The 118,648-nt window shown below is 46.1% G+C and overlaps 1 protein-coding gene across 4 annotated transcripts; it reads left to right on the top strand.

Moving 5' to 3' along the window:
- The first annotated feature begins 14,614 nt into the window (after positions 1-14,614).
- Positions 14,615-117,992, top strand: GHDC (GH3 domain containing). Of its 4 annotated transcripts, none has more exons than XM_030221609.1 (10): positions 14,623-14,702; positions 23,501-23,565; positions 23,703-24,000; positions 42,365-42,546; positions 61,520-62,126; positions 70,757-70,952; positions 76,161-76,232; positions 85,197-85,330; positions 102,292-102,380; positions 116,818-117,992. In XM_030221609.1, the coding sequence occupies exons 3-10, from the start codon at positions 23,709-23,711 to the stop codon at positions 117,025-117,027; spliced, it is 1,782 nt and encodes a 593-aa protein (XP_030077469.1). In that variant the 5' UTR covers positions 14,623-14,702; positions 23,501-23,565; positions 23,703-23,708; the 3' UTR covers positions 117,028-117,992. The 4 variants fall into 4 exon arrangements, with proteins under 4 accessions (XP_030077471.1, XP_030077469.1, XP_030077470.1 ...); XM_030221610.1 differs by having other exon boundaries at positions 14,630-14,702; positions 23,466-23,565; XM_030221608.1 differs by lacking the exon at positions 23,501-23,565 and adding an exon at positions 18,546-18,783 and having other exon boundaries at positions 14,650-14,702.
- Positions 117,993-118,648: the final 656 nt, after the last annotated feature.

Below are 118,648 nucleotides of genomic sequence, written 5' to 3'. Positions count from 1 at the left end.
ATTTCTCGTCGAAAAAAATCTACGAAATCTGAAACCGACATCAACGAAAACCGAAGTACTACTGTAGTGAGTGGTAAAAGACTTTCTGAGCATGTTGCCTATGTGTGGCGTCCTGGAAGCAGTTACCACCTTTGTCAGTCTATCACAGTTGAGAGTATGTGCCAGACATAGGAAGCGTCAACCATAGAAAAAAGTGGGAGGGGTCATGTGGCTGTCTTAGTCCACTGTTCATAGAGAACTATTACAGGTAAGCAACTTAGGCAGGCTAAGGCAGCCACACATAGGTGTTTCCCAAGCTGCATTAGAAAGTGGCTTTAGTGTGCCCTTATGTGGGTCTTTCTCGCTCACTTAAGGACGTTTCTACCACAGCCGCTTTTCTGAATTAATGCCCATGCGCTAGTGTTCCTATTAGTGCACAAACAGCAAAGGTGACCAAAATGTCCCAAACCAAATGGTGCTGTCAGAAATGTATTGGTAGGCATAAGAGACTCAACAAAAGCTGTGTTTTGGCCGCAACGCCTTCTTCAGGAGTCTACAACAATAAAAAAAAAAAAAAACATACATATACAGGCAATGAAATATACCAAAACACTACATAAAAACAAAGATTATATGTAAAAAACAAATTATATATACTGAAACATCCAAATAAATAATACATTGAAAATGCTGAACAATGTTCAGTACAAAAGAATGTTAACATTCAAAATTGAGAGAAAACATTTTAAAAATTATTCAGAACATTCCATTATTATAAGCACCATTTGGTTTGGGACTTAAAAGTCACCTTTGCTGTTTGTGCTCTTATTTGAGGTTTGCAAAGGTTAGTTCTTCTTTTTTTGTATGCCAATAGTGCACAGCCCTCAACAAAAATTAGCTACCTATTTTGTAGCCAGTAAGGGGTCATGTACTAGTCCTGCGCTAATCAGTGCGTGACCATGCCAACACCTGTTAGTGCTTACCACAGCTTAGTAAAAGGACCCCTAAGGATGCAGACACTTGCAACCAAACCTTCCCCTGCACCCTAAGCATAGCTGTGATAGGTTGAAGCATCACAAAAAGATGAGACAAGGTGCGAATGCAGAACGCCTTTTTTTTTGTTTTTACTCTCCAACATGAACAATGGGAAAGGGAAATGCCTTTCTGAGGTTTTTGCAACTACATTCAAAGCAGTTTACATATATTCAGGTACTTATTTTGTACCAGGGGCAATGGAGGGTTAAGTGACTTGCCCAGAGTCACAAGGAGCTGCAGTGGGAATCAAACTCAGTTCCCCAGGATCAAAGTCCACTAACCACTAGGCTACTCCTCCACTCATCTTGAACATGAATAAAAGAAAACTCTACTGTAAGAAGAGTCTTCATGACCTCATTCCAGAAACACTGGAAAGAATCAATAAGCTAGGTGAGAATGTTCTGGAGGACAGTTCTGCCAGACCTTGTATCTGTAGCCAACAAGTGGTCCATGAAGGCATCAACAGAGGACAATGTGGTTGCCTTATAGATGTCCTGGGGTGGTGCATAACAGAGAAGAGCAATTGAAGTGGACATGGCCTGAAACTAATGGGCCAAACCCTGCAGAAACCCATAAGGTCTAATTGTACCAGAAATGGTTTTCAAGGGTGACAATGCGGAGGAACTGAAGTCATGGTGAACCTGGAAGACGTACTGAGCCAAATTGATGTTAAAATCACCTGGACCGGATGGAATACACCCCATGGTACTGAAATAACTCAAACATTAAATTGCTGATTGTTGTTAATGATCTATAACCTGTTAAAATTGTCCGTAGTACTTGAAGATTGGAGGGTGGCGAATGTAACACCAGGAAAGGAATTGAAAACAAAAATGAGGACGTTATAATGCCTTACGCCAAGCCCCCTCCCTACCCATCTTCAAATCCTTGCTCAAAGCCCACCTGTTCAATGTTGCTTTCGGCACCTAACCTTTATACCTTTCAGGAAATCTAGACTGCCCCTATTTGACTGACTGTACATTTGTCCTTTAGATTGTAAGCTCCTTTGAGCAGGGACTGTCCTTCTATGTTAAATTGTACAGCGCTGCGTAACCCTAGTAGCGCTTTAGAAATGTCAAGTAGTAGTAGTAGTACATTGTGTGCAATTCTGGTCACATCTCAAAAAAGATATAGTGGAATTAGAAAAGGTACAGAGAAGGGCAATAAAATTGATACAGGGGATGGGACGACTTCCCTATGAGGAAAGACTAAAGCAGCTGGGGCTCTTCAGCTTGCAGAAAAGATGGCTGAGGGGAGATATGATAGAGGTCTGTAAAATAATGAGTGGAGTGGAACGGGTAGACATGAATTGCTTGTTTACCCTCCAGAAATACTAGGACTACGGGGCACTCAAAGCTACAAAGTAGTAAATTTAAAACGAATTGGAGAAACTATATAACAACGTGTAAGTAAACTCTCAAATTCATTGCCAGAGAATGTAGTAAAAGCAGTTAGCTTAGCGGGGTTTAAAAAAGGTTTGGCTAGCTTCCTAAAAGAAAAGTCCATAGGCCATTATTAAAATGGACTTGGGGAAAATACCTGCTTATTTCTGGGATAAGCAGCATAAAATGTATTGAACTTTTTGGGGATCTTGCCAGGTATTTGTGACCTGGCTTGGCCACTGTTGGGAAACAGGATGCTGGGCTTGATAGACCTTCGATCTGTCCCAGTATGCCAGTACTTATGTAGTTGGAGTTCATTGATGCACCAAGCTGATGGCAACCAGAAATAGCATCTTTCATGTAGCAACTTGAGGTTGGTGGTCACTAGTCGCTCAAAGGGAAAGTACATGAGTTGGATTAGGACAACATTAAGGGCCCACTCTACTACTACTTAACATTTCTAGAGCGCTACTAGGGTTACGCAGCGCTGTACAATTTAACAAAGAGAGACAGTCCCTGCTCAAAGAGATTACAATCTAATAGACAAGTGAACGGTCGGTCCGATAGGGGCAGTCAAATTGGGGCAGTCTGGATTCACTCTGAAACCAATGGCTTGATGGGAGGCTTTAGGTTGAAGAGCTCCTGCATAAACTGGGTCACAAGTGGTTAAGCAGAGAGGGACTTTTCCCAAATAGGATCATGGTAAGCTGACAGTGCACTTAGGTGAACTCTTCGTCTTGAGGCAATTGATTTTCTTTGATTTACTGACTTGATATTCTGCTTCATGTAAAACAAAACAAAATGGCAAAAACCCACTGCATTTGCTGGGCCTTAACATGTTTTAGATACTGTATATGAGTGGAAGCAGTGCTTCAGACTCTTGCCCCTGATGAAGCTGTCTTGGTGAAACGGAGATCCCCTTGGGATTCTTCCTAAACAAGAGTGCTGCCATTTATTCTGAAGCTAATTTCAGAGTGAGGAGACCAATCAATCATGAAGTGTTTTAACGAAAAGATACAATAAAGATACATTAAAAAAGTAAAATGATGCAATGAATGAAGATTAAATAAAAGTTTTTTTGGAAATTGAATTTAAGGGAGTTTGTGACCAATGATTAAAACTGGGCTCTATATGCTCTTATGCATTTGCCCGTCGGTGCCTTTGCAAATTTTGCTAGGGAAAGGGGAAATGGGACTTGATATACCGCCTTTCTGAGGTTTTTGCAACTACATTCAAAGCGGTTTACATAGTATATTCAGGTACTTATTTGTACCAGGGGCAATGGAGGGTTAAGTGACTTGCCCAGAGTCACAAGGAGCTGCAGTGGGAATCAAACTCAGTTCCCCAGGATCAAAGTCCATTACACTAACCACTAGGCTACTCCTCCACTCATTCCACCAATAAGAGCCAACCTCATCAGTGATGTCACAATGGCTTGGCTCACTTCTGATATTGTGATGTCATAAGGGAAAGGGGGAAAGGGAAATGGGACTTGATATACCGCCTTTCTGAGGTTTTTGCAACTACATTCAAAGCGGTTTACATATATTCAGGTACTTATTTTTGTACCAGGGGCAATGGAGGGTTAAGTGACTTGCCCAGGATCAAAGTCCACTGCACTAACCACTAGGCTACTCCTCCACTGCTAGCCATGAGGTCTTTTCTCCCTTTATATTAAAGTCAATACTGTTTTCTATTTTTGATATACTGCTTAACACAACATAGTTTTAAAGCCGTTTACAATAAACAAAACAATTATTACAGCTATATTCATAAAAAACTATTGTGTAGTAAAGGACATGTGAAGACATCCAAGCTGTATTTAGCACACCAAAGTGAAAATATCTACACTTTGAAGCTGTAAAATCTCCTGCAGAAGAGCCGGCAGCTGGGGGTCAGCTTCTGAGAGCCTCTGAGCTTTGTCGCTGAGAGGGCAAGATGTTAGAGGTTGAAGGAAGGTGCCAATAATCTGGCCCACCGCCAGATTCTTGGCACCCTCCTTCAACCTCTAGCATCTTAGATTGTGGCAAAGCAGTAAGTGGATCAGGACCGCCATTACCAAGCATGGTGGAGCCATTACAGGACTACTAATATCACTGTTATTCTGTCTTGTTGCAGTTTCTGTATTTTGACAATCAGTGATATGGATGGATAAGCATAAAGAAAGGGATGACTCCAGCTGACTGTGCTAATGCCAATCTCTGTGGGATGGGGCACTTGGAGCAGAAGAGAGGGCATTTTGCATTGTCACTGGTTATGAAGTGATCGATCTGCGGTATTCACCACCCGATGAAAAGATGGGCTAGTACTTATTTTATTTAAGTATTTATATACCATCTAGACCTAAGTGGTGTACAATTTCTTTTACAGGTACTGGCCCTGTCCCTAATGGACTCACAATCTAAGAATATTGTACCTGGGGCAATGGAGGGCTTTAAGTTACTTCCCCAAGATCTCAACTCACTGCTATGGGTCTAGGTGCCTGCAGAGGTCATCTGCTATTGTGTTTTGTTCTCCTGAAAAGTAAGTTGGGAGAAGGGATGTGCTGGAAGTAATGACAAAGTTCCAAATCTTTAGGGCCTCCATCACCACCTGGTTATTGGTAGCACAAAAACTACCCTCTTGCAAATCCAGTGTCAAAAAAGCCTGAGCCTTCAGTTTGAGGTGGTTGGTGTGAAGATATTGCCTCTTTGGGGCTCGGGTGTGTAAGTGGGCACGCCAGGTTGTGGTTTGCAGGTTATTGGAAAATCTTGCTCTCCTCGGGTTATGCCAGTGCACCCACCCAAATAAAGCAGCATGGATTGCTGTACTGACATGAATCTCGGATGAGAGTAACTTGAAATGCCACTGCAGGAGGTGCATACAAAGCTCAGCTACTGTGAGCATGTGTCCATGATTTTAAGTTGTTAATTGGCAGAGAAACGATCAGCTTCATGTTTGATGTATCTGAAGCAGGCAAGACAAGCTACTTCCTGAATGAAATGCAGGTCAAGAAGTATGACAAAAACCAGGAAGTCTATAGCTATACATATGATGGATGTATTGCCCACAGCAAACCAACCATGTGATCATCCTACTGCTACAGAAAAAGTAGAGGATCCAAAGCAACAGTGTCCTACATATAAGAAACGTCATCCTAACCCCCGAGAGAATGTAGTAACTGTTGAAAAAGTACAGAATTTGTTACAAATATTGCTCTTCATCCAAGCATGTGGTTAAAGACTGTAAAGCAGCCATCAAGTGTACGGACTGCGATAGTGACCAGAATGTCAGTACCTTGCACCCTGACAAGGGTAAGCCTAATTTTCCAGGAACCCCAGCCTCAGAGTCAAGCCCTGGTGGGGAGGAGGCACAGCAAGCATCACCACTGAATGTTACTCCAAGCTACACACAGATGTGTGGAGGAAACCGCAGTGGAAGGTCATGCACCAAGAGACGTGTAGCTAAAGTATATCCAAAAGAGCGACCGGAAAAGGCAAAGATGTATATCATCACAGATAAGCAGTAACCAATCCCTGGCAAGAACAGAATTCTTTGACTTATTTTACATCCATGGAGATCACTATCCCTACCACCTCAAGACCTGTACAGGGATGGCAAAGGGCAGGGAGAAGAACAAGTGGATATGGATGTCAGCAAAAAGACACATCTATTGACTCCCATTGGATGTAATGAGATACCTGATAACAGAGGTTGCGCAACATCACCCTCATTTGCAACCTATAGCAGAGTACCTGCAGCCTTTCAGCCCAAATGCTGAGGTCTTACTCTTATTGGGAAGGTTCCAGAGATGATCCAGGAAATTATAGACTGGTGAGCCTGAGGTTGGTGCCGGGCAAAATGGTAGAGACTATTATAAAGAACAAAATTACAGAGCATATTCAAAAGAATGGATTAATGAGACAAAGCCAGCATGCATTTAGTGAAGAGAAATCTTGCCTCGCCAATCTACTACATTTCTTTGAAGGGGTGAACAAACGTGGATAAAGGTGAGCTGGTTGCTATTGTGTATCTGGATTTTCAAAAGGCATTTGACAAAATACCTTAAGAAAGACCCCAAAGGAAATTGGAGAGTCATGGGATAGGAGGTAGTGTTCTATTGTGGATTAAAAGCTGGTTAAAAGATAGAAAACAGAGAGTAGGGTTAAATGGAGACGGGTAGATAGTGAGGCTCCCCAGGGGTCTGTACTCTGCTTTTGAACTAGTGAGGTAATTAAATTTGCTGATGACAAAGTTATTAAAAGTTGTTAAATCACAAGAGGATTGTGAATGTGAGACTTGTGAGTTCTTGTACCAAGTAGAGCGCTGCTGAACCCGGTACTCGGACCAGGTTCTGCTTGGCAGCCGGACAATCCCGGGTTTCACCGGCGCTGACCGCCGTTCCCCAGAGGTTGAGCCCCTACGGGTGGCCTGCAGGACTTACGAGACGGAGCTGGAAGCGTGGTGGTGAACGTATCAGCCAGGCAGGCAGCAGGTAGGGGAGTAATCCAGGAACAGGCAATGTCAATAGGCAAACTACAGGCAAGAGAGTAATCTAGGTACAGGTAAAGTCAGTAGGCATTCAGCAGGTCAAGACAGTAATCCAGGCACAGGTAAAGTCAATATTTTGTTACATTTGTACCTTTCCCACTCATAGCAGGTTCAATGCGGCTTACATATTATATACAGGTACTTATTTGTACCTGGGGCAATGGAGGGTTAAGTGACTTGCCCAGAGTCACAAGGCGCTGCCTGTCCCTGCAGTGGGAATCGAACCCAGTTCCCCAGGACCAAAGTCCACCACACTAACCACTAGTCCACTCCTCAATAGGCAGGCAGCAGGCAAGAGAGTGATCCAGGTACAGGCAAAGTCAGCTACGAGGGACCAGTAGATAAGAAGCAAACTACTACATAGTAACATAGTAGATGACTGCAGAAAAAGACCTGCATGGTCCATCCAGTCTGCCCAAGATAAACTTATGTGTATACCTTACCTTGATTTGTACCTGTCTTTCTCAGGGCACAGACCGTATAAGTCTGCCCAGCAGTTTTTCCCGCCTCCCAACCACCTGTCCCGCCTCCCATCACCGGCTCTGGCACAGACCATATAAGTCTGCCCTCCCCTATTCTCGCCTCCGAACCACCAACCCCTCTTCCCCCCACCTGCTCCGCCACCCAATTTCAGCTAAGCTTCTGAGGATCCATTCCTTCTGCAAAGGATTCCTTTATGCCTATCCCACGCATGTTTGAATTCCGTTACCGTTTTCATCTCCACCACCTCCCGCGGGAGGGCATTCCAAGCATCCACCACCCTCTCCGTGAAAAAATACTTCCTGACATCTTTCCTGAGTCTGCCCCCCTTCAATCTCATTTCATGTCCTCTCGTTCTACCACCTTCCCATCTCCGGAAAAGATTTGTTTGCGGATTAATACCTTTCAAATATTTAAACGTCTGTATCATATCACCCCTGTTCCTCCTTTCCTCCAGGGTATACATGTTCAGGTCAGCAAGTCTCTCTTCATACGTCTTGGAACGCAAATCCCATACCATTCTCGTAGCTTTTCTTTGCACCGCTTCCATTTTTTTGACATCCTTCGCAAGGTATGGCCTCCAAAACTGAACACAATACTCCAGGTGGGGCCTCACCAACGTCTTATACAGGGGCATTAAAACCTCCTTTCTTCTGCTGGTCACACCTCTCCCTATACAGCCTAGCAATCTTCTCGCTACGGACACCGCCTTGTCGCACTGTTTCGTCGCCTTCAGGTCCTCAGATACTATCACCCCAAGATCCCTCTCCCTCTCCCCGTCCGTGCCAATCAGACTCTCCCCGCCTAACACATACGTCTTCCTTGGATTTCTACTCCCTAAGTGCATCACTTTGCATTTCTTCGCATTGAATTTTAATTGCCAAACGTTAGACCATTCTTCTAGCTTCTTCAGATCTTTTTTCATGTTTTCCACTCCCTCCGGGGTGTCCACTCTGTTGCAAATCTTGGTGTCATCCGCAAAAAGGCAAACTTTACCTTGTAACCCTTCGGCAATGTCACTCACAAATATATTGAACAGAATCGTCCCCAGCACCGATCCCTGAGGCACTCCACTACTCACCTTTCCCTCCTCCGAGCGAACTCCATTCACCACCACCGTCTGGCGTCTGCCCGTCAACCAGTTCCTAATCCAGTTCACCACTTCGGGTCCTATCTTCAGCCCATCCAGTTTATTCAAAAGCCTCCTGTGGGGAACCGTGTCAAAAGCTTTGCTAAAATCTAAATAGATTACGTCCATAGCATGTCCTTGATTTAATTCTCCTGTCACCCAGTCAAAGAATTCAATGAGATTCGTTTGGCACGATTTTCCTTTGGTGAAACCATGTTGTCTCGGATCTTGCAACTTGTTTGCTTCCAGGAAATTCACTATCCTTTCCTTCAGCATCGCTTCCATTACTTTTCCAATAACTGAAGTGAGGCTTACCGGCCTGTAGTTTCCAGCTTCTTCCCTATCACCACTTTTGTGAAGAGGGACCACCTCCGCCATTCTCCAGTCCCTCGGAACCTCTCCCTTCTCCAAGGATTTATTAAACAAATCTTTAAGAGGACCCGCCAGAACCTCTCTGAGCTCCCTCAATATCCTGGGGTGGATCCCGTCCGGTCCCATGGCTTTGTCCACCTTTAGCTTTCCAAGTTGCTGATACACTCTCTTCCGTGAACGGTGCTCTATCCACTCCATTCTCAGGTGTACTTTTGCCAGTCCCTCGCGGTCCTTCTCCAGGATTTTCTTCAGTGAAAACAGAACAAAAATATCTATTAAGCAAATTGGCTTTTTCTTCATCATTTTCTACACAGCGTTTCGCTGTATCTTTTAGTCTCACAATTCCGTTTTTAGTCTTTCTCCTTTCACTAATATACCTGAAGAAGTTTTTGTCTCCCCTCCTTACATTTCTAGCCATTTGTTCTTCCGCTTGCGCCTTCGCCAGACGTACCTCTCTCTTGGCTTCTTTCAGTTTCATCCGGTATTCCTCCCCGTGTTCCTCCTCTTGAGATTTTCTATATTTCTGGAACGCCAACTCTTTAGCCTTTATTTTCTCAGCCACTTGCTTGGAGAACCATATCGGTTTCCTTTTTCTCTTGCTTTTATTTACTCTCCTTACATAAAGGTCTGTGGCCCTATTTATTACTTCTTTCAGCCTGGACCACTGTCTTTCCACTTCTTGTATGTCCTCCCAGCCCATCATCTCCTTCCTCAGGTATTCCCCCATTTTACTAAAGTCAGCATGCTTGAAATCCAGGACTTTGAGTTTAGAGTAGCCGCCCTCCATTTCAGCTGTCATATCAAACCAAACCGTTTGATGGTCACTGCTTTCCAGGTGTGCACCCACTCTGACATTTGACACACTATTCCCATTTGTGAGCACCAGATCCAACGTTGCTCCCTCCCTCGTGGGTTGTCACAATTTGTCTGAGCAGAGCACTTTGGAAAGCATCCACAATCTTTCTACTTCTTTCCGATTTGGCAGACGGAACCTTCCAATCTACATCCGGCAGATTAAAATCTCCCAACAACAGCACCTCTCTTTTCTTCCCCAACTTTTGAATATCAGTGATCAGATCTTTATCTAGTTCCTCCAATTGTGTCGGGGGTCTGTAGACAACACCCACGTGGACAGAGGTTCTATCCTCTCTTTTTAAGGTGATCCATATCGCTTCTTCCTTTCCCCAGTTCCCTGTCATTTCAGTCGCTGTGATATCATTTCTCACATACAGAGCTACTCCACCACCTATACGCCCCTCTCTATCCCTCCTAAACAGATTATAGCCTGGTATGTTTACATCCCATTCATGGGAACCATTGAGCCATGTCTCTGTGACTGCAACTATGTCCAAGTCTGCCTCCAACATCAAGGCTTGAAGGTCATGAATTTTATCGCTTAGACTGCGGGCATTTGTGGTCATCATTTTCCAACTACATTTCCTAGTATGTGTTTTGGTTTTAGTGATTTGGGGGTGTCTTTTCTCTTTGGGTAGTTTCTCATCTTTTTGTTCCACCTTCCTTGCTTTTTCTTTTGCCTCAGTTTTTTTTTCAGGAACATCACAAAGTTACTGAGCAAGTAACACCTACCAAAGTAGAAGCCAAAGCATGGAGTCCAGGAAGAGCACAGCTGATAAAGTGCTGGCGTCTGACATCAGCAGGGACCAGGCGCAGGAACTGGAAGACCAATGGGAGAGAAGGGAAGCCAGACAGAGGGAGAGTAGACACAGGTGGGTGAAGCAATCAAGGAGCCTGGAAGCCAGGCAGAGAGAGAGCAGACACAGGTGCATGGAAGCAAAGCAATCAAGGAGCCTGCAACCACCGCTCTCTGAACAAACCCTGAGAAGAACTATACACACATGGCTCAGGGCAGTACCAGTCAAGTGTGTGCGTGTCGACGGGACCACGCGCAGCCCGAGGACGCCGCTTGTGTTGAGGTAGGGCACATGACTGTGAAAAATTAGAAGACCTTACGAGACTGGGGGACTGGGCATCCAAATGGCAGATGACATTTAATGTATGCACGTGAGAAAGAGGAAACAGAACTACAGCTACGTAATGCAAGGTTCCACATTAGGAGTTACCAACCAAGAAAGGGATCTAGGTGTCATCATTGATGATATGTTAATGTGGTACTGTAATCAAACAAAGGAGTGATCACACACTGTAATACAGACCTAAAGTTAGTGAATGAGAACTGCCGCAGCTATCTAATTATATGTAATTTGAAAAACCTTTCTGAACAGATGCACAAATTTGAGCTGAAAAGGACAAACTAGAATCCAATGAAACCCCATGTTACTTTAAGCTCCAAACAGGACTTTTCAAAGAATTGAATAGAAAGGTTTCTAGAATCAAAGAAGGAGAAATCTTACACACTGCAAACAAGTACCTACAAATTAAAAACGTTTCTCAGCAGTATCAGGGATGAAAAACTGAATATGCACAGCACCTAAATTGAACTTCTAGATATTGAAGGACCCAACAAATAGGTCTTATTAAAAAATATATGAGATGCTAAATCAACCCATTCTGAACACCTAGAATGCTGAAGAACCTGAAAGGAAAGACTTAAACCAAAGTAGCACTTTACCACTAATGCCCAAGATGTTTAAGTGATTCAAAAGGATTCCATGGTGCACAGTATCAACTGTAGCAGAAATATCAAGATAATATCAATATAACTAAATTCCTCTGTCAAAACTAGCCCGAATAGAATCTAACACAGAAATTAGAAGTATCTCAGCTGAATATTTTGGCCTAAAGCCAAACTGAGAAACATCTAATACACTATCAGGCTCATTTTTGAAAGAGGACACCTATCTTTCAACACAAATTGGAAGATGGGCGCCCTTCTCACAGAGTCGCCCAAATCGGTATAATCGAAAGCTGATTTTGGGCGTCCCCAAATGCTTTCCTTCGCAGGGATGACCAAAGTTCGTGGGGGCGTGTTGCAGGCGTAGCGAAGGCGGGACTTGGGTGTGCCTAACACATGGACGTCCTCGACCCATAATGGAAAAAAAAGGGCGTCCCTGATGAGCACTTGGACGACTTTACCTGGTCCTGTTTTTCTTAAGATGAAGGCACAAAATAGTGCCCAAACTGACCACTGGAATCGGGGATGACCTCCCCTTACTCCCCCAGTGGTTACTAACCCCCCCCCCCCCTCAAAAAAAAAAACCTTTAAAAATATTTTGTGCCAGCCTCAAATGTCATACTCAGGTGTATCATAGCAGGTCCCTGAAGCAGTTTTAGTGGGTGCAGTGCACTTCAGGCAGGCAGACCCTTGCCCATACCCCCCCTACCTGTTACACTTGTGGTGGTAAATGTGAGCCCTCCAAAACCCACTGTACCCAAATCTAGGTGCCCCCCCTTCACCCGTAAGGGCTATGGTAGTGGTGTACAGTTATGAGTAGTGGGTTTTGGAGGCTCAGCACACAACGTAAGGGAGCTATGTACCTGGGAGCAATTTCTGAAGTCCATTGCAGTGCCCCCTAGGGTGCCTGGTTGGTGTCCTGGCATGTCAGGGGGCCCAGTGCACTACAAATGCTGGCTCCTCCCATGACCAAAGGGCTTGCATTTGGTCATTTCTGAGATGGGCGTCCTTGGTTTCCATTATCGCCGAAAATCAGAAACGACCAAGTCTAGCGACTACCTACATTTCAGGATTTGGGCGTCCCCGACTGCATTATTGAAACGAAAGATGGCTGTCCATCTTGTTTCAATAATACGGGTTTCCCCGCCCCTCCATCGGGACGTTTTGTGAGGACATCCTCAGCAAAACGTAGGCGTTCTTTTGATTATGCCCCTCTATAGGGCTCATATCTTTCCGGACATTTCTAAGTGGATTCAAAATAGGAGGAAGACATTTTTGTCTTTTAAACAGCATGTTATTGCTTTGGGGGTTACATTTCAAATGAGGTACTCGTGTAATTGGTCTATTTGGATCTCTGTACAGCTTCTGTTTTCTTTAAGGTAGAAGAGTAACAGGGCTGTGATAGATAAGTGGGTTTCTCTCTTTCAAGTTTGGTCATATATGTTATAGAGGGGTGTCCACTGTGCATCTTATTTAGTTATGTTCTGATTGTGATATGCCTTCTAATATGTGAATTGTGATCTCTCTTCCTTATGTGGTCTAGCAGATTGTTTTCAGGTTTATTTTATTACCTATAGGTTGATTGAAGTTATATTGTAGTGACTATTGCATGTCCGTTTCTTTATTCAAACTTCTTTGAATGTTTATTGACATTGATAATATATATATATATATATATACACACACTAATGCACATTTTTATTTTATAAAGATAGGTTGTGTGTTTAACAAGCTTTACACAAATGCTTTCAAAGTTGCACCTGCTCCCTAGACGGTACATGCACATTTTTTTTTATAAAATAAAAGACAAGTGTACAACAGTCCAGCCAAATACAGATCTTTTAAAACACATGTTCTTGTTGACACATGCACACACATACATACCCACCCATTTTTATAAAAGCCCATATCACGAAGACGAGAACTTTATGAAATTATCTTATCAATAGAAAGTGGGGTGATCAACAGAGAAATACAGCTTTATACAAATCTTTAAGAGGACCCGCCAGAACCTCTCTGAGCTCCCTCAATATCCTGGGGTGGATCCCGTCCGGTCCCATGGCTTTGTCCACCTTTAGCTTTCCACGTTGCTGATACACACTCTCTTCCGTGAACGGTGCTCTAGGAACCCCAGATCCTTGTTAAGTCCTTTCTGTTGGGTGTATGTCTCTGTTGATCACCCCACCCCTCACCTATCCACACCCATCCTGTTAGAATATCCATGATATGCTTTGATGTCCCCTTGCATACCTCCTACCCACCCTGTCAGACTGTCATAGTAATGCTTGAATGTTTTCACTTATATACACTGTCAGCTAGCACATTTGCTTATTTCCGATCTGATGAAGAAGGGCAACCTTCGAAAGCTAATCAAGAAATGTATTGTTATGTCCAATAAAAAAGGTATCATCTTATTTTCTTTTCCATGTTTTATTTTGTTTGATTTCTATTGATAACCTTAAGAGTGGACTAACACGGCTACCACACTCCTCTACTTAAGATGAAATTATCTTGAAAGTGGTTAAAAGTAAACATTTTTTTTCAGAATCACAACAGTAAAATAAAGACATCGAAAGGTGTCTTGCATTTAGAGATTCAAAGGCGGTACGCAGTGTGGGAACGTGCAAGTCCGACCCCACCCCCGTGCCGCCCTTTACTGGATACACGAAGGCTTATAGCAAACTGCGGCTCGGGAGCAAAAGGGAAATGACAGAACTGCGGGATTCGCCCGGATCATTTAATAAACTTAAAATTTCACAAAAATCGTTGAGATGCGGACTTTTTACATATTTTTCCCTCTTAAAGACGAAGGCTGCGCCCTTCCTCCAGGCAGCTCGCGCACAATTCCAACAAGGTGGAAGCCAGCGGTATCACGGTCTCCAAACATTACGCTATAAAACGATGCAAGCAGACGCTTAATAACCCACAGTACGACTCTCGTCGTCTCCATCCAAACACAACTGCCTCCTTAGTATATATAACCCCAAAACAAGCTCCACCCCATCCTACCGTCCAACTTCCGGCTGTTTCCGTTCGCTGCGTCCCGCTCTCGACGTCTCCCTACTCCCGCCCATCTATCTAACCTCTTTGGACTCGCCCCCTCTGACGCAGCTTCCTGCCTGCCTGGCTCCGGGCGGGAGTCGGGACGCGGGAAAAGGAAGTTACAGGGCTGGTCGTCGTGGGCGCCTAAAGAAGTTGGCTGGTAGGATGGGTGAAGGGAGGAGTCTGAGTGTGAGGGGGAGAAGCCAGACCGTGGGTGGGGGGAAGACGTGGCAAGAGCGTAGGGGAGGGGTATTTGGCCTATGAGCATGTGAGGGTGGTTGAACTAGGAGGTGACTCTACATTCCCAACAATGACACTACTAGGGCAAGTCACTTCATCTGTTATGGTCTCAGGTGCCTACTCTAAAGGATTTACCACTTGTAAAGATGATAAAACGCAAAATAACTTTTTTTCCATTGTGAAACATAGAACCAACCATGCTTTCAGAAGCAAGATCTGGGAACTGTCAAAAGAGAATGAGGTAGAAGGTATACTGGGGAAATTTCTCTGTTTTATTTACTTGAAAATCAGACCTCAGAACTATTTCTTTCCTTCCTATGGGGAGACCCCTTTTTTCTGCTACCTGCCCCCAGGGCTTAATGCTGACGCCTCCTTTTGCTAGTATCCATACAATTTGCTTAAAAAACTGGCAATCTATGCAAAATACTAGGGTCTCTGGTGGTGGAACCAGGGTAGTTATTATACCAGCTAAGAAATGACTCTGGAGTTTAAGGGAATGTATTGTTGCTAATAGAAAAAATGAAGTCATTTGCCTGTATGCGTCACCAAACAGGAAGACAAAGAAGAACAATCCTCAAACTCAAAGCATACCAGGCACAGCAAAGGTGACTAATGTCGCTGAACAAAATACCAAGGTGTAAAAAGCAGATTTTAATTGATTTGCTGAGGCTGAAGGAAGCTGGACCAGAAGCTGCATGGAAGAAGCCAAGGAATGAAGAAGCAACCAAATGGTTAGAGCAACGGCTGAGGATGAGAGAAGTCAGGGTTCAAATCTAGCTGATGCTCACTGTGGCCCTTCAACTCCTGAGGAAGACCTTATAACTGAAACAAGATTTGTGTTGTTTTAATTCTGCCAATCAATTAAAATCTGCTTTTTACACCTTGGTATTTTGTTTAGCATCATTCTTTACCTTCGCGAAGTCACCAGCATGATCTCAACTGGAGTGCTTTGTTCAGTTCTAGAGGCTGGCTCTTGTAAGGACATGAAGTGAATGTAAGCGACTCATAGAGAGCCTACCAAATTGATACAAGGCCTGCAGCATGTCCTATCATGAAATGTTTGAGATACTGAAATTATAACCATGCAGGGAGAGGGGGGATATGATGAAATGGTTGACGTGTCTTTAAAACAGATTAAGAGGAATTTTCCATAGAAAAGGAATTTCAATAACAAGGGTTTATGGTATGATGATGCGCATGACACAAAGATTAGTAAGAGTGGGCATCTCAAATGGAGTGGATAACATGAGATGTGATCTACAAAAATTAGAAGCTTGGGCTAATTCTTGGCAGTTAAGCTTTAAGGTGAAGAAATGTTGAGTGATGCATTTGGGGTTCAGAAATTCAAAGCAGTTCTACATGATAAGGTGAGAGGCTGACGTGCATGAACCAAGAAAGGAACATCAGGGTGATAGTGTCTAAGAATCTCAAGATTCGGAGTGGAGGAGTGGCCTAGTGGTTAGGGTGGTGGACTTTGGTCCTGGGGAACTGAGGAACTGAGTTCGATTCCCGGCACAGGCAGCTCCTTGTGACTCTGGGCAAGTCACTTAACCCTCCATTGCCTGCCGCATTGAGCCTGCCATGAGTGGGAAAAGCACAGGGTACAAATGTAACAAAAAAAAAAAAAAGATGATAAGGCAATGACCAAAGCCAGAAGAATGCTTGGATGCATTGAGAGTGGCACAACAGAGAGAAGGAGGTGATACATCACCTGTACAAGTCTTTGATGAGACTACACTTGGTGTAGACTGCAGAGTATTCAGTTTTGGAGGCTGTAAAAAGACTCAAAGCCATTCAGAGGAAAGCAACCAAAATAGCATGGGGTCTGTACCAGAGGACATAAGAAGAGAGTTCAATAAGTATACCTTGGAGGAGAGGGTGAATTAGAAGACACTAAATGAAACTGCAAGGAGGAAAACTGAAAGCACTATCAGGAAATATTTTTTTCATGGAGAGTAGGGTGTGCCTGGAATGCTCCCACAGATGGTAGAAACCAAAACTGACAGAATTCAGAAAAGTGTGGGATAAACAAAGTTTCCCGATACCACAAGAGAATGGCATAAAAGTATAAAGTATGTGCACTCAAAGCAAAATTTAAATAACTTGCACAAAAAAAAAAGATAAGGGGGGGGGGGGGGGTAATAACCTGCATAGAGTGACGGTTACAACCTTAACAACAAGGGAGGGGGAGGGGGAGATGGGGTAACCTGCTTGGAGCAGCAGTGCAACCCTGACGACTTTCCTCTGCATACTGGATGAGACATGCTAGTTTTTATCTGCCATCATTTATTTTATTTATTTGTTACATTTTCCCACCTGTTTACAGGCTCAATGTGCTTACTTTGTACCGTAAAGGCAATCGCCTATTCCGGTATGAACAAATACAAAGTTATGTTGTGGTAGAACAAGGTTCAGGTGTGACAGATGCGTTGGGGAATCGTGTCAAGGAAGAGATGGAGATATTTTATGTCCATTATGAGCTTTGGTTTCATTGTGTTGCAGGGTTCAGGCATTTAAGTTGGGTCGGTAGGGTATGCCTTTTTTAAACAGGTTAGTTTTTAGTGATTTCCAGAAGTTTAGGTGGTCATATGTTTACTGTTGCTAGTGTGGGATACATATGTGTAACTCTGGAATGGCACCTGTGTGAATCACCTACGACTAGCCAGTCAAGTTGATTATTTTGGTGCTGTAATGAATTGAGGTTCACACCTTTATTTTTGTTACATTTGTACCCCGCGCTTTCCCACTCATGGCAGGCTCAATGCGGCTTACATGGGGCAATGGGGGGTTAAGTGACTTGCCCAGAGTCACAAGGAGCTGCCTGTGCCTGAAGTGGGAATCGAACTCAGTTACTCAGTTCCCCAGGACCAAAGTCCACCACCCTAACCACTAGGCCACTCCTCCACTCCACATTTTTGTGGAAATGTCTAGCGATTAACAAAAGGATTTCTTCATCATTAAAGGTTATCAATAGAAATCAAACAAAATAAAACATGGAAAAGAAAATAAGATGATACCTTTTTTATTGGACATAACTTAATACATTTCTTGATTAGCTCTCGAAGGTTGCCCTTCTTCGTCAGATCGGAAATAAGCAAATGTGGTAGCAGATAGTATATATAAGAGAAACATCAAAGCATTACTTTGACAGTCTGACAGAGTGGGAGGGTGGGGGTATGCATGGGGACATCAAAGCATTACATTGATTTTCTAACAGGATGGATGTGGGTAGGTGAGAGGAGGGTGATAAACAGAGAAATAAAAAGAGAAATACAACTTTATGGTTTATAATGGGCTAGAAAACCCAGATCCTTATTAAGTCCTGACTGTTGGGTGTCAAAATAGTCAATCATTCTGACTTCAAAGGTTTTACATTCCTGTATTGTTTTAAAGTTACCTTTCAGGATTCTTACTGTGATTAAAAAGAGTCTACAATTCATCCCCTAGTAATGAATCACCTTTGGATCAATCTGATTTTAATAATTATCACCTTGTTTCTAATATCCCATTTTTATCAAAACTACAGAACAATTGGTGAATATTTAGCTAAGGGATAATTTGGAAACTTTTGATCTGTTAGACCCATATGAAGTGGTTTTAAACAAGGAGCTAGTATGGTGTATGGTTTATTAAAGCTTGCTATACTGCCTGTACAGATATGTTTGCTGCTTTGGATGACCTTCGATAGGTTAAGAGAGATGACAGAAACATCTGGCTTACACTCAGTTCTCTCTTTTTTTTTTTTTTTTTTGTTGTCAAATAGACAAAATGTATTGTGGAATAAAGACCTTGTAGGACACCTGACAGATCCTCACGTTCACCCATTTTGTTCAATGTGCATCTGCAACCTGGAGGGGATTTTAGGCCAGAGGATATACATTAAGCCGACCATATCCAAATATTAATTCCATTTAAGAATGCATGTGAAAATACTGTGAATGTCTCTGGTTGTTAGAGCTGGTAGCTGGATGAATACACTAATAGTCAATCCTACAAAACAGGTATTTTGCCTTGGTGAATCATATGTCTTTTTATTACAAATAGTCCTGTTCCAAAATTTATTGGGTTTGTTATTGGTTCCTCAAAAAGATGCTTGTTTTATTGTACTCTTTGATGTTTGCAAGTTTACAAATTCGCGCTAGTGGCTTCCATTGTGGTAATGCCGACACAGCCCATTCAAAGTGGCTTTGTAAAAAGGGGGGGGGGGGGGGGGGTTAAGTAGCTGTAATGCTGTTTATCTTGGGCTTCCTAAGAAGACTATTCAGAGCTGATTGATTGGGCAAAAAGACAGTTGCACAAGTGATTACTGATATTTTATTCATATTTGGATGTTTATTATATGTTGTGTGTTAACCACTTAGATTTTTATTTTTGTTACATTTGTACCCCACGCTTTCCCACTCATGGCAGGCTCAATGTGGCTTACATATTGTATACAGGTACTTATTTGTACCTGGGGCAATGAAGGGTTAAGTGACTTGCCCAGAGTCACAAGGAGCTGCCTGTGCCTGAAGTGGGAATTGAACTCAGTTCCTCAGTTCCCCAGGACCAAAGTCCATCACCCTAACCACTAGGCCACTCCTCCTCTCTTTTGGGCCTATGGTGAGATATAAATTATTAATTAAATGAAAATTCTGATTACAGTCTCGGATCTTTGTAAAGAGCTACGTTGGCTGATGGTTAGTTAAACTCTGAAATTTGTTGCCAGAGCATGTGGTACAAGCATTTAGCTTAGCAGGGTTTAAAAAAATTTGGCCAATTTCCTAAAAGTCTATGCGCCATTATTAAGATGGACTTGGAAAAATTCACTGCTTATTTATAGGATAAGCAGCATAAAATCTGATTTACTTTTTTGGGATCTTGCCAGGTACTTGTGACCTGTATTGACCGCTGTTGGAAACAGGATATTTGGCTTGATGGACCTTCAGTCTGTCCCAGAATGGCCCTTCCCTAACTTCCCCAATGTATCTACCAAACACGAACCTTCTTTTACCACAATAACACCTGGATTTGTTCATGCTGCAACTGGCGAACGCCGTTGCAGTACCATGTAAGCTACATTGAGCCTGCAAATAGGTGGGAAATGTGGGATACAAATGAAACAAATAAATAAATGTTATGTTCTGATTTGTTTAAAGGTATTAGCATTGACTTTTAGAATTTTCTTTTTTTTGGGGGGGGGGGGGGGGGCATTGTGCCAAATATTCTGGGAGGAATATTGACTTTGGAATCTCCCAAGTACGTGTTGGAGGTCGTAGTAATGTAGTAAATGTCAGCAGATAAAGGTCCATGGTCCATCCAGTCTGCCCAACAATGTGGCCAGCATGATTAAATGGTGTACTGAATCTCTATCTCTCCCTGCCAGTTTTGGGGCACAGATCTGGTTAGCTGTAAGGCTAAGGTCAAGTTCAGTGTAAAATGGCTGCAATGACCTGTAGAAGTCTTGTGGTGCTTGCAGGTACAGTGAGGTTGCAAGAGCCAGTTTACAATATCTGCCACAATGGGCAGGAGCAAGTGGGCATCGTTCCTGCTCATGGGACCCCTCTGGACCACCAGGTGTTTGTAAGTAGGCCCGGGGGGGCTTCATAGGCCTTTAAATAAATGCAGAGTGAGAGGGAGAGAAGGTCAGTAACACGGGGGAGGAAGGGGAATTCAGAGGTGCAGAGAGCACCTTATGCAGGTCCCAGCGAATGTTCAGCTAGGACTTGCGTAAGTGTCTTATGTGGAACCTCGCTCTAGTGGCTTCCTTAAATTTACTTAGCCCCAGATATTTAATGCCACTGCCCAGACATGTCTAATCTGCCCGTGACAGTTGCGTTTAAAAAGAGCTGACATCTGGGGGCTGAATATTGGTTGGTTCGTTCACAACCCGCGATAGTGTGCAACTGCAAGGAGGTGTTCACATGGGCGGGGGGTCCCATACTTATGGAATATTATCAGCTGTGTGCTAAAGTATGTGCTAACATTTCTGCCTGCCTTTTACATGGTGTAAGTGTTGGCACGCAAATACTGACTTATGATGTATTCTAGAATGGGATCTGGGTGTCCAGATCTCGTTATAGAATTTGTGCTCAGCGCCCTGCATTTTAGGACCCAAATTTGGGCAACCTTTATAGAATTGCCCCCTATCTGTGGAGTGGAGGAGTGGCCTAGTGGTTAGGGTGGTGGACTTTGGTCCTGGGGAACTGAGGAACTGAGTTCAATTCCCGGCACAGGCAGCTCCTTGTGACTCTGGGCAAGTCACTTAACCCTCCATTGCCTGCCGCATTGAGCCTGCCATGAGTGGGAAAGCGCGGGGTACAAATGTAACAACAACAAAAAAAACTATATGGATAAATTTAGGTCAGCCAAAAGACTTCCCTAAATGTTTCTGTAGATCTTTGTGGAACAGTGTTGCATGCCGCCAGCTCTGCAAATACACAATGTTGCTTGCATGCTAGTACCACGAGACATCCACTAGAGGTCACAGTAGCCATTTTATACTGGCTGCTGTAATGGGCAGGAGCGAATGAACATCACTTCTGTCCATAGGACCTCACTGGACCACCAGATATTTACAAGTAGGCCTGAGGGGATGGGGGGACATCGGTCGGCCTTTAAATTTGTGCAGGGTACGAGGGAGGGGGGATCGGGGTCATGGGGAGGGAGTTGGCAGCAGGACAGTTAGTGCTGCAACCGGGAAGCTAACAGGCACTGATCAATATTCAGACCATTTCCCGGTTAACTTTGTAGCTAAAGTTAGAGCGTCTTTTTGCTGTCCTAACTTTAGTTACTTACCTAACCAACTAGTGGTCTGAATATGGCCGCTAATTAGGTCCGGGCTCCTCCCAAGCTCTGCCAATGGACCGCCCTGGCTCTTACTGGACAGTGCAGGGGCGATCTGTGGTAATGTTCAGTGTCACTGGCCGGTGAAGTGCTGCTGAATATCACCACTTAGGAGTCAGAAGGCTTTCCTGCCTGGTTAAATCGCTTTGCATATCGGTCCCTAAGTTTGTAGAATGCCACTTAGTGCCCAGCTGGCACTTAAATGAGTAACATAACTGCTTGTATTCTATAATCTTAGCATGCAGATGGCGCTAAGATTATAGCATGAGAGGGACAGTGGCTGAACATCACTGATTATCTGTAGAGTTAGGTAGCATGCCCACGCTTCACCCTCACTCTGCTCTGCACTGTCTGAATTGTGCTAGTCTGGTCTGTAAGAATTCTGAGTGGTATTATCCGTTTCCGCATTCAATTCAAACTTCTCTTACTGACCTATAAGTGCATTCACTCTACCGCTCCCCAGTACCTCTCCACTCTTGTCTCTCCCTACGCCCCACCTCGGGTACTCCATTCTGTGGATAAATCTCGCTTGTCTGTCCCCTTCTCCTCTACTGCTAATTCCAGACTCTGTTCCTTTTATCTCGCTGCACCTCACGCCTGGAATAGACTTCCCAAGCTTGTACGTCTAGCCCCGTCTTTGGCCGTTTTCAAATCCAGGCTAAAAGCCCACCTCTTTAACGCTGCTTTTGACTCCTAACCACTCCTCACTTGCCCTGTACCCTTTTATCCCCACCTCTTTTAATTCCCTTACTTCTTAGTTGTTCTGTCTGTTTGTCTGTCCTGTTTAGATTGTGAGCTCTTTGAGCAGGGACTTTCTTTTCATGTATGGTGTACAGCGCTGCGTATGCCTTGTAGCGCTATAGAAGTGATAAGTAGTAGTAGTAGTAATGTAGAAGCCTGCCCTTGCAGATCAGCAACGCAGCCGCGCAGGCTTCTGTTTCTGTGAGTCTGACGTCCTGCACGTACGTGCAGGACGTCAGACTCACAGAAACAGAAGCCTGCGCGGCTGCGTTGCTGATCTGCAAGGGCAGGCTTCTAGCTGGAATGTTGCTAATGGAGGAGTAGCCTAGTGGTTAGTGCAGTGGAACATGGAATGTTGCTACTATTGGAGATTCTGTTGCTACTATTTGAGATTCTACATGGAATGTTGCTATTCCACTAGCAACATTCCATTTTTAGATTGTGAGCTCTTTGAGCAGGGACTGTCTTTTCATGTAAGGTGTACAGCGCTGCGCATGCCTTGTAGCGCTATAGAAGTGATAAGTGGTAGTAGTACTATCCATGACAATGCAGTTATTTAAATATCAGCTCTGCTATTTTTAAATGATTTTGGTAATAGAACTGATTATTTACTAATTTGGATTTTGCTAACACCTTTTCAGTAGTAGCTCAGTGTGAAATGCATTCAGGTACACTGGGTTATTTTCCTGTCCCTAGAGGGCTCCCAATTGAATTTTTGTACCTGAGGCAATGGAGGGTTAACTGACTTGCCCAAGATCACAAGGAGCAGCAGTGGGATTTGAACTGGGCACCCCCTGAATGTCAAGCCTGTTGCTCTAACCGTTAGGCTAGTTCTCCACTCTTTATTACATATGTATTGTATGATTTTAGCATATGCTTTATACTGTTATAAGGATGGTAATTTTATTGAATATATATTCTATTTTATATGTTAATGTTCTTCTGGAATCTGCACTGAAACACATTTGTAGTATAAGGAAATAAGTCAAACAATATCAAATCAAGATTTAGAGGAAAGAAGGATTTTGCTGTCCATTGCAGCTGGTGACACATTTCCCAGACCTGTTAATGTTCTTTATTTTATCTGCTGTTCTCTTCCACACCTGACCCTATCCAGGGAGCTCAAACTGTCCTTTCCACGTTCCCTTCCAGTTACTGAAGGCCGGTGCTGCTCTGTCTAGATCCACTCATAATAGTGCTTCCTGCCTGGTCACCAGGTATATGAACACTCTTTCTCTTCCACGTACAATCTGATGCTTTCTGATCCTTCCTGACCCTGGCTCCTGTTGCCTTGTATCTAACATCATTAATATGTGCATTAAGCCATTTTCCCTACTTTTGTTTCTTCCTGTAGTGCAAGATGCTGCTGTTGCTCATCTGTGTTATCCTTGGGCTCCTGGGTGCAGGAGGATTCCTGCTGCTCTGGAAGACTGTTCGGCGCAGGCCCTGCAGGCGGAAGAAATGCATAAGTGGTCTTTTCTGGCACTATGTGGCACTGCGAGTCGTCAGTAGGCAGGGGTTCAGTCAGCGCAAGCGCCTGGAGGTGGATTCCAAGAATGTTCATCGTATCCAGGAGGACATCCTCCTCCAGCAGCTCCAGCAGAACCAGAACACTGAATATGGTCGACAGTTCTGCTTCAAGGAAATTGCAGGTACTGGATGGGAGGTGAGAAATAATCCTAAACCTGTACCCCAGTAATTTCAATATAATAAGCCAGCAGGTAGATATTTCAGAATGTCCTTGAAAGGGAAGGAAGAGACCTCAGGAAAAACAAGTGTGAGGATCTTGTTCATGTCCTTGTCTTTTCTTAAACAGCAAGTTTCATCTTTTCTTTATATTTTCCTTATTTTGCTTGTCTTCCGTTTTTCTCAATTTATTAAAAAAAAAATAATAATTTTCTCTGTCTCTCTCTCTGTATATATATATTTATATATAAAAACCTTTTCCATAGTGAAGCAAAAAAAGCTGAGATTAAAAGAGCCCCAAAATGGCCAAACTCCAGGGTCCCGTGATGAGGTGGTTTAGAGGCTGTATGTCCTATAGTGGAACATTTCCTCAATGGTTCACAACTATTTCGAGTTCTTCCTCAGATGGTAAGGAATTAAAATGAAATCCTACCGGAGGATCACGTGACGCAATGCTCAGGAGCAGTAGCTGAAAACTCTGCTCCTGCCACCCTATTGCAAAATCCCCTGAAGATAACAATTTAAACCTATCAATTTGGACTTTGATTGCTTTGGCTTATTTGCGAGGGGTCACTGATCTGTCTGATAGAGCTATTGCCCGCCGTGGCGTCGAAGGGGCAACACAAAGACAAGGAGAACTTTAGACCGCATGAAGGCAAGACGGCGGCCCCGGCAATTCTGGCTGCCTCCACGATTGGATCGGTGTGGGTGGCGGCCGAGGTAACTGGGCTATGGAAGTTTTGTTGGATAAACGTTTAAGCCCCATTGACGCCAAATTGGAACAACTACAGGGCAATATGGAATGGCTCAGTAAAGACTTCGCAACATACCAGCAGAGACATGGCCTCCTCGAACACCGGGTGACTAAAATGGAGGATCAACATGCCAGCTTACAGAAACTTGTGGCCACCTAAAAGGAGAAGATCGAGGATCTGGAAAACAGATCAAGGCGAAATAATCTTTGCTTTGTGGGTTTGGCAGAAACACTTGAAGACTGGGACCTGAGAGGTTTTTTTTGAAACATGGCTGCCACAACAACTAAATCTACCAACCTCGCTAGGTGCATTGCTCTACGAGGCGGAAAAGAACTGAGCTATGAGAATCACAAAATATTATGCTTCCAGGACTTTTCAGCAGCAGTGGCAACTCAACGACAGCGTTTTTCATCAGTGTGTTCACAACTATTTGCGCAAAAAATTTGATTCGCCCTTCAATATCCTGCTAAACTGAGAGTGACATATCAAGCTGAAACTAAATTATATACTTTAGTAGATGAGGCGTAGAAGTTTTTGAATTTGCTGGAATCAAACTATACCCGCGGAGAGAGCCCTGACCATTGACTCTTGCTGCGGATTGTTGATGGAGTTACATTGAGACTCCTTTGTGGGGGTCATACCTAAGAACTTGTTTCAGAGGTTCAATGGAACTGATTGCAACTAAGAACTGGAACGAATATTGGAGGTCTTGGTGCCAGTTATGGAATCGGGCGGAGGCCATATATGTGATTTGTAGATCCTGACTTTACTATTCTGCACCAGACTGTGGATTATTGTGTTTCATCTCCCTTTTTTTTTCTTCTTCTTCTTCCTTTAGTGAGCAAGCTTGAGGAATCTTGGGGAAGTGGGGCTGGGCAATGGATGGATGAGTTGGCATGGGAGGGAAGCCATCAGCTTGGACTCAGCTATCTGTGATATTTTTAAAAAATATTATCAAACCTTATACTCTTCTGGGTTCGAGGGGCTGCCCAGTCACCTTTTATTTGAACAATTTGAATCTTCCTAGGCTGTCTCCCCTCTACCGGGACTTTCTGAATGCACCAATCCAATCAGATGAGGTATATTGGATTATTAGATTGTAAGCTCTTTGAGCAGGGACTGTCTTTCTTCTATGTTTGTACAGCGCTGCGTATGCCTTGTAGCGCTATAGAAATGCTAAATAGTAGTAGTAGTAATATTGGGCAATTAATTGTAGCCCATTGGGAAAGGCGCCGGATCCCGATGGTTTCAGAGCCGAGTTTTACAAATTACTGGGGGACTCTGTTGTAACCCCTTTAACTAATATGTTTAACGCCTGAGTGAACGAGGAGTCTTTGCCGACTCATTTGAACTTAGCATAAATTATCGTTTTACCTAAGCCGAACAGAGATCCTACTTTTCCATAATCATACCGTCCGATCTCATTGTTAAACTGTGAGGTAAAATTGTTTGCAAAAATATTAGCAAATAGATTGGGACGAGTGTTGCCTTCGCTTATTCACGACACCCAAGTAGGGTTTGTACAGGATAGATCGGTGGCCAAGAATCTTAGGTGCATTTTGGTGGCACTGGAGAGGGTGACTACTCATGCTCAACTGGCCCTATTAATTAGCTTTGATGCAGAAAAAGGTTTTGACCGGGTGCACTGGGACTTTTTGTTTGCCTCGTTAGAAGCTTATGGGCTGGAAGGGTGGTTCATGTCGGTGGTCAGGGCACTTTATGTTTCCCCCCGAGCGCAGGTGATAGTTATTGGACAGACATCTGGAAATTTTTTGATTGAATGAGGGACTTGACAGGGGTGTCCATTGTCGCCTCTTCTTTTTGTCCTAACACTAGATCCTCTTTGAGATATTAACTTAAATCCTGGTATTCATGGAGTTACTGTTGGACAGGAGGGTTTTAAGGTGGCAGCTTTTGCTGACAATTTGCTGGTTCTTCTGACGGAGCCCTGTGAATCCTTGAAGGACCTTTTATAGACCTTTGTTGAATATGGGGATTTTGCGGGGTTCCGGCTGATTTTGGATAAGTCGGAAGCTTTGGGAACCACTCTGGAGGTTAGACTTCTTTGGCCGGCGGATTTCCCGCTGCGATAGGCCCTTACCTATCTGGGCATCAAGTTGACTCCTAAGGTAGAGGACTTATATACTACTAATATGAGTTGGATAAAGGAGAAGATGGAGAGACAATTGGAGAGCTGGCAGTCACTACCTTTGTCACTAGCAGGGCAAATATGTCTTATTAAGATGGTGATTCTGCCTAGATGGCTTTATATGTTTCAAACCTTGCCTGTACGATTATTACAGAAAGACTACTGGAGATTTTATTGTCTGATTCAACGTTTCTCTTGGGCGAAAAAGAAGCCTAAATTGCACTATCAGTATTTGATGGGGAACTGGGCTCAAGGCGGGCTAGGCTTACCGAATCTGAAGTTCTATAACTGCCTGTTTGCTGAGACATGTTTAAGACTGGCTTTTTTCTCAAGACTGTTTTACCCTCCCTTAGAGCTGGAAACAGCATATTGTGTGGAGGAGTAGCCTAGTGGTTAGTGCAATGGACTCTCATCCTTGGGAACTGGGTTCGATTCCCACTGCAGCTCCTTGTGACTCTGGGCAAGTCACTTAACCCTCCATTGTCCCAGGTACAAATAAGTACCTGTATATAATATGTAAACCGCTTTGAATGTAGTTGGAAAAACCACAGAAAGGCGGTATATAAGTCCCATTCCCTTTCCCCCTTTCCCTTATAATAAGCTAAGAAGTTGAGGAGTAGTGTGCTTTTAAATCCATTACGAGAGGCATGGAATAAGCTAGTGAAAGGCCTGGGTGGGGACCCACATGTAACTGGTTTGCTTTCCTTGCGAGGTAACCTCACATTTCCAACTGGACTGGATAATCCAGTATTTGTCCGCTGGGAGAGAGAGGGAACAGGTTGTTGATGTGAATGGCGATCTTTGCTCCTTGGAGCAACTGAGAGGACAAGAAGACCTTCAATGGCGAGATACGTTTGCTTACTGTCAGCTAAAACGTTAAGTTAGGTCACTGTGCAAGGAATCCTTGAGACTCCATTTGGGGACTACTGTTCAGGATTTTTTTGACAATATCTCAATACTACCACTGTCTCAGGAATCACTTCGACAGAAATGGGAAAGCGACATTGGTCACCCAATGCGGCTTCAGAATATTGCAACTGCCATCCGGAGCACACCGCGTTTGACTGGTAATGCCTGTCTCAGGGAATGTGCTTTCCGAGTTTTGCTATGAGCTTATTGTTCACAAGCTAGGTTGTTCCAAGTTGAGAGAGTGACATCGCCTTTGTGCTTAAAGTGTAAAATAGCCGATAACACCTTTTATCATGCCTTTTGGGAATGCCCGAGGGTGAGGCATTTTTGGAATAAAGTGGTTCGATATTTGTAATCGATCCTACGTTATAAGCTTGGAGATGGGCCGCTTCGATTATTATTGGACTTTCTGGAATGCAGTAAGTGTTCTGTTATACCTAGTATTCTGTTGCCTCGGAAATTGTGTCTCTTGGTGAAGAAATGTATATTACAATCTGCAGATCCACCTACTACTACTACTACTTAACATTTCTAAAGCGCTACTAGGGATACGCAGCGCTGTACAAATTAACAAAGGAGGACGGTCCCTGCTCAAAGGAGCTTACAGTCTAAATTACATTTTGGCACTGGCACAGCCTGATCCATTCCTTGGTAGCATGGGAGGCGAGAGATGCGAAGGGATCGTATAAGCATAAATCTAGATTTTTTGAAACTTTGGGACCCATATTTGACGTTATTGACCCCCCCCCCCCCTCCCCAGGAGTAGAAGTTTGGTTCTAAGTGGCCTGTGCTAGTTCATTCTCCAGTTCAGACATGATATTAAACTAGGGATTGTTAGCAATTATGATAGCTCATTCTCCAGATTTGATGGGTTAATTTAGCTAGGGACTGGGAGAGATGGTGGGAAGCCTGTTATTGCAGCCATTCTACTCTACTGGGGGCTACAAGGGTGTAGGCCCTGGGGGGGGGGGATGGTGGTGAATTATTGGTGGGTCTATGGGGAATGTGGGGGGGGTGGGGTTGGATACTGCCTGAGGTTTTTTAAGTTGGTAGGTTGTGGGAGACCTGGGGAAGGGGATACAGTGTACTGTTTTGGGGTCCCTCTCCTGATTGGTCCTGATTGTTCGGAGTTGGAGAAAGGGTCGAATGTGATGAAGACATACTCTATATAGTGTTCTTTTCCTGAATATATGACACTTTTATATCATTGTTCACTCTATTGCTGAATAATGTATACTTTGTTGAGATATCAATAAAAATTGTTTAAACATGGAAAATGGTAATGATAGGGTAAGGGTAGGTGAGAGTGGAGTTAGGTACATCATTGTCTAGTAAGCAGAACTGGGACACTTTCACATACCATGTTTGTTTGCCTGAATTTAATATTAGGAATAGACATATAGTTAATGGGTGGGGGGGTGGGAACTGTTAAAAGTTTGATGACGACTTATATTCTTTTGTAATTTTATGAATGCTCTGACAATTGAAGCTATGTTTATTTAGATTTTGGATGTATTTATGTTAATTTGTCATCAATAAAAATGTTATACCATAAAATGAAATCCTACCTTAAGTGGCCAGGATGATGCATAGGCGGTACTGGGAACTGATCCAATTTTTTTATTTGCATTATTTGTTATATATTGCAGCAACAAAGGCGGTGTACAGTATATATGGCAAAGGGAAATCACAAATATATGTGAAATATTATTTTAAATATATTTTTTTAAATTTTTGTGTGCAGAAAAAGCAAGGGTAATGTATAGCACAGCAGTATAAACCAATAGACTAATGCGTGGAGGACACAAGGAAAGCTATCTTTAAATGGCGTTCTTGGTCTTGCGCATTTCAAAATCTTACTTTGCAGCCTGACTTCCAAAATAACCTGAGTGTGCTCCTTCTAATAGGGAGCCAATAGAATATCTATTTTTGTGTGTGTATGCATCTCATATGATTTATGATTTCTCTAGGATTAAAAAGACCAAAATATTGTTTATGATGTAGTAGGGTATTCTAAAATATTCACTGTTTTGACCTAATTGGATTGCATTCGGTGATGGCACTGCTGCTGCTTTACAAGATTCTTCCGCTTGTAGCTCATGGAATAAAGTACACTTTGAGCTGAACATTAGAGAAAACAGAACTACGATGGCTTTACTGTAAGGCATGGCATGATAGAGGCCCTCATTTATACAGCTTTCTGTCTGTGTAGCATGATGCCCCCCCCCCGGGTGCATATTCAGTGCTGTTTTCCAGAGCAGGTTAAGGGTTATGGAGGAGATGTATTTCAAGGTTTGGCCTACAGGCTACTTTCTTACTTGCCCTTGCAGCCTATTCCTTAACAATTTGACATTGTTTTATTTGGGAGGAGAGCATGAGGAACTTTCTACATGGAGGAGTGGCCTAGTGGTTAGGGTGGTGGACTTTGGTCCTGGGGAACTGAGTTCAATTCCCACTTCAGGCACAGGCAGCTCCTTGTGACTCTGGCAAGTCACTTAACCCTCCATTGCCCCATGTAAGCCGCATTGAGCCTGCCATGAGTGGGAAAGTGCGGGGTACAAATGTAACAAAAAATAAAATAAACAGTCCCACAAATTTACATTTGCCATTTTGAGTTGCAATTTAGACAGCACTAGGAGAGATGTTATTGCTTTATAGGACCATACCCTGACACAGCTATGTTGCGTTGGGGGGGAGGGTGGGGGGGGTGCCGGAGAAGGAAAACCGCGGGGCCGGTCGCAGGCGACCTCAGACATGAGTTTAAAGGATCGGGAGTACTGGCCGGGGGTGAACAACCAGCCATATATCTGTGAAACGGGTCACTGCTGTGGAGAGACTGGTTGCTGCACCTAGTACTATGAGGTGTGGTGGTTCTGGCTTCTCTGGACAGTGCTCATCCTCTTCAGCTGCTGTTGTGCCTACAGGCATTGACGTGCCAAAATTCGCCTGCAGCAGCGCCAATGGGAGATCAACCTCATCGCTTATCATGGTGCCTGCAACTACACTCCATCCATGCTAGATCTCAGGATGTTGGCTTCATTTTATTTATTTATTTATGGCATTTATTTATGGCATTTATATCCCACATTATTCCCACTCACGGGCAGGCTCAATGTGGCATACAATAGTCTATTAAATAACAATATTACAAAATACAGTAATTAGAGTCGTAATAGGGAAAGAGAAACAGCAGGAGGGAGCAGGAGAGAGGAGAAGGTGACAATTTGTCACTGTGGTTCAGAAGGATGAGGCACCAGGAGGGCTCACGGCATATGCTCTACCGAAAAGGAAGGTCTTAAGCCACTTCTTAAAGGTCAGGTGATCAGTGGTGAATTTAACCACTTGGGGCAGCCCATTCCAGAATTGAGTGCTAAGATAAGAAAAAGAGGAAGCATACACAGTCTTATACTTTAGGCCACTGAAAGCTGGATAGTGGAGATTGAGATACGAGCGAGCTGACTTGCAGGAGTTCCTGTGTGGCAAGTTAATGAGAGCGTCCATGTAAGCAGGAGCATCTCCATAGATGATTTTGTGCGCCAATGCGCAGATCTTGAAAACGATACGGTTTTTCACAGGAAGCCAGTGCAGCCTCTCACGTAGTGGGCTTGAACTTTCAAATCTCAATTTACCGAAGGTGAGTCGAGCGGCCGTGTTCTGAGCAGTTTGCAGTTTTTTTTTTTTTTTAGTAACATGGATGTGCATCCCCCGTAGATACTGTTGCAGTAATGGAGACGACTTATAACTAGAGACTGAACTTCTTCCGGTGGAGCTGCCGGCCAAGATGGCCGCCGCACAGTAAGCTCCTGCAGTCGAAGATCGGGGATCCCACCAGAACACGAGTTTTCGCCCCTAAAACACAGAATTTCAGTTGCCCCCTGTTGAGGAAAGACTCCTAACTCCGAAAATGCACCGCGAATCTTGAAACAAGCAGACGGCACGGAGTAATCCAGCGTACCCGCGCGCACCCGCTTCCGTGAAGAGCCGCAATCAGCAAGAGACGAAGAGAGTTCTAAGGCGGAGATCAGCCACAGGCCTGAAGTAAGCGGGGAAAGAACACAGACTGGCAGTTGAAGCGGTGGGACCTAGAGCGGGTAACTAGACCGGCGATCCAAGCGGACGGAGGGTGTGGCGGCAAGAGGGAGAGAGAGAACGGGAAGCGTGGAAACGACTAAGTTTAGCCTGAGGGACTGGTGTTGGCCATGAGGCAACTGCACACGGGGAAATGAACAAGGAATCTCCAGTTGCTGCTTCTGGTAAGCACATCAGAACGTTTAACAAAGGAGGAAGAACCCTTTAATGTAGAGTGGAGTAACATGAAGCTGCGCAGGGGTCTATCAAAATGCAAAGCCAGTCTGAGCCTTGGCAGTCACCCAGAAGCAGATTTGAACAGCATTCAAATAGCACGCAACACGGTCTAAAGATTAATCTTGTCCGATACATCGAAGCAGATTGCTCAGCAGCGGGGGAGTAGACCATTAACTCTAATAGGCAGACAAGAGTATAATTGCCCCCAGAACTTTTGTATGGCGACTAGAATCTCCAAGAAAGAGCTAGATAAAAATAAGAGCGGGGGAACAAAAATGGCGGGGAAAAATTCGCCACCGTCACCATCAGTGAGCTCTGCCTGGGCTTCAGAAATTGTTGCAGAGGTGAAAATGGCAGTGGAGGATACCATGAACCACAAGTTACAACAAATTATTGATAAGCTTGATGGCATGGATCAAAGATTTACCACTTTTACTACTGAGCTTCAGGAAGTCCAGCAGCGACTAGGAGACGTGGAAAACTCTTCACAGGAAGCCTCAAAGTCTATAGAGCACCTCCAAAAAACGGTTTCAACGTTAGAAGATAAAGTGGATGATTTGGAGAATCGCTCTCGCAGAAACAATCTCTGATTGGTAGGAATATCAGAATCAATACAGGAAGCGGAACTGAGAGGCTTTTTGGAGCCTTGGCTTGCTAAGATCCTACCTAATCAGAGCACAACAGGACCGCTGAAGATAGAAAGCGCGCATTGCCTGGGACCGAGAAAGGAGACCAATACCCACCCTAGAGTGGTCATTTTGCGATTGCTCAACTACCAATATAAGATGGATGTATTAGCAGCTCTCCGGAAGGGAGAAACGTTGGAGGTGGATGGACACAAGATACTATGTTTTCAAGACTATTCTACTAAAGTATCCCTCCAGCGTAAGCAATTTTCGCAAGTATGTGGGAGACTTCACAAAATGCAGATAAGATTCAGTTTATTGTATCTGGCAAAACTCAGAATCCAGCACAATGGAACAGTAAGATTTTGTGACACTGTAGAAGCCGCTCAAGCATGGGTGGAGCGATTAGAGGAGGACAGGTCAAGAGCATCAAGAAAAACATGAACAATGCCCAAGAAAGACAACAGAGAGATTGATGCAGATGCTGGAAGAGGAGCGGAAGAAACCAGAAGACTTGTGAATATAAGTGGTTGAGTTTAACAGTTTTGAAATTGTGTTTGCTGTTTATGGTGATTGCATGGTTGAAGAGGTGGGAGAAAGGAGAAATATTTAATGTCAGTGAGGGTGGGATCCCGGATTGGAGACACGGAAGTAGGGCACTCTAGGTGCCGTTAAGAGATGGGGAGGTTGGGTAGACAGGGGAGGGAAGGGGGGGGGGGGGTGAGGGGTACATGGGAAAGCAGGAACCTCATGGTTATAGTGGAGAAGGGAAACACAGGCAACATGTTAGGAGTCATATGAGGAGTGTATGTGAGTGGAATCTTGTTTAATCATAGGTGGTGGGGGTATAGGCTGGGATGCCCCCCATGCCCACTTAGAGCAGGCATCACGATCAAAGTCTTTGTGGTACTTGACAATACGTAATGGCTTTTAAAGTGGTAACGTGGAATGTGGGGGGTATTTCCTCGCCGATTAAATGGCAGAAAATACTTCAAGCACTTCATAAGCAACAGACATCAATTGCATTACTTCAGGAAACACATCTAACAGCCAAAGAGCATGAGAAACTATGTCGATGGTGGGTGGGTTCATATTATGAATCTCCAGCGCAGGCGAAAAAAGCAGGGGTTATAATTTTAATTAAGAAAGGGGTTCAAGTCATTACACATAAGACTATTGCGGACAAGGAGGGCAGATATGTATTGGCACATTTAACAATAGAGCGGCAACCAGTAGTTATATGTAATGTGTATGCTCCCAATACGTACAATAAGACATTTTACAAAAAACTTTTACATCACTTAACAAGCTTTGAGGGAATTCCCATGCTGATAGGATGGGATTTCAATGAAGTTGGAGACCCTACATTGGACAGATCTCAAGGGGGCAAAAAAAGATCGAGTGCGGAATCCAGAGGAATAGGTATGTTGAGTGAAGTCCTGGACCTGGTGGATGTGTGGCGCACTCTGCACCCCTTAGAGCGTGATTACACTCATTTATCTCGTGCGCATGCCACCATGTCGCGGATTGATTATATTTTTATTTCTCGTTCACTATTCACAAAAATCAGGGCGGCAGAAATAGGCCCCATTAAAATCTCAGATCATGCAATGGTGAAAGTCATATGGGACATATCAGAGGAAGCCCTGGTCAGTTCCAATAGAAATTCCCTATCCGGCTTTATAAAGATCAGGGTTTCCGGGAATTCATACTAAATAAATACAGTTTCAAGACACTAATCAGGAACACATGGCAACCTGAATACTCTACTGGGATACAGCTAAGGCCGAACTTCGGGGTAAGATCATTGCTTATACAAGTTATCAGAAGAAGACACGGGAGAGGGACCTGTTTAGGTTAGAAAAGGAAATAACGCGGACACGGCGTGAGTACGGGCGCCAACATGACGTCACATTAAAAGCTAAGCTTCTAGAATTGCAGCAAACCTTAAATGAGAGACTCCATAATAAGGCCCAACGGAACCATGCGTACTATAGATATCATCTATATAAGTATGCAAATAAAAGCGGATGGATGTTGGCTAGGTTGGCAAATCCTAGACAGGGCAATTATAAAATAAACACCCTGTATTCTTCAAATGGAACTTTAGAAAATAAAGATGTCCTTATTAATAGAATCATGCAAGAATATTATCAGGAGTTGTATGCAATCCCAGATCCACCCCCGATGGACAGTGAGATATATTTGGCGGGGCAAGAGCTTCCGCAAATAAATACAAAAAGTCTAGAAATGCTAAACGCTCCCATAACGGCAGATGAGGTGTCATGGGCTATACAGCAAGGACCATTGGGGAAGGCCCCGGGCCCAGATGACTATAGAGGGGAACTTTACAAAATCCTGAAAGATGAAGTTGTAGCACCCCTGACTTCAATGTTTAATGTCATAGTGCAGGAGAAGCAAATGCCCATTTCTTTACGAACAGCGCAGATAATAGTACTCCCCAAACCAGGACGGGATGCAAAGAAACCTGAATCTTATAGACCAATATCATTATTAAATTGTGAAGCTAAACTATTCGCTAAAGTTTTAGCAAACCGTCTTTCTCGAATACTGCCAGATGTCATTGAAGAATCACAGGTGGGATTTGTACAGGGCGGGACGATCACTAAAAATATGAGGAAGATATTGGTCACCTTGGAGGCGGTGTCTGCGCAAGCCACACCATTGATGTTAGTCAGTTTTGACGCCAAAAAGGCGTTTGACAGGGTGGTTTGGGATTTTTTATTCAATACTTTAGATGCTTATGGTATACGAGGGTTTTTTCAGGAGGCGGTTCGTGCATTATACTATTTTCCACAAGCCCAGGTGTGGGTAAATGGAATCTTGTCATCTCCCTTTCCTATACACAGGGGGACTAGGCAGGGATGCCCCCTGTCACCTTTACTGTTTGTATTAACACTAGACCCACTGATTAGAGACATCCAACAGACGCCTGACATACAAGGGGTACGGATCGGAACAGAAACGTTTAAAATAGCAGCCTTCGCTGATGACTTGCTGGTACACGTAATCCACCCTGAAACATCAATGACGGCTCTCAGAATGTATGACAGAGTATGGTGATTTCTCTGGCTTTAAGCTAAATTTGGAGAAGTCTGAAGTTTTACAGAGTGAGGGAGACCAAATTGGAGATTGGCGAGAACAGCTCCCACTGAAATGGGCGGATGAATCCTTCAGATATTTAGGAATACGGCTGGCGATGGACACTACTACACTTTATAAAATTAATATAGAAAAGCTGTTACAGGACACCAGATGTTCTGTTGAGAGATGGAGCCATCTTCCTATATCGCTAATGGGCAGAATCAACTTATTTAAAATGATCATATTCCCGAGATGGATTTATATTTTACAGGTGTTGCCAATACATATACTTGGTAAAGATCTATACAAGCTGAACAGGATGTGTCGAAAATTTTTGTGTGGGGGGGGGGGGGAAGTCTAAATTACGATTTGAATATCTGTATGATGGATGGGCACAGGGAGGGTTAGGATTCACTTGTATTAAACGATACAATCAGGCAATCTGAGACACCTTAGGGATTGGCTGCTTAACACGAATCAACATACGCCACTTAGCTGGGAACGTACATTATTTAGACCTTGGCACTTGAATTTCCTTCTGCAGGCTAAAACAAAGAGTTTGCCACCTGTTTGCAGGAAAAGCATATTGTTGCAACCACTGCGACGCATTTGGCAATTTCTCATGTGATCCTGGAGACAAGATTCCAATATAAGTGATCAACTCCCGCTGAGAGGGAACAGGGATTTCCCCCCCGGGATTAGAGAAAGGGATATTTGAAAGATGGTCGGAATTGGGAATCACTTTGCTTGAACATTTGAGGAATGAAGAGGGGGGACTGTATAGATTCCAGGACCTGCAGCAGAGGTTTTCACTTACCAATAAGGATTATTATACATATAGACAATTACATCATTATTGGTTTAGTTTGGACTAAGCAGCTCTGGACACGAGGTTAGGCCAAAGGTTGCGCGACTTCCTGAGGGGGGATGCATACAGACAGGTGTCAATATCGAGCCTACACAGAGTTTTAATGACGCTCAGTCCATCTCGAGCATATGAGATGCTTAAAGATACATGGAGTAAAGATTTGGGATATGAGTTGAAGGGAATACATTTTGCTAAATTGATCAAAGATATACCCAAACAAGTGGGTGGGGCGGAGCTGCAGGAGAGTCAATATAGGATCATACATCGGGGATACATAACACAATCACAGGCAGCAAGGGCTGGTTGGATATCTGATGCCCTAAATGTGGCAGAGAGAGGAATACCTTTATGCATGCATTCTGGAGATGCGACAAAATAAAATCATTTTGGAAAGCAGTACAGAAATATCTTGAAAAAATATCGGGGCAAAGGATGCTCCCCTCCTGGAGAGGAGTACTTTTGAATAAAAATAATGCATATGGAATTTCAGATAAAAATTTGGAGTTACTCTTCTGTAAGGCATACGCAGTGGGGAAGAAATGTATACTCAGGCACTGGATACAGGCGGAGCCACCGTCAGTGTGGTTCTGGAGGAATAGACTCCATGAACTCTGGGAGGCCAGATCGGCCTTTAGCAGCCCAAAGAGAAGAAAGCATTTTATTACTATATGGAATCCATACTTGCAAAATATCTCTCATTAAGCAAGAAGTGTGGTACTTAATAATTTGGGTAAACCCTAACTTGCGGAGAACCCAGTAGACATATGCTCCTTGTGTTAATTAGGTAAAGTCTGGAGGTAGATTTTGAAGGAACGATACCATGAAGTAAGAAGTTCAGAGTAGAGGTTATGGGAGGGGGGTGGTTGAGGGGGAGTTAATGGAATAAAATTGATGATACAGTTAAGATGTATATAAATGATTATAGAATGTTTGTCTTTTATAACTCTGTTCCAAATGTTTGATCATCAATACAAATTGTTTAAATATAACTAGGGACTGAACTAGGCTGTGGAAACCCTCTCTAGGGAAATAAGGCTGGATACGCTTAAGCTTCCAAAGGGAGAAGAACATTTGCTTGACCACAGAGTTCACATGCTGCTCCAGTGTCAAAGATCTATCAATTATGACTCCCAAGATGTTTAGGGACTCCGAAATTGGCAGGACGAGCTCAGGAGTGATTAGTGTAGGAGGCCTAAGTTTGTTAAAGCGAGAGGAGAGGATCAAGCAATGTGTTTTCTCGGCGTTGATTTTGAATCGAAACGAGTTGGCCCAGTCAAGCATGGTGCTAAAGCTTTGTCAGATCTTACTAGTTATTTCATTTAAGCTGCCAGCATATGAAGAGGTGGCACATCGTCCTAGCACCCCACCACCACCCTACAGCACCATTCTGGCCCAGGTGGGTGGGTCTCGTTCCCACTTGGACACAAGTATGGTAACACCCTCACCAAGCTCAGAGAATTACAGCAGCTGCTCATGTGAGTCCAGCACTGTCACATTCCCCAGCAGCACCTCCTTCTCCGTGTAGATCACAGACGAAACGGACACCAGCCACGCCAGCACACCCAGCGAGGGCGGTAGCAGAGCTCCCGATGCTGACACTCTTGAGTGCTAGCCCTGGGCTTGAGGACCAGGATGTTGCTGGTGCCCCCAGAGAACCCACCACGATCAAGGAATTTCCATCCTCAAAGCAGACCATTTTCTCCTCCTATGTAGATTTCTTTGCGGTGGACTGCCATCGATGCTCTGATATAGAGGAGGTGGACGAAGAAGAGGATGAAGAGCATTTTCGACACAGACGGTTAACGGGATTCTGGGATTGAAGTGTGCCGCTGCCAGGTGCAGGGAGAGGAGAGTGAGGAGGAGCTTCACCTGTTGCATGACAGCCCAGGTTGCTCAGGCCGTGAGAAAGAGTTGAACGACCTGCAGCGTGGAGAGGCTGCACAGCCCTCAGAGTGCGAGAGCCTTTGTGGATACCAGGATAGCGAGGAGCTAGGCTCTCCAGGTCAACCTGTCTGAGCAGTGAGAAAAGCCAGAAAAGCAGGCAGTGCAGCCACTTGTGAACAGAATGGTTGAACATCCCTTCTACAGCCTGATCTGTTGCTGAATGGCTCTGAAATGTCATCTGACTTTCCAGTTATTACTGTTCTGTTTCTGTAGCACAGAGAGCTGCTTAACCTCAGCACTGGGTGGGCAAGCTTCTGATTTTTTTTCCCCCCTGAAAACCAGAGGTCATACTGCGTAAGGTCATCTTTAACAGTGTCTGGTTATTCACCAAGCAGTGTCTGCCCACCCGAGCTCTATGCATTGTATTCCATTTTGTCCTAAAATCTGTCTTTCTCCATACCCCAGCCTTCTTTTGTATATTCCATCTGTGTAGGAGGGGTTATGCTGTACTGTTCCTGGATTTGGGCTTCAGCTGAATCATCTTCACATTAGAATACTGGTTTTTACAGCATCATGTGCCCTCCTACAATATAGGCTATGTCTTTCTCCTGACTTTTAACAACACAGTGGTCCAAGTCTTTCTCCTTTTTAACACCACACACTTTCCTAATATTGCAGTGTATTGGTATAGTCTTTCATTAGCTTCTGTGGAGTCATGTTGAATGATGATGGCATGGAGTTCTATCTCGTGGCCATTCAGGGTATCTGTGAAATTGAGCAGTTGTCGAGAGCCTGTTTTCTAGTAAGTAGGCATGAAAGTCACAATAAAAATCTAACATTATTGGCATTAGGTAAGCCACATTGAGCCTGCAAATAGGTGGGAAAATGTGGGATACAAATGTAACAAATAATAAATAAATAAATGTTGGAGGTCCTTGACATTGAAAGAATCTTTTCTGAGATAAGTAAATTTTGAGAAATTGTGATAAAAGTACTGTGGATGATTAACTGAAGCTAATGATGATTTCAGCGAGGTGCTAGGCTGTGACCTAGTGTGAAACAAGTCTCCGAGGCTTCTGTTCACAGTTCAATGTTGTTCTCATACAGTGGGGGAAATAAGTATTTGATCCCTTGCTGATTTTGTAAGTTTGCCCACTGACAAAGACATGAGCAGCCCATAATTGAAGGGTAGGTTATTGGTAACAGTGAGAGATAGCACATCACAAATTAAATCCGGAAAATCACATTGTGGAAAGTATATGAATTTATTTGCATTCTGCAGAGGGAAATAAGTATTTGATCCCCCACCAACCAGTAAGAGATCTGGCCCCTACAGACCAGGTAGATGCTCCAAATCAACTCGTTACCTGCATGACAGACAGCTGTCGGCAATGGTCACCTGTATGAAAGACACCTGTCCACAGACTCAGTGAATCAGTCAGACTCTAACCTCTACAAAATGGCCAAGAGCAAGGAGCTGTCTAAGGATGTCAGGGACAAGATCATACACCTGCACAAGGCTGGAATGGGCTACAAAACCATCAGTAAGACGCTGGGCGAGAAGGAGACAACTGTTGGTGCCATAGTAAGAAAATGGAAGAAGTACAAAATGACTGTCAATCGACAAAGATCTGGGGCTCCACGCAAAATCTCACCTCGTGGGGTATCCTTGATCATGAGGAAGGTTAGAAATCAGCCTACAACTACAAGGGGGGAACTTGTCAATGATCTCAAGGCAGCTGGGACCACTGTCACCACGAAAACCATTGGTAACACATTACGACATAACAGATTGCAATCCTGCAGTGCCCGCAAGGTCCCCCTGCTCCGGAAGGCACATGTGACGGCCCGTCTGAAGTTTGCCAGTGAACACCTGGATGATGCCGAGAGTGATTGGGAGAAGGTGCTGTGGTCAGATGAGACAAAAATTGAGCTTTTTGGCATGAACTCAACTCGCCGTGTTTGGAGGAAGAGAAATGCTGCCTATGACCCAAAGAACACCGTCCCCACTGTCAAGCATGGAGGTGGAAATGTTATGTTTTGGGGGTGTTTCTCTGCTAAGGGCACAGGACTACTTCACCGCATCAATGGGAGAATGGATGGGGCCATGTACCGTACAATTCTGAGTGACAACCTCCTTCCCTCCGCCAGGGCCTTAAAAATGGGTCGTGGCTGGGTCTTCCAGCACGACAATGACCCAAAACATACAGCCAAGGCAACAAAGGAGTGGCTCAGGAAGAAGCACATTAGGGTCATGGAGTGGCCTAGCCAGTCACCAGACCTTAATCCCATTGAAAACTTATGGAGGGAGCTGAAGCTGCGAGTTGCCAAGCGACAGCCCAGAACTCTTAATGATTTAGAGATGATCTGCAAAGAGGAGTGGACCAAAATTCCTCCTGACATGTGTGCAAACCTCATCATCAACTACAGAAGACGTCTGACCGCTGTGCTTGCCAACAAGGGTTTTGCCACCAAGTATTAGGTCTTGTTTGCCAGAGGGATTAAATACTTATTTCCCTCTGCAGAATGCAAATAAATTCATATACTTTCCACAATGTGATTTTCCGGATTTAATTTGTGATGTGCTATCTCTCACTGTTACCAATAACCTACCCTTCAATTATGGGCTGCTCATGTCTTTGTCAGTGGGCAAACTTACAAAATCAGCAAGGGATCAAATACTTATTTCCCCCACTGTACCTATTAAGATAGTTGATTTAAAATTTGTTTAGTGATGGGTTTTGTCCAAGTGTCATATTATTTGTAGGCATGTTTTCTTAGGTCACAGCACTGTTCCTATATGCTTGTTTATTTATTTATATCCTGCTTATATCCAAGGCGAGTAACAATGCAACATTCGTAATATCAAAAACAACAACAACATCAGCCAGTTTACAGAAATGGGCTCTCCTTGGGTAGATTTGACTGAAATCTGGTATGAGAGTCTTACTGAAATTGTAGCAGCCTAGCTGTGGAGGAGTGGCCTAGTGGTTAGGGTGGTGGACTTTGGTCCTGGGGAACTGAGGAACTGAGTTCGATTCCCGGCACAGGCAGCTCCTTGTGACTCTGGGCAAGTCACTTAACCCTCCATTGCCCCATGTAAGCTGCATTGAGCCTGCCATGAGTGGGAAAGCGTGGGGTACAAATGTAACAAAAAAAAAAAATCCAGCCAGCAAAGACAGAGAGAGATGTAGTGGGAAAGTGGGGCCATCCATGACGTGTTAAGTACAAGGTAGCCAGCACTTAAAACACAAGAATTGAACACACACCTTCCTTCTGTTATCCTGGAAATACGCACCTTTCCAACTTGTAGAATTTGAATCTGAACTGTTAAGTACAAGGTAGCCAGCACTTAAAACACAAGAATTGAACACACACCTTCCTTCTGTTATCCTGGAAATACGCACCTTTCCAACTTGTAGAATTTGAATCTGAACTCCTGGAAGCAGCCACGTTTGGATTAGTGTGGAGCATTGTGTGCATATACCAATATCTGCATTGCTTTCGATGTCACAAACAACAAGAACTGATTGTGTTATTGTGTGAGGTAATGACAATATGGCAAACATGGCTGCCTGCAGGGATGCTGGCAAGCAGCTTCAATTCAGTTGCAAGCAATATAATAGCATTGACTTGAGTTCTATGATTTGCAGCGCATTTGTGACATGCTGCATGATAACATGGGGTGGCTGTGGAAGTGACCCTTCCTCTTTCTTCTTGTTCCTTTAGATTCAGACACATTTCGTCGACGTCACCCTTTGACCCAATCTAGCCACTACAGTGAATATATCCAGAGGATTGCCCAGGGAGAGGAGAATGTTCTGCTATCAGGGAGGCCCCCCTGGCTGGTTGTGAGCTCAGGTGCCATGGTGCCAGGTACTACAGCCACTGCTGCAGATTCCTTTCGCCAGGTACAGTGAGTAATAAACTACTTTCTAATTATTGGTTTCCAAAATGTGGGGTCCCTCAGAGATCCCCACTTTCTCCAATTCTGTTTAATATTTTAATGTCTTCTCTCTGTACTGTACAATTGGGATTAGGTGAACTTATGCTGATGATATTATGCTTTTTCTACCAATATCCTCTTCATATTTTTTTTTTTGTTACATTTGTACCCCGCGCTTTCCCACTCATTGCAGGCTCAATGCGGCTTACATGGGGCAATGGAGGGTTAAGTGACTTGCCCAGAGACACAAGGAGCTGCCTGTGCCTGAAGTGGGAATCGAACTCAGTTCCTCAGTTCCCCAGGACCAAAGTCCACCACCCAAACCACTAGGCCACTCCTCCATATTCAGAAGTAATTCTGTCTGTAACAGTTGGGATGAATGCAGTTGAGAACTGGGCTTTGATAAATATAAAATTGAACGCGCAAACAACTAAGATTCTGTGGTTCATGAATAAGGGGGTTGATATTCCATCTTCATTGACATTGTTTAATAAAATTTTCGCAGTAGAAGCTGAAGCTAGAGTGTTTTAGAATGAGGCAGTTTCAATTGGTTAGGTCATTTTTTGGCCAGAAGGCTTTTTTGTATTGTTGGTTCAAATGTTACTCTTGCCACATTTAGACTACTGTAGTGTTTTACTTTTTGATATTAAGAAACAATATCAGAGAAAATTGCAGCTAATACAGAACACAGCAGTAAGATTGATTTTTAAATTGAATAGATATAGTAGCGTTTCATTATAGGCTTCCAATAGAATTAAGAATTAAGTTTAAAGCTGCTTGTCTGGTCTTTCAAATTTTATATGGTTTTACATCTGAATTGTCGATCACTGTAACATCATTATGTATGGTTCAATCTGAAAGACTACGAGAACTTCGTTTTGTATAGGAATCTGGTTTCAGAAGGAATTTAATTCTTTATTTCCTTAGCGTCCCTTCGGCCCGGCCTGGCCCAGAATGTGACTGATGGGGTTGTGCACGCCTTCCAGCAGGTGGAGACTGAGAAAAAAACTGTGACTCTAGCGAGCCAATAAGAGCCCTTGCCAGCTACAGAAAGATCCAGTAATCTCAGTCTCCAGCAGGTGGAAGGTGGTGAACCCTTCAGTCTCATTCCTTTCTTTCTATTCTGTCATTTTTTTTCTTGGTGTTTAAGGTTATTTGTTTTATTCCTGTGCATCTTTAAAAAAAACAAAACAAAACATAGTCTTTAGAATGCAGAGGCCCATGGGGGTCTCCTAGTGCCTCGGGGGTGTTACACTCGGGAGGCCGAGTCCCTCCCCTCCATTCCCTCCCTGTTGATTTCTGGTGCTGGCTGCTTAATTTCATAGCTAGCTTTCTTTATTTAAAAAAAAAAAAAAAAAGGTTTCCTCAAGCTCTTCATGGGAGGAGCTTTGGAGGTGGGCAGAGGCAGCTACTTTGGGGAAAAAAAAATTTTGGTCATCCAGTCTGCTGTTTCTAAACAGTGTTGTGGTTTGTTCTGTTTTATTAGAACATGCAGGGCAGCTCCTTCTATTCGCGTCTTTTTTAGCTTTCTGATCAGCTGTTTAGCGATGTCCGAAAAACTCGGTGCGAGTGGTGTCTGTAAGTACTGCACCGCTGCAGAAGATTTAGTGCAGCAGGGTGCAGAAACCGGGAAATCGTCGGCGCCGTGGGAGGGGGGGGGTCCGATTCGGGCGTTTCAGCGGCGGTCGCGTCTCCCTCACTCCCGGTGCCGATTTCGGTGGGAAACACCGTCATTTTGGATGTCTCGTTGTCTGCTGCGCCACAGGCCCCTCTGTCTGCTTTGCCTATGCCTGCTATTCAAACTCCTGTTTTGGCAGTGGGTGAGGGAGTTTTTCCTCCTGAATTTGTGGTACAGATGTACCCAGTAGTATAGCTACGTGGGGCCAGGGGGGCCTGGGCCCCCGTAGATTTGGCCCTGGACCCCCCTGCTGACAACCCTTTTGGCCCCCCCCCCACCGCCAACCTGCTGCCGCAGTTCTGTTTCTGTGAGTCTGACGTCCTGCACGTACAACAGGACGTCAGACCAAAGCCTTACGCGGGAAAAGACAGAGGACCTCGGCTGGCGGGGGTTGGGGTCCCCCGCCAGCAAAGGTAGGCGACGACTGCGGCGGTGGGGGAGGGTTGGCGGCGGGAGGGGGTTTCGAGAGGGTCGGCAGAGGGGGGGTCAAAGTTGGTGGCGGTGGCGGCAGTGGGGGGGAGGCTAAAATGTGCCCCCTCACCTCGGGCTCTGGAACTCCCTCCCGCCGAAGTCTGGCTATGCCCCTGGATGTACCAGGCATTTCTGCTGCACAAAGCGGCTCCTGTGGACCCTCTGGGAAAAAGATCTCTGGAGGGGGCCTCGTTGCCTAGAAAACGAGTTAGACTCCTGAGGAGGGAGAACAGGATTTTTCTTTTTGTCCCCTGTTCAGGAAATGCCATCTTTAGAGGAGGAGGCATGGTTTCCTGAGGAGCAGTTTTCTGAGGAGCTGGACAGACAGACTGCAAATGGAGAAGAGTCTCTTCCTGTGGGAGATGATCCTTCGGTGGTAAGGATTTTTCATAAAGATGACCTTCAAGAGCTTATTTCTCAGGTTTCTTCTACTTTGCGTTTTGATGACCAGGATATCCAGGTGGCCAAGCCTAGAAAGGTGGATTTGTTGGTCAAGGGTATTCGCAGAGCAGGTAAATCTTTTCCTATGCATCAAGATATTAGGGATATTATTCAGGCTCAGTGGAAGGTTCCTGATTCCGCTTTTAGGCTTGCGATCTATGGTCAGACTTTATCCAGTTCCTGATTCAGATAAAAATCTTTTGCGCCCCTCACTCCCCCACATAAATTCTGAACTGTTTGTCAATATCTGTTTGTTATACTACTACCATGTCTTATCACTATCATGTTACCAAAAATCCTGCTGTAACACTAACTATCTATTTTCCTAATATACTTCCATTACTCACGATGTATTGTAAGCCACATTGAGCCTGCAAAGAGGTGGGAAAATGTGGGATACAAATGCAATAAATAATAATACTATAAATCACTTTTATAGTGCTACCAGTCGTACGCAGCGCTTTACAATTGAACATGAAGTAGATGCGGTAGTTTCCGTGGTTACTAAGTGGAACAGCGCTTCGAGATACCCAGGATCGTCGTATTGAATCTTTGCTAAAAAATTTCTTTTGATGTGTCTGCTCTGGCTGTGCAGGCTGCTATTTGTGGGTCCTAAGTAGCAAAAGCTTGCTTCCGCTGGTCAGAAAGGGTTTTGGACCATTCTTCGGATTATCTTTCTGCGATTGATGTTGAAGTGGCAAAGTTGGAAATGGGGTCGGCCTTTTTAGCAGATGCTCTTTATGATTTGCTTCGGGCTTCTTCTAAGTCTATGGCTCTCTCCGTCATGGCCCATCGTACTCTTTGGCTGAGTGGCTGGTCGGCGGATGCGGCTTCTAAGTCCAAGCTTAGTAAGTTTCCCTTTAAGGGTTCTTTTCTGTTTGGGGAAGAATTAGACAAGTTGGTACATAGCCTGGGTGAGGCTAGGGTTCCAAGGTTGCTGGAGGTCATCCCAGAGGTTATGGCTGTGGCAATTTCTCAGGTCGTGGTAGAGGCCGTGATTTTCATCGTTATCGGCCAGGAAGAGTTTTTCCGGTTCAACACTCCAGGTTTTTCCAAAGAACTCGGTCCTTTTGCGGAGGTCGTAGAGGAGGTCGAGAGGTGGGGAATTCCCTTTCCTCCTCCCGTCCTCAATAATGAAGGTTTGTGGGCCCAGCCTCTAGTTCAAGTAGGTGCTCGGTTGGCACAATTTCTAGGGATGTGGGCCCAGATTACTTTGGACCAGTGGATACTAGAGGTTATTCGAGACGGGTACGCCTTAGAGTTTGCCCATCCTTTGTCAGATGCTTTTCTAGAATCCCCTTGCCATTCTCGCTTCAAGGCCGGAGCCGTCAGAGATACTCTTCGCAGTCTTCTGGACCTACGAGCGATTTGTCCGGTTCCTTTGGCAGAACAGCGTCAGGGCTGTTACTCCATTTACTTTCTGGTACCCAAGAAAGAAGGTTCCTTCCGACTGATTTTAGATTTGAGACTCAAGGTGGTCATCAGGCTCTCAAGGTGCCCTTGTTTCGTATGGAGACTTTGCGGTCTGTCATTGTTGCAGTACGGTCTATGGAGTTTCTGACTTCTCTCGATCTTACAGAAGCCTATTTCCATATTCCTATTCATCCTGCACATCAACGTTTCCTTCGTTTTGCGGTGCTAGGTCGTCAGTTTTGGGCTCTTCCCTTCGGACTTGTGACTGCTCCTCGTACATTTACCAAGGTCATGGTCATTGTGGCTGCGGCTCTCAGAACGGAGGGCATTTTAGTCCATCCTTACTTGGACAATTGGTTGATCCGGGCAAAGTCTTACCATGAGAGTGTTCAGGTGACAGCTCGGGTGGTAGAATTCTTGCAGTCCCTAGGTTGGGTAGTCAACATGCAGAAGAGCCGGCTGCAGCCTTCTCAGTTGTTAAGAGTATCTGGGAGTCCTGTTCGACACAAAGCAGGGTTGCGTTTTTCTTCCGCCGGCCCGTGTCCTCATGTTGCAGTCTCAGTTTTGTCAGTTCTTGCAGAATCCGAGACCGTCAGCAAGGGACTATCTACAGGTTCTAGGATCCATGGTGGCAACGATCGAGGCGGTGCCCTGGGCCAGGGCTCACATGAGGATTCTCCAGCAGTCACTTCTGTCGAGGTGGTCATCCCAGATGGATTCTGTTCATCAAGAATTATCACTTTCGCTCCAAGTGAAGACCAGTCTTCAATGGTGGCTTCGAGAGGCCAGTCTGACCAAAGGTATGCCTCTGGATCAGCTCAGCTGGACTATGGTGATGACAGATGCCAGTCTCCAAGGCTGGGGAGCTCATTGTCAGGGACAGTATGCTCAGGGTCTCTGGTCTCAGCAGGAGACATTTCTTTCAATCAACCTGTTGGAGACCAGAGCAATTCGTCTGGCGCTCCAGAGTTTTCTTCATCTTCTGAGCGGCAGAGCAGTCCAAGTGATGTCAGGCAATGCCACTGCGGTAGTGTATATCAGTCGGCAAGGAGAGATGAGGAGCCTGCCATTGGAGCAAGAGGCGTCACTACTGTTTCAGTGGGCGGAGGTTCATCTGGTGGCTCTATCAGCGGCTCACGTAGCAGCAGTCCTAAATGTTCAAGCAGATTTTCTCAGTCATTTGCTCGACCCCAAGGAGTGGTCGTTAAGTGAAGTGGCGTTTCGGCAACTGGTCAATCGTTGGGGGTGTCCCACGATGGATCTGTTTGCCTCCATCGGCAATTCAAAACTTCCTCTGTTCGTCAGTCGTTGCAAGGATCCCAAAGTGCAAGGCGTGGACGCTCTGCTTCAATCCTGGCCAACCGGTCTACTGTATGCTTTTCCTCCAAGGCCTCTGATAGGGTGTCTTGTTCAGAAGGTCGAGACTCACAGGGGGCGTCTGATCTTAATAGCACCGGATTGGCCTCGCAGACTGTCGTACGCCGATTTGCGGCATCTTCTGATAGATGTTCTCTTCAGATTTCCGGTCACGCCAGATCTGTTGATGCAGGGTCTGGTCGTTCATCCGGATCCAGATCGATTCTGTCTTACGGCTTGGCTCTTGAGAGGACTAAGCTGACTAAGAAAGGTTATTCCGCTAAGGTCATTGCTACTATGCTTTGCTCTCGTCGCCGTACAACCTCTTTGAATTATGTGCACACCTGGAGGATTTTTGAGGCATGGTGTAAGGAGTTTAGTCTATCTCCTTTTCGTGCCTCTGTTCTGCAAATTTTGGATTTTTTGCAGCGGGGTTATGACAAAGGTCTTGCTTTGGCTTCTCTTAAAGTGCAGATTGCAGCTTTGATATGTTTTCGTGGTCGTGTCCAAGGGAGATCTTTAGCTAGTCATCCGGATGTGGTGCGTTTCTTGAGAGGGGTTAATCTCCTTCGTCTCCCGTCTGTGTTCTTTTCCTCGTTGGGATCTGAATTTAGTGCTTTCGGTTCTTACTAAGCCTCCCTTTGAGCCTTTGTCATCCTGTACTCTGAATGACTGAAGACAGTATTTTTGGTGGCCGTTGCTTCGGCTAGGCGTGTTTTGGAATTGCAGGTGCTGTTGTGTAGGTCTCCGTTTTTTTTTTTTTTTTTTTTTTTAATTTAATTATTTAAATTTTCCAATATATCACCACTTAAAGTGAATATGCAATCGGCATTATTTAACATTAGGAAACAAAAATGATAAGTATATATCTTTACAGCCCATTTGTCCACAAGTTAAAGAAATTTGATTCCAAGATTAAGGAAATTAAAAAAAGAAAAAGAAACACAAAAATTAATAATCAATAGATGCTTCCTCTGGTTCAGACCCCAGCCTGCTAAATTAGGGAAGGTTTACTATATTCACATCAACTCTTGCATCAATAAACTCTTTCAACTGTTTTGGATCTACAAACTGAAAATGTTTACCCTCAAGCATCACATTACAAAAACAAGGAAATCGCAAAACAAAATTTGCTCCCAATGCCACCACCCTGGGGCGAAGTTCCAAAAAGGCCCTTCATCTCATCTGTGTAGGCCATGAGAGATCTGGAAAGATACGGACCTTTGAGCCCAAAAACAGATTTTCTAAGTGTCTCAACGAAAGCCGTAGTACGGCATTCCTATCAGGCTCCAACGCAAAAGTGGCAAGCAGAGTTAACCTCTGAGTAACTATTTCTAATGAGCTTTCTAGGAATGAGGTAAGATTCATTCCCTCCCCTATTACGGGGGGTTTCCCACCACCACTCCAGTACTCCCGATGTAATAAGCCCGTGTAATGGGAGGGAGTGAGTCCTTGTCCATTCCCAGGATGTCCACCAAATATTTTTTGACCGTCTCCAAAGGAGAAATTAACGGTGATTTGGGAAAATTAAGAAACCTAAGGTTAAGTCTTTTAGTCTGATTTTCAAGGTATTCAAGTCGTTTATGTAGGAAATTATTGTCTTTAACCAAAGCTGTTTCTATAGATCCCATTTCTTGAATTTTGATATCCACACGTTCCAATTTCCGGGTTTGCTGTGCAGTCACTTGTGCTTGAAGCAGGGCAGCCTCAGAAAGAACTTCAATATCAGAAGAATTCTGCTTTAAAGTTTGCATAGAGGTTTGGATATTGTAAACCATGTCCCATAGTGACTCCAGCGTCACAATTGCTGGTCTAATCACTCCACTAGCCACAGGAGGAGATTGAGATAGACTATCAGCCCGAGCTAACTTGGAAACAATAGCTTGAGGCAATACCTTTGAAGCCTGTTGTAGTAATGTTTCCCGAAGTTGAGAATCTAACTCCGTTGCTGCAGTCACACCCTCAGACAGGACCAGCTGAGCCACTTCGGCGTCTGTCTCTGTTTGAACAGCCAGCAACTCTCTTCCAGGCTGGGGAGGTGCAATTCGCTCCACAGGGCTCAAGGAAGCCCCGTTTCCGCTCTCAATCGACTCTGAAGGGCCGAGAGCTGCAGTGGGGGTCGAAGTTCCCTGAGGACCCGGTTGCTGCCTGGGAAATTGCAGGGTTGTTTGTTTCAACGTCGAGGAGGTCACAGGAACCGAGGGAAATTCCTTTACCTTCCCCCTCCGCTTCCCCATGGTTAACGAGGCTACAGAGGCACCGAGAGAAACTCACAAACACAGCAGCCTCCAGGAGCAAACACAGGTGCGTCTATTCACAGCGCCATCTTGGACAGGTCTCCGTTTTTGGAGTTCTGTTCTGATCGAGTAGTTTTGAGGCCAGTTCCTTCCTTTCTTCCAAAGGTTGTGACTCGTTTTCATGTGTCTCAGCCAGTGGTATTGCCTGTCTTAGGTTCTTTCTCCGGGTCAAAGGAGCAGCGGCATTTGAAGTGTTTGGATGTTAAACGGGTGTTGAAACACTATATCAAGTCTACTGTTGACATTCTGCGATCCGATCATTTGTTTATTCTGATCGGAGGTTCGCACAAAGGGTTCATGGCTTCTAACCCCACTATTTCTCTGTGGCTTAAGGAAATGATTGCCTCAGCTTACTTTCTTTCTGGGAAACCTGCTCCAGAGCATGTTACGGCTCACTCTACAAGGGGTCAGGCGGCATCTTGGGCAGAGCGTTGTCTAGTGCCTCTGGAGGACATTTGTAGGGCGGCGACTTGGTCGCCTTTGCATTCTTTTTCTAAGCACGATCGTTTGGATGTCCTCAGTTGTCGGCAGGTTCCTTTCGGAGCACACTTTTTGACGGCGGGGCTATTAGGGTCCCTCCCATAATTTCACTGCTTTGTTACTTCCCATCAGTCACATTCTGGGCCGGTCCGGAGGGACGCTAAGGATGGGTAAATTAGGCCTTGCCTGCTAATTTGCTTTCCTTTAGTCCCTCCGGACTGGCCCAGATCCCTCCCTTCAGATATCTGCGTTTTCACGGGTTAGGTGATATTTCTTTGTTCGGAGCTGTATTGCTAGTTTTGTAGTTTGTATCTGTATTTAAAAAAAAAAAAAATGTCCTGTTATGCAGGAGCATAATATGTTTGTAGGCACTCACCCTATGTTGGCAATGTGCCGGTGGCTGCTCAGGTTTTTGGATGCACAGGTCATTTATTTATTCTGTGGTTTTTCTTCTGCTTTGGTACTTTGTTACTGGATCTTCTCTAGCTGGCAAGGGCTCTTATTGGCTCTCTAGAGTCACAGTTATTTTCTCAGTTTCCACCTGCTGGAAGGTGTGCACAACCCATCAGTCACATTCTGGGCCGGTCCGGAGGGACTAAAGGAAAGCAAACTAGCAGGTAAGGCCTAATTTACTCTTTCTGTATTAGGAGTTTCTTTATGGAATTCGTTACTTATTAGGTTAGACTAGTGAAAAAGGCCCGTTTCTGACAGAAATGAAATGGGCACTAGCAAGGTTTTCCACGGAGTGTGTATGTTTGAGAGAGAGAGTGTGTGTGAGAGTGACTGTGTGAGAGAGAGAGAGAGTGAATGTGTTAGTGTGTGTGTGTGACAGAGAGAGAGACTGGGTGCGAATGTGTCCGTGAGAGAGAGTGTGTGTGAGAATCAGAGTGTGTGCCAGGGACCCCTCTCTCCTCCCTCCCAGTTCCAGGTTCCCCCCTCCATCCGAGTTCGAGGGTCATCCCACCTCCCTCCCTCCGAGTTCCAGGGTCATTCCCCCTCTCCCTCCGAGTTCCAGGGTCCCTTCCAGTTTCAGGGTCCCCCCCACCCTTCCTCAGAGTTTCAGGGTCCCCACCCTCCCAGTTCCAGGGTTACCTTCCCTCCCTCCCTCCCAATTCCATAGTCCCCCTCCCTCCCTCCATCCCACCCTCCCAATTCCATGGTCCCCCTACCAGTTCAAGGGTCCCTCCCAGTTCCACGGTCCTGTCCCCTCCCTTCCTCCCTCCCTCCGAGGTGCTTGGGGGGGGGGGGGGGGGTTGCTATTTGCTGTCAACCTAAGGAGACACTGCTTCTGACGTCCACCAGCTAAGTCCTTTCCTGACCCACAGCCAGCTGGAGCTCCCTCATACTCTTTCAGTGACACACATTGACAGACAACGGCGGGGCTGACGCAGCCACGGGCACTTACCTGGATAAACTTTGTATTGTTGATAAATGATCTGAAAATACAGAGTTTAAAATTGCTGTTTCTACCAGGTAGAATGATTTTTAAAGCTGTTTTAGTGATATTTAATTTAGATTTCATGATATTCATATGTACAGATGGGAAGCTTTCAAATAAATTAAAAAGGTGTGCAGTAAAAAAACAAAAATCTTTTGTCCTTTACCTGTTAAGGCGCAGTTTATCCAGTAGAAACAGCTTTAGACGTGTTTCAGATGGAAGAAGGAAAAAAAAAAACGACAATGTGGATCAGCAGCTCCTAGGTGTGCTTGGTTTTGAGTGTATGGGAATGACGGCTGTGTTAGGGAGTGGAAACAGAGATTAACCAATGGGCTTCCTTGCTTACAGTGTAGTTGATTGGGTCACTTCCACTCGTGTGTAGTAATCGTCCTGCAGCATGGACGGAGTCGGAGAGGAGAGGGAGGGCGGCGGAACGGTGAGCGAGCGAGCGGCTGCGGGAGGGTGGGTGAGGGGGGCTGTGGGTGGGGGGACGGGGTCCAGCGGTGATTTTGCTTGGTTTTGAGTGTATGTGAATGACGGCTGTGTTTGGGGAGTGGAAACTGAGATTAACAAATGGGCTTTCTTGCTTACAGTGTAGTTGTCGTCATTATGACCCGCCATGCTCCGCCCTCGACATCATCACGTTTGACGCGTGGGCGGGGCTGACACTCATGGAGGAAAAATTGATCTACACCCTTTCATTTTTAGAATGTTGGGAGATTTGAGGCTTCATTAGAATGTTGGAGGTGCGTTTTATATAGAGAGGTAATAGTTATCTTAGCTATAGGAAGAGGCTAAGTCTTTGGGTCCCTTTTACTAAGCCGCACGTCAATTTTGAACTACCGCCCAGCTACCACGTGGCCCGGGCAGTAATTTTATTTTTTTAAGCGCGCCAGAAAATATATTTTATTTTCCAGCATGTGACTAACCGGGTGGTAATCGGCATTGTACGCATGTAGACCATTACCGCCCGGTTAACATGTGAGACCTTACCGCTAGGTCAATGGGTGGAGATAAGGTCTCGGGCCCAAAATGGATGCGTGCCAATTTTTATTTCCCTGCACATCCATTTTCGGGCAAAAAATAAAAGGCCTTTTTTGCAGGTGCACTGAAAAATGGACCTGCGTGTGTCCAATACATGCATCTACACCCACCAGCGCAGGCCACTTTTCAGTGCACCTTAGTAAAAGGACCCTTTTATTTCCAAGGACTCTGTTACAAGATATATTATTATTTTTTCTTTTACTTTTAATTGTTTATAGAATTGTTTTATATGATGTGAACCGTACTGAATCCTGGATAGGGGAATTTAGCAGTATATAAGATTTGTTTTGATTTGATTTAGCCACAGGTGATTTTGGATTTAGCTGACACCTGTCTCAGTATTTCAAGTTAAGCTACATTCAGGTATAGTTGGTATTTTTTTCATGTCCCTTTTATGTTCCTTTTAGAGTTACAATCTAAGGGGTCCTTTTACTAAGGTTCGCTGAAAAATGGCTTGCGGTAGTGTAGGCGCAGGTTTTGGGCGCATGCTGATCCATTTTTCAGCGTGCCTCTAAAAAAGCCCTTTTTAAATTTTTGCCAAAAATGGCCGTGCGGCAAAATCAAAATTGCCGCGTGTCCATTTTGGTTCTGCAATCTTACCATGAGCCATTGACCTAGCAGTAAAGTCTCACACTGAACCGGGCGGTAATGACCTACACACATCAAATGCCACTTGACGCATGTCTGATACGCGTGTCCAAAAATAAAAATTATTTTTCGGCCGCGTGTATCGGATTTACGCCAAAAATGAAATTACCTCAAGAGCCACGTGGTAGCCAGGCGGTAACTCCATTTTGGTGTTTGTTGGGCTCTTGTAGACGCTTACATGGCTTAGTAAAAGGGCCCCTGGGTTTGTGCCTGAGGCAGTGAATGGCTAAGTGACTTGCCCAAGATAATAAAGGAGAGGCAGTGGCTTCCCTGCTTCTGAGCCCACTGCTTTAACCATTAAGTTGCTACTCCATTCACATCAGTAGTTCATGCTTTGCCTTCTATTGGTAAGAGATGAGAAGTGCAACTCAGAATAGGTTAGTGCAGTGGGTTGAGATCCTGGGGAACCAGGTTCAATTCTCTCTGCAGCTCTGTGTGATCCTGGGCAAGTCACTTAACCCTCTGTTGCCCCAGGTACAACAGTAGTACCAGGGCCGGTCTTAGCAATTGTGGGGCCCTGTGCAGACCAGCTTGGTGGGGCCCCCTGCCCCACCTAGCCCCGCCCCTTGTTGACAAGATACATTTTAAACATTTTTATTTAAAATAAAGGTAAATCAAGAAAAACTAATTCAAATATGCACAATGCTATCACAGGAAACCTTTGGATTTAAAAAGCAAAACCATGTGCATGTAAGGACTGGATAAATGAAATAAAAAAAATCTGCTTAATATGTAATACTTGGTAGCAATAATGAAACAGTGAGTGAAGCAGCCTGAGTTAACAGATTTATTTTCCACTGAAACTAATTAATGTTGTATGAACTTGACTGCTACTAGTGTGCTGAACTGGACGATACTAAGCTAACCACCTTTACCACATTCTCTGGCAACGAATTCCAGAGTTTAATTACACGTGAAGTAAAATTTTCTCCGATTCATTTTAAATTTACTACTTTGTATCTTCATCGCATGCCCCCTAGTCCTAGTATTTTTGGAAAGAGTAGGCACAGGAAAAAAAAAAGATTTTAAATGCTCCCAGGTTTCAATCTAAGTAATTCATATTTAATGTGGGATAAAATGCCAATAACAAGTAATTCCATATCATCAAGCTGATCAATCCATAGACTGGTGGGTTGTGTCCATCTACCAGCAGGTGGAGATAGAGAGCAAACTTTTGCCTCCCTATATGTGGTCATGTGCTGCCGGAAACTCCCCAGTATGTTCTCTATCTCAGCAGGTGGTGGTCACACACAGCAGCAGCTCTGGCTAGGCCTCCAAGCCTAATTTTTAGGTTTTGTTGAGTGCCTGGGGTTGAGGGCTCTTTTGAGCAAGTGCAAACCTGGTGGTGCCAGGTCCCTCCTTTTCTCCCCCCTCCCGCTGGCTCCGTTAAAAAAAAAAAAAAAAAAAAAATTTTTGAACGTCCTTAAAGGCGTTTATTTCGACGTTTATTTAAGCGTCTATTGCAGCTACTCACTGGGACACCAGGTCGTTACAACTCGGAGCGGACAGCAGGTTCCCCGATTCTTCTCCTCGTGGCATATGGCGTCGGAGGGCGAGGGCGCAAAGGGTCGCTCCCCGGGTCGCTTGAGCGCTTCTAGAGGGGATGCGGGGGTCTTCAAGCCTGATTCGCCCTTGTTGGGTGACAGTTTCGTGACCGATGAATGTCCCGGTCCTTCCTCCGGCGTGGCGGTTTTTCCCGCCATAAACGCCCATCCCCCGCTCCTCGCCTCCGCCATCTTGGCCGGCCACGCGGCTCGGACGGCTTCTTCTTGGGCCGCCCTTGAGGTTGGAGACATTAATGCCATGAACGCCCTTAATTTGGGCGACGGCACAGAAGCGGCTAAAGTTAAGAGCCGTTCTTCCCGCGCGGCTCCTTCGCGGAGTTTCGCGCCGGACGGCATTTTGGATGCGCAGCATGTCTCTCCTCCGCTATTGCGAGCGCCGGTTGAGGGTGCGTCTAGGGCTGTTGCCCAGACTGCAGAAGTGCACAGTCTGGGGGGTTTCTCCCCCGAGTTTGTTTTGCTGCTGCATCAGGCCTTCCTCATGCACAACGCTGCCCCTGCTCCCTCGTCTGGTAAAGAGGTTGAGGTTCCCAGAGGTAAACGCCCTCGGGTTGATTCCCAGGCCTTGGAGGAATTTGTCTCCTCCGATGTAGATGAGGGCAGCGTGTCTGAGGTCTCCCAACGGTCCTTTGCGGATTCCTTGGAGGGAGACGGATCCCCGCTCGGATGGAGCGGATGACCCCTCTGCAGCGCGGCTTTTTAGCCCAGAGGATTTGCCCAACCTGTTGTTACAGGCCATGGACACTTTGAAGATTTCCTCTCCGGAGGACGTCTCTCCCTCAGCCCCTGTTGGCTCTGCCATTATGCTGGGGACGAAGCGCCCGCCTAGAACCTTCCACGTGCATGATGCCATGCACACCTTAATTTCAGCTCAAACGGATGTCCCAGAAGCGAGCCTTAAAGTGGCTAGGGCTATGTCCCGCCTCTATCCTTTGGCTGTGAGTGAACGTGAGGCCTATCTGTGGCCTACCGTGGATTCTTTAATCACTGCGGTGACTAAGAAAACGGCGTTGCCGGTGGAAGGTGGCACGGCCCTAAAGGACGCCCAAGACAGAAGATTGGAGGCGGCCTTAAGGTCGTCCTTTGAGGCGGCTGCTTTAAGTTTGCAGGCCTCAGTTTGCGGCTCCTATGTGGCCAGGGCGTGCCTGACTATGGTGCAGCGGGCTTCCCCCTCGGATCATTCCTTGAGGGCTGATTGGCCGGCCCTGGAATCGGGCTTAGCCTATTTGGCAGACTTGCTGTATGATGGCTTGAGGGCCTCAGCGAAAGGCATGGCTCAGACAATCTCTGCGCGGCGGTGGCTTTGGCTGAAACATTGGTCTGCTGACCACGCCTCTAAATCCCGCCTGGCTAGGTTGCCTTTTAAAGGCAAGCTGCTCTTTGGGGTCGAGCTGGACAAAATCGTGACCGATCTCGGCACGTCTAAGGGCAAGAAATTACCAGAGGTCAGGGCTCGGGCTAGTACTCGTCCCGGTACCTCCAGAGGACGGTTTGCAGGAAGCCCGTCGGTACCGCCCGGGCAGGTCGGGTTCCTCTGCCCCCTCTTCCTTCAAGAGGAATTTCTCCCCCAAGCAGCATTCCTTTCGCAGAGGACCGCCGTCCCGGAGGTGCTCCCGCCGGTCCTCCCCCAGGGTCTCGTACCAATGACGGGGTCTTGGTCCACGCCCCAGTGCAGATTGGAGGACGGCTGTCCTCGTTTCTGGGCGAGTGGACCACAATAACTTCAGACGTGTGGGTGCTGGAAGTCATCAGAGACGGCTACAAACTAGAGTTCTGCCGACCCTTAAAAGACGGGTTTGTACTCTCTCCCTGCAAGTCTCCGGTCAAAGCTGTGGCAGTGCAGCAGACCTTGGACAATCTGATCCGCCTGGGCGCGGTCGTTCCGGTGCCAGAAAGTCAGCTTGGCAAGGGACGTTACTCCATTTACTTTGTGGTACCAAAGAAAGGAGGTTCTGTCCGGCCTATCCTCGACTTCAAAGGGGTCAATCGGGCCTTGAAAGTGCGGCACTTTCGCATGGAGACTCTCCGCTCTGTTATAGCGGCAGTGAAGGCAGGAGAGTTCCTGGCATCCTTGGACATCAAGGAAGCGTACCTGCATATTCCCATCTGGCCTCCTCATCAACGCTTTCTGCGTTTTGCAGTCCTGGGACGACACTTCCAGTTCAGAGCCCTCCCTTTCGGGTTGGCTACTGCTCCGCGGACCTTTTCCAAAGTAATGGTGGTCATCGCGGCCTTCCTACGAAAGGAAGGGGTACAAGTCCATCCTTATCTGGACGACTGGTTGATCCGAGCCCCCTCTTATGCAGAGTGCGGCAAAGCTGTGGACCGGGTAGTTGCTCTTTTGAGCTCCCTGGGATGGATCATCAACTGGGAGAAGAGCCAGCTGCGCCCGACTCAGTCCCTGGAGTACCTGGGAGTTCGATTCGACACCCAAGTGGGCAGAGTGTTCCTGCCAGACAATCGGATTGTCAAACTTCAGGCTCAGGTGGATCAGTTCCTAGTAGCCTCTCCCCTTCGGGCTTGGGACTATGTGCAGCTGTTGGGCTCTATGACGGCCACGATGGAAGTTGTGCCCTGGGCCAGGGCTCATATGAGACCACTTCAACACTCTTTGCTGCAGCGCTGGACTCCGATGTCGGAGGATTATGCTGTGCGCCTTCCCTTGGACCCAGCAGTGCGCAAGGCGCTGAGCTGGTGGATGCAGACAGACAAGTTGTCTGCGGGAATGCCTCTGGTGACCCCAGAGTGGATTGTCGTCACGACGGATGCCTCTTTGTCGGGCTGGGGAGCCCACTGCTTGGGAAGGACAGCGCAGGGGCTCTGGTCTCCTGCAGAGGCAAAGTGGTCTATCAACCTCCTGGAACTCAGAGCCATTCGGTTGGCGCTTTTGGAGTTCATCCCGGTACTGGTGTTGAAGCCTGTACGGGTCCTGTCGGACAATGCCACGGCTGTGGCCTATGTCAACCGCCAGGGAGGTACCAAGAGCGCCCCTCTAGCCAAGGAGGCTATGAATCTTTGCCAGTGGGCGGAAGTGAACCTGGAGCAGCTTTCAGCGGCCCACATTGCCGGAGTCATGAATGTCAAGGCGGACTTTCTCAGTCGCCATACCTTGGAGCCCGGAGAGTGGCAGGTATCTGCTCAGGCGTTCTTGGACATCACGAAGCGCTGGGGCCAGCCGAGCCTAGATCTGATGGCGTCATCGGCCAATTGCCAAGTGCCGCGCTTTTTCAGCAGAGGACGGGACCCTCGATCCCTGGGAGTAGATGCTCTTCTCCAACAGTGGCCGACACAAGAGCTTCTCTATGTGTTCCCGCCCTGGCCCATGTTGGGCAGGGTGCTAGACCGGGTGGCAAGCATCCCGGCAGGGTAATCCTGGTGGGTCCGGATTGGCCCAGGCGTCCCTGGTATGCGGACTTGATCAGGCTCTCAGTCGACGATCCTCTGCGGCTGTCAGTGGAGCAGGGCCTGTTACATCAGGGTCCCGTGGTGATGGAGGATCCCTCCCCCTTTGGTCTTACGGCCTGGCTATTGAGCGGCAGCGTCTGAGGTAGAAGGGCTTCTCAGACAAGGTCATCGCCACTATGCTGAGAGCGAGGAAGCGCTCTACTTCTACTGCTTACGCCAGGGTTTGGCGTATCTTTGCAGCGTGGTGTGAAGCAGGCTCACTTTCTCCCTTCACTGCTCCAATTTCTTCAGTGTTGGCGTTCCTGCAAGAAGGTCTGGAGAAAGGCCTGTCGCTCAGTTCCCTTAAAGTCCAGGTAGCGGCTCTGGCTTGCTTCAGGGGCCGCCTGAAGGGTGCTTCCCTGGCTTCGCAGCCAGATGTGGTGCGCTTTCTCAAGGGAGTTAATCACCTGCGCCCTCCTCTGCACTCAGTGGTGCCTGCGTGGAATCTCAACCTGGTACTAAGAGCATTGCAGAAGCCGCCTTTTGAACCCTTGTCGAGGGCATCTCTGAAAGACCTGACGTTGAAAGCAGTCTTTTTGGTGGCTATCACTTCAGCCAGAAGAGTTTCCGAGCTCCAGGCGCTCTCATGTCGAGAGCCTTTTCTGCAGTTCACTGAGGCAGGAGTGACTATTCGCACAGTGCCTTCCTTCCTGCCCAAGATTGTTTCTCGCTTCCATGTGAATCAGCAGCTCTGTCTCCCTTCCTTTCGTAGGGAGGACTACCCAGAGGAGTACTCTGCTCTTAAATATCTGGATGTGAGACGAGTCATCATCAGATACTTGGAAGTGACCAATGATTTCCGGAAATCGGATCATCTGTTTGTCCTGTTTGCAGGTCCTCGTAAGGGTCTGCAGGCTGCTAAGCCTACAGTGGCAAGATGGGTCAAGGAAGCCATTGCAGCGGCTTATGTGGCCGCGGGGAAGGTGCCGCCTATCCAGCTGAAGGCTCACTCCACGAGGGCTCAGGCGGCCTCGATGGCAGAGGCCGGATCCGTCTCCTTGGAAGAGATATGCAAGGCGGCAACTTGGGCTTCGGCTCATACATTCTCCAAGCATTACTGTTTGACTGTGGCTGCACGGGCGGAGGCCCGGTTTGGAGCTTCAGTGTTGAGGTCAGGGATTTCAATGTCCCGCCCTGGGTGAGTACTGCTTCGGTACATCCCACCAGTCTATGGATTGATCAGCTTGATGATATGGAAGGTAAAATTATGTATAATCATACCTGATAATTTTCTTTCCATTAATCATAGCTGATCGATCCATAGCCCCTCCCAGATATCTGTACTGTTTTTATTCTGGTTGAATTTCAGGTTCAAGTTTAGTCTTCAGTTACTTCAGAAAGACTTCGTGTTCAAGTTTTTTTCACTTGGATTCTTCAAGAGTTAAGACGAGTTTGTGTTACAGTGAGCTGCTGCATTCCTCTCCCCTCCGTTTTACGGGGCTGGATTGAGACTTAAAATTCTGCCGGCACTCCCTCCCGCTTCGTGCGGCTGTAGGGCAGCTTTGTACCCCTCCCGCTTCGGCGGTGTTAGGGTCAGTCAGCTCCTCCCGCGGTTGCGGTTGCAGGATAAGCCAGATCCCCCCGCATCGGCGGGTGTGGTGTCCCTCCCCCGCTCCGCGGGGATGAGCTGGACGGATTCCCCTCCCCCACTTGTGTGGGGATGAGCTGGGTTAATTCCCCTCCCCCGTTTCGGCGGTGGTGAGCTGGGCAGAGTGTCCCTTCGTGGGTGTAATTCTCTAAGTGCTGAGTCCTGCGGATGGAGCTTTGATATCGACATACTGAGGAGTTTCCGGCAGCACATGACCACATATAGGGAGGCAAAAGTTTGCTCTCTATCTCCACCTGCTGGTAGATGGACACAACCCACCAGTCTATGGATTGATCAGCTATGATTAATGGAAAGAAAATTATCAGGTATGATTATACATAATTTTACCATAAATAGATAGAAACTCTGAATGTTGAGCATAGGCAGGAAGCTGTACAGAGAAGAATTCCGGGGCTGGCTGAAGACAGCACTTACATTGCTGATGCTGCCGGAGGCCTTGAATTTTTAAATACCAGCAGAGTGGGGCAGGCGTGGAGTGAGGAGGGGTTGAGTGATACTGCACTAGTCGGGGGGGGGGGGGGGGGTGGTGAAGACGTACATGGCAGCACCGCACCAGTCAAGGAGGGGGTGGAAGATGTCCATGGTAGCACCCCTAACGACCTACGTCCGGGGCAGGCCGCCTCCACCGCCCCGCCCTTGGCATGCCACCGCCCTGCATCTTGAGGGAGGGGAGGCAAGGAGTCAGATCGCAGCAGTGGTGGGGAGCGGGAGAGAGCGCCTGGGGGCGCGGGGCCCTGTGCGACCGCTCCTCTCGCCCCTGCCTAAGACTGGCCCTGAGTAGTACAATGTACTACTTAGATTGTGAGCCCACTAGGGACAGACCCAGTACCTGTAAAATGAAACTGTAAACCGCTTAGTTCTAAAGTGGTATATAAATACTGAAATGAATGAATGAGAATAGGTACTGGCTGATTGGTATATATTTTTATTCAGGGTGATACCAAATAAGCTGATGTTGGAAAAGTTTAATTGGCAGACTCAGCAGATGCACTTTTATAATCAATTATTTCCCCGCTAATTCCATTTCTGAGTCTATATTTTGTTATCCTACCAACAGGGCACTGCACTGTGTTTAAGCACCATCTTCAGCACATACCCAGGAGTCCAAGAGATGGCCAGATTCCAATTGGCCTCCTCAGTACGTCATTCTGACGCGAGAATCCCTATTATGTCCTCTACTCCTCTGCCACCTTTTGCTACCAAGTATCTGAGCCACCTGGACTCCTTGCCAGCTGCTGTCTTAAAGATCACATCTGAACCTGAACTCTTATATGCCTGCCTGCTCTTTGCTCTGTGGGATAAAACGCTGAGGGTGCTGGAAGCAGCCACTACTTTGTACCTCAGCGATGCTTTTACATACCTACAGAATAACTGGCTCATGCTGACTGAGGACCTTGATAAAGGCTATCTGAATCCCCAGTTGCAGCTGCCTGACAGCACGAGGCAGGAGCTGAATTTTCTTCTGAGACCTGATTGCAGCAGAGCCTGTGAGCTGAGAGCCCAGTTTGAGCAGGGGTTTGAGGGGATAGCAAGAAGAGTGTGGCCAGAGCTTCAAGTGATCCTTGCCATGGACTCTGCCTATGATGAGCTGGCTGGGGATTCTCTGAGAGAATTCTACTGCAAAGGGGTTGTGGTCTACTCTGCCCTCTACAGGGCAGCTGAAGGTAAGACACCTCAGATTCCCTCAGTTACTCTATTGTATCCGTAGTGCATTTGGGAGATGCAGGATTGATGGCACCAGAAAACTGAAGTGACAGGCTGTACCTGTGTGTATCTAGGAAGCTTTAACTGCTACTGCTTCAACCTAAACTGAACATGTTCTGTGTTGGGGACATGAAGTTTCCACTGTTGTGTATTCTGTGGATATATTAAAAACTGATATTTCAATGGTATTTGACAGCTTTCATAGAAACTAAATTTGCTTGAAACAGTGTTGGAGATCTCCTTGCATGGGTTTACCCTGGGATTCTATATAGCACAACTTAAATTGCATGCAAAATCTAGTCGTATTCTAGATTTGAGCACTCATCTTAATTAGTTAACAAGGTAGTTGGCGCCAATAATTGCCACTTAAGCAATTTACACTAATTGGCATTAGATTTTATGTACAGAACTGTCTTAAGCGTATTCTATAACATGATGTGTGTAAATTCTAAGTCATATAAGTGAAAAGGGGGTGCGTTGTGGGCAATTCTAAAATCTGTTCTCATGGTTATAGAATACACCTGGTCCACGCGTAATTCAGGCGTCAGCACTTACACCAAGTTTTTCTTGGCGTAACTGCCTGCAGCTAAATTTAGTCGCACGGACAGGTGCTCGGTATATTCTATAAACTGTTCAGAAATGTAGACTTATTCTGTAAAGTACACCTAAATGTAGGCATACTTTATAGAATATTCCTAGGCATATTTTGTTTCAGCACTGATTTTTTTTTTAGATGTGATATGTAGAATCTAGACCTTAATTTTTTATGTATGGCCTGAAAGCTGTTGAAGCAGTGTACATTCTGCTACAGTAGGCAGTAGTCCCTAATTCTGCTTTTCGTCTCGCTAGGTTTATGGTCCAGCTTTATCCTGTTACGGATTCCGACAAAGAGCATTTGCGCCCTCCAGTCGTAGATGCGGTAGTCTCTGTGGTTTCCAAATGAAATACAGTTCCCGTGGATGGTGGTTCCACGTTGAGGGATGCTCAGGATCGCCATATAGAATCCCTGTTGAAGAATTGCTTTGATGCCTCTGCTTTGGCAGTGCAAGCTGCTATTTGTGGTTCCTTAGTGGCAAGAGCTTGTTTTCGTTGGTCTGGGAGGGTCTTAGACTGGGCTTCGGATGACCTTTTGGCAGTGGATTCTGAGGTTGCAAAGTTGGAGATGGGTTCGGCATTTTTAGCGGATGCCCTTTATGATTTGCTTCGAGCCTCTTCTAAGTCTATGGTTTTATGTGTGGCGGCCCGTCGTTCTCTTTGGCTTCGTGGCTGGGCTGCGGATGCAGCATCTAAATCCAAGCTTAGTAAATTTCCCTTTAAGGGTTCCTTTTTGTTCGGTGAGGAGTGGGACAAGTTGGTTCGCAGCTTGGGGGAGTCTAAGTTACAGAGGCTTCCTGAGGATCGTCCCAGGGGGACTGAACGCAGTGTTTTCTCTGGCCGCGGTAGAGGCTGTGATTTTTGTCGGTATAGGCCGGGCAGGGTGGTTCTGGTTCAGCACTCCAGATTTTTTCAGAGGACTCACTCCTTTCGGGGTAATCGCAGAGGGGGTCGGAGATGGGAAATTCCCTATCGTCTTCCTCCCGTCCTCATCAATGAAGTTTTGCGGGTCCAGCCTCCAGTTCCAGTAGGTGCTCGGAAGTGGGCCCGGATTACTTCCGACCAGTGGGTCCTAGAGGTTATTTGAGATGGGTATGCCTTAGAGTTTGCTCGTCCTTTGCCAGATGCGTTTTTTGGAATCCCCCTGTCACTCTCGGCTCAAGGTCCTGGCTGTCAGGGACACTCTACACAGGCTTCTCGATCTTCAGGTTATTTGTTCAGTGCCTTTGGCGGAGCTTCGCAAAGGTCGTTACTCTATTTATTCCCTGGTTTCCAAAAAGGAAGGTTCTTTCAGGCCCATTCTAGATCTCAAGGCAGTCAATCAATCCCTCAAGGTGCCTTTGTTTCGTATGGAGACTTTGCTGTCAGTCATTGTGGCGGTTCGACCCAGAAAGTTTCTGACGGCTCTTGACCTCACAGAAGCCTACTTGCATATTCACATCAGTCCGGCGCATCAACAATTCCTTCCTTTTGCGGTACTTGGTCAGCACTTCCAGTTTCAAGCTCTACCCTTTGGGCTCGCGACCGTTCCACGAACGTTCACCAAGGTCATGGTCGTAGTGGCAGCAGCCCTCAGGACGGAGGGCATTCTAGTCCATCCTTATCTAGACGATTGGCTGATCAGAGCAAAGTCTTACCAAGAGAGCATTCAGGCCACAGCTCAGGTGGTAGACTTCTTGCAGTCCCTAGGTTGGGTGGTCAATGCGCAGAAGAGTCGTCTCCAGCCTGGGCAGTGGTTGAAGTACCTGGGAGTGTGTTTCAACACAAAGCAAGGCCGGGTTTTTCTTCCGTTGGCCCGTATTCTCAAGCTTCAGTCACAAATTCGTCAGTTGTTGCAGTCCCCGAAGCCAACAGCCAGGGATTATCTTCAAGTCCTGGGGTCCATGGCGGTGACAATCGAGGCAGTGCCCTGGGCCAGGGCCCATATGCGGTCTCTGCAGAGGTCTCTTCTTTCTCGATGGTCCTCGCAGAGGGACACTGTCCATCAGAGGTTGACTCTTTCTGCGCAGGTGAGGAGCAGCCTCCGCTGGTGGCTTTGGAGCACTAATCTGAACAAGGGAATGCCTCTGGATCAGCCCAGCTGGATAGTGGTCACAACAGATGCCAGTCTCAAGGGCTGGGGAGCTCACTGTCAGGGGCAGTATGCTCAAGGCCTGTGGTCTCTTCAGGAGGGGTCTTGCTTGATAAATCTCTTGGAACCCAGAGCGATCCGGCTAGCACTGCAGACTTTTGTTTATCTGTTGCGGGGCAAAGCGATTTGCATCATGTCTGACAATGCTACGGCGGTGGCTTATATCAATCGGCAAGGAGGGACGAGGAGTCGACATCTGGAGCTCGAAACGTCGCAGCTGTTACAGTGGTCGGACGTACATCTAGTCTCGTTGTCAACGGCTCATGTAGCAGGCGTGCAGAATGTTTAGGCAGACTTTCTCAGTCGGCACACTCTAGATCCCGGAGAATGGACTTTAAGTGATGTAGCGTTTCAGTCAGTGGTGCATTGCTGAGGCCTTCCCAAGATGGATCTGTTCGCGTCCGCTCTCAATGCAAAGCTTCCTTGGTTCTTCAGTCATCACTAGGATCCCAAGGCTCAAGGTGTAGACGCGCTTCTTCAGCCCTGGCCGCCAGGTCTTCTGTATGCCTTCCCTCCATGGCCTCTGATAGGCCGTCTTCTTCACAGAATCGAGACACACAGGGGCCAGGTGATTTTAGTGGCGCCGGATTGGCCTTGCAGTCCTGCAGCGGCTGCTGGTGGAGGTTCCTTTCAGGCTCCCGAAAATGCAGGACCTTCTGGTGCAGGGTCCAGTGGTCGATTTTGTCTTACAGCCTGGCTCTTGAGCGGTCGAGGTTGACTAAGAGAGGATACTCTGGGGGCGTAATTGCCACAGTGCTTCTATCTCGTTGACGCTCTACCTCCCTGAATTATGTTCAGACTTGGAGGATCTTTGAGGCATGATGTGAGGAGTTCAATATCTCTCCCCTTTGCGCGTCGGTTCCCCGGATTTTTTGCAGCATGGCTTCGACAAGGGTCTGGCCTTGGCCTCCCTAAAGGTACAGATTGTGGCCCTGTCGTGTTTTCGAGGTCGTGTGCATGGCAAGTCTCTTGCTCGCCATCCGGGTGTCCTGCGGTTCTTGAGAAGGGCTAACCTACTTCGGCGTCCAAATTGGTGCATTTTCCCCCGTTGGGATCTTAATTTGGTGCTATCGGTACTTACCAAACCTCCCTTTGAGCCTTTGTCTTCGTGTTCTTTGAAAGATTTGATTCTCAAGGCAGTGTTTTTAGTGGCTATCGCCTCGGCCAGGCAGGTCTCGGAGTTGCAAGCCCTTTCGTGTAGGTTGCCGTTTTTGAAGTTCAGCTTGGATTGGGTCTTTCTGCGTCCGGTCCCTTCCTTTTACCCAAGGTGTTATCTCATTTTCATTTATCTCAACAGGTGGTGTTGCCAGTGCTAGGTTCTTCTTCTGGTTCAAAGGAACAGCGTCGCTTGAAAAGTTTGGATGTCAAGAGAATTCTGAAGCACTATGTTAAGCCTACAGAAGAGTTTCGTCACTCCGATCGGTTGTTTATTCTGCTAGGAGGTTCACGCAAGGGGCTTATGGCTTCTAAGGCCACTATTTCTCGCTGGCTTAAAGAGATGATAGCTTCAGCTTATCTGCTTGCTGGGAGGACTGTGCCAGAAGGAGTTAAAGCACATACTACCAGAGGTCAAGCGACTTTTTGGGCTTTGCGTTGTTTGGTCCCTCCTGAAGACATTTGTAGGGCAGTGACTTGGTCTTCATTACACTCCTTTTCAAAGCACTATCGTGTGGACGTCCTCAGTCGTCAGCAGGCTGTTTTTGAGGAAAAAGTCTTAACGGTGGGGCTGCTAGGGTCCCTCCCATGAACGTACTGGTTTGTTACTTCCCATCAGTCACATTCTGGGCTGGTCCAGAGGGATGCTAAGGAAAGAGAAATTAGGCCGTACCTGCTAATTTGCTTTCCTTTAGTCCCTCCGAACCGGCCCAGATCCCGCCTTCAGAAATTCTGTTACTTCAAGAGGTCTCTAAGGTTTTTTTCTTGTGAGCTGTGTTGCTTGTTTGCGGTTTAAACAAAAACAAAATACGACTGCTATTTCTATGACTCTCTATATCACCTGTTGGGCGCGATACACAAAGACATGTCATTGAGACATTAGTTTCTCTGGGGCACGTACCCTTGGTTGGCAATGTGCCTGTGGCCTCTCAGGCTTTTGGATGCACATATGTTTCTTTTACTTCTCTCTGCTTTGATACTGTTTTACTGGATCTTTCTCTAGCTGGCAAGGGCTCTTATTGGCTCTCCCTAGAGTCACAGTTTTTTTTTCTCAGTCTCCACCTGCTGGAAGGCATGCACAACTCATCATTTTGCGAGACAGTTATTGAGGCACGGCAAGCCGGTTTGCCTCTCCTCCCCCCGAGCCACAGGGTCCCAGCACATACCTAAAGGCAGTGGTGTTTCTAGGGCGGGGTGCTGCCATGGACGTCTTCCCCCCGACTGGTGCGGTGGTTCATGGGTGTCCTGTCTCCCCTCCCCCCCCCCCCAACTAGTGTGGTATTTATTTGTTTGTTTGTTTCATTTGTATCCCACATTTTCTCACTCTCCCCCCCCCCTTCCACTCTGCTGATCTTTAAACTTCGATGCCTCCAGCAGCATCAGCAAATTAAGCGCTGCCTTCAGTGGAAGCTGCATACAGGAGGTTTCCGGGGCAGGCTGAAGCAGGGGCGTATCTGGAATCCGGCGGTAGGGGGGGCCACAGCCAGAGAGGGGGGGCACATTTTTGCCTCCCTCCCCCTCCCCCCACGCCGCCGCCGCCTCTCTCCACCCCCTCCCCGCCGTCAACCCTCCCCCGCTGCTTACTTTTGCTGGCGCCGAGGTCCGACCCGCAATCTCCGTTTTTCGTCTTCCTCCGTGGCCATGCTTCCAGGAAGTAACGCTGCAGTGCTGATTCGTTGAATCCAGTTCGACGTCTGACGTCAGACGCCGAACTGGATTCAACGAATCAGCACTGCAGCGTTACTTCCTGGAAGCATGGCCACGGAGGAAGACGAAAAACGGAGATTGCGGGTCGGACCTCGGCGCCAGCAAAAGTAAGCAGCGGGGGAGGGTTGACGGCGGGGAGGGGGGCCAGGGCGAAATCTGCGGGGGCCCAGGCCCCTGTGGCCCCACGCAGATACGCCCCTGGGCTGAAGGCAGCCCTTTCATCGATGAGACGCTGCTGGCGGGCCTGGAAGCTTAGAGGCATGCAGGAGCATAAGTAATGCCACACTGGGAAAAGACCAAGGGTCCATCGAGCCCAGCATCCTGTCTACGACAGCGGCCAATCCAGGCCAAGGGCACCTGGCAAGCTTCCTAAACGTACAAACATTCTATACATGTTATTCCTGGAATTGTGGATTTTTCCCAAGTCCATTTAGTAGCGGGCATGGAGTGAGGAGGGGACGAGCAATACTGCACTAGTTGGGGGGGGGGGGGGAGAGAGTACGGAGGGAGAACGATACCAGTAAGACCAAAGGGAAAGGGGGGTGGAGAGAGGAGAATGTGATGTGATGCCAGATCTAAGGGAAGAGGGGGTGGAGAGAGGGATACCAGACCCAAGGGAAAAGGCTGGTGGAGAGAGGAAGGAAAGCGATGACAGGGGAATGGGGGAGGGGGTGGAGAAAGGAACGAGAGTGATGCCAGATGAAAGGAAAACGAGAGGGGGAGGGGAGAGAAAGGTGGGGCGCATGGGGGAGAAGAGACTGGGAAAAAGCTGGATCTGGGGAGGGGGAGAATGAGATGCAGTACTATGAAGTAGGGGAGAGAAGAGGGAGAGAGATACTGGCCCTGGGGTGGGAGTGCAGGAGAGAGGGAGAAAGAAGGGTGAGGAACATGGGAAGGGAAGGAGACTCAGAGAGCAAATGCTGAACATGGGGTAATAGGGAAGGGGACACAGAGGGCAAATGCTGAACAGGACAGGGACACAGAGGGGAGGTTATGGATAGGAGAGATAGAGGGGCATTTTCAAAAGAAACGTCTATGTTTGGATTTGGACGTCCTTGTAAAACATCCAAATCCGGGGGGGGGGGGGGGGGGGACCGTATTTTTGAAAAAAGATAGACGTCCATCTATCGTTTTGAAAATACCAAGGACATCCTTAGATTTGGACATCCCTAGACATGGTCATCTTTGACTTTTGGCGATTTTTGAAATCAAAGATGTCCTTGTCTAAAACATCCAAATGCAAGCCATTTGGCCGTGGGAGGAGCCAACATTAGTAGTGCACTGGTCCCCCTGACATGCCAGGACACCAACCAGGCACCCCAGGGGGCATTGCAGTGGACTTCATTAATTTCTCCCAGGTACATAGCTCCCTTACCATGTGTGCTGAGCCCCCCAAAATCCACTACCCCCCCCCCAAGTGTACACCACTACTATAGCCCTTACGGGTGAAGGGGAGCACCTAGATGTGGGTACAGTGGGTTTCCTCCACAAACATAACAGATAGGGGGGGGTGGGGGTATGGGCATGGGTCCGCTTGTCTGAAGTGCACTGCAAGCACTAAAACTGCTCCAGGGATCTGCATGTGCTGTCATGGACCCGAGTATGACATCTGAGGCTGGCATAGAGGCTGGCATAAAATATTTGTAAAGATGTTTTTTTGAGGGTGGGAGGGGGTTAGTGACCACTGGGGGAGTAATGGGAGGTCATCCCCCAATTCCCTCCGGTGGTCATCTGGTCATTTTAGGCGCCTTATTCGTAAAAAAAACCACATCCGGGTGAAAACGTCTGTTTTACTTTAGGACGTCCCTGCTTTTTTCAATTATGGCTCAAAGACGTCCAAGTCTTAGGCACGCCCAAGTCCCGCCTTCACCATGCCTCCGATATGCCCCCCTGAGATTTGGTCGTCCTTGTGACAGACTGCAGTTGGAGATGTCCAAAATCGGGTTTTGATTATACCGATTTGGACGTCTCTGGGAGATGGGAGGTCCTCTCTTGAGCAAAGTGGAGCTGTGCTACGCTGGAGGAGATGTGCCTTACCAGAGGAATTCCTTCACTATCAAGAGGGCAATACTGGAAAATTACTATACTATCAGTGTAAATATGGGAAGTCATCAGATGCTGCTGTCTCTGCTCACTGGAAGGAGGGACTTCAAGGAGCATTAATTATCAAGCATGCATATGGCCCAACATTGAAATGAGTTTGATTCGCTTTCCAAAGGTTCTGTGTGTGTGTTCTAACACTGAAAGACTGATAACCACCATTAGTTTATTTTTATAGCAAAAGATAGTTTTTATTTTCAGTGCTGTGCCACTCTGGTTCAAGAAGAAAAAGAAACTTGCTATAAGTGTACCAGGGAGTCACATTCCTTTTCTTTTCGTCACAAGGGGGAACCTCTGGCAGAATTTGTTGGGTGGAGTCAGGGGTGTGCTGGTAAATTTTTAACAACAGGCTCTTTCTCCGGACGTAGCCAGCTCTGCAGTTGGAAGGGCTGGGGGGGGGGGGGGGGGGAGCAACACTTGCCTCTCTCTCCTCCCTCCCTTCGTGCGGGCACGCTAGGCATACCTTTGCTGGCAGCCACCACTCCCAACGTCTTGCTCTGAGCAGCATGCTGGAACTTCTCTCACATGCTCGAGAAGTCTCAGCCTGCTGACCAGAGCTGGAAACAAGGAGCGGGGAGCAGCAGTAGTCTATTTACTTGGCTGGCAGGGCTCAGCATCCCCACCAGCAAAGTAAAAGAGAATTCAGCGGGGGGCCCAAGCCCACATTTTGGGAGCCAGTTGTTAGAGTAGACATGGAGGTCCTTACTTAACAACCGGCTCCCAAAATTCTTAAAAACTTAACAACCAGCTCTTGCGAGCCTGTGAGAGCCTGCTTCAGCACACCACTGGGTGGAGTAGTCTGGGGAAGGAGTGTTGGGAAGGGAGATTAGGAGCTGGTGTGAAGGAAGGGGCCCTGAATGTAGAGCACATGTGATCAGAACAATTCTCTTTTGACACTTTTAGGTCTCATTGGGGTGAATCTTTGGCCTGAGAAGATGGAGCAGAGCTATGTTTTATGTCCCAGATCCATGTTCTGTGAATTCCTCCCTGTGGATCAATTAGAGAAGGGTGACCAGCAGCCTCCAACCATGTGCATGTGGGATGTGAAGGAGAGTGGGTTGTATGAGCTGGTGATAAGCAGTGGTACAGGGCTATGCAGGTACGGGCCCACATTTGAAACTGGTCCTCCGAATGTTCCTACTGTAGTATCAGTTATACACATGATCTGCTCTTATCTCCATACAAATGTTTTTTATATCTTATATCATTACCTATTTTTATGTAAAATTTCCCGATGTTTTTACTTTTTTTATGATTCATTTATTTACAATTTTATATTCATTTCTTATGTACATGAATGATCATATGTTATACATATACTTTTATTATGCATTTATAATTACGCACCTGTACATTCTGGCATGTCTCAAGTACACCTTTACTTTGTATACATTCGTTATATTTCTAGTGCTCTGCTTTATATCCTTTACATATGCATTTGATATTTTTGGTGCTCTTATTTATACCTCAAATGTGTTTCACACTTCCCATGTAAATCTTCTTAAATATGTTTTACCTTTTTTATGATTCATACTAGCCATTAAGCCCGTTAAAACGGGCGAGATTTGTAATTCTCACCTCCATGTCCAGCAACCCTGCTCTCTCCCCTGCCCTCCCCCCCCCATGTACAGCAGCCCTCCTGTATCCCCTGGCCTCCCCCTGTCCACCAACCATCCTCTCTCCCCTGCCCTCCCCCCATATCATCAACCTTCCTCTTTCTCTTGGCCTCCCCCCCTTCCACCAACCCTGCTCTCTCCCATGCCCTCCCCCCATGTCCAGCAACCCTTCTCTCTCCCCTGCCCTCCCCTCCATCGATCCATGTCCAGCAACCCAGCTCTCTCCCCTGCCCCTCCCCCCATGTCCAGCAAACCTCCTCTCTCCCCTGCCCTCCCCCCGTCCACCGACCCTCCTCTCTCCCCTGCCCTCCCCCCATATCCATCAACCCTCCTCTTTTCCTTGCCCTCCCCCACCACCCTGTTCTCTACCCTGCCCTCCCCCCATGTCCAGCAACCCTCCTCTCTACCCCCTGCCCTCCCCCCCCATGTCCAGCTACCCTCCTCACCGCCGCTCCCTCCCCCCCTCCGTGCCGGGCCCCCTGCACTGACATGAAAGCGCCTCTCACCTCCGTGTGGAAGCGCTGCAGGCAGCAGCAGAGCGATCTGCTGCTGCCTGCAGCGCTTTCACACGAAGGTGAGAGGCGCTGTCATGTCAGTGCAGGGGGCCCGATACGGAGGGGAGAGGGAGTGGCGGCAACAACGTCGGGGATGGGGGAGAGGGTGGAGGTTGGTGTGCCGGCGATGTTCCTTTCCTTCGTCTCCAAGCTCGGCAGCGGCAGGCCAGCAGCGTCTGTTTCCCTCTCTGTTCCGCCCTCTGACATCATCACGTCTTGACGCGAGGGCGGGACAGAGAGGGAAGTCTCTACTGCGCATTTGTGGGTGAGTCGGTCACTTGTCTTTTATATGTTTGATTTTTTTTATATGAATGATTATTATTCAAATTGATTATTATTATTGATTATTATTCTTTCGATTGATGCTCATGTATATGTTTTATCACTGTTTTACTCTTTTACTTGTTTATTGCAGACTCCTGAGGCAGGCACTTTACATGCCGAAACATGGTGCCGTATTACTCTCAGTGTATATTACTACTTAGTTTACATTACTGTTTTTTAACATATTTATTTCATTGTGCATTGTTTTACATACACTATATTTGGAATATGTATTTTATTTTACCTTTGCATATATTTTATTTAATAAACTTTTATTATATTGTTCTCGAGGTTTGTCTAGCCTTCCTCCAGTCCCACTTTCTCGTATACTTACCTCCATACAGACAGTGATGCCCCAGGTACTAGGAACACATACATACAAGGAGAACACTGGCTTCCCATACCTTTTTGGATCAAAGATTTTGGTACTGACTTTTCATGTGTTCTAGGGTGGTGCCCCCAGCTTTCTTTTCAACTTACTTATCTCTTATCAGCCATCATGTATCCTTAGCAGGGGCGTAGCTAGGTGGTGCCACGGGGCATGGGCCCCCGCAGATTTAGCCCTGGCCCCCCTGCTTTCACCCCCGCCGATCCTCCCCCACCACATTCAACCCCTCCCGCCGCCAACCCTCCCCCACCGCCGCCAGCAGGAGTCCCCAACTCCCGCCAGCCGAAGTCCTCCTCAACGCCGGTCTCCGAGTCCAGCGCGTTGCTGATCTGGATTCTGTTTCTGACGTGAGTCCTGACGTCCTGCACGTTCCTACTGAAACATTCTCCCCAAGTATTATTGAATGAGCCCAGGATCTGCATACCAATTCTGCCTTGCCTTAGATTCTGCGTCTGGTTGCAGGGGGCCTGGTTATTGTGGGGAGGATCCTTCGGTGATCACCTCACCCCTGAAGGATGATCTGGTATTTGAGCACTACTATTTTCTGTTTATGTTTATTTTTTTGTTTCATTGTGATTTTAATGTGCTGTGTGCTGCTTAGATTTATATGCAGTATATCAAAACAAATAAACCATAGATGTGTTTATGAACACAAACGTTGACTTTACGTGTTATTAGTCACTTGTGGGCTACCCTGCCTATCCAGGTAAAGGAATCGTAGGAAGGAATGACCTTTTCTTCCCTTGGGCTCTGTTGGCTCTTGGCTGATATCCAGCAACTATTGGTAACTCCAAAGCTGTGAAATTTGGGCCAGGATTCCTTAAAATCAAAGTGTAATCCTTTGCCTCTGAGTTCCTCTTTACTCTGACTGTCGAGGTAAAGTGTTGACCTGGAATTAGCACCAGACTTCTCTCAATCTACCGTGGACTTTGTATAATCCATTCGCCATCTCTTTCTGTGTCTTGGTTCAAATCTCAGCTCTGCTAATGACTGGCTCGTGCAATCTTGGGTGGGTCTTTTTATGTCCCTTTGACTCTGTATGTTAGTGGGTGAGCCATTTTATCTTCCTACCAGCTGAATTACCCATCGTTGCTTGGAAATCCAATATCTAATGGATGACACATTAGAAAATGGTTATTTTACAAAGCTTGACTTTGTTTATGTATTAGATTTATTTCTGCAAAGCATTGTGATACAGTTTGGGTTTTTTTTGTACTTGAGCCTAGGAGCAAACATATACAATTTTTTATTCTAACTTCACCTCTTGAACACTTTAACCCTAAGTGATTGTCCTTGAGCTTTGTTGGAGGGTCAGAGAGAGAGAGAGAGAAAAAAAAGCTGTGTGTTTCTCAGAGAGGTCTGAGAGAGACTCTGGTTTTTTCTCTCTTTCAGGTCAAAGCCAATAAGGTGGCACAAGGCAGCAGATCAGACAAAAAATATTTCTCCAAAGGTTTATTTACTACAGCACGCAAAACACAATAAAAAAAAACCCCAGCACAAGGCATGTTTCGCCCACACAAGGGCTGCGTCAGGGACTCAAGATAATTTTTTAAATATTGGTTATCTTGTCAAGTTTGATTTGCATTTACTTAAATGGTATCCAAATGCATAAATGACAAACAGCCAATCTAGTTTTTAGCTCTGTATGACCTTGGATGGGTCATTTTATCTCCTTGTATCTTTTTATCCTGCTGTAATTGTTACAATAAGTTTCTTCCCTCCCCTCATCCCTTTTGAAAGTTCTTCACAGATGGCCATGTCAGAAGACCTTATACAGTGGGGGAAATAAGTATTTGATCCCTTGCTGATTTTGTAAGTTTGCCCACTGACAAAGACATGAGCAGCCCATAATTGAAGGGTAGGTTATTGGTAACAGTGAGAGATAGCACATCACAAATTAAATCCGGAAAATCACATTGTGGAAAGTATATGAATTTATTTGCATTCTGCAGAGGGAAATAAGTATTTGATCCCCCACCAACCAGTAAGAGATCTGGCCCCTACAGACCAGGTAGATGCTCCAAATCAACTCGTTACCTGCATGACAGACAGCTGTCGGCAATGGTCACCTGTATGAAAGACACCTGTCCACAGACTCAGTGAATTAGTCAGACTCTAACCTCTACAAAATGGCCAAGAGCAAGGAGCTGTCTAAGGATGTCAGGGACAAGATCATACACCTGCACAAGGCTGGAATGGGCTACAAAACCATCAGTAAGACGCTGGGCGAGAAGGAGACAACTGTTGGTGCCATAGTAAGAAAATGGAAGAAGTACAAAATGACTGTCAATCGACAAAGATCTGGGGCTCCACGCAAAATCTCACCTCGTGGGGTATCCTTGATCATGAGGAAGGTTAGAAATCAGCCTACAACTACAAGGGGGGAACTTGTCAATGATCTCAAGGCAGCTGGGACCACTGTCACCACGAAAACCATTGGTAACACATTACGACATAACGGATTGCAATCCTGCAGTGCCCGCAAGGTCCCCCTGCTCCGGAAGGCACATGTGACGGCCCGTCTGAAGTTTGCCAGTGAACACCTGGATGATGCCGAGAGTGATTGGGAGAAGGTGCTGTGGTCAGATGAGACAAAATTGAGCTCTTTGGCATGAACTCAACTCGCCGTGTTTGGAGGAAGAGAAATGCTGCCTATGACCCAAAGAACACCGTCCCCACTGTCAAGCATGGAGGTGGAAATGTTATGTTTTGGGGGTATTTCTCTGCTAAGGGCACAGGACTACTTCACCGCATCAATGGGAGAATGGATGGGGCCATGTACCGTACAATTCTGAGTGACAACCTCCTTCCCTCGCCAGGGCCTTAAAAATGGGTCGTGGCTGGGTCTTCCAGCACGACAATGACCCAAAACATACAGCCAAGGCAACAAAGGAGTGGCTCAGGAAGAAGCACATTAGGGTCATGGAGTGGCCTAGCCAGTCACCAGACCTTAATCCCATTGAAAACTTATGGAGGGAGCTGAAGCTGCGAGTTGCCAAGCGACAGCCCAGAACTCTTAATGATTTAGAGATGATCTGCAAAGAGGAGTGGACCAAAATTCCTCCTGACATGTGTGCAAACCTCATCATCAACTACAGAAGACGTCTGACCGCTGTGCTTGCCAACAAGGGTTTTGCCACCAAGTATTAGGTCTTGTTTGCCAGAGGGATCAAATACTTATTTCCCTCTGCAGAATGCAAATAAATTCATATACTTTCCACAATGTGATTTTCCGGATTTAATTTGTGATGTGCTATCTCTCACTGTTACCAATAACCTACCCTTCAATTATGGGCTGCTCATGTCTTTGTCAGTGGGCAAACTTACAAAATCAGCAAGGGATCAAATACTTATTTCCCCCACTGTATAGATCTTTGTATAATCTGAAATCTTTGTATAATCTCAAATTGTTCTTGCTCCCCTAGGTATCGGACTGGCGATGTTGTGAAGGTGACTGGATTCTACAACCAGTGTCCAGTGGTCCAGCTGCTCTTCAGGTGGGGATTCTCTATTTAAGTCACTTGTTTTCAGAACCAAGAGAACTTGGAAGCTTGTTTTATAACAACCCATAGATAAGTCAAGTTGTGAGCTCGTAAAAAGTGTTGCTGACTACACAGTCCAGATTTCACCTGGACCAGTGTGGCTACTCATTTTCTGCTACTGGTTTGTTTTTCTTTTTTTTTTTTTCTTGGCTTAGCAATTTCCTCCTGTTCCATTGTGCTTCCAGCTCCATTGAAACTGAGGCTGGGATCTAGCACCATGAGCCTTCATTCACAACAAGCGAAGGAATGTCCCCTTCCAGTTTACTTTAATGATATAGTAGCTTCCTGGGCAGCGAGCCATGCACCAGAACCCTGCTGTCATAGGTTTAAATCCAGCCACTAGATGTCGACATTGCACTATGACTATAGCTCAGACTCCCCCCCCCCCCCCCCCTTCCAGGGACTGTGTACCAGGCCTTCAAAACATCTGTAGGCCTGGTCAATATGGGAAGGGGAAAACAGTCATTAAGCTGATGCTGTTGTTTTCTTGGTAGTCCCAGATCAGAAATGTAATAAGGACGTTCCCATAAAATGGGTGAAGCCCTTGAAAGAGATGTGTGCGCCTGGATAGCAGAGGAGTGAGGCAGCAGCTTTGTTGAAGGGGCATGTACCTGATTTAATGATTACAAACTTCAACCAGTGAAAACATGTGGAGTTTGAATTGTTTTTGTGTCTCATTGCTGGGCATGTTCTAACTGCATGATCCATGCTAAAGTAACTGTTGGTATTTGTGCATAAAATGTAGTTTGGATAAGAGCTTGGTATTTGTAGTAGCCTGGAATACGTCTTGTACATCCAGTCAAATTAGTTGCCAAATCTCCCTCAAGTGGATGTTCTCAGTGTTCTTTACAGTGTGTAAGTTCTGGGGTTTCCTATACTTCCTGCTGAGTTATAAGACACAAAGTCAAGGGTCAAGTGCTTTTAATCCTGGTATCTCTCCCAAAATTTTGACATCAAGGGACCTTTCTGATGGGTTGACATGGGGGGTGAAATAATGTGATCCAGTCTTGGTTTAGCCCAGTGCTTTCGGGGAGGTGTAATCCTTTGCTTTGTGGAGGCTGAGGAGAGGGACCAGAAAAATGTGTTGCCCTTTCTTTTAAAGTAAAAAAAAAAAAAAAAAAAGGACAAAGAAGATCTGAGGCTAAAGCAAGAAATAAGATTTTTACATAAATAAAATTTGAACTTAATTCTTCCTCTTTCCAGTGATTTAAAATCAGCCACAGAAGCACTTAGTGATGGTATTAATTGTAGTTCCATATCATCAAGCTGATCAATCCATAGACTGGTGGGTTGTGTCCATCTACCAGCAGGTGGAGATAGAGAGCAAACTTTTGCCTCCCTATATGTGGTCATGTGCTGCCGGAAACTCCTCAGTATGTTCTCTATCTCAGCAGGTGGTGGTCACACACAGCAGCAGCTCTGGCTAGGCCTCCAAGCCTAATTCTTAGGTTTTGTTGAGTGCCTGGGGTTGAGGGCTCTTTTTTGAGCAAGTGCAAACCTGGTGGTGCCAGGTCCCTCCTTTTCTCCCCCCTCCCGCTGGCTCCGTAAAAAAAAAAAAAAAAAAAAAATTTTGAACGTCCTTAAAGGCGTTTATTTCGACGTTTATTTAAACGTTTATTGCAGCTACTCACTGGGACACCAGGTCGTTACAGCTCGGAGCGGCAAGCAGGTAATTTTTACCTTTTTATAGCGGGCAGGGGGTTCCCCGATTCTTCTCCTCGTGGCATATGGCGTCGGAGGGCGAGGGCGCAAAGAGTCGCTCCCCGGATCGCTTGAGCGCTTCTAGAGGGGATGCGGGGGTCTTAAAGCCTGATTCGCCCTTGTTGGGTGACAGTTTCGTGACCGATGAATGTCCCGGTCCTTCCTCCGGCGTGGCGGTTTTTCCCGCCATAAACGCCCATCCCCCGCTCCTCGCCTCCGCCATCTTGGCCGGCCACGCGGCTCGGACGGCTTCTTCTTGGGCCGCCCTTGAGGTTGGAGACATTAATGCCATGAACGCCCTTAATTTGGGCGACGGCACAAAAGCGGCTAAAGTTAAGCGCCGTTCTTCCCGCGCGGCTCCTTCGCGGAGTGTCGCGCCGGACGCCATTTTGGATGCGCAGCATGTCTCTCCCCCGCTCTTGCGAGCGCCGGTTGAGGGTGCGTCTAGGGCTGTAGCCCAGGCTGCGGAAGTGCACAGTCTGGGGGGTTTCTCCCCCGAGTTTGTTTTGCTGCTGCATCAGGCCTTCATTATGCAAAACGCTGCCCCTGCTCCCTCGTCTGGTAAAGAGGTTGAGGTTCCCAGAGGTAAACGCCCTCGGGTTGATTCCCAGGCCTTGGAGGACTTTGTCTCCTCCGATGTAGATGAGGGCAGCGTATCTGAGTTCTCCCAACGGTCCTTTGCGGATTCCTTGGAGGAGACGGATCCCCGCTCGGATGGAGCGGATGACCCCTCTGCAGCGCGGCTTTTTAGCTCAGAGGATTTGCCCAACCTGTTGATACAGGCCATGGACACTTTGAAGATTTCCTCTCCGGAGGACGTCTCTCCCTCAGCCCCTGTTGGCTCTGCCATTATGCTGGGGACGAAGCGCCCGCCTAGAACCTTCCACGTGCATGATGTCATGCACACCTTAATTTCGGCTCAATGGGATGTCCCTGAAGCGAGCCTTAAAGTGGCTAGGGCTATGTCCCGCCTCTATCCTTTGACTGAAAGTGAACGTGAGGCCTATCTGTGGCCTACCGTGGATTCTTTAATCACTGCGGTGACTAAGAAAATGGCGTTGCCGGTGGAAGGTGGCACGGCCCTAAAGGATGCTCAAGACAGAAGATTGGAGGCGGCCTTAAGGTCGTCCTTTGAGGCGGCTGCTTTAAGTTTGCAGGCCTCAGTTTGCGGCTCCTATGTGGCCAGGGCGTGCCTGACTATGGTGCAGCGGGCTTCCCCCTCGGATCATTCCTTGAGGGCTGATTGGCCGGCCCTGGAATCGGGCTTAGCCTATTTGGCAGACTTGCTGTATGATGTCTTGAGGGCCTCAGCTAAAGGCATGGCTCAGACAATCTCTGCGCGACGGTGGCTTTGGCTGAAACATTGGTCTGCTGACCACGCCTCTAAATCCCGCCTGGCTAGATTGCCTTTTAAAGGCAAGCTGCTCTTTGGGGTCGAGCTGGACAAAATCGTGACCGATCTCGGCACGTCTAAGGGCAAGAAGTTACCAGAGGTCAGGGCTCGGGCTAGTACTCGTCCCGGTACCTCCAGAGGACGGTTTCAGGAAGCCCGTCGGTACCGCCCGGGCAGGTCGGGTTCCTCTGCCCCCTCTTCCTTTAAGAGGAATTTCTCCCCCAAGCAGCATTCCTTTCGCAGAGACCGCCGTCCCGGAGGTGCTCCCTCCGGTCCTCCCCCAGGGTCTCGTGCCCAATGACGGGGCCTTGGTCCACGCCCCAGTGCAGATTGGAGGACTGCTGTCCTCGTTTCTGGGCGAGTGGACCACAATAACTTCAGACGCTTGGGTGCTGGAAGTCATCAGAGACGGCTACAAGCTAGAGTTCTGCCGACCCTTAAGAGACGGGTTTGTACTCTCTCCCTGCAAGTCTCCGGTCAAAGCTGTGGCAGTGCAGCAGACTTTGGACAATCTGATCCGCCTGGGTGCGGTCGTTCCGGTGCCAGAAAGTCAGCTTGGCAAGGGGCGTTACTCCATTTACTTTGTGGTACCAAAGAAAGGAGGTTCTGTCCGGCCTATCCTCGACCTCAAAGGGGTCAATCGGGCCTTGAAAGTGCGGCACTTTCGCATGGAGACTCTCCGCTCTGTTATAGCGGCAGTGAAGGCAGGGGAGTACCTGGCATCCTTGGACATCAAGGAAGCGTACTTGCATATTCCCATCTGGCCTCCTCATCAACGCTTTCTGCGTTTTGCAGTCCTGGGACGACACTTCCAGTTCAGAGCCCTCCCGTTCGGGTTGGCTACTGCTCCGCGGACCTTTTCCAAAGTAATGGTGGTCATCGCGGCCTTCCTGCGAAAGGAAGGAGTACAAGTCCATCCTTATCTGGACGACTGGTTGATCCGAGCCCCCTCTTATGCAGAGTGCGGCAAAGCTGTGGACCGGGTAGTTGCTCTTTTGAGCTCCCTGGGATGGATCATCAACTGGGAGAAAAGCCAGCTGCGCCCGACTCAGTCCCTGGAGTATCTGGGAGTTCGATTCGACACCCAAGTGGGCAGAGTGTTCCTGCCAGACAATCGGATTGTCAAGCTTCAGGCTCAGGTGGACCAGTTCCTAGTAGCCTCTCCTCTTCGGGCTTGGGACTATGTGCAGCTGTTGGGCTCTATGACGGCCACGATGGAAGTAGTGCCCTGGGCCAGGGCTCATATGAGACCACTACAACAATCTCTGCTGCAGCGCTGGACTCCGATGTCGGAGGATTATGCTGTGCGCCTTCCCTTGGACCCAGCAGTGCGCAAGGCGCTGAGCTGGTGGATGCAGACAGACAAGTTGTCTGCGGGAATGCCTCTGGTGACCCCGGAGTGGATTGTCGTCACGACGGACGCCTCTTTGTCGGGCTGGGGAGCCCACTGCTTGGGAAGGACAGCGCAGGGGCTCTGGTCTCCTGCAGAGGCAAAGTGGTCTATCAACCTCCTGGAACTCAGAGCCATTCGGTTGGCGCTTTTGGAGTTCATCCCGGTACTGGTGTTGAAGCCGGTACGGGTCCTGTCGGACAATGCCACGGCTGTGGCCTATGTCAACCGCCAGGGAGGTACCAAGAGCGCCCCTCTAGCCAAGGAGGCTATGAATCTATGCCAGTGGGCAGAAGCGAACCTGGAGCAGCTGTCAGCGGCCCACATTGCCAGAGTCATGAATGTCAAGGCGGACTTTCTCAGTCGCCATACCTTGGAGCCCGGAGAGTGGCAGCTATCTGCTCAGGCGTTCTTGGACATCATGAAGCGCTGGGGCCAGCCGAGCCTAGATCTGATGGCGTCATCGGCCAATTGCCAAGTGCCGCGCTTTTTCAGCAGAGGACGGGACCCTCGATCCCTGGGAGTAGATGCTCTTCTCCAACAGTGGCCGACTCAAGAGCTTCTCTATGTGTTCCCGCCCTGGCCCATGTTGGGCAGGGTGCTAGACCGGGTGGCAAAGCATCCCGGCAGGGTAATCCTGGTGGGTCCGGATTGGCCCAGACGTCCCTGGTATGCGGACTTGATCAGGCTCTCAGTCGACAATCCTCTGCGGCTGCCAGTGGAGCAGGGCCTGTTACATCAGGGTCCCGTGGTGATGGAGGATCCCTCCCCCTTTGGTCTTACGGCCTGGCTATTGAGCGGCAGCGTCTGAGGTAGAAGGGCTTCTCAGACAAGGTCATCGCCACTATGCTGAGAGCGAGGAAGCGCTCTACTTCTACTGCTTATGCCAGGGTTTGGCGTATATTTGCAGCGTGGTGTGAAGCAGGCTCACTTTCTCCCTTCACTGCTCCAATTTCTTCAGTGTTGGCGTTCCTGCAAGAAGGTCTGGAGAAAGGCCTGTCGCTCATTTCCCTTAAAGTCCAGGTAGCGGCTCTGGCTTGCTTCAGGGGCCGCCTGAAGGGTGCTTCCCTGGCTTCGCAGCCAGATGTGGTGCGCTTTCTCAAGGGAGTTAATCACCTGCGCCCTCCTCTGCACTCAGTGGTGCCTGCGTGGAATCTCAACCTGGTGCTAAGAGCATTGCAGAAGCCGCCTTTTGAACCCTTGTCGAGGGCATCTCTGAAAGACCTGACGTTGAAAGCAGTCTTTTTGGTGGCTATCACTTCAGCCAGAAGTGTTTCCGAGCTCCAGGCGCTCTCATGTCGAGAGCCCTTTCTGCAGTTCACTGAGGCAGGAGTGACTATTCGCACAGTGCCTTCCTTCCTGCCCAAGATTGTTTCTCGCTTCCATGTGAATCAGCAGCTCTGTCTCCCTTCCTTTCGTAGGGAGGACTACCCAGAGGAGTACTCTGCTCTTAAATATCTGGATGTGAGACGAGTCATCATCAGATACTTGGAAGTGACCAATGAGTTCCGGAAATCGGATCATCTGTTTGTCCTGTTTGCAGGTCCTCGTAAGGGTCTGCAGGCTGCTAAGCCTACAGTGGCAAGATGGGTCAAGGAAGCCATTGCAGCGGCTTATGTGGCCGCGGGGAAGGTGCCGCCTATCCAGCTGAAGGCTCACTCCACTAGAGCTCAGGCGGCCTCGATGGCAGAGGCCGGGTCCGTCTCCTTGGAAGAGATATGCAAGGCGGCAACTTGGGCTTCGGCTCATACATTCTCCAAGCATTACCGCTTGACTGTGGCTGCACGGGCGGAGGCCCGGTTTGGAGCTTCAGTGTTGAGGTCAGGGATTTCAATGTCCCGCCCTGGGTGAGTACTGCTTCGGTACATCCCACCAGTCTATGGATTGATCAGCTTGATGATATGGAAGGTAAAATTATGTATCATACCTGATAATTTTCTTTCCATTAATCATAGCTGATCAATCCATAGCCCCTCCCAGATATCTGTACTGTTTTTATTCTGGTTGCATTTCAGGTTCAAGTTTAGTCTTCAGTTACTTCAGAAAGACTTCGTGTTCAAGTTTTTTCACTTGGATTCTTCAAGAGTTGAGACGAGTTTGTGTTACAGTGAGCTGCTGCATTCCTCTCCCCTCCGTTTTACGGGGCTGGATTGAGATTTAAATTCTGCCGGCACTCCCTCCCGCTTCGTGCGGCTGTAGGGCAGCTTTGTACCCCTCCCGCTTCGGCGGTGTTAGGGTCAGTCAGCTCCTCCCGCGGTTGCGGTTGCAGGATAAGCCAGATCCCCCCGCATCGGCGGGTGTGGTGTCCCTCCCCCGCTCCGCGGGGATGAGCTGGACGGATTCCCCTCCCCCACTTGTGTGGGGATGAGCTGGGTTAATTCCCCTCCCCCGTTTCGGCGGTGGTGAGCTGGGCAGAGTGTCCCTTCGTGGGTGTAATTCTCTAAGTGCTGAGTCCTGCGGATGGAGCTTTGATATCGACATACTGAGGAGTTTCTGGCAGCACATGACCACATATAGGGAGGCAAAAGTTTGCTCTCTATCTCCACCTGCTGGTAGATGGACACAACCCACCAGTCTATGGATTGATCAGCTATGATTAATGGAAAGAAAATTATCAGGTATGATACATAATTTTACCTTACAGCTGTCCAGTGGTGTGCTGGTAAATGTTTAACAACAGGCTCTCTCCCCGGTCCCCCTCTGCGCCCCCCCCCCCCAGATTGCAGAGCTGGCTATAGCCGGGGAGAGAGCCTGGGGGGGGGCAATGCATTACTCCAGGAAAAAAAAATTAAATGATCCCAGGTTCCAATCTAATTCATGTTTAATGTGCGATAAAATGCCATAAATAAGTAAATAAATATAAACTTTTAATGTTGAGCACCTGATTCTCAAAGTGAACATATTCCAAACACTATAATGAAAATAAAATGATTTTTTTTCTACCTTTGTTGTCTGGTGACTGTTTTTCTGATCATGCTGGCTCAGTATCCGATTCTGCTGCTATCTGTCCTCTTAACTCCGTTTCCAGGGCTTCCTTTCCATTTATTTCTTTCCTTTCCTCCTTTCTTCTTCATTTCTGGTCCTCAGCGTCTGCCTATTTTCTTCATCCATGTGCAGTTTTTCTCCTCTCTTTCTTTTCCCTCATCTCCTTCCTCACTCTTCCCTCCCCTCCATCCATGTCCAGCATTTCTTCTCTCTCCCCCCTCTCCATCCACCCATGTCCAGTGACCCTCCTCTCCCCTGCCCTGCATGCACCCATACCCAGTGACCCCCCTTTCCCCTGCCCTCCATCCACCCATGTCCAGCAGTGACCCTCCTGCCTCCTCTCCCCTGCCCTGCATGCACCCGTCCAGAAGTGACCCTCCTCTCCCCTGCCCTGCATGCACCCATATCCAGTGACCCCCCTTTCCCCTGCCCTCCATCCACCCATGTCTAGCAGTGACCCTCCTGCCTCCTCTCCCCTGCCCTGCATGCACCCATACCCAGTGACCCCCCTTTCCCCTGCCCTCCATCCACCCATGTCCAGCAGTGACCCTCCTGCCTCCTCTCCCCTGCCCTGCATGCACCCATGTCCAGAAGTGACCCTCCTCTCCCCTGCCCTGCATGCACCCATACCCAGTGACCCTCCTTTCCCCTGCCCTCCATCCACCCATGTCCAGCAGTGACCCTCCTGCCTCCTCTCCCCTGCCCTGCATGCACCCAGCCATACTCAGTGACCCTCCTTTCCCCTCCATCCACAAATGCCCAGCGACTCCCTTGTCTCCCCTGCCACCCCCTCCCGAGTTGTTGGCGAATTCTCCTCCCCTGCTCCCTCTCTCCCGATCCGATTCGGTCCCTCCCTCCCGATCCCTCACATCACCGACCCGACCTGACTCTTCGCATTCTTCGGGGCAGGCAGTCTTGCCTGCCCGCTGCCAGAACTGACACTCCCCCACTGGCGCTGCCGGCTGGTTCGCACTTCAAAATGGCTGCCAAGACTTCAGCAGAAGTCTCGCGAGGCCGCCTCTGGAAGTCTCGGCGGCCATTTTTAAAGTGCAAACGGGCAGCGCCAGCAGGGGAGAGTCAGTTCTGGCAGTGGGCAGGCAAGACTGCCTGCCCCGAAGAATGCGAAGACTCAGGTCGGGTCGGTGACGTGAAGGATCGGGAGGGACCGAATCGGATCGAGAGGGAGGGAGCCAGGGATCAGATTGGGAGGGACGGATGGGACCGGATTGGGAGGGAGGGAGGAGAAGAGCCAGCTTGCGCGTTTCAACAACCGGCTCGCAAGAGTCGAGCAAAGTTAACAACTGGCTCTTGCGAGCCGGTGCAAGCCGGCTCCAGCACACCACTGCAGCTGTCCTGCCATTGTTCAGCTCCCCTGTGTGTCTATGTTTTCTTTTATTCTGGTTCTATGAAGAGAATATCTTTTAAAGAAGGTGTTTGAATTTGCCCTTAGGCAGAGTCAGGTGCTCAGTGTCCGTGGTGAAAGGATTTCAGAAGACCAATTTTACCAGACTCTGAAGCAGGCGACCCAGCTTTGGCCAGGGGCAAGGCTGATTGATTACTGCTGTGTGGAGAGCAGCATTCATGGTAAGATATGATATGTCACCCCACCCAACCCTTCTGCAAGGAAAGAAGAGCACATTGTGCAGCCTGAGCTCAAGTGTTGAGCCACAAGCCATCCAGGTTTACTGGGGAAGGTTGGGGGAGGGGGGGGAGGAGTTGCTGCTGCAGGAGTTTGTCCACTCCCATCTGCTCAGCAGAGGACTTCTCTCTCTCTCTCTGGAGTTACCAGAGACATTTGGCATGGAAAAATCAAAATGCTATTTCATATATAGATAAGTACATCTAGCTATACAAATTTGTGTAGTGTCATTTTGTCATGTAAACGTACTTCTGTACATAAATATCCCACTTGTTATCCAATCTAGCTCTGAACCTGGGTGTTATTTAACTCTGATCTTCTCTCTTCTTCTCCCCCCTTTCTGCCTGTCCTATACATGCTTGAAATCTGACATTGTTTTGGTTCTAATCACCTCCACTCTAGGTCTGATCCAGGTGTCCTCCACCCCCTCAGTGAAAGTCTTTTCTGAGGTCCCTCCATCCTTTCAGCTTCTTACAGTGACCCTTTGCCCTTGGGATTTTTATGTTATTGAAAATGCTTCCTTCTGGTATGCATATAGGGGACAACTTTCAAAGAGAGCTTCCGCAAATAAGTAGGTATTTTATCTGCAGAAAAAGCCCCTTTAGAAATTATCCCCTCCCCCTCCCCTTTATACAGTGCGCCTACTTTTACCTGAGAGGGGGAACGACCCCGAAAGTACCTGCAGGATACTCCTCTGAAGTTTTGAAAAGAATCTTCCTTTTGAAGGGTTAGAGAGCTTCATGTGAAAATTTGCTTGCGTGCCAGCAGTAAGTGTGGAAATTGCTTTCTCCACATGTAACTATAGACATGTGGGTGCATATATTTCATAGCTATGTTTTGTGTTTGCATGACATTGACTTGAGTCAGAACACATCCTGAGCTTTCTCTTTCCCTCTTACTCTACAGAAAGCGAGGTTAAACAGCGAAAGAGACACTGAGCAGTTGTTGGCTGAGCTGAGAGTTGTGTCAGCTTTCTCAGTAACATAAACAAGAAAGTTTTCACATGCTAATATTTCAGTCTTTTTAGACTCTGGTAGAACTGAAGTCATGCTGGGACATTTCTCAACTAGTTCAAGAGTGCTGGCAACCTTTTTTTTCTTGCTGTGCATTGAAATCATATAGATACTGGTGCCCTAAATCTTTGTACCTACTTTGTGTGGTAGGAGATACACACTTGCACTGCTTTTTGAGTAGCAACTGAAATTCCAAAGCAGGGTGCACACAGTTTTTAATAAGGGCAGTCAAAGGTAGTCCATGACTCAGATACTTTGGGAGCCTGAAGTGGGGCGTGACTGGAGCAAGGCTATGCCAGGATGGCGCAAGGCCAGTTTATGGTTGATTCCAAGTTTGTGATTGAATCAATTTCCATGGGACATGGCAGTTTGTTTATTTAATAGGCTACCAAGGGCCCTTGGTTTCACAGCATCGTAAGTTACTTTTAACTAGTGTTAAAGGGATGTTCAGTTATTGAAATGGATGGTGGGTGAATAATTTAACTTTCGGACTTGTACTGGAGGCTTTTGCTGTGTTTAGTGCTAAAAGGGTGTTCGGTTATTGAAATAAATGGTGTAGGGAGGATGGTGAGTGAGGTTTGATTGGTAAGCTTTACCTTTGCTTTCAAACGTTTGACCGACGTTATACCTACACAAATATAATATTAAAATAAAGGTTGTTGGTTTTCAACTGAGCTTTATGTATTCTCTAATTGACAGTGTTGTGGTGTTTATAGGTTATCTTGTCATGTGCTTCTGGCTTTGTTAAGCAGCTTTGCAGTATTATATGTTTGTGACGCTTTTAATAAAAAGACCTTTTACAAATTTTTTAAAAATCCTTGCAATTGGAGGGGCAACACCTCAGTCAGTAGTAAAGGGACAGTAGGGGCAGTTTTGAACATAATGAAAGGGAATTATGTGCCAAAAAATGTAAACAATAGAAACATGATGGCAGACAAAGGCCAAATGGCCCATCCAGTCTGCCCATCTTCCCTAACCACTAACTTCCTTTTCCTAAGGGATCCCACGTGCTTGTCCCATGCTTTCTTAAATTGTGACACAGTCCTCATCTCCACGACCTCCATCGGGAGGCCATTCCATGCTTACACCACCCTTTCTGTGAACAAATACTTTCTTAGATTCCTCCTAAGCCTATTTCCTCTTAACTTCATTCCAGAGTTTTTCTCCATTTGAAAAAGGCTCACTTCCTGTACATCGATTCATCTGAGATATTTAAACATCTCTATCATATCTCCTCTTGCCCTCCTCTCTTCCAGCCTATACACACTGAGGTTCATAAGCCTGTCCCTGTATGTTTTATGTTCAAGACCACTTGGCAATTTTGAAGCCACTCTCTAGACCGACTCCATCCTGTTTATCAGGGGTGTAGCTATGGGTGGGCCTGGGTGGGCCCAGGCCCACCCAATCTCAGCTTAGGCCCACCCAGTTTTCCCTGCTCCTCCAGTCAGTGCACAGCCAGCCTTTGAGTTCTGCCCTAGCCCTGCAGCCGACAGGAAAGAACAGCTCTCCAAAATGCATTCATCTTTCTTTCTCTCCTTCCAGCATCGCATCACCAGGTATCGCCCTTGCCCCCCACCCCCCGAGCCTTCCGATCCGCCGATAGCGTCAGTGAGAAAGCAGTACACACGCTGCTTTAGACCTGCCCCCAGAAGCCTTTCTTTCTCCTTCAACTTCCTGTTCCCTTGTAGGCGGGAAGTTGTAGGAGAGAGAAGGGCTTCCAGGGACAGGTCTAAAGCAGTGTTTGTACTGCTTTCTCAATGAAGCTGCTGGCGACTCAAGGGATTGGAAGACTAGGGGGAGGGGATGATACCGGGCAGCACGGGGCTGGAGGGAGAGAAAGAACTGGAAGACTCCAGTGCTGTGGCGGCAGCAGGGGGGGTTGCTGGAAGGGAGAGCAAGAGAGACGGGGGTGAGACCAGCTGGCAAAGGGTTAAAAAAAATGAAACCACCGGAGGGGGGGGGGGGAAGAGTGAGAGATGGAAAAGGAGCAGAAGATGGTTGGGAAAAGGGGGTGTGAGGGATGGAAGAGGGAGCAGAAGATGAATGGAAATATGTGGAGGAGAGAGAGGTTTTAGAAGATGGATGAGACTAGAAGGTGTGGGTGGAGGGAGGGAGAAGAAGCAGAAGATGGATGTGGCTAGGAGTGTGGGGGGAAGGGGAACAGAGCAGAAAATGAGTGGGACTTGGTGATTGGATGGGAAGGAAGACGACAAGAGGAAAGAGAAGAAATGGAAAATAATTTAGAAGACTGACACATGGAAAGTGGAAGAGAGTGGGACCAGCCCAATCAGAAAAATAAAGTGCTCAGACAACAAAGGTAGAAAAGAAAAAAAAAATTTTTATTTAATATTTTTTTTTAAAGATTGAGATGTGCCTGCTTTGTGAAATGTACATTTTGTAAAAAAAAATTGTTTAGTTTTGTACTTTGCAGAGTACAGGAGAAAAAATTTTTTTTCTGTTATTGCCCTGCTTTTAGAGACTGGCTTTCTTGGGTGGAGAGAAGGGGGGGGGGGGGGGGGGGGTCTCCATTTCAGTTTTAATCTGAATGGTGTTTTTTTTTTGTGTGTGTGTGAGTGTAATGTTGGTGGTGGGCTCTTCACTGCCTAGGATAAAAAAGGTATATTTCATCTTTTTTCCCTAGGCAGTGAAGAGCCCACCCCCACCAATAATGTTGGGTTTTGGAGTGGGGATGGTCTCTGCAGTGCCCAGGTGTAACATTTAAAAAAATAGTTATATTTAATATAAGCAGGTTCCCAGGTGGGGGTGGCCTCTGCAGTGCCCAGGACATTTAAAAAAAAAAGGTTTTTTATTTAATGCTGGGGGGGAGGAGATGCCAGACTATGGAGAGGGGTGGGGGTTAGGGTGGGGCTGATGCATAGCTATGGGATGGATGATGGGGAAGGGAAGGGCTGATGCTGGGCTATGGGTGGGGGGGGGGGGGTAGGGTAGAGAAGAGAAGGGCTGATGCCGGGCTACAGGGTTGGATAGAGGGGTAGGGAAGCAAAGTTTGAAGGATATCATTTCTGAAATTATACTGTAGGATCCTGTCATGTGTGTTGAGATGTTTGCCATTATAGTAGACTTACGCCTGGTCTAGTGTAAACTGTGTTATAAAATATTGGTTTTTCCATATGTTGATGCTGGGCATACTACTTAGAAATCCATCATCAAGTGCATTCTAATGCATTATTTTGTAGCAAGAAACACTGCTTATACCTATATACACAGTGCCCACCCATATTAGCTCTGGAGATGACCCGACACGACCGTGTTTCGGCATAAAAGCCTGCATGAGAGGTCAAACAAATCTACATTAAAATTAAAATTCAATACAAAAATATGACAAAATAACCATAGTGACATACAACAAATTATATGAGTAAAAAATAAATGGTGAATAATTATATATGTAAATTATGTGATAAAAACATTTTTATGCACCAAATTAGATATTATTAATTAAAAATTAAAATATTTAACAAGTAAAAATTATTTTCAAACAAAGAAATATGACATAAAATCAAATGTAATGACCAATAATTAATCAATGGATGATATCAAACAGAGAAGAGCAAAGATTAATTTTTTTATTTCAATAGTCTACAGCCTCATGGACTCAACCTGGAAATAGACTACAGTGTCTTCCTCTAAAAAATACAGATATTTTGCAACATCAGCCACATATCCATTTATGTATATATCCTTTAACTGGATACACTGTTTCCATATGCGTTATTTTACTAGTTTTAGTTCTAATCCTTAAATTATTTAATAGTTTTAGTTATTTTAAATTAAGATGTCCATTTAATTAACATTTTTAATATTTAATTGGAACTTTTTAAAACAATTTTTTATTACGTTTGACTTTTATAATTAATGTAATTTTATAGTGGTGATTTAGCTGGTTATTTTCCATCATGATAATTATTTGATTTTTGTTTTAAGTATGTATTATTTTTTCTATACTCAAATTTATCATCTCACTGTTGGAATTATTTACTAATTGCTATAAGCACATACTTTGCAATTAATGTATTTTACACAGTTTAGACACATTGGTAAATCATCACAAATAAGTTCATTTGAATATATATTATAAGCCTAATACAATTCATAAACTATCATCATTTAGAAGTCTCACCATAATCTACCTCTTATTTTCATTGTTATCACTCTTAACTTTTAACAGTTGTTTATTTAATTTTTACATTAAAAATGTCTTTATACAATTCTTCTAAACATCACACAGTGCACAGTATCTATTCGTTTTTATGTTTAAACGTTTTTTATTGTTATTTCAACATGTTACACCATATCCACACTAGACAACTGTCAAACTTTCTTAAAATTTTCTCCCCTATCCCTTAACCTCCCCCCTATCCCTTATTCCCTTTGATCCCCCCCCCCCCCCCCTTGTTACATATCACATTTATTGATGTCGGTACAGGGCCTACCTTTTTGCGAATAATGCAGCTATACAAACTTTCGCTTTCAAACCCTTACTTCACAAAACTTTTACCACTCTATCGTTAAGCTTTTGTCACCCCCCTTCCCCTCCCCCTCTCCCCCTCCCTATTAGGTATCTATGTCTGAAATCACAAGGCGTTGACAATAAGGTTTCTTCCCCTAGGACTTAGGCTGGACAGGTAGGGATTCCATATTGCCATAAAAACCTTTCTATTCGTTTTTAATTCATATATGCAACAGACATAGTAACATAGTAGATGACGGCAGAAAAAGACCTGCACGGTCCATCCAGTCTGCCCAACAAGACAACTCATGTGTGCTACTTTTGTGTATACCCTACTTTGATTTGTACCTGTGCTCTTCAGGGCACAGACCGTATAAGTCTGCCCAGCACTAGCCCTGCCTCCCAACCACCGGCTCTGGCACAGACCGTATAAGTCTGCCCAGCACTATCCCCGCCTCCCACCACCGGCTCTGGCACAGACCGTATAAGTCTGCCCAGCGCTATCCCTGCCTCCCAACCTCCAGCTCCGCCTCCCACTTTATTATTATGTAACACTTTATAATTCACTGGGAGATAAAATGTATCCATCCATACACAGTCTAATTTTGTATCTTAGCGGCTTTCAATATCTTGAACTTACACTTGACACATTCACCAACATTAACCTTTTTTCTTCATATGATGTTATCAATTTTATGAAACAGGTTTAGCACATAATTTTTTGATACACTATTTCATCTGATGTCACATCATAACATCGCTATTCACGTTTGTTACTAGGTTGAGACATCACATTTTAGTACTTTAACAATTCAACTACATTCAATTGACGGATCACGTCACGTATTGTGCACCATCAGCCACGTCTTTGCATCACTGCGTTCATTAATTAGTAGCGATAATCTCACACGTCAAGTGTTTTACATGATTATTCCTGTGTCATTTCTTCTTAGCCAGCCTTTTTAAGTGGTGTCACTCTTATCCTTCGGTTTACACTATTGACGTCACTGACGAGCATTGCCACCACAGCGTTCAACAGCTGACTTTTTCGTTCCTTTAATTTAAGGGTGAGCAATCCGCTTTGACTGCTCTATGAATATACTACAAGTAACTTATTTGTAAGAATGTATGGTAGATTTCTTCTGTAGCCCTTGTCCTCAGTTTGTGACATTTGGACAGTAATTATTTTGACGCCTATTTTTAAACTATGCCGGTTATGCAGTATTTTAGTACTCAAAGGTTTCTATCCTTGTAAGACGTGGCATACTTTCCACCTTTCTATAAAGGTTTTTCATCCTGGAAGACATGGTAGGATTTTTTATTACATCCCTGCCATTATTCTGCGATTATGCTTGCCACTCTGGCGGCTTTGGTTGTTTCATCATGATTTGATTTCACGCAGTGGAGCGGCTATAGTTACTTCTTTAATTATATGTTTAGACGTCCATGTATCACTATATTAATTCTGATTCTTTGCAATCTTTTCATGTATTTTTCTTTCTATTTTTTGATTTATCCCTGTATGTATTATTATTTTTTCCTACAGCGCATTGAGAGCGTCTCTTTTTGTAATATGATGGTGGATATACAACGTTTTTTCTTATAGTTATCTGGTACACAAGATAGTGCATATCGCTGCTTTTATCACTCAGTGTCTTTTACACCATATTATCTATAGTTTGATCGGTCATTAAAATACTCTGTTTTTTGCTTTCGTTGTTGAAAATTGACCTTTCCATTTTCCATTTTAGAAGTCATATAGCCATATTTCTCTTGATTTATTAACCAGCTACAACACAAGAGGTACATTTACTTTGCATATGTATTGTCCTAGATACAGTATGAAATCAATTAGGAATAGGTATCAACTTATATATACATGGTTTAATTTATTTATCTCTAAATTTTTATGTGATATCATCCATTGTTTAATTATTGGTTATTCCATTCATTTTTATTTTTATTTTACATTTTTTGAACTTGGTATGAAATCTGTTAGGGACAGACATCAACTTATATAATGTGATAAAGTCACCTCCAGGATAGTTGGGTTAAGGCAGTTTCAGTCTGAAATACAAGTCCCAGAAGGCATTGCAGGCAAGGAGCCAGAGGGGGAGATGAAGAACCCGGACTGGACTCCTAGCTGCAATCAGGGAAGACATGGGTGTAAGCTGGCAGGTTGGGTAGAGTGGCTGCCACTAGGCAGAAAGGGAGTTAGGCAACCTGGTGTGCAGGAGCTCATCATTGGTCTCATTAGTTTAATGCTCAACTCAGCTGGTTTGGGTGTGAGGAAGCTAATGGAAGGAGAATGATTGGTTGTGGTAGCTGAAGCCAGGGATTGATTAGGCAGGTGGGAAGGAGTCCCAGCGGAGTGGAGTTCAGTTCAGGAGAGAGAAGCAGAAGGAGAGAAGGAGTTGCAGGCTGAAAACCCTTGGGCAAGGAGATCCCTAAAGTACTGGCAGTTACAGGCTGAAAATCCTTGGGCAGGGAGATCCCTAAAGTACTGAAGCAGGCTGAAATTCCTTGGGTGAGAGGAAGTCCCAAAAGTATTGAATTCACTGTGAAGCTGATGCAGGGGAAAACCCTTGGGTAGAAGGAGTCCCTAAAATATTGAACTCTCCTGAAGGTAAAGAGGATAGAAGGTAGAAAATGCTGCTTGGTGACTGAACTGTGATGATGAACTGAAAGAACTGTTTGTCTTGGGAATTGAATTACTGTTTATTGTGCACTGGATAAAGAGCCCAGACTGGAGCCTGTAAGCCTGTATTGAATCCTGGTATGTGCTATGCTGCTGTTGGAACTGTGTACTAGAAACCTGCATGGAATAAAAGTCCTTAAGATTGAAGTTTCTGGTGGACATCTAGTTCTTCATTGTACTGGGAGCCTGTGGCTGGAGAAGATTGTTCTATCCTTGGCTGCACAAGAGAGGTACCTGGTTACAATACATATGGTCTAATTTATTTGCTTTTAACTTTTGATACCATCCATTGTTTAATTATTGGTCATTACATTTGATGTCATATTTCTTTGTTCGAAAATAATTTTTACGTGTTAAATATTTTAATTTTTAATTAATAATATCTAATTTGGTGCATAAAAATTCAATCCTGGGGGGGGGGGGGGAGTCAAAATGGCGGATTGGACCCGTTGACTGCCGGAGCGTGTTTGTTTCTTTCCAAGATACTTGTCTTTTCTTCGGTGAACAATGCCTCACACTAAAAGGAAAGGCGTTGTAAGAAGCCTACTGCCGGCGACTTCAAATACAACGCCAATACAAACAACGCTAGAACGGTTTGTCATGAGCACACCTCACTTACCCGGTTTGAGTAATCCCGCAGTGGGCGGAAATGAAGGAGTATTCTACCCGCAGGGAGAAGAAACAACTTTGTCTTCACCGGAATTGAACCCACCGCCATGTCCTGCCATAGCTCAGGAGAGTGTTGAGATCCAAGAGCCTTCGGAATCCGTGGCAGAAGTTTCTCTGATCGGGGGCGACTCTCCAAAGACGGCAGCTGTTAATAGCAGGAGTGGAAATATTTCCCCCATGGCGCCGACATTAGAGTCTATTTGGGCAGCGATACAGGCTTTAACTTCAACTGTCTCTCAAGCTGCCCGAGAAACGTCCTTAATCGTGAGTAGGCTGGACTCATTAACTACTTCTTTTGAAACACTGAAACAGGATACAATTAAAGATAAATTGAAGGTTCAACAAGAGAGATCTGGCTTAAAAACAAAAACGGATTTACTAATTAAAGATAAAATATCAATTCATCGAAAATTAGAGAATTTTGAAAATGATAACAGACGTTTGATCCTTCGGCTTCTAAATTTTCCACGTACGTCGGAAATAAATGCAACAGATATGTTCAAGAAGTATTTGACTGAAAACCTATCTATCTCACCTACACTAATTCCTCCGATTAATAAAATCTATTATTTACTGATTTCTAAAGGGAGAGAAGATAGGAATGCAGGTTTACAAGATCTCTCAGCGTTTCTAGAACAATCTAATGATGGAATTTTTGAAAGGCGAACATTGCTGGTTTCTCTAGTTTTCAAACAGGATTTGACTGTGATAAAGAGACTATACTTTAGGAATCTTGCTAAACCATTTTATGGTGCAAAAATTCGGATTTTTTTCTGATGTTATACAGGTTACTCAGGAAAGGAGACGAGCTCTTGTAAATGTCAAATACGATACCTTGATAATTTGTTGTATATATGTCACTAAGGTTATTTTGTCATGTTTTTGTATTGAATTTTAATTTTTATGTAGATTTGTTTGACCCCTGATGCAGGCTTTTATGCCGAAACACGGCCATGTCGGGTCGTCTCCAAGCTATTATTAAAGACTTCCTAATTTCCTCTTCAACTCGTCCTCACTTTTTGTGTTCATTGCTTTTGTTGTACGTGAGGATTTCCCTCCTCCCTTTTTATTATAAATGATTACCCGATGTGGACACGTTTCACCCACAGGCTGCGTCAGGGGTAAAAACTAGAACACAAACATGTAAATATAATTAAAATCATACATAATAAAAAATAAAGCAAATTACATAATCAAAAAATCCATCTTAAAAACATGTAATAGAACTACTTACATACATAGGGATGCAAAAAGATCTCAAATTAGCAAACGTGCGCATATAAAAGATAAAAGGAGATATGTGACCACCATAGTATATTGCATGCAAGATTGGCAGAGAATATAAAACCTGGTGTGAAATGTGCAATATTCCATCAGATAAATTCTATAAATACACTTTCATGAATACAGGTAAAGTAATATGCACAAACAGAACCTAAAATGGTATATTCAACAAGCAAAGTGATATGTGCACATACCTATTGGGGTGTGAAAACGTGCTTTCCCCGACTCGTGAAAAATGAAATCAAATAGCTTATAAAAGCAAAAAGGTTTATAAAGGGGCTGAATCTCAACATAAAAATGGCATTGTTAAGCAGTATGTCCCCATCTCCTTTCCATCCACTTCTGTGGGCTGCATTTCTCCCCTTTCCCTTCCCTCCATGTAGGACATGTCTCTCTCTCTCCTCTTCCTTCTCCCCCTCTCATCCACCTGCAACTTGTCCCCCAGCCCTCCTGGGGGAGGGTGCATGGCTAAAGGTTCACCTAGGGTGAAGTTACCTTTGTGTAGGCTCCGCCCTCAAACATGCCCCTGCCATGCTCCTTTGAACGTTTTGTATACTGGAGAGTACACATATGCAAATAGCGACATTGTAAAATCACTGTTTGCGTGTGTATGTAATCTAGATGTCTAAGTGTTGCTATTTACATGTCTAGATGCTTCTAAAATTACCTCCTTTGTGTCTTTATAAAACAGGCTTGAAATAGGCACCTACTTGGCCATCTGTTATAAAATTACCTTGTTAAGGCTATTTTTGCTGCCTCCTGCCACTCCTTTGGCTTTTAAACCTGATGTTTTCTTTTGGTTTTTATTTCTTATTTTTTAGTTTAATTTCTTGAAACCCTTCCCTTCACACACAGGAAAAGGTTCCTGGTGTGGTTAGTTTGAAGGTAAAACATCAGAAGATAAGGGGTCCAAGGTCTGTTCTCCTTCTGTGCTAGTGGTTCTCACTAGCAAAGAGCAGCCAGGTGAAGGTTCCAGTAGCCACCTCTCTTTTCCCAGTTTTTTTTTTTAGATTAATTAACACCCTACCCTGCCTTTCCAGGCTCCTTCCTTCACTTTTCCCTTTTCAATTTTGCCATCCACCAGAATGGCTAGCAAGCACAAGAAGGGCAGTAAGGCTGGGGTAAGCTATACTATGGCTGAGACAGCAGGGGCTAATACTACAGTCCCTTACTTGTAGTTGCGAGCCACTTGTTGAGTATGATCAGCTAGGGCAGGAGCAATCCCCCTACACTCCTGCCTTGCAGTCTCCACTCGACCGTGCCATGAGTTCCTGCAGCAATCTCACAAAACTACCACGAGTTCCCGCGGCAATCTCACGAGACTGGCGCTGAAACTTGTGGTGCTGGCAACAGCAATGACTGCATGAAGAGTGCATAGGCAGGAGCATAGGAGGATCGCTGTTGCCCCAGCTGACCGGACTCAACAACCGGCTTGCAAAATTTAAAAAAATCTAACAACCGACTCGTGCGATCCGGTGCAAGCCGACTCCAGCACACCACTGGGTGATGGTCTCTGATGATCTCAAGATAAGGAAACAATGCGACAAGGTAGTGGCTGTGGCCAGAAGGATGCTAGGCTGCATAGAGAGGGGTATAACCCGCAGAAAAAAGGAAGTGTTGATATGTCTATACAAGTCATTGTTGAGGCCCCACTTGGAGTATCGTGTTCAGTTTTTGAGGCTGTATCTTGCTAAGGATGTAAAAAGACTTGAAGCAGTTCAGTGAAAAGCAACAAAAATGGTATGGGGTTTGCGTAGCAAGAAGTAAGAGGAGAGACAAGTTAGCACCAGAAACCTGATTCTATCCTGGTTAAGGTGGAGCCCACAGTCTCCCCCTTTCCCAGAATGTTGCCCAATTCCTAACAAATCTAAATCCCTCATCCCTGCACCATTGTCTCAACCACACATTGAGACTTCAGAGCACTGCCTGCCTTTTGGACCCTGTGTGTGGAATGGGGAGCATCTCTGGAAATGTTACCCTGGAGGATCTGGACTTCAACTTTCTACCTAAGAACCTAAATTTGGCTTCCAGAACCTCTCTCCCACATTGTCCTATGTCATTGGTACCCACATGTACCAAGACAGCCAGCTCCTCCCCATCACTATCTAGGATCCTGTCTAGGTGACACGTGAGGTCTGCCCAGTGGCGTACCAAGGGCGGGGTGGTGGGGGTGGTCCGCCCCGGGTGCAAATCAAAGGGGGGTGTGCCACTCCCGCTGCTCTAGTCCCCTCCGTTAGAGCCGTCGTCCCTGCCTCTCTTCTGGCTGGTTCCGCACCGTCTTTCAGCTCCACCTCTGTTAGACTACCGCCGCTATTGCCTCTTCTCTGGACAGACGGTCCTGCACCTTCCTCCAGCAGCCTCCAGCCCTGTCAAGCTGTCACCACCGCCAGTGCTGCTGCTGCTTCTCATCCAGCAGACTAGCAGCGGTAGTGGTAAACAAATAAAAGCAGGAAGATTGCAGGGTCTAAGTTACCTGTGGCTGATGATCCCGCCCTTTTGACGTCACTTCCAGTTCTGGAGCCGAGTTGGCAGCCACGAATAGGTAAGGCCCCATGTTCTTGGTTTATTATTTTTTTTCTGCTGATAGTTTGAAGCGGGAGCAGCAGCATGTGGGGGGGGGGGGGGGGGGGGGATGGATCCGGTAAAAAGGATAGAGAGTGCAGACAGTGGACAGAAGAAGGGGCAGCGATAGAGAGGGCAGACGGTGCATGGAAGATGGGGCAGAGAGAGGGAGGGCAGACCCCGGATGGAAGGGAGAGAAAGGGCAGATGGTGGATGGAAGGGGCAGAGAGAGAGAGGGATGAGGATGACCCTGGATGGAAGGGAGAGAAAGGACAGATGGTAAATGGAAGGGGCAGAGAGAGAGATAAAGGGCACATCCTGGATGGAAGGGAGAGGAAGGGAGAGAGCGGGATGGCAGACCATGGATGGATGAGAGAGAAAGGACAGATAGTGGATAGATTGGGCAGAGAGAGAAAGGGCAGACCCAGGATGGAAGCAAGAGAGAGGGTATACACTGGTTGGAAGGGAGAGAGAGAGGACAGACAAGGGCATATGGTGTTTGGAATGGGCAGAGACAGAGAGAACAGAAACTGGATGGAAGGGAGAGAGGCAGCAGATAGTGGTTGGAAGGGGCAGACACTGGATGGAAGGGAAAGAGGGCAGACACTGGATGGAGGGGGCAGAAAGAGAGAGGGCAGACACTGGATGGAAGGGGCAGGTGGTGGATGGAAGGGAGAGAGTGAAGAGAAGACGAGGAAAGCAGAAACCAGTGACAGCAAAGGTAGATAAAAGATTTTTTATTTTTTTCTGCCTTAGGTTAAAATACTATTGTAGTTGTGTTAATACATGTTTATAAATAGAAAATGGAAATAAGATAATTTTTATTGAATTAATTTTAATACATTTTGACTAATGTTCAGAGACCAAAACCCCCTTCCTCAGGTCAGGACAGGATACTGTAATAGTTGTATTCAATATGTCAGGAAAGATCAGTCCCTTCGTATCTTAGAACTAGATATGAAGGGACTGGTCTTTCCTGACATATCGAATACAACTTTCCTCAAACCTATACGTGAAAGAAATTTTGGTCTTTGAATACACCAGACTCCTGACGCAGGCGCTAGGTGCCGAAATACGGCCCATGTCAGGTCTATCTTGGAATATCAACAGTTGTTAATAAAGAATCGTGTCCCATTTTCCTAAGGCTCTTGGTGCTTCTGTGGTTTCCTGTACCTTTTTGTACTTTGGACCCTCTCTGTACTGTTGTCAATACACTTGCAGGGAATAACATTCAACCAGCATATGTATTACAGTACCTTTGAAGTGCTTACAATTCACACAAAATTCATCCTCCCATAATCCCATTCTAACTCCCTGGCTGCGTGATCTATATACTCGACGGAGTACTTTGTTTTCTTTCCTGCGCCACTGCATTTTTATGGATTCTCGGTATTCCCAGAAAGAAATACTTCACATTTACTTCAGTTGCCTGCCTTGCCAGATCATTTATCCACACCCGTGCTAGGTATGTTAAAGTTTGACACTGTCCAACCATTCTGCCCCAGAATGTTGTCCTGTGCTTAAATACCAGCCTCGCAGTTCACACACAGATAGTGCGCTGGCACATGCATGGAGCCGTTCTATCTTTTAAAGTTGCAGGCACTGATCTGGTTGCAGAAAAAAAGAAAAATGGGGCATTTAAATCCCCAAAATTGGCATTAAATCCTGTCAAACAACCCTTCTATGGACCTGGTGATAATTTTCTCATGCTGTGTGCATGTTGAAATCCCGTTTACTTCTGCACGTGGTGGAGGAATACATAATAGCCTCATTACCATTCATTTTAATATAATCTGTGCCCTTGTCTGCTGCGCAAGTTCATGCATCCAATAACGCTCCTTGACCATGCACTTCTGCCTTTGGTAGCTTTCTGCATCGGCCCCCCAAGTGAGTGTAGTCCCTGGATACAGCATCAGACCTGCTGGAAATGTATAAAAGGTGTGAAATCTGCACTCCACCTTTTTTCAAGAGGCTTCTTCCTGTAGGTTAGACACTGGCACAATTCGCCAGCAGTGGGAAACTGAAAAGAAGGGATTGTTCTGTGCAGACTCGACAGCTGTCGGCAAGCAAAAACCCAAATCATTACATTGGATCTCATTTTGCAGTCTGCCTTGAATTCCTCCCAGCACTTTAACTGCAGATCTGGAATATGGAGCACAATTTTGCCAGCTGTATTTAAAACATTATCCTTTAATGAACTACTATACCTTTCCCAATTACTAATTTCATATCGTCTGAACAGAACATTAAGATCCTCCCATCAACAAATCCGTCCTCAAACACATTAGAGATTCCATTTTCTTAGTACAAGGACCACGTCTTTGGAAGTCTCATTGAGACTACAGTCATCCCTATCTCAGTTTAAGACTGATCTCAAAACTTACCCAGACGGGGAAGGTTGTCAGCCATAGAGCACCCCTACTGTTCTAGCCCACCTCCCTTTTACTATCACAATTGTATTTCTCCCCTTATTGTATCTTGTCTTTCATTTATTGTCCTCTTTTTCCCCTATCCGTTCTTCTTTAATCTTCTTTATTAGATTGTAAACTGCCCTGATGGCTTCCATTGGGCGGGGTAGTAAGTACTAAATAAACTTGGTAACGTTAACACATTTCATGTACAGTGCATCCCTGTTTCCAAAGATGCCTGCTTCTGTGTATAGAAACATGGAATAGTATAGTAGTGTGAAGCTTCCAGGCCCCTCGCATCTGCTATTCTCCTTTCTCATTGCTAGACCCTGCCTGATCTTCGGCTTTACCCCTCACCATCTCCCTCACTAAGGCCCAGATGATCAAAAGCCCTGCGCTGTTCCGAACAGCGCCCTAAAAATAGCGCCGGGACAGCGCAGGGCTTTTCTGCATCGATGATCAAAGATAATGCATGCAAATCTAAGCAGCACTATTATGTTTGATTATCATGTTGAAGTGCGGGAGAATTGCGCCCGCTCAGCACAATCTTCCTGCACTTGTTTGACAGGTCTGGGCTGTCAAAAGCCCTAACCTGTCAGCCTGGCCCAAGGCCCGAACAACGAGGCCCCCCCCCCCCCCCCAAACCTCCAGAAAACGTCATGGCCGCCGCCGCCGGCCAAACCCTCTCCCCCCCAGCGACGGGGGGGGGGGGGGGGCTGGAGGATCGGTGGGTCTCCAGCCCCCGAAACCCCCAGAAATCGTTCTTCCATCGACCGGGGGGGGGGGGGCTGGAGGTCCGGTGGGGGCCGGGACGGGGCCAGGGGGGTGTCACGACACCAGGGAATTTAAGGAGAACGCTGGGGGGAGGATTTGGGGTGGGCTGGAGGTCCACCGGACCTCTAGCCCCCCCCCCCCCCCCCCCCCCCCCCGTCGATGGAGCAACGATTTCTGGGGGTTTCGGGGGCTGGAGACCCATCGGACCTCCAGCCCCTGTTCGCGTTTGCCTTGGGGGGGGAAGGGGGGCCTGCCAGCATGCAACTGCATGCTGGACAGGGCTCACCATTCCTCCCCAATGATCCGCAAAATCTAACGCCAGCTCGGAGCTGGCGTTGATTTTGCTGCGGCCAGTGACCCAATCTTTGGCGCGCTGGTCGCTGATCATTGGGGATGAATGCGTTAAGCGCCAATTAGCATGCATTTGCAAGCTAATTGCGCTAGAAGCCCTGTTTAGCATGCATTTGTATGCTACTTGCGCTGAGAGCCCTCGAGTGCGCTGTTTCAGGCGCTCGAGGGCTCTGATCATGGGTCGGCTGCAAACTCTGGCGCTAGTATGGCGTTACCAGCCTCTAGCGCCAGAGTTTGCTTTTGATCATGAGGGCCTAAATTTCTTTTGTACTTGCCCTAGGCTATCTTGAATTCTTTTATTGTTTTGACTGCATTTAGCTCTGTTGGAAGGCTGTTTTATGCATTTTGGATACCAAAAGCTGGAGGGTACAGCTTTTTCAAGGGAGGGAAAGTAACATTTTTAGATAGGCATTTTTAAAACATGATTAGGTTAGTTTTTTAAATTAAATTATTTAAATGATCTGTCTTTGTTATACTTTTGCACAGTGTTAAATTATTGTACAAACAGTTTAACGCATTCTTGTTAGGCACACCACAGGTTATTGCGGGAATGAAAGGCCAAGCTGGCTCAGAACCTGGGTTCCCCAGTCTTATACACCTTGAGAACTCTCTCACCAGCAGGTCACCCAGCCACTTGGGGAAAAAAGTGGGCATGATCATTCCTCTCTCGTTACAGGTCTTTTGTGCAGTGGTTCGGATCCACACTATGAAGTGTTTCTGGAATTAAGAGGTGTCAGAAATCTTTCAGAAGAGCAGCGCTACAAGGTGAGAGGCGGTGGATTCCTCTGTTCCAGATGTTTTCACAGGACAGAGGAGCTGCGAAAAAAGGGGAGGGGGGTCTCATTGAGAAATGCCTCTAGAATGGTCTATGACAGGCAGAATGAGAGAGGGGTGCATACAAGCAACCAAGATGGAACTTTGCTGCTTGCTTAGCTAGGGGACCTGCTCAATTCTGCTATGCTGTGCTATGTTCTTTATGTTTTATATACTGCGCATATTATCCATAATGGACTTCTAGCAGTTTACAATTTCAAAGCGAAAAAAGAAAACTCTTCTCGTAACTATTCTGTTAATGGTGATCGCCATTGCGACATAATGTAAGCCACATTGAGCCTGCAAATAGGTGGGGAAATGTGGGATACAAGTGCAGCAAATAAATAAATATACAACATGGCAATCATTACATTTAATAGATTTCCGCAAAACCCTTAAAACCAAGCATCACTAGACTATTAAGACTCAGAGATGTGTTTTCAAAAGTTTCTGAAAAAGAAGAGGGGAGAGCAAGAGCAGAGTCCCTGGAGACCGAGGGTTATGAGCTTCCAAAGTCCTGTTGTGAAAATGGCTGCAGTGAGTGCGACTCCTTTGTAAGGCTGAATGGAGGTTTTAGAAGTCTATGATAATAGTAGCGAGGAGGCCTTCACCATGATGACAAGTTGCCAGGCAGATCACTCAGTTGAAAAACCATGTCACATGAAAGCAGTGTGGGGTGCTTTAACCTAATTGTTGTGGTTGTCTAGGTCTTGCTGCGTCTAAGTAAGTGGAACCGATGTTTCAGCCATCGTGCTGTGGCTTGCTTCTGAAACTGCCTAAGCCTTTTCAAGGCTTTTATATACAGTTTATGCAGTGAAATGGCCAGTGAAAGGTTAACCTGCTGGTAAAGCGGTAGTGACAGAGACATTTTGTGAAAGAATTTCTTGTACTGATGGTATTGTATATGCTGGCTGAAATTCTGATTTTTGTCCACTAGATGGAGCCTCATTATAAGCTCAGCACAGAATTAAATTTTGATGGGTATTTCAAGTTTTTGTGATCTGGGCCCAGATGCACTAAGATCCCCGTTAAGAATCCATTCATATTTTCAAATTGGTAAAAATAACTAATTTGGAAATAGAGATGGATTCCCAAAGAGAATCGCATGCAAATGAGAAGCTCATTGCTTTTGCGACCCAGCTCTTTTGCATGCGATAAGGGGGGAAGCCAGTCGGCCAGCTGAGCATGCGCAGAGCAGCCCATCGCTAAGCGTTGCTGCTCTGCGCATGCTACAGACAGCTCTCATACACTCAGACAAGCTGCGTATATGAGAGCTGGTGTAGCTTTTTTTTTTTTTTCTTCAGAAACAAACTGGGAACCTGCACTCTCCCGCTTCCTTGCCAGGGGCAATACAGGGCAGCGGCAGCACAAGAACTCCTATGTCTCTCCCTCATCGCTGCCTGGCCCCGGACAGCTGAAGCAGGATCCTTTCCTCCCACTGCAGGTACTCACCAGCTCCCTACAGCCTTTCAGGTTGGATTTTTGTCACACTTTTTTGTTTTCTGGTTAAAAGCAGTCCCTCTGCCATGATATTTTGTTCTGTGAAGCTCGTTCAGATTTAGCAGGATCAACAGCTCCAGCCCTCACATTAACTTTTCCACAGTAAAGCTAGGGACTGCTTCTGTGCTTCGGGTCGTAAAACTGCTGTGCATCGCCTTGCATGCACGTTTGTATAGTAATTAGCTCATTATAATAGCTTTGCATTCCATTTTCATTAGCTGCTACCATGATAGAACAAGAGCTTGGAGAACCCCTTTGTGCATGTGTTTTACTCCTTACTCGCTAAACTGGCTCGTTAGGTTTTGTGCATCTGGGCCCTGGCTTTTTCTCACAAGCTTACTAGAGCTGGTATCTGGCACTATCAGCCTTCATTCACAGCTGCCTGGAGGTTTTTCCCTATTTTATTTCCCTCAGCCTTGTCATTGTAGTGAAATACTATGATTGGAGCCACACAGACTTCCCTCTGGATTGTGGCTCTTATGCCACTAGGTATTGTATGAAAGTTGAAGTCCTCTCCCTCTGCATTACTCCAGCCCTAGCTTGCTTGAGGAATAGAAGGCCTACCCAGGACTTGAACCTCGGGGTAGGCCACGTGATAGTGTGCAAACATCGGGCTGCTCCTACTGGTTGGTATTTCATGTATATAAAATGTTTCCCAAAGTAGGTGCCTCATTGTAGGTGCTTTTCCTACATTGTCACGCAGCTGTGGAATGCATTGCTACTTGATCTGAAAACTATTCACGACCTAACCAACTTTCGAAAATCACTAAAGACTTTTCTTTTTAACAAGACTTACCATAATAATCAATAATAGGAATCCTAACACATCACTACTTAAGTACATAAGTACATAAGTAATGCCACACTGGGAAAAGACCAAGGGTCTATCGAGCCCAGCATCCTGTCCACGACAGGGGCCAATCCAGGCCAAGGGCACCTGGCAAGCTTCCCAAACGTACAAACATTCTATACATGTTATTCCCAGAATTGTGGATTTTTCCCAAGTCCATTTAGTAGCGGTTTATGGACTTGTCCTTTAGGAAACCGTCTAACCCCCTTTTAAACTCTGCTAAGCTAACCGCTTTCACCACGTTCTCCGGCAACGAATTCCAGAGTTTAATTACGCTCTGGGTGAAGAAAAATTTTCTCCGATTTGTTTTAAATTTACTACACTGTAGTTTCATCGCATGCCCCCTAGTCCTACTATTTTTGGAAAGCGTGAACAGACGCTTCACATCCACCTGTTCCACTCCACTCATTATTTTATATACCTCTATCATGTCTCCCCTCAGCCGTCACTTCTCCAAGCTAAAAAGCCCTAGCCTCCTTAGTCTTTCTTCATATGGAAGTCGTCCCATCCCCGCTATCATTTTAGTCACCCTTCGCTGCACCTTTTCCAATTCCATTATATCTTTCTTGAGATGCGGAGACCAGAATTGAACACAATACTCAAGGTGCGGTCGCACCATGGAGCGATATAACAGCATTATAACAGCATCACACCTATTTTCCATACCTTTCCTAATAATACCCAACATTCTATTCGCTTTCCGAGCCGCAGCAGCACACTGAGCAGAAGGTTTCAGAGTATTATTGACGACGACACCCAGATCCCTTTCTTGGTCCGTAACTCCTAACGTGGAACCTTGCATGACGTAGCTATAATTCGGGTTCTTTTTTCCCACATGCATCACCTTGCACTTGCTCACATTAAACGTCATCTGCCATTTAGCCGCCCAGTCTCCCAGTCTCGTAAGGTCCTTCTGTAATTTTTCACAATCCTGTCGCGAGTTAACGACTTTGAATGACTTTGTGTCATCAGCAAATTTGATTACCTCGCTAGTTACTCCCATCTCTAAATCATTTATAAATATTTTAAAAAGCAGTGGTCCTAGCACAGACCCCTGAGGAACCCCACTAACTACCCTTCTCCATTGTGAATACTGCCCATTTAACCCCACTCTTTGTTTCCTATCCTTCAACCAGTTTTTAATCCACAATAGGACTTTTCCTCCTATCCCATGACCCTCCAATTTCCTCTGTAGCCTTTCATGAGGTACCTTGTCAAACGCCTTTTGAAAATCCAGATACACAATATCAACCGGTTCCCCTTTGTCCACATGTTTGTTTAGTCCTTCAAAGAATTGAAGTAAATTGGTCAGGCAAGATTTCCCCACACAAAAGCCATGCTGACTCGGTCTCAGTAATCCATGTCCTTGGATGTGCTCTGTAATTTTGTTTTTAATAATAGCCTCTACCATTTTCTCCGGCACCGACATCAGACTCACCGGTCTATAATTTCCCGGATCTCCCCTGGAACCTTTTTTAAAAATGGGCATTACATTGGCCACCCTCCAATCTTCCGGTACCATGCTCGATTTTAAAGATAAATTGCATATCACTAGCAGTAGCTCCGCAAGCTCATTTTTCAGTTCTATCAGTACTCTAAGGTTATCAATAGAAATCAAACAAAGTAAAACATGGAAAAGAAAATAAGATGATACCTTTTTTATTGGACATAACTTAATATCAGTACTCTAGGATGAATACCATCCGGTCCAGGAGATTTGCTACTCTTCAGTTTGCTGAACTGCCCCGTTACATCCTCCAGGTTTACCGTGAAGTCAGTAAGTTTCTCCTACTCGTCCGCTTGAAATATCATTTCCAACACCGGTATCCCACCCAAGTCTTCCTTGGTGAAGACCGAAGCAAAGAATTCATTCAATCTCTCCGCTACTTCTTTGTCTTCCTTGATCGCCCCTTTTACCCCTCGGTCATCCAGCGGCCCTACCGATTCTTTTGCCAGCTTCCTGCTTGTAATATACCGAAAAAAAATTTTACTATGCTTTTTTGCCTCTAAAGCTATCTTTACTTGATATTCTGACTGTTTTCTGATTTACTGAATTGATTATATCCAATATGTTACACTTGTTCTTTATGTAACCAATTGTTTGTCTACTCTTGAATAGCGCTTCCCATGATGTAATGTTGTAAGCCACATTGAGCCTGCAAATAGGTGGGAAAATGTGGGATACAAATGCAACAAATAAATAAATTTAATTAGAGATCTGGACTGAACAAATATGGACATCGTAAGCAAAGCTGTAAACAGAAAATGACAAGTTTTCAGACATATCTTCATTTACTAGTAGGAAATGGAAAAAATATTTGTATTAAAGCTTTACAAGAAGAGAGAATGAATGAACGAACCAGGGCTGTGCTAGAGAAGAGAGACATTCTGTAAATCAAAAGACAGATACAAAATATTGCAGGTTATTGTCCCAGAGAACTTACAGCATATACTAAAGGTGAGAAGGGTGGACATTAGACTTGGGGGGGGGGGGGGGTGAGAGTGATACCTGGAAGCAGTTTGTAGTGGACATAACTAAATGGCACAGCTCCAGACTATATGGTACCATTAATAAACTTACCTCAAAGAAACACTAAATATGAGGCAAGAAACTATCTCAGACTACACCTCCCAAATTGCAAAAAAGTGATCTACAAAACTGTCTACTCTGCAGACAGGTTACAGGACCCGAGGCAACATGGCTTTACCAAAGGAAAATCCTGCCAAATGAATCTTATTGACTTTTTTGACTGGGTGACCAAAGAACTGGATGAGTGACATGCGCTAGATGTAATCTACTTCAGCAAAGCCTTTGATTTGGTCCCCCACAGAAGACTCGTGAATAAGCTGAAAGGGTTGAACTTAGGACCGAAAATGGTGAACTAGATAAGAAACTGGTTGACCGACAGGTGGCAGAGGGTGGTGGTAAATGGAATCCGCTCGGAGGAAAGGAAGGTGAGCAGTGGAGTTCCTCAGGGGTCGGTGCTGGGGCCTATTCTGTTTAATATATTTGTGGGCCATATTGCTGAAGGGTTGGAAGGAAAGGTGTGCCTTTTTGCAGATGACACGAAAATAGCCAATAGAGTGGATACCCTGGAGGGAGTAGAAATGATGAGAAGGGATCTCTGAACGTTAGAAGAATGGTCAAGGGTCTGGCAGTTAAAATTTAATCAATACAAAAGTATATAAATGGAAGAACTTAAAAAAACTTCCTGAGTCAAAAAATTACTCACTACTAAATCTCAGAAAAACAAATTAATCAAAAAGTAATAGCTCACTGCAGCAACTATCTCTCACAATGTGATATGTGTTTTAATGTGTTTTAATATTAGATTGTGAGCTCTTTGAGCAGGGACTGTCTTTCTTCTATGTTTGTGCAGCGCTACGTACGCCTTGTAGCGCTATAGAAATGCTAAATAGTAGTAGTAGTAGTAGTTAATGTGCTCAGTCCGTACCCATTCCAACCATTATATCCCCAAAAGGAATATGTGGTAGTATCACAGATGGAACCATCGTAGCACATTAGGTGTTCCGCCTCCTTATGATGTGTATGTACATACAACTAAGCCATCCATAGCTTCTCTGATATAGATCTATAGCACATCACTACATTCAACTACATGTGCACATATATACTGCAGTTGATGATAAATTCTAATTCATATCTATCTGTACTCCAACACAATATTGTACAGTGTACATGATATCACATATGCACATTTATACAAAATACGTATGATGCAAGTTTCTAAATATTAAAACATAAGTAGGTACATTATAACTTGTGCCAGAAAATACTATATGAATCCCCACATATACATATGCTATTAAAGATTTTACAAATTCAAAGCAAATACATATGAATATCACTTCCCTTGAGGATATGACGCAGTGGCGTACCAAGGTGGGGGCGATCCGCCCCGGGTGCACGCCGCGGGGGGGGGGGGGGGGGGTGGTGCCGCACGCCGGTCAGCTTCATTCGTTTCCATGCTCCCTCTGCCCCGGAACAGGAAGTAACCTGTCCCGGGGCAGAGGGAGCATGGAAACGAAAGAAGCTGACCGGCGCGCAGCACCCCCCCAGCGGCATGCACCCAGGGGAGGGGGTTCTTTCGCAGGGTGGGGGGTGTCCTTGCACCGGGGGGCGGGGCGCTGTACCCGGGGGTGGGGCGCATCGGCGATCCGCCCCGGGTGTCAGCCCCCCTAGGAACGCCACTGATATGACGTGCTCGTGCTTATACTTCATAGTCCATTCATCCTGTCCATTCTCGCAATTTCAGTGAAGGTTCTCTTTAACTCTGGCCGAGTTTCGCATAGTGTCATCAGAAAGGGAATCTGAAAACAGAATCAACATTAACCAAAAACCAACCCCACACGTACTGGAACATACTTTTTACCTTGATCTCCTAAAGCTAACACTCAAAAAAACAAACTACTTACAAAACATTTTACAAAACCAATAACAGACACCAAACCCCGAGTGGGTCCGCATCCGGGATCCACCTTCTGAAGCTAAAGGTAGCAGTGAAAAGGTGGGTTTTCAGCATAGATTTGAAAACAGGTAGAGATGGAGCTAGACGTATAGGTTCAGGAAGTTTATTCCAGGCATAAGGTGCCGCGAGAGAAAAGGAGTGAAGCCTGGAGTTAGCAGTGGAGAAGAAGGGGGACGACAAGAGAAATTTGTCCAGTGAACAGAGTTCACGGGGAGGAATGTAGGGAGAGATGAGAGTGGAGAGGTAATGGGGGGCTGCAGAGTGGATGCATTTAAAGGTCAGTACAAGAAGTTTAAACTGTATGCGGAATTGGACAGGGAGCCAGTGAAGTGACCTGAGGAGTGGGTTAGTGTGGGTAAAATGATTCTGGCGGAAAATAAGTCGTGCCGCAGAATTTTGGACAGATTGGAGAGGAGAGAGATGACTGAGTGGAGACCAGTGAGAAGTAAATTGCAATAGTCCAAGCGAGAGGTGTAGTTAGACTCTGGCGGAAATCTCGGGCCCTTGCTGATTTCTTACACTTTAAGTTCATGCTGACCTCCTTCCAATCTGCTCTTTTACGTGCCAAACAGGATTATTATATCCAACTGACCAACTCTCTTGGCTCTAATCCTCGACTTCTCTTCACCACATTGAACTCTCTCCTCAAGGTGCCCCCTCCTCCAACTCCCCCCTCATTATCTCCTCAGACCCTTGCTGAATTCTTTCACAACAAGGTTCAAAAGATAAACCTTGCTTTCTCTACCTCACCAGCTCTCCCTCCACTAGTCCGTTCCCCTCATTCCCTTTCCTCCTTTTCTGAAGTTACTATTGAGGAAACTACACTTCTCCTTTCTTCCTCAAAATGTACCACCTGTTCCTCTGATCCCATTCCCACCCACCTTCTTAATGCCATCTCTCCTACTCTTATTCCTTTTATCTGTCACATTCTCAACCTCTCACTTTCCACTGCGACTGTCCCTGCTGCCTTTAAACATGCTGTGGTCACACCTCTCCTTAAGAAGCCTTCACTTGACCCTACTTGTCCCTCTAATTACCGACCCATCTCCCTCCTTCCTTTTCTCTCCAAATTACTTGAGCGTGCTGTTCACCGCCGCTGCCTTGATTTTCTCTCCTCACATGCTATTCTTGACCCACTACAATCTGGTTTTCGCCCTCTCCACTCAACCGAAACTGCGCTTAGTAAAGTCTCCAATGACCTATTACTGGCTAAATCCAGAGGTCAATATTCCATCCTCATTCTTCTTGATCTTTCCGCTGCTTTTGACACTGTCGATCACAGCATACTTCTCGATACCCTGTCCTCACTTGGATTCCAGGACTCTGTCCTTTCCTGGTTCTCTTCCTACCTCTCCCTCCGCACCTTTAGTGTTCACTCTGGTGGATCCTCTTCTACCTCTATCCCTCTGCCTGTCGGCGTACCTCAGGGTTCTGTTCTTGGTCCCCTCCTCTTTTCTATCTACACTTCTTCCCTTGGTTCATTAATCTCATCCCATGGCTTTTCCTACCACCTCTATGCTGATGACTCCCAAATCTACCTTTCTACCCCTGATATCTCACCTTGCATCCAAACCAAAGTTTCAGCGTGCTTGTCTGACATTGCTGCCTGGATGTCTCAACGCCACTTGAAATTAAATATGACCAAAAACCGAGCTTCTCATTTTCCCCCCCAAACCCACCTCCCCGCTCCCCCCGTTTTCTATTTCTGTTGATGGCTCTCTCATTCTCCCTGTCTCCTCAGCTCGAAACCTTGGGGTCATCTTTGACTCTTCTCTCTCCTTCTCTGCTCATATCCAGCAGACCGCCAAGACCTGTCGTTTCTTTCTTTACAACATCCGTAAAATCCGCCCCTTTCTTTCCGAGCACTCTACCAAAACCCTCATCCACACCCTTGTCACCTCTCGTTTAGACTACTGCAATCTGCTTCTTGCTGGCCTCCCACTTAGTCACCTCTCCCCTCTCCAGTCGGTTCAAAACTCTGCTGCCCGTCTCATCTTCCGCCAGGGTCGCTTTACTCATACTACCCCTCTCCTCAAGACCCTTCACTGGCTCCCTATCCGTTTTCGCATCCTGTTCAAACTTCTTCTACTAACCTATAAATGTATTCACTCTGCTGCTCCCCAGTATCTCTCCACACTCGTCCTTCCCTACACCCCTTCCCGTGCACTCCGCTCCATGGATAAATCCTTCTTATCTGTTCCCTTCTCCACTACTGCCAACTCCAGACTTCGCGCCTTCTGTCTCGCTGCACCCTACGCCTGGAATAAACTTCCTGAGCCCCTACATCTTGCCCCATCCTTGGCCACCTTTAAATCTAGACTGAAAGCCCACCTCTTTAACATTGCTTTTGACTCGTAACCACTCGCCTCCACCTACCCTCCTCTCTTCCTTCCCGATCACATTAATTGATTTGATGTGCTTACTTTATTTATTTTTTGTCTATTAGATTGTAAGCTCTTTGAGCAGGGACTGTCTTTCTTCTATGTTTGTGCAGCGCTGCGTATGCCTTGTAGCGCTATAGAAATGCTAAATAGTAGTAGTAGTTGCCGGAGAAAGTAGTGACAGTAGCTGGCCTTACGGAATTTAAAGGGGGTTTGGACAGATTCCTGAGGGAAAAGTCCATTGAGCATTATTAAATTTTTTTTTTTTTTTTTTGGGGGGGGGGGGGGGGTGGCGGGGTTCTTGAAGCCTGGATTGGCCGCTGTCAGAGACAGGATGCTGGGCTTGATGGACCCTTGGTCTTTTCCCAGTATGGCGGTGCTTATGTGCTAATGCCAAGAAGTGTAGAGTGATGCCCTTGGGAAGCAAAACCCAAAATAGAGATACCGGATAGGAGGGGAGAGATTAGTAAGCTCAACTCAGGAGAGAGACCTTGGGGTGTTGGTGTCGGAAGTATCTGAAGGTGAAGAAACAATGTGACAAGGTGACGGCCGTGGCCAGAAGGATGCTAGGCTGCGTAGAGAGGGGCATAATCAGCAGAAGAAAGGAGGTGTTGATGCCCCTCTACAAGTCGTTGATGAGGCCCCACTTGGAGTATTGTGTTCAGTTTTGGAGGCCATATCTTGCTAAAGATGTAAAAAGACTGGAAGCGGTGCAAAGAAAAGCAACAAAAATGATATGGGATTTGCATTGCAAACCATACGAGGAGAGTCTTGCTGACCTGAACATGTATACCTTGGAGGAAAGGAGAAACGGGTGATATGATACAGACGTTCAAATATTTGAAAGGTATTAATCCGCAAACGAACCTTTTCCGGAGACGGGAAGGCGGTAGAACTAGAGGACATGAATTGAAGTTGAAGGGGGGCAAACTCAGGATTAATGTCAGGAAGTATTTTTTCAGGGAGAGGGTGGTGGATATGTGGAATGCCCTCCCGCGGGAGGTGGTGGAGATAAATGGTAATGGAATTCAAACATGCGTGGGATAAACACAAAGGAATCCTGTTTAGTAGGAATGGTTCCGTGGAATCTTAGTGGAGATTGGGTGGCGACGCCGGTAATTGGGAAACAAAACGGGAGCTGGCCAGACTTCTATGGTCTACGTCCTGATCGTGATTGAATAGATAGGGATGGGCTGGAGTGTAAATTTTAAGGGGCTTCGATGTTAGCTTCAGAACTTAGTACAAGAACAGGACTGGGCAGACTTCTACATACAGTCTGTGCCCTGAGAATGGCAAGGACAAATCAAACTCGTGTATACGTATAAAGTATCACATACCATGTAAAATGAGTTTATCTTGTTGGGCAGACTGAATGGACTGTTCAGGTCTTTATCTGCCGTCATTTACTATGTTACTTCTTTTACCTAGGAACCAAATGGTGGAACGCCTTTCCACCCAAAATAAGAAATATACTGGAATATACTAGATTCTGCAAAATCCTCAAATCGTCCCTATTCAAACAAACCCTCACAAAGGACAACCATATCTCAAAAAATTAATTATTACCTGAATTGGTTATTACTCTATTATACCATTAACTTTCTCTTTGCTTCATGTACAATTTCTCGTTCATAATAGATTTTCTAAATGTTAAACATCCATAGCTATCCCAGTACGTTTATGATACTGTATTGTAAAATTGGATTCTTAGAACAAATTACTTTCTTATGCATTAATCTTATGTATCGTATACTGTTTATTGTAAGCCACATTGAACTGAAACTTGTTTGGGATAATGTGGGTTATAAATGTCACAAATAAATAAAAATAAACAACAGTATGGAAGCTGGGGAAAGAGGCACTAGCTACAGATTTATATAAAGAATTAGTGAATTCAAACAATTAATCATTAACAACCTTTAAACATAATGACAGAGTGGTGGTGGTGGGGGGCTTCATCATTGTCTAACAGTTTTGAAATTGTGGAGTGGAGGAGTGGCCTAGTGGTTAGGGTGGTGGACTTTGGTCCTGAGGAACTGAGTTCGATTCCCGGCACAGGCAGCTCCTTGTGACTCTGGGCAAGTCACTTAACCCTCCATTGCCTGCCGCATTGAGCCTGCCATGAGTGGGAAAGCGCGGGATACAAATGTAACAAAAAAAAAAAAAATCTAACCAGAGAGATCCAGATGCAGTGGCGTTTTATCTTGATCCCTTCCAAGGAGCCTCATCACTGCAGGAATTATGAGTTTGTCCTGAGTTTATCTATAATTTACCTTCTAAAGCCAAATAATATTGCAACAGGACATGTAATGTAAACCAGGTAGACAGTATGTAAATACTTTCTAACCATCTGGAGCCCTGCCAGATATTTCTGTGCCATGGAGAGAATAAACAATCAAGCAACAATGTGAAATGAAACTGGGCACCCACAGGTAGGATGGACTAACTGAATACACCAGGTTTTCTGATTCATAAAGACCAATGTCTGAAGCAGAGGGTGAGAGGATTATTTCTTGTCTTGGTCCTGTTAGTATCTACCTTCCTCCACAAATATTTGAGGGCTGTGAAACCCCCTTGAATTTGCTTTGGAATTGTACTGAGGTATTACTTCTGGGTAGAGTGATAGAGCAGAGAAGACTGGACATCAGCCAATCAAAATATGAGCTGCCTAGCCTTCTAAGCTCCTCCCATAAGGTTGTTAATATTAAGCTCCTCCCACAAGGTTATTAATATTATACCAGAGGGGCCTGGCCAGAATCCTGACTCGGGATTGGTGGAGTACCCCAGAAGAATTTGGATTAACACATAGCAGCATGTTTTCTCTTCTATTGGATTAGCTTATCCTGATTATTTGGGAAGGGTATCACCCCTTTGTATAATGTTGGTGTGTGTGTGTGGGGGGTTGATCTTTTATTTTTTGTTGATTGTGACCTGCCTTGAAGCAGTGAGATAGGCAGGACACGAATAAAATAAATGAACTCTCTGGTTCTGTTCATCAGTAACTTTGCAGGAGTCTCATAGTGGGAGAAAAACTGTGTGACAATTCTACCATATTTTAATAGATATGTTGCTTTTTATGGAAATACTAAAGTTAAAATAAATAATGCAGATAAGTCTGTTGATGTGGTGTATATTTAGTGATTAAATGTGAATTTGTCTCTGAGTCACATTGCCAGAGATTTCATTGTTTGGTCTGAGGCATGCATAAATTCTCTCTGCAGAATGGCTTGGTCTGGTGCTGAGACTCTAAGCTGCTACTAGAGCAGCTGACTTGAAAGCACAGATGGGTAGATGATCGAAAGCCCCGCACTGTTCCAAACAGCGCTCTAAAAATAGCACTGGATCAGTGCGGGGCTTTACCACCCCTATGATCAGAGATAATAGCATACAAATTTAAGCACGCTATTATCTCTGATCATAGGGTAAAGTGTAGGAGGATTTTGCCTGAATTCTCCCTCATTTGTTTGTCAGCCCAGACCTATCAAACCCAGGGGCTGTAGGTCCATGGGACCACCAGACCCCAAACAGCCTGGCCCTGGTGGCCTAGTTCCCTCACCCTGAGCCAAGCGACATGGGGGCTGGAGGTCCGGCAGACCTCCAGTCCCCCCAACACAGGTTCAGAGGGGGCTGGAAATCCAGTGTGTGAAACTACACCCAATGCATCCCAGCATGCACTGGGAAGGGCTGGGCACTGCCGTTTTCGTGGCGGTGCCGATGGGAGGCCACCTCCCTCTGACGAAGATAGGGTGGGGAAGGGCTGCTAGACCACCAGGTAAGGGGGGGGAATTGACTTGCGGTCTACTGGGTCACTAGGGCTCCATTTGAAGGGATACTAGGGAGGCTGGAGGTCCATCGGACCTCCAGCCCCCATGTCGTTGGGGGGGGGGGGGGGAGCTGCTGCATTGGGGGGGGAATGGGGGGCCTGTTAGCATGCAAATGCATTTTGGACAGGGCTAACCATTGGTCTGCAAACTCTAACTCCAGCTCCGAGCTGGTGTAGGGTTTTGTGCACTGCTTGTTGATCATTGGGGAGGAATACATTTAGCATGCATTTGCATTCTAGTTGCGTTCAGAGCCCATGAGCATGTTTCACTCGCTCGTGGGCTCTGATCATGGGGCAGTAGCAAACATGGCACTAACGGCCTCTAGCGCTTGCGTTTGCTTCTGATCATCTGGGCAAGAATGTGCTGTTAATCCCAGCGCCTGTAACTGTCTGGATATTACTGATGACCTGAGTCTGCTCCGGTCCTTCTTGGTTCATGATTGGCTTGTTGTGTCCTGAGGACTGGATATGAGGAAGGGAGGATATGATAGACATTTACCTGAGAGGCATTAATAATGCACAAGATGTTTAACCTTTTTCAGTGGAATGGAAGGTGTAGCCCAGACAGGTCAGGATATGAGGCACCAAGAGGATGGCCCCAGGAACATTGACAGGAAATATTTTTCATTTATATATTTTATTTATTGAGAATTTACTATACCGCCTTAACTGACGAGTGGTCAATTCCTGGCATCCCCTCCCAAAACAAGTGCTGGAAGCTAAAACAGTAATGCATTTCAAAAGGTTGTGGTGAGAAACAGAAGATCCTCACCTGCAAGAAATGAAGGAATTGCAGAAGCACAACCTAATAGTGCTACAAGCCATGGGATACCTAGGGGAGCAGTGGCTTTACAAGCCTTACAGCAGTGGTGTGACTACATTGGACTTCCAGGAACCTGCATTGAGTGACCATGGTTAAACTCCAACCTGCAGACAGTGGCTTTGTAAGTCATTGTAGCTGTGTGATTTCTTAGACAGTTCCTTAAAACATGCAGGGGGACCTGGCTGTGGAATCTTGGTTGCTGTTACAGAAATATTGGAGAAGGAAGGAAGAGACTTTATGATTTTGCTTGTGGAGTAGGCAGGTACTGAACTCATCTATTAATGCTACAGCTTCCGAGTGTGCATATAATGGTGGCAAAAGGCTGGAGAGTTTGCATAAGAGACTAGCTGAATAAACCGCGTGAGTCAATTGAATGATCTTTGTTATACGCTTTGTTGCTCTGTTCAAAGTGTTTGTGTCTTCTGCTTGTGAGAAACTTGAGTTTACCTCTCTTAGGGCTCTTTTGCAGCACTAGCTGGGATGCATAGTAAAACTCCTGCTTTTCTTTTACCATTTCTACAGCTGGATCAGTGCCTCCAGGAAGCCTGCCCACTGTATAAACTGTTCCGCTTCAAAGGGAGTATCGGGCCTGTCCGGGTGCACCTGGTCCAGCCTCAGGCTTTCCTGCAGCTCCATCAGTACATCAGGAACTGCTCAGGTGCCTCCCAGATGTCCCGGATCCTGAGAAGAAAGGAGGAGATTGAGTTTATCCAAAGAAAAGTCATTTCCTAAAAATTGCAGAGAGCATAAAGAGGAAAAATGCTCCTGTCTCCTCACTGCTGTGATTTTATCACCTGACAAATCCGTATGTAACACCTTAGAAGCGTTATGTGCATATAATTCAAGAGAAATATTCAATCAGTTGATGTCAGCAGGAGAACACAAGCGCCTTCTCAGCTGAAGTGTCAGTGTGAGACATGATCTTGTGCCGCCATAAATGTAACATCCCCCTTAATGCTTCAGAAACGCACAAGAATCACAGCGTGAAACAGTCAACACAGAACGCAAGTGTAATATTAGCTTTCCTCTCTGGTGTTCCAAAAGTGGTCCGAGACGTGGCTACGTGTGAACACAAGTGTAACAGCCCTCTTTGAGCTCTGGAAACAGCTGCTGATGTTCAAGGTGGAGGTATGGCAGAGCACAGTTATGGGGTGAGACCACAGGAAGGGCTTAAAACATGATTACCAGCTTCTGCCAAGTTTCATTCTAAATGTGGCATTATTTTACTGCAGAACTGGGCATTGTGCCTAGTTTCATAATAGATGATGGCAGAAAAAGGCAAACAGCCCCACTGGGCCTGCCCGGTTTTTTCTGTACTGCAAATAAATATCCTGCTGCTAGCCAGAGAATTATGGCTACCCTCCCTACTTGTATCTTTAGTTCTTCCCCATTCCAGGCAGATGAGTATTTGTTTTACACCTGGTCCCATCTCCTCTCCAACCTGTACAGCCATCAAAACCAGTGATGTGGGTCATTTAGACCCCCTTGGCAACTACCACCAGCCTAGCAGCACTAGTCTTGAAAACATGGTCTTTTAATTTGTGTAAATCTTGGCAGTCCGGGGAGGGTGAATTCTGTATTATGATGATGTATGGGTAAGTTCTGATATTTTATTTTTGTAACTCGCTTTGACCTATCCACTACCATACACTAAAGTAAAGTAACCCAGCTTCCTCCTGCCTGCTGTGTCACTTGATTTATTTGATCTCTTAGCCTTGTTCCTACCTTCTTTCCACATCTCACCCAAGCATACTCACATTTCATTCCATTCCACTTCTCCCCTTGGTATGCTGCTTATTACAGATCAAATTAATTGGTGCACAAGAAAAACAGTACCTGATGATAATTTTAAAATGTTAGATCAAAATTTCATAATACGTGGAGGGGCATAATCGAACGGGGGCGCCCATCTCTAAGGACGGCCCCGTAAAGGGGCGTCCCCGACCATCTTTCATTTCGATAATACAGTCGGGGACGGCCAAATCTCAACATTTTGGTCAACCTTAGAGATGGCCGCCCTTAGAGGTGGCCAATAATGGAAACTAAGGACGTCCATCTCAAAAACGGCCAAATCCAAGCCATTTGGTCGTGGGAGGAGCCAGCATTTGTAGTGCACTGGTCCCCCTCACATGCCAGGACACCAACTGGGCACCCTAGGGGGCACTGCAGTGGACTTCAGAAATTGCTCCCAGGTGCATAGCTCCCTTACCCTGGGTGCTGAGCCCCCCAAATCCCCCCAGGTCCGCCTGCCTGCACCCACTACAACTGCTCCAGAGACCTGTATACTGCTGCGATAGACCTGAGTATGGCATTTGAGGCTGGCATAGAGGCTGGCAAAAAAGTATTTTTAACC

This window comes from Microcaecilia unicolor, chromosome 12 (assembly GCF_901765095.1).
Source record: "Microcaecilia unicolor chromosome 12, aMicUni1.1, whole genome shotgun sequence".
Classification (NCBI taxonomy): Eukaryota; Metazoa; Chordata; class Amphibia; order Gymnophiona; family Siphonopidae; genus Microcaecilia; species Microcaecilia unicolor.
The sequence above is the reverse complement of the archived record's forward strand: the minus strand, read 5'-3'. Positions and strand labels throughout refer to the sequence as shown.

What these genes read in the sequence shown, in the direction of transcription:
- GHDC (XM_030221608.1), top strand. Translation starts at nt 18,721, where the DNA reads ATGTCTCTGGTTGTTAGAGCTGGTAGCTGGATGAATACACTAATAGTC. An exon ending in TAGTCAATCCTACAAAACAG is followed by an intron (nt 18,784 to 23,702) that starts GTATTTTGCCTT and finishes TTCTTCCTGTAG; the next exon opens with TGCAAGATGCTGCTGTTGCT. An exon ending in CTGCAGATTCCTTTCGCCAG is followed by an intron (nt 42,547 to 61,519) that starts GTACAGTGAGTA and finishes TCCTACCAACAG; the next exon opens with GGCACTGCACTGTGTTTAAG.